Source organism: Glandiceps talaboti, chromosome 2 (genome assembly GCF_964340395.1).
Source record: "Glandiceps talaboti chromosome 2, keGlaTala1.1, whole genome shotgun sequence".
Classification (NCBI taxonomy): domain Eukaryota; kingdom Metazoa; phylum Hemichordata; class Enteropneusta; family Spengelidae; genus Glandiceps; species Glandiceps talaboti.
In genome coordinates this window covers 17,471,283-17,615,461 of record NC_135550.1, presented here as the reverse complement: position 1 = coordinate 17,615,461, position 144,179 = coordinate 17,471,283, and the positions used below count along the sequence as shown (strand labels likewise).

Sequence of the window (144,179 nt, the reverse complement as noted above, 5' to 3'; positions counted from 1 at the left end):
GGCGGTTATACCTTCAAGGACACCTTAGTCGCGAAGTTTCTTCCAAGACAGAGTAGAAAAAGGGCTTCCTAACCCTAAGCTTGGAGGGTGATCTGAAAAAGTACCCCTTTTTTACAATTCCACGGACCTAGATGGCCAACGAAAAACACACCTTTTCCGTGAAATTTCTAACAAGTACGCGTACCTGCTTCATCTGGGACAGCCACCACTTGGTGATAACATCTAATTATTACCTCTAATCAACATCTCAATAAAACATACTGTTTCCTTATGATGAAAGGAAAATTTCTATATTGAAACTGTGCCTTGTAAAAATAGTTAATGGATACTGATGAGGTATCAGTATAGTCCTGATTAGCACCCTTGAGACTCATCATATTAATGAAATCAAACAAAATTTTAGAATGTGCAATAATATTAATGCAATTTGTCTGACACTATATGGGCGTGATGTATATGCATGACTACCAATACAGTCTCTTGAGTATTTATTAATAATTTTGACAGTTTTAACTAGAAAAAAAAAGTGTTTAACCATTAATGTAAAAACTGATTTAGAAGCAATGTTACTGAAAAGGCATAAATTTGAGACACAGAGAAATTTATAACTTACATGTATGTAATTATATAGATGTTGTTCTAAAAGAGAAACAAAGATAAATACTCAATTATAACAGGATCAACACTCAATGATTACTAGTTTCTCAACATAAAGGCACCATCTAAAAAGAATAGAAAGATGACTATAAAGTAGACATAAATATCACTTTTGTCAAATTATATGCATCACACAAGCATGCATGCATGCATGCGCGCGCACACACACACACACACACACACAAATGCACGCACGCATGTAAACACACATATGCGCATTTAAACACACACACACACACACACACACACACACACATTTATTAAAAAGAATAGTAAGATGACAATAAAGTAATAAATGTCAAATTGTATGAATCATGCAAGCATGCACACATGTATACACACACAAAAGCATGCATGCATACACACACACACACACACACACATTTATTACAACACACTGTTATTACATCATATATGTAGTGAACAGACATTCTATGAGTACATGGCTTAAAGTACCTTAACTATTCCCTTTATCTCTCCAGGAGTTGAGAAACGACAACTGAGTAACAAAGTGTCCACGCTGTGCAATAAGACTCAATATCAAACATGACTAACTACATTTTACAAAACATGTACACCCTTCATCATACCGAACTTGCTCTATCTGAAAACTCTCGCAATAATCTTTAGTGATTTACCATGGCAACGCTAAGAGTTTACTACTGAATTACATGCTGTAATGATTACTATCTTTGAGAGTACAACTATTATCATATCTATTTGATGTTATCACGAATCAGGCTGTTCTCTTCTTGTCAATACCAATGGATGAATCTATAGGGCATTAAAGCTTTATGAATGTAGGATAGTTTGAATAAACAGTTCGTGTTCTCAGAATGGAATAACGGTTATCCTCCAATCTTTTGTACGTAATAGTGATGAATACAACATGCATGCAATGTTATTAGTCTTACTTTGAATAAAAGTAAGTAGTAAAATGAAACATATATATATAGAAATAATCAATAATTTCCTTGTTTTCTGCACAATAGCTCTATCATATGTATTTTGTATATCTTTAGGGGGCTAACATGAAACATTGATATCATTGTGTAATGATTGATAATGTAGATGGCTGTCTATAGGGTTAGTGCATAAATAGCCTGAAACCAAAGAAATGTCATGTCTTTCCACAGGAGAGCACAATGTACCTGTCTTGAGTTTTGTATGTCTGTCTGTGTCTATACAATCAAGGATTTTTTTTTTATATTATGCTTTAAAATAAAAGACTGTTCAATTGATGAAACCAAACACATTTGTGCCAGATTTTATATATATTATCACAACCTATAACCGTAACTTGTAAGTTTACGTTAAACCCCACAGTTTCACAGTTCTTTAGCAGCATAATGGTACCTCTCTCTCTCTCTCTCTCTCTCTCTCTCTCTCTCTCTCTCTCTCTCTCTCTCTCTCTCTCTCTCTCTCTCTCTCTCTCTCTCTGTATGAATCACTGCGAGTGAAAAGTGTCAAAAATTTTTCAGGCTGGGGGTTACTCAAATTTTGTGAGCAAGGCAGGGGGTGAGGAACTTACTCAAATTTCACCTTTTTGGGATGTGAGCAATTCCTTCAGCCTGACAAACCCCCTAGAAATAATAATGATGGCTTTACTTCAAAAACATACCTTTTACCAAAAAACAACAATTATTCCTTCTCTGTACTATAGAATACCCTGCATCCATTCCATTTTAGATCATATACAATACAGTTCTCATTAATTGTTATATGATACAAGTTCATCTTCATTCCAATGTTTGGGATTCTCTGGCATGTAACTTTACATTTGATAAGACAAGAGTACACAATAAGCATCCAATATTATACCCTAACCAAGTAACAATTTACTTCACAACTGAAGAAGTCAGCACCATTAAAGATGATTCCTGCATACTACATAATATACATGTACAGGAACAAGGTATAACCAATCTCTAATCTCTCATTCCCCTCTCCCCCATACAGGAACAAGGTATAACCAATCTCTAACCTCTCCTCTTCCCCTCTCCTCATACAGGAACAAGGTATAACCAATCGCTAACCTCTCCTCTTCCCCTCTCCCCATACAGGAACAAGGTATAACCAATCTCTAACCTCTCCTTCCCCTCTCCCCATACAGGAACACAGTATAACCAATCTCTAATCTCTCCTCTTCCCCTCTCCCCATACAGGAACAAGGTATAACCAATCTCTAATATCTCCTTCCCCTCTCCCCCATACAGGAACAAGGTATAACCAATCTCTAATCTCTCATTCCCCTCTCCCCATACAGGAACAAGGTATAACCAATCTCTAACCTCTCTCCTTCCCCTCTCCCCATACAGGAACAAGGTATAACCAATCTCTAACCTCTCCTTCCCCTCTCCCCATACAGGAACAAGGTATAACCAATCTCTAATCTCTCATTCCCCTCTCCCCATACAGGAACAAGGTATAACCAATCTCTAACCTCTCCTTCTCCTCTCCCCATACAGGAACAAGGTATAACCAATCTCTAACCTCTCCTTCTCCTCTCCCCCATACAGGAACAAGGTATAACCAATCTCTAACCTCTCCTTCCCCTCTCCCCCATACAGGAACAAGCTTGCAAGGTATAACCAATCTCTAATCTCCTCTTCCCCTCTCCCCCATACAGGAACAACAATATATAAATTGCCATTAGGCATCTAGCTCATACAAAAAATGTAATTAATAGCCATAGCAATCAAATGTCGCTCAAAATAGATTGATAAAATTACTTCTCATTTTACAGTGGCATTTAGGGGAACAACCTTAATAATATTTAATAGCAATATAATAGTAATACTCTTTATCTATGTCTTTATATTAAAGTGATGTAGACAAGACATGTATCTTTGTTTTTTTGTTTCATGTGATCATACACAATGAAGCATATCTAACTATTCTTTGCAACTATCAGAACTGAACTGTGCATTAACAATTTAGCAAACCAAATTACATAATTTGTTGGTGTTCCCAACACATTCAGACTGTAGGGAAAACACATATATGCAAAGCCCAGGTTGCTAGGGGAGATTTTATACTCATTTCAGAGCACAAATTGACATGAATATAACACTGTTCTAGTTTCATTAGATAAAATAGTGTCTCAACTTGGGCTATTGTACCAGTCCCTCCTTTTATATACAGACATCTTCTGTGTCTTTATGTACATGGTTGGTTGACATTTGGTAAATTTGGTAATCCAGTGTTCTAAATTATACAAAATTAAGTGACGCATACATTTTAATAAAGTGTGCAGAAAAAGATCATAAAAACTTCACAACCATTTTTTCTCTCCCACAATTTACATCATTATTTATGATCACTGCATTACACACATTAATAATTCTACCTGTGATAAAGATAGCATGCATTTATATTAAACAGGGATAGACAAGATATCTATCTCGTTTTTTCCCAGGTGTATGTTTAATACGAGTACATCACTAAACATTTCATAAAACTTCTAACATCTTATACGGACTGTCATAAAAAATGTAATTTCTTAGATTGAATACCATGCGTGCCATCTCAGTCAGCTTATACTCACAACTTTCTAACTCATGTTTTCAGGCAAATCTGTTTTAAATGGATCATCTTAACTTAAATTGTCACCAACAATAAAAAATGTCTTCCTTCTTAAAGCCATAGAATTTTTTGGCTGAAATCAATATTAAGTTTTTACATTCATGTCATCAATGTAGTATGAGGTTTCCATGGCAACTAATCCAAGGAATCTTAATGTAACTTTGGAAGGCACTTTTAGTATTTTTGTTATAGGATTATTATTACATTTTTTGATGAGTTTTACAAACAGCTAAGCTTGTCCATTGTGGTGTGTTTATTGCCTTTAAGTGATATAAGTCTTCCTAATGGCACAATTTATAATCTCACCAATCTCCATGTCTTTATTAGTTTCAAAGTCACTTTCTCAGTCATGATTTAAGAACACCGTTCAAATATAATTTCAACCATATTTTTCATGAAGTGTCCAATTTTCTATTTCTTCAGAATCAAGACTTGCTTTTTTAAAGGTTAAAGAGAAGTCCAGTCAGATTTAATTTTTTTTTTAGTATACTTGTATTGGTTATTACTATCAATTTGGGTGATAAAATAGCACTTGATAACATACTCAACTTTGACATCTTGTAAAGAAGACCTACTGCACTTGACATTTGCTCAGCCACTGGGGGGGGGGGGGGATTTCCAGCGAGGGTTTATGGGAAAATCAAATGGGCTGCCATCACATATATTGCTTGTATTATATGTTAGCCCTAGATGATGCTGACAAGGTCACAGGTGTCAGTTAAAATTCATTTTCCAAAAATATTTTGACACTGAGTAGAAATTTTGATAAAGCCAGAATCCATATCATTCACTCTCCCAATATAATCTTACTATTTGAGAAGGGTCATGACCCCACAATAGAGTAAATCCGCATCATATCATGTACTGATTATCAAGTGAGAAGTGCGTTTCATCACATTGCTGTTGCCATGGTTAGCATTATACAACTTGTCAAGCTGTTAGCATGATTACAGGATGGTCTTGGTGATTTCACACCCAGTCTTCCAGTGTAAACAACTTAAAAAAACTCTACTACATGTATGTATAAATAGAATCTGGTCATATATTGGACCACAAACTGGAAAGGGGAAGGGTGTAAAACCATAGGGAGTAACTATTTAAAACAATACAGAGCTGCAAGTAATAATTTGAAAGACTGCTAAACTTCTATTTTTGTCATTCACACAATGGGTGGTGATTACACAAGTGTAGTGGGAACTGAGAATGCCATTATTCATAATCACGCAAGTCTGCAGGGGAAATTAAACCAACAAAGTCTACCTTGGAAACATCACCTGGGGACACAAAGTTGACTTTTTATCACAACTGTAGATCGTTTAAAAGTTGTATCTAGGTTGAAACTATTTCATTGGTGTGCAATTCAGAATGTTAAATTTACAAATCACATGGACAAAAATAACTTTATAAAGCTGATGTGCATGCTTCTCTGATTGTCAAAATTTGTACAGATTCCAAAGAAAGGGTAGCAACGGAATTGTCACTTCTGAGTGTGTGGATGAATAATTGATGCAATTTAATAATGTTTCCGTTATATTAAACTCCATGGAATATTAATATCTGTTAAGCAAATTCACTCTATGCACGACACACAACACACATAAATCAATATAAGTTGGGATATTACATTTATAGTGAATATAGATCCTTAGAGCGATATGGAAAACTTGATCAAATATTAGCGTCAAATCAGTACGAATTTGCTTCTTTTTAAAAATATCATAAATGGATTGTTACAGGTACAGAAATTACCCCAATCCATAATTATGGAGATTGGAATTGCCCAAATATATGGAAATGTTAAATTTACAAATTAAATTGTGTATTGCTAGGAAAGTTCATTAAAGACTGAAATATTCATGTTCAAAGTATAATGATTTTTTTATTCAGATTTAGATCTACAGACAGATGTAGCGACAAATAAACAAGGTTTTACATGTTTTGTAGTCTTTTTCACAGAGTTCAATCAATCACACATTACATACTTAAAAATGACGTACATGTACACTGCTTGAAGTCTTTTAAGGACTCATTTCCTGTCTTCAAGTTTTTTCTAATCAGCTTTCATTGATGACAGTGTAGATCAATCCGGTATGTCCTTTCTTTACCTGTTGGTTTTAATGCAAGTGACTTGTAGGGATTGGGAACACTGCCAAACTGTTTAACATGTACATGTAGCTATGGTTGATGTCTCTGTAGTCACAGAGCAGTTATTTATGCACTATATGTTATATGTACATGTACATGCAACAAGAACATTGACAAATCAAATGTTAAAATAAACAGTTTACTTCAATGAACACAGCCCAGTCCATTGACAGATCAAATGTTAAAATAAACAGTTTACTTCAATGAGTACAGTCCACCCTCCATTGACAGATCAAATGTTAAAACAAAGAATTTACTTCAATGAACACAGTTCACCCTCCATTGACAAATCAAATGTTAAAATAAATAGTTTACTTCAATGAACACAACCCACCCTCCATTGACAAATCAAATGTTAAAATAAACAGTTTACTTCAATGAACACAGTCCACCCTCCATTGACAGATCAAATGTTAAAATAAGTTTACTTCAATGAACAGTCCATCTTCCATTGACAGATCAAATGTTAAAATAAACAGTTTACTTCAATGAGTACAGTCCACCCTCCATTGACAGATCAAATGTTAAAATAAATAGTTTACTTCAATGAACACAGTCCACCCTCCATTGACAGATCAAATGTTAAAATAAATAGTTTACTTCAATGAACACAACCCACCCTCCATTGACAGATCAAATGTTAAAACAAAGAGTTTACTTCAATGAACACAGTTCACCCTCCATTGCCAAATCAAATGTTAAAATAAATAGTTTACTTCAATGAACACAGTTCACCCTCCATTGACAAATCAAATGTTAAAATAAACAGTTTACTTCAATGAACACAGTTCACCCTCCATTGACAAATCAAATGTTAAAATAAACAGTTTACTTCAATGAACACAGCCCACCCTCCATTGCCAAATCAAATGTTAAAATAAATAGTTTACTTCAATGAACACAGTTCACCCTCCATTGACAAATCAAATGTTAAAATAAACAGTTTACTTCAATGAACACAGTCCACCCTCCATTGACAGATCAAATGTTAAAATAAATAGTTTACTTCAATGAACACAGCCCACCCTCCATTGACAGATCAAATGTTAAAATAAATAGTTTACTTCAATGAACAGTCCACTCTCCATTGACAGATCAAATGTTAAATTAAACAGTTTACTTCAATGAACAGTCCACTCTCCATTGACAGATCAAATGTTAAAATAAACAGTTTACGTCAATGAACACAGTTCACCCTCCATTGACAAATCAAATGTTAAAATAAACAGTTTACTTCAATGAACACAGTCCACCCTCAACAAATCAAATGTTAAAACAAATGATTTATTTCAATGAACACAGTCCACCTTCCAGTAAAAGATCAAATTGTGTTTATTCCCTGTTAAAGTCTACCTTCCATCCGAGTCCATATGAAGACTGCACATGCCTTTCGGATCAACTTGTTTGAAAATTAAAGTCACTTGAATCACGCAACAACCTTTGCAATATGAATGCTGTTGAAATCATGAAACAGAAATTTCAATTGGTTGAATGTGCATATTCTTATTTCCAAGAAAGTTGTCAACCTATTATGTTCCCATAGTCATGGATATATTTTGAGACCATCTGGTCATCTAATCTATGGTGACCCCTACTTTTCTGAACAGATTGAGTGTGGAAAGAGATATGTCTGTGACTGTTTAAAAGTGATCACACTGTGGGAATTAGGCACTCCCACAATCTAGTCTGTGATGAACCTTTAGGCAGAACATAATATACATGGAGAATGGCCTAAAAACCCATAAGTCTTGAGTGTGTTTGAAAACAAGAACAGAGTAATTAGGATAATAAACCCTGCATCAGAACATTTCATCTACATGCAAGCCAGGGTAATAGCATCGAAGTGTAGTTTATTCTTATCCCTGGCCTACAGAAGTATCCATTTTTCAAATGAATTTGCAGCAAAAGTAGCATGTACAATGGTGAAGCAATGGACAATTTGATAATGCATGTTCTGACTTACCTGACGAAAATTCACCAATAATCTAACAATGTTTGCATGCCTGAGTACAAAACCCTTTTAAAAATCACTTATTATATATTCATATATTCATAAATAAACAAATGCTAGTAACAAGCAACTAGAGCATAACTCATCTGAAAGTGCAGTGATTTTGATTCTGACTGCAGGACGGTCTTTGTTTCCGGTCTAGGAAGACATATACTAACCTTTGACCTTTTCCGATGGATACTTTTCAAGTCATTTGCAAAAAAAACAAAAACGTAAAGACCCAAAGTATCGTTTTACACAATATTCAGCAGTCTTCAGAGAGAGTTGAGAACAAAAGACATGCTTGAAGGATGATCATAAGAGTAGGAAGAGGGATTAAGAGCCCATTCACACCGAATACAATAGGCATTGCTAGTCTGTTCTTTGTCTGTTGTCTGAGGGTGTACTTATAATACTACAGACAGATAAACTAAAAACAATCATTGTGTGATGAAGTAGATTACACAAGTGGATGATAGTGGTGCCCTTGTTGTGCCAATATAATCACCCTGTAATCAAGACAGTGTAAACAAGTTGGAAGTTCCCAAATTTGTACACTGAAAGGTCATGGAAATCATCAGAAATACCATGCTCCTACTGTAAATACAACTATTAAAACCAACATCTATTCACTAGGTTATATCTCAATAATATGTTGTAACAATAGTTTTAGTTTGTGTCTATCTTTGTTAGTTGAAAGTTCGGTTTCAGATTGTAATATATTGTTGCTATTCTCTTTGCACCTCAAGTCATCATAACATGTACATACATCATACATGAAGTAATGATGTATCTTAATACATGTACCTAGTCTGTACGACATTGTCACGCTATATTAGTCAACACTCATGTGGTTGAGAAGCCTGCATGCATGATAGGACTCACTGAACAATAACATATAAACCCCATTATAAATATAAGCAATAGTTCTACACTGTGGTTTCACTACTGACCACTATGATAGTATATCATATATACTGAAGTTGCTATATAATGTGCCCACAAAACTTACCACATATCTTTATGAAATGTTATCACCAATCGTAACTGCATTATTATAACAAAAGATGAACAGTCATGAAATAACATTTTTGGGGTCCACATTTATAGGTGTTCGTCACCTGTGTGGAGTGTGCCTGACTTTTGTCAAAGTTAAATAAATTTAAAAAAAAAAAAAAAAATTGTTTACAGATGATAAAGGTGATGACTACATTCTTTGAATAAAACCTGGATTTTTGTACTGTGATTTCAGAAAGGTTTAACTTACATACAAATGAAACTACCGTACACGTATGCAACAGTCAGTAATTACAACTAGATCATTTGTCAATTGTCCAATGGACAGGAACTGAACATGCAGACGTACATGTATAGATTGAAGGGTTTATTTCAAGTTAATGTTTTCATTACAATGTATACTGGATATTTGCCTAGCCTGTCTTGAACACGTATATACGTGCAGCATTGGAAAGGGTCAGGTAACCTACTATCTGTACTATTGGAAGACATACATGTACACATGGGTCACAAAGTTTATTACATTGGGTTTTTACGGCTGATTAGGGTGACCTAATGTTTTTAATGTTTCTCATTACTTTTTCAGGGCAACTATGGGTCGATCGGTCAATTGTTTTTTTAAAAAAGTAAAAATATAAAAAAATCAATTTCTTCAGCCCTTTCCCAGATTCTCTTGTCCTGTTCACAGACCCCAATTTGAATAACTCCAGTCATGCTTTGTTCGTGAACAAGTGTCATTGTCACTGCCATGACTGTAGATGACGTCGACAGCCTGTCCAGAAACTTCCTTATCCTTGCCAGAGAGGGCACTGTTCCGCAAAATATTATGGGCGACCAAATTAAATATATTTTTTTCATTTTGATGTCAGAGCTGAAAATTTGGGGTTGGTCGGGTAATGAGAAAAAAAATAGGGTCATCCTCAGAACAAGACGGAATATTCTTCATTAAAAAAGGATTTGTGCTAAAGCTGTGAGGATGAAGCTTGGAATTTTGTCTACGTACAACCATATCAGATAGGTATAGCAATCAACAGCCCCACGTTTACACATAGGCATTCTTCACGTATTCCTCCAGAGCAGTAGCTCTGTTTCGAAGTAAACATCCTACTCCTCAACTTTTACCTCAGGTAGGAGAGTTCCCTGTCTACATGTACATGTACATGTACAATGGTACATGCTAAACTGAAACACACACTAACATGTTTTAGAAGAGCTGCCAGGTACATGTACTTCAAGTCATGACGGTTTCAGGACATGTTTGTGTATATACACAATCACAAATTAACCATTCTGCCTTGTTCCTCAGGTAGCAGTGAGGAAGGATTTTTTGTGCCTGAGTAAATTTAAACTGGATTAATGTCCAACAATAATGATGATGAAAGTGTATCACTCTTGGTTGAAGTAAGAATGGCAATATCCAATAACATGCTAACGAATATGTCAGTCAACTGCAAAGTTGTGAACTAACTTCGTCTCAGGAGTTTTTGAAAATAGCCAACTTGTACATTCTACACTTATCTATATTTCCAAGTCTGAAATAGCTGAACATTGCATTCAAAAGCCATGTGGAAAAGCAAAAAGACTAGTGAGAATGTTTAATACAAATGTAAGAATTACAAAGAACTTGTAATGATAGAATCTCTGTGGAATATGGTCATCTATAAAGATTATACAACTATTAGCAGACACATACTTGAATGCAAGTAGTATAGGGTCAGCCCTTGTTGCAGAATATATCATTGCTGTTTATTGTGTTTTTTGATGTCCTGAATGAAGCATATTGTACTGTGAAACCGGGTCAGGAATTTAAAAGCCATTTTCATACCCATATAATTTACTGCAAAAGGTGTATGAAGATAAGTACAAAGCACACACTTTGGATAAGTCTTTAGTTGTGATGCCTAGGTTATTGGAGTTACTCAATATATTATTATACAAATATGCTTGTAGGAATGTTACCAACAAAATGGATGACACAAAGTACCTTACAGTAATATGAATAATGCTTCCAGACAATAGGAAATCACCTAAATACTTATAATTTAAACAAACATGCTACACCTGTAAACCTGCTCATTTACCCTGCAGTGTAGAGTCTACATTATTGTACATTTTGTATGTCCTGCTCACCACAAATAAAGCAACTAAAGTCAAGAAGACCAGGGATTATCATAGTTTTCACTAGAGTGCAATATCCAGTGTGATTAATGAGAATAGAATAATTCTTTATAGCTTATTAGATAGTTGGCTATACAACCTTTCTTGCCATCCATCATTTTATGTATTTACATTAAAAACAATATATACAGTTCTTACTTTACTTTATATACATTTACGTAATATCATTTAGATGCTTTGATATGAGAATAATTTCTCATAAATGGAAGGCTGGCTTTACTGTATGACATTGGTTGAAAGTCCAACAACCAACCAACCAATCAACCACATGATTCATCTAACCCATTAATAAGGAACAAAGTTGTCTGATATCCACCCAAGTCTGTGTTACATACTAGCCTCACTTTGATTTTGGAAAACTTAAAAATATCCAATTTATTCCTGGAAACTCCTTGAAAATGAATTGATCAGTCATGAAGTGATAAATGGTCAATATGAAGGGTTTCACTGTGATTAACTTTAGAGCCTAATGGTACAAGACGGTACAAGACTACACATGTAGTTAGCACACAAGGTAATTTTGCCACATTAAACAAGTAGAAATGACATGTTCTGAACGTCTACCACTCTCCCATCTCCCCTCTCCCTTTTAATTGTGAATTAAATATAAAAGATGCAAGTACATGTATACAAAAATAGTGTGTTATGTAATGGAACAAATAACTCTACAAGTACATGTGTATAAAAGACTAAGTCTTTCATTTCTGTGAATGAGTCATTGGCTGAACTTGATTCAAAAAGTAGAAAAGCCTTGAAGTTGAAAGTCATATACTTGTCGTCTTGATTACATTGTGGGTATTGTGTACCAGATATGGTTTTCAGCAATGATGACATATTTACTGATAATAAATAATACATATGCTAGCCCACATACTTTACAAACAGCCATGTAAAACATCATGGACAAGCCTAAATATGTATCAAATTATGTAATTGAGATCCAGATCTGCATACCTGATTACAATGTATATATGGTGACTCACTGTGTCCTTATGTCTTGCATTACACTTTCAACTGGACACCTCTTGTAATATCCGTACCAAATTTCATCGTTACCTGTCAGGTAGTTTTTGAGTTTAAAGTTTTGAAAAAAATCCCACACTTTAGTCCTAATTTGCATATCAATGATGAGGTCACATTGTGTTGAACAATTCTCAATTTAGACATCTCAAGAAAACATCCACATAGTTTCAGACCAATTCACCATAGTTTTAGAGTTAAGATTTTTTTACTAAATAAATTTTTTTTTTAAATCTGATCTGCATATGAAGAATGAGATCATGTCTTGAATAATTCTTCATCTCAACACCCCTATAAACATCCCTATCAATATTTTGACTTTATAAGTATCCTATACATTTTAGAGTTGTACGGTTTTTAAACCAAAAATCAATATTTAGATCTAATTTGCATATCGCTGATAGGATCATTATCATTTGAATACTTTCCAAACTAGACACTAAAAGTAACATCCCTACCTATTATCATAGTAATCAGCCGTTTAGTTGTTTACAGACAGACGAGTTGACTGACACTTCACAACACCTACATGTATAGTAAGATTTAACTTTATAGGAGTTCATTAGTGCCAAACCAACACTGTTAATGAAAACATCTTTACAACATTCAATGAATTGGAAAGCTATTTTTTACGACACTTGATTAAAACACATAAAAGCTGGAGTAATTAGCCAAAGGGTGAAATCAAGACAATGTACACAGGTGTCTCTCCTGTGTTTATAGTAGTAATTAATCTGGTACTACAAACACTAATTTCTAAATTAAGTTTGCCTTTTTATCTAATTAAAACTAATATTGATCTAAATTTAACACCAAATTATGAAGTACATTGTACATGTTGGTGTACTGGGATTTACAGGACTACTTAATATGTATGTCATGTGATATGCTGTCATCAAGACTTTTATCCAAATTTAATAATGAAAACATATCACTTTCACACTTTTCACAAAACACATATATTAAATACTAAAATCATTATGACTACACGAATACTAAAGTCATTATCACTACACGAATACTAAAATTATTATCACTACACGAATACTAAAATCATTATCACTACATGAATACTAAAATCATTATCACTACAGAAATACCAAAATCATTATCAATTCACAAATACTAAAATCATTATCACTACATGAATACTATAATCATTATCACTACATGAATACTGAAATCATTATCACTACACGAATACTAAAATCATTATCACTACACAAATATCAAAATCATTATCAATTCACAAATACTAAAATCATTATCACTACACAAATACTAAAATCATTATCACTACATGAATACTAAAATCATTATCACTACACAAATACTAAAATCATTATCACTACACAAATACTAAAATCATTATCACTACACAAATACTAAAATTATTATCACTACACAAATACTAAAATTATTATCACTACACAAATACTAAAATCATTATCACTACACAAATACTAAAATTATTATCACTACATGAATACTAAAATCATTATCACTACACAAATACTAAAATTATTATCACTACACAAATACTAAAATTATTATCACTACACAAATACTAAAATCATTATCACTACACAAATACTAAAATTATTATCACTACATGAATACTAAAATCATTATTATGCATTGATTTACACTGCAAAATTATGAAATTCTTGTTTCATTTTGCTTAACATTTAGACTTAAGGTAGTTAATATAATTTCTACACTCAATTTCTTACTTATATCATCATCATGAAAAATTATATGAAAACATATGCAATAAAAATGGGGGTCACTGTACTAGATAAAAAATTCAGGGAACTCAAAATTGATGCATTTTAGAAAATTTCAAACGATTTTCTTGTTTAAACTATGTTTTATGTTTTACAAATAGCAAATACTTAATTAGCCTACCACATCTATTTATTCATATGTCAAAAACTGTTTCATTCATACATTTAATGAAATATCAATATCATACTTTATTTCTGCTAGCAATTTATCTGTCTTTCTTTCTCTTTGTAATCCTACAGTGACTTATTTCTAGGAAATGTGATCACATATTCATTGAAAACTTCACCAAGATTCATAACAAATAAATTATTCATTCAAATAAATTATTCAAATAAAAGAAAACCTGACCTCATTTTTTGTTTAGGCATAAAATTTTTTTTATGTGGTTCTGATTACATTCAATTTTAAAATAGGTGGGGTAGGTAGATTTTTTTTAAATTTTATTTTGTTATACTTGTTTTCATGTGTGAGTGTCTAGTTCAGGTTTTCCATTGTTTTCCAAATGGTCTTGGTTTGTTTATTTCTTCCTATCAGATGTACAGTCATTACAGGATGGAAGAATAGTTGATGTCAGTTTCCCCATCTACTATTTTTTTGCGAGACTTCACGATTTTCACGATTTTATTATTATTTTTCTCAAATATGTGAAAAAAAGTTTAGGGTCGGCGTGAAAAACTAGGTGGGGGTCGGGTAACCAGAACCAAACAACCTTTTTTATTTGGCCTTAGTTTAATAATATATAGTATTCTTTATATTACTAATTCAATATTGAATATATAAAGATTGGGACTATATTAACGTGTTACAGCTACATTTCTGAAATGAGGTGAACCAGATAGTTGTTTTTCCACAATGCCAGTCTGATGCTTTGCACCAGTGGGATTTCCTCAGCAATACTAATTTATTTCTAGATCCAGGAAAAAATATGTTATTGTGTGGTTTATATTTATAAATTAGTTATAACAACATGACAAATTGAAACCAATGAGCAGTAACAATGCATACAATTTGTTATCAGGATGAATTTGTCAGTTTCAGTGGTTTCATGTAAAAGGGAAGAAGGGTGTCAGAACCTACATAAAGATGTAGTCATACTTCGATAACTTGAGAACACCGCTAATACATAACATACTTGTCTTACCCTACAGCATCTTTAGAGTTAACATAATAAATTAAGCATTGGTAACACTGTGGTTTATGCATCTATTACAACAAGTAACACTAAAGTAAAGCACTTTCTCTATGTGCTACACTCATTTATAGCATTCATATCAAGTGTAAAAGTATACTGTTTCAATTGGTTTATTTACAAGCCTAGCACGTGGCCTTTCTAATGTGGTCAATTAACAAATGAAGCAGTATACTTTTACACTTGATATGGATGCTATAAACGACTGTGGTACATACAGAAAATGCTTTACTTTGGTGTTATGGGTTGTACTTGATATGGATGCTATAAACGACTGTGGTACATACAGAAAATGCTTTACTTTGGTGTTATAGGTTGTACTTGATAAGGATGCTATAAACGATTGTGGTACATACAGAAAATGCTTTACTTTGGTGTTACAGGTTGTACTTGATATGGATACTTCAAACGATTGTGGTACATACAGAAAATGCTTTACTTTGGTGTTATGGGTTGTAAACATTTAAGACTAGATTTTCTTAGTGTAAACTGTAATCAGAGTACACTCACTGTCTCCAGTCAGGGTCATATATATTGAAGATTGGAAAAGCACTGATGGCGATGTTGACAAGCGAAAGCAATTAAGTAACATGTATATGTACATTGCCTGAAGGAAATCTTTAATATGATTACATATTTATCACAAATTCAATACCATACATGTACATATACAGCAATAGAAAGAAAGGTATTGCAATTTGGTGACAAGTGGAAAGAATCTACACTGCACTGTCATGAACATATCCATTATGATTTACATGTACAACAAATGTCTATTGCAGACTGATACAATGCTTCAATACCATGAAGTTTTATAGCAATGAAAAGAAATGTGTTTCCATTTGGTGACTAGTTGAAAGAATCTACATGATTGTACATTACGATTTACATGTACAACACAACTATATTGCAGATTGATATTACGCTTGAATACCGTGAAATTTTATAGCAATGAAAAGAAATGTGTTTCCATTTGGTGACAAGTAGAAAGAATCTACATGATTGTACATTATGATTTACACTACATGTACAACTCAACTATATTGCAGATTGATATACCGCTTCAATACCGTGAAGTTTTATAGCAATGGAAAGAAATGTGTTTCCATTTGGTGACAAAATTAAAAAATGTACATGTACACTACAATTTACACTACAACAGATTGACAACAGTTCAATACAATGAAAGGTTTACAGCAATGGAAATAAATGTGTTGCCATTTAATGGTGATGAATGGAAACGTGTTACACTGCCTAAAGCATTACAATGTGCATATTGCAAATTTCTCACAAATCAATAGCTCAAAATTGTGCACCAATAGAAAGAAAATGTGTTGCCATTCCATGATCACAAGTGAAAGCATGTACATGTACACTGCTTGGCGCAACATGCAAATTTTTCATGAATCATAATACCACAAATTTTTACAACAGTTATAAGAAAATTGTGTTGCCATTTGATTTTTAGTGTGTTACGCAAATGGATAATCATTTAAAAATTACACGTAATGTGCCCAGTAAACTGACCATGTCCACCCCAAGGCAATCAATCTAGCGTTTTTTAACTTTTAGTCATTTACACAAACAAACGCATGCACGCATGTGCACACACACACACACACACACACACACACACACACACACACACACACACACACATACACAAATTTCATCATGCCTATACCACAACTGAACTCACCTTAGTAGTTCAGTTGTGATAAGAAAACTTAAAACATTCTTCATACACCATTCTAACATGACCTTCATAATTCCATGAATCCCACAGCATTTGTTGATCAAACGATCAGAATTTCTCATTGACAAGTACAATCCTCATTAAAATGATATCAGTCAATGTGACAATATTGTTAGAATATTTGTAGAGGCATACTAAAAGATCATACCATTTTTAATAAAGTTTTGGATATTAAATTCTAAATGTCTCATTCATTGTGACAATCAGAAATTGTCATGGTTATGTCACGTGAGAACTTCTGAGGTTTGAACATCAAATTCATTGAATTTTACATTTAAAGGTCCATGATATTTTTTATCATTTGAATACACCTGGAGTATTAAAAACATTGAACACCACTCTGTTCATAATGACAGGATATTTACTGCTGTTTATAAGACAACCGAAGTGAATCGTGGCTTATCAAATCTCAGATATTGATTTTTGGGAAACAAAAAACTTGGTTAATCACACTTATAATCAAAGTACTACATTTGTAAAACTACTGTATGTATATCACTTATCATAAAATAGTAGGTAGCCAATGTGAACATATCGCTGATCTGATATAGTTAAACCGCCCAGCTTCATGGTCATCTTTCCAATTCTAAAATTGCAATGTACAAATGGACGTCGTCTCTCAGATTTATTTTTAGTTTATTTCGTCTTATCATGTTATTGCACTTGAAATAACATTTTCATGAAAAGAGAACAACATATTGAACTGTTTATAAACATGTCTTTATTTGATTGCAGAGAAAACAGGTGTCATCAACCAAATGCAAAGTTATTGCATGTAAAATTGAGGATACGGTCACCTGACATGTATGGGTACAATGTGAATATATGCCCCCTATGTTTTATAATATAATACATGGTTTGAGTCGGGAGATGTATGGTGCAACTTAGAGCTAGCAAATATGTGTATTATTGTGGATCTCACCAAACCAATGTAGAGTGCCACCCTTGAGAATAATATAAACAGTACACAGAGTGTGATTCCTTACAAGTTTGGTAGCAACCAACAACTCATCTGTCAATGATCAGCAATCAGTCAATGTCACAGATGTGGTAAAGAATGAAAAATACTATTACTGTCTGAATTGTATTCCCACTTGTCTCATGTATCTGATGCCAAGTGACATTGTGAAATAAGATATTCGACAAAAGGTAATAAAATACAACACAAGACTTTGTAACAATTTGAAGAAAGTGACATAAAAAGGTCTTAATTGTATGGAGAGATCTCAAATGCACACCCAGAGGTGAAAGTATTGCATGTGTGACGTAGAGTACATTTTTGAGAAAACTGTCACTGACGAGAACACCTGGGGATTACATACATGTACACTAACAATTCAAACGCAATTCAAAAGTAAGTTTGCATGCAGTGACGTAGCTGCTACAATCTGTGTGGGAGTCTGAAAGCCCTCATCATAGTCTGGCCTAGAGTATATCAACTTACTAATTGGTAGTAAAGTTGCTTTATGCAAGTTAAATCAATATACAGTTCATACCACAATGGTTAATGGATACATTCCACAAATTATCCCACACTAAATACCCAGGAATAAAAATGGCGAATAGAATACATCCATATTGAAAAATTTCATCTTTATAACGGAAAGTGAATTACAGGATTACAGAATATCCTCGAATATCTGAGGATTACATTACACAGTAATGGATGTGATTGAGGATAAACTCAGAGCAAGTCAAAATCTATAGTAAAATCCTACCACACCACAGCTAATCAAACACTAAACTAACTTTATATTATCACATTTCTTACAGATTTCATATTGGTAAAATAATACTTGATATATTTCATATGGTTATAATTCCCATCAGTTGCGGAAATTTCATATTCAATATTAATTTGTTAATCGATCTCAAGGTAATATATCCCTTTCTAATCTCCTAATTACATGGACTTCATAAGTAATTCATGTATTAATTTGAGGATAAATAAATGTATTTAGTATTCATTGCACTAGTTATTACATTATGTATTATTTATCTGTTCTCATTTTACTTGCCAATTATTTTCTACTTTCTTCTATGTGCAAGGAATTACCAAGCTAATTGTTTATTGAAGTTTAAGGGTGAAAACTGGTCTTTTTACTGTGTGTCTTCACTGCGCAAGTAAAAGCGCCACTACAACGTTACATGTTTCAATCCATTTTGACCTTTACCTGCTTGTTTGTTATTTGTTTCCTATTGTTTTGTTCTTCCTGCCTTATCCACCATTAAAGGTTCGATCGTACAGACTTGGAGTGTCATTATTGCCGAAGACTGTTCTAATCTAGTGTAGTGAGTACGCACTCACTTGTGGGCTGTACGCACTTCCAAATATGGTGTCGCATACCTTTGACTGTTTGCCATTCACTATTGTTTTAGCCTACATGTACATCTGAAGGGAAACAGTCTGCAAAGGGACTGCTTTAGTTGTCGCAGTGTTCAAATGGATTTAGAAATTGATTTATGACAATGAGTTTAACCATTTTACTCTGACTCAGCCGGTCAAGGAGAACAACTGATTTTCGTGTATTGAGCTCGGCATACACAGTGTTATTGGAGAATAGCAAGTTTTGGAACTGAAAAATCAGTAATTGTGGGTTAGAATTTTTGTGTCTTGATTTAACGTATTCTGGGGTATGATTAGGAATTTTCAGATATCTGGATTTAAACCTACATGTGTGGTTTTACCTTGGAAAGGCTATATTTTTGCTTTGGGCAGGATTGTATTAGTATAACTCAGACCAACACGTTTACAAAAGTTGACGACTCCAACTTCAAAATGATCTGAAAATTGGAGAGAGATCTATATGTTGTAGAGGTGTAGTGATTATGGTTTAAAACTGCATGATGCTTACAAACTGTGTATCGGAGACTTAAACTTGGGCCCACCAGTCAATTTTATGGAGTGGATGAGTGGGGTACTTTTTTAGTGGGGGTTATTACAATGGACTCCATCCATCCGTAATACCTGTCACAAGGGTGATATAATCATATGGGAAATATGCATGTCACTTTGCTTTGCGGCATATACACAAATTTAACTGAATAGCAGCAATATTTATAGTTAAAAATTAATATATACTACATATCTCAAATTAAACTACATAGAGACTCCATTCAAGTGTCTAACCCCATATTATCAGGGACAAGTTTTCTTTTGAGACACTGACCTTGATCTTAGCATTGACCTTTAGGGTTAGTTATCAAAATCAAGCTATTTCTGCACACTCACATGCATTTATTTCATCCATTATTCACACAGAAGTAAAGTTTTTGAAGGACAGTGTCTTCTACAAAGACTTGTTCATTCTGTCTTTCATGGGAGCACACTGTTACAGAAATGATACTGCAAGAATTATCAGAATGACTTCTCTACAGCAAGCTCTGACCTGCAGCTAAATTTGACACAATGTACACTAAATTAGATAGCGTCCAGCTTGCAGGATCCTGTTGTGTTGTATGCTGTACGTGAGTCCGTTCTCATCTCATTCGTCTGTACTTTACAAGCAGCTGGTATGATGAGGGACAGCTTCCATACTATATACCACTGTTTGCTAACAAAATAAATGTGTCTACAGATTGATTGAAATGAAACACTGCAATTTTAACCCTTCTAGTGACCCTACAGACCTATCTGATATCAACAATGACCTAAGGACTATATCCTGTTATGAGATGACCTATAAAATCGGATCTAACCATGCCCTATGTGAACTGCTAACTGTGCATTCATTTTATATAACACACAGTGTCTATTCTCAATGAAACGTCACTGCAAAGTTCTGTCAATCTAAATCTGGTTACGCTTACAACACAGTAATAAAAGAAGAAGAAGAATGCTAAAAAATAATCTGCAAAAACGTCTTTTAATGACCGCTCTATAAACATAATCATATCAATTTAGAAAATTATCTTTTACATAAGTCTTTTTCTAATTTATATACAAAGAATGTAATTAGGTAATATTACATGACAGTTTCAGAACACACGTAATTAGGCAACATTGAACTTAGGTATAAAAGAATTATAGTTTCATTCATCACTTTACAACATAATTTCACAAAACATATTCCAAGAGTAATTCCTAAGAAGAAATTAAAGGAAGCATTATTCAGTACTGAGACCATTATTATAATTTACAGTAGTCATTGATAGTTGTATCTTTTCATGACACAGGTCAATCAGCAGATTCACGTTCTGAATTGACTAGTGTGTGTTCTGGTTAATAGCATTACCATCTAAGATATTTTGAACAAAATAATGATCCTATTTATAATCCTTGCCTGTCAAAGTTGCAAACATAATCCTTCTCACAGTGCTACATAAGAAAGCGTAATTCACACTTTAGACTTCAAATAGTTAAGTTTAAATCAAATAAGATGGTAAATTCTACCTTCAATTTGGTACTTGGTGTCTCTGAGACTACAAGATATGTGTGCAATATATGCCAAGGATTTCTGCTTCTGTAATAGCTGGGTTCCTAAAACTAGTATTAAAAGCAAAAACACAATTTACAACATACCAACTCATGAGCCTGAGATTACTTTACTTATTGGTGTACACTATTGGTAATTGCACTGCGGTACAATACTGAACATTACAACATACCAATACATGTATTATGTATTTTTTTAATTTAGTGTTTGAGTATTCCATGACGTCCCCGAAATCACTTCACTGCAAGGTTATACTTTTATGACGTTCATTTCTTTCAAACAGATAAACCTGATTATATCATAGAACCTGATGATGAATGAGTGTTTTACATTGCTATAACAGCACGATGGCGGCCCTCAAAAATCCTGTAACAAGCATATCTCTAGACAAAAATAAATGACGGTTTGAAACCACAGAACTTAAAAATACTCTCAGAATGTTGTCCACTTTGAAATCCAATGACGTAGCCACTCTAATTAGGACTCCATCGAAGAAACTTGTCAGGGCAGGACTTTCTAAAAATATCTGAAGAGCTCTCACAAAAATACAACTATTTTCCATTTTGTTTTCACTGCTGTCATAATGGACTAAGAACAATGTATGTTTCTCATGATCCTTCTAGAACCAAGTGTATGTTAGTTGTTACTCATTTCTATGATGGGAGTATGTTAAACTGAAAGTGTCTAGTACTCTTCTTGAACTCAAAGCACACTGTTTACAAACACCAACAGCTGAATATACTCCCATGTGTTCTATGAGTCAAAGTTGATAAATGTCTCAGTAAATTTGAATACTAGTCATAGGAGTTTAATACATGAATATGAACATTTGAGACTATAGCTCATAGCTTACACAATTCTTTCCTTTCTGAGCAGTACAACTACATGTATTTCACTTCCATGTCCACATACATTAAGCATGGATATTGACTTACATAATAAATGGCAAGTAATGCCTTGTACACCAGGTATAACAATCCAGTCTGGTCCAAGGATACCCTGCAGTTCACGTACATGTACATCCATGACATGCTGAGCTGTAATGTCTACACCCATGACATGCAGAGGTGTCAATGTCTACACCCATGATATGCAGAGTTGTCAATGTCTACACCCATGACACAGAGAGCTTCATATGTCTACACCCATGATATACAGAGCTGTCAATGTCGATCTACACCCATGATATGCAGAGGTGTCAAATAATGTCTACACCCATGACACAGAGAGCTTCATATGTCTACACCCATGATATACAGAGCTGTCAATGTCGATCTACACCCATGATATACAGAGCTGTCAATGTCTACACCCATGACATGCAGAGCTGTCAATGTCTACACCCATGATATGCAGGTGTCAATGTCTACACCCATGACATAGAGAGCTTCATATGTCTACACCCATGATATACAGAGCTGTCAATGTCTACACCCATGACATGCAGAGCTGTCAATGTCTACACCCATGATATGCAGAGGTGTCAATGTCTACACCCATGACATAGAGCTTCAATGTCTACACCCATGATATGCAGAGCTGTCAATGTCTATACCCACGATATGCAGAGCTGTCAATGTCTACACCCATGATATGCAGAGCTACATCTATACCCACGACATAGAGAGCTTCAATGTCTATACCCATGACATGCAGAGCTGTAATGTCTACACCCATGACACGTAGAGCTGTCAATGTCTATACCCATGACATGCCGAGCTATGTCTACAAGCATGATATGCAGCGCTGTAATGTCTACACCCATGACATGCAGAGCTATAATGTCTACACCATGACATGCAGAACTACATCTACACCCATGACGTAGAAAGTTGTGATGTCTATACCCATGACATGCAGAGCAGTCACTGTCTACTCCCATGACATGCAGAGCTGTGAAGTCTACACCCATGACATGCAAAGCTATAGATTATTAATTTCTACACCCATGTTCTGAAGGACTGTAATGTCTACATCCATGACACACAGAGCTGTATAATGCCTACACCCATGACATGCAAAACCACAATGTCTAAACCCATGACATGCAGAGCTGTGAAGTCTACACCCATGACATGCAGAGCTATAGATTATTAATTTCTACACCCATGTTATGCAGGACTTTAATGCCCACATCCATGACACACAGAGCTGTATAATGCCTACACCCATGACATGCAAAGCCACAATGTCTAAACCCATGACACACAGAGCTGTGAAGTCTACACCCATGACATGCAAAGCCACAATGTCTAAACCCATGCCACAATGAAATGTACCATAATGTATACACTCATGACACGTGACATAGAGCTGTACATTGTATAATGTCTACACCCATGACATGCAGAGCTGTAACCATCTGAATCATGAAAAACATGTACATGTACTGTCTGAGTTGTGTGCATCCATAATCCAATACACACAGAGCTGTTGTGTCTTAATTGTTTACATGGCCCACATGATGTGTATACAGAGTGGTGAATCACGAATATCGAAGGCATGCAGGGCAGTTAAAATGTGAATTGTGTTCAGTGCACATGCACTATAATAACCTATGGTTCATACACACCCACACTCTATCAGGTAATTAACTTAAACTTGAAAGGGCAGACATGTCATAAATAAAGTTTACAGGCTATATTTCAATTAACAATACAATGTTTGACATTTTTCGAACTATTCAGTTTCCTTTTTGGATATAAGTTTCTATGTGGGTGGGGTCTACATGCACTTCTGCTGAAAACTAACAAGACGAATTGATAACTATATAGTAAAGCAACTATGTGCATTATGTATTTTTTTGAATTTAATTATCCCTTTATTGTAGCTTTCCAAGATCAATTCTCCTTGTTGTTCTAATCACAGTAAATCCACCTGTCTTCAGATACACTATGTATCTTAATGAAAGCTTACATGTAAATATCAGAACTTGTAACGAAGCAAAATTTTCTAACAAGTCAAAGGTTCACAATAAAGTAGTATAGGAAAAAGAATACAGTTCAGTCTGTCACAATTTTCAAACATAGACAGAGACACTGGTTTCCAAATTCACCACGGCAAGCCAAGATGTATTTTTCCATGAAATTGTGAACAAAAAATGTAGAAACACAAAGTTTTAATATCTAGTATCACAATGTATAATATATAGTGTATTTACCTGCCCATTTTTATAGTTGTTTTGTCAATTGAATGGAAAGTGTTACCACAATCAAATTTCACCCGTGCCACTGTTCTTCTTCTCCAAACAGGCTTTTTTGGTTTTCTGAGTAACTCACTGTCTGCTCTGTAAGATAAAGAAAAAAATCTAAATTGATCTGGAATAATCTAATAGTTTCATCACTGATTCTCTGAGACTTTTTTCTTTCACTTGTTTGAATCTCAATTCAAATGTGTGCTCTATGACATTTTTAAAATCTGTATTCATTTGCTTACCCATCCCTGTTGTTATCTTTGTTATATACATCATTATTTGACTGTTGCTAAGAGCATAATTATGGTTGATGCTAGTGCTAGTTGTGTGAAAAAAATTTAGAACAATATTTGCAGAATAACACTTCCAGAAACATCCCCATCAAATTTCAGCTCCATTCAGCATGTAGTTTGAGATATAGGTTTTTGACCAAAAGTGAGATTTTTAGATCTAATTTGCATATCATTGAAGGAATCATCATGTCATGAACAATTCTTAATCTACACACTCCTGCGAATGTTCCCACCAAATTTCAATCAATCTGCCCATTACTTTTTGATTTTAAGTTTTTTGACAAATGACATTTTTTTTACCAAAATCACACACCTGTGATGCAATTATTTTGCTTTGAACAATTTGCAAACTATATATCAAAAGTAATGTGCCCATCAAATACCAAGGCAAACAGTCGAGCATTTTTTATTTTACAGACAGACAGGCAGACAGACAGACAGACAGACAGACAGACAGACAGACACAGACAGACAGACAGACAGACAGACAGACAGACAGACAGACAGACAGACAGACAGACAGACAGACAGACAGACATGCTAAACAATGGCTATAGCAGTACTAAACCACAGTTCAGTTGTGTTAAAATAGAATTCATTTTAATTTGGAATAAACAATATTTCATCTCTGTATCAGGGACTTTTTGTTTCCTTTTATTGAATCTCAATTCTTGTCTTGTATAATTTTATTTAGCCATTTCAACCAGTTTTGGAAGGACAATATTCCTGACTCTATTCTGGAGTACCCTCTACATTATCATGATGATTGCAGGCATAAGAAAATGTATAACTAATAGCAGATTTTTGTCATTAGATTTTAATAGTTCAGATTCATCATATTAAATGAATTTTTCAATGTAGATTCCTTACCAAATCTGATTAAAATCTGATGTAGGGATTAACTAAATTTCATTTATTTACTGTCATTTCCTTTTACATATTGTTGTTTGAGTTGAGCATCAACTCTTGATTGCTAATATGAAATCAAGTCTCCCACTCCTGGCTACAGAGGGTGCCCTTCATATCATGTGAATTTCCCAGACGAGGGAACACCACTCCAAGAAATAGATATATTTTCATAAACTTTGGGTTGTGGAGAGTCATTTCATGATTTCACATCACATAAATTTTGCATGATTGCCAAGAAATACGAAATTGAAACTACTTTCCCCTCTATTGTTCTCACAATGGTCCACCATTGCATTATGGGACTTAGCAAATGCATACTAAATATTCATGACTTCTATATATGCAAGGATAAATCATCTATGAAATCCATCTACTGCAATCCTTTCTAGTGCCTGCACTGTCAGACACATTTGCTCCATTTTCTCTCATTTTTTTTCAGGAGAGTTTCTACTTTCAGATACATTGTACTTTTGCAGTACCAACTAAATAGAATCACTCAACAGCCGAAAGAAATAAAATAAAGAAACGTTCTTGCTGAAGACTAGCGTCATGTTATATATAAAAACAAAAGAAGCTATATTATATCAATCACCACTAGAGGGCATACTTCATGTGGTCAGTAGCTAGACACCTGTTGATGTATGGTGGGCATTGCAAAGCTATTATATGCAGTTCATGAGATTTTGTTCTTGCTAAACTGAATTTTTCCAAATGGAGTGTTGCAGTATAAATAAATGTGTACATGAGGAAAATGTGCAACAAAAACACTTGTCATTGATCCATTTCATGTGAATAATTGTCCTTGACTTTTCGAGTCATTACTCCAGGAGTCCCCCCCCCCCCCCTCCTCATTCACACTTGTCTTATGAGTGAGACACGGCTGAGTGATATAACCTACCCATCGAGTCTGTAGAACTCTCACTCTGGGTTTGGATTGGTCACAGAAAAATCCCCTGTTTCCAGTGTGACTCGAACACACGGCCTCCTGACAGTCAGACTGCTAATCCTGTGCACTAACCACTACGCTTTATTCATCCAAATAACTTCGGAAATTTGTTGAATGGCTGCCACAGAGCAGCACCCTAATGTCCTGGTGTTGAAGAAGCAAAAAACTGGAGTATCCAGGGCAAACCTGCATTGTTCAACAGGGTCAAACTGAGCATCACCATTCTTACATACAGACCTAACCCTAATACTAACCAAACCCCCAAATCACCAGCTTCCAATAAACACTCTGAATGGTTCATTGAAGTATCAAGAGTTACATCAACAAGCTTTATAGGACAATTGTGCACTGTGTTGAAATCAATGTGCATAGCATACAGAATCTCTACAACAAATTTCATTTCAGACAAGCCAGGGGTTCTTGAGATAGTGATGACAGACGGACAGACGGATGGACGGACGGATGGATGGATGGATGGATGGATGGACAGCCGGACGGACGGATGGACGGACGGACGGACAGACGGACGGATGGACGGACGGACGGACGGACGGACGGACGGACGGACGGACAGACGGACAGACGGACAGACAGACAGACAGACAGACAGACAGACAGACAGACAGACAGACAGACAGACAGACAGATGGTATTATCTCTTAAGCTAATAAGGGGCTAAAATGTGTTTTTCAAAGTATGTATAATCCAACTGCTGCCACCAATGTAACCAAGTTATCAAGTTCTTAATCCTGGTCGTGGTAGCGAGTTGACCGGTGTTTGGCGTAGTGGGTAAGGAAAGATAACCAATCATAGAGTACACTCAAAACACTACATTCTATATTGTTACATGTGGTACACTAAAAGTTACAAGCCAAGAATAATGAGTAACCCAACCCCTAATTAATATTCATGTACCTGCTCATGAATAGTAATGCAATGGAATAGGCAGGGCACATGCCACATCCACATTGTACATTTGTATATAGAAAAGAGATTTCAATTCCTTGGTGAAGGCCTTTCACATATCTAAACCATTTATCTTCATCAAACGCAGAAATTTAGAAAAAAACATCTAATTGATATTGACTGTGAATGTTCAATTTATGCACTGCCTACTTTCGTGACAAAGGTATAATATAGTGATACCATAACCTATTCTAATATTAATAGTAGCAAACCAAATAAAGTTACAAACGTGACAATGTACATATTTCAATTATCAGCATCAACTGTCACAAAAAGGTATGAAAGTACAAGTAGTTGCAAGGTGCAACAATGAAAGTGCATTCATCTAAAGTCAAACCACATTCAAGTAAATTATATAAAAAAAATTATAGCTACCTTATACTGCAGCTTTTGTTGCTGAGCCAACTCGATGATGAGGACAGGTTAACTCTCACTCTGAATTCGTTCAAAGTAGTTCAGTATTTTGATTTTCATTCAAAACACAATTTACCATAGTCTGTTGGGTTCTCTCTCACTTCTGAAACACACAAAATAGTCTGGTATGGGTATTATGACCTCTGGTTTGGATCTGTTCACTCAAATTGTCAACAACAGTGATGAAATGATGTATCTACTTTGATCTTCACCTACGGATTGGTCTCTTCCAGTATCAAACACAGTAAGCAATGGATTATACACGATGCACTACTGTGTTTCTAGGTTTAAAGTATGCATCTAGACTGTTGTATCTGATGTCACACTCTGAACAGATAGGATGTGTTGCTATCAAATTGGATTGGTGTCTAGGTTACCAATTGAAAACAAACACACATAAGCAATTGATCGATTATCACATTAAATTTCTTACAAGATTGGATTACTCCTCCTTTGATCATTCATCCAATCATGTGCAAAGACCGTATTGTAGTGCAATACACTTGACGAATAGTTCTCATGAGAATTTAACTACACATAGTTTGTGTTGTACAAATACATTCTATACTTCTCAGAGCCATACACATCCATGTACCCATGACATTTAACAAAGCCTTTGTCCAAGGATCAGCTGCAGTATCAGTTTCATCAAATCAACAGTGTATTCAGGCGATCATGCATACACTGACAATTCTACAATGAGTACCTTCATTATTTTCATAAGAGCGACCATACTTCAAATTTATTCTTCTCATGACCCTACGACCTTATATTTCTTAAAGCTGGTGAAATTATAAAAAATAACGCCAATGGCATTGTAGCACAACTGTTTATAGCTAATGTGCTATTATTTGTTAAATGTTTACATACATTTACACCGTAATTTTACTGTTGGTAAATGGGCAGTATCATCATTACTTGGTCAATCATGTCAATTTTTTGACAGTTTATTCACTTGCCTAACCATCAATGTTGTTATTTTTCACCATTTCACTGTTGCTATGGGTGTGGTATTGTTACTACTAGGCATAAGTGCATTAATTTTTTGGATGATTATCCACTTGCCTATGAATCCCTGTTATTATCTTTGCTATAGACACCATTAATCGGCTGTTACTATGGGTGTAGTCTTGTTGCTAGGCATACTTGCATATATTTTCTGAATCTTTATTCACTTGCCTATTAATCCCTGTTGTTATCTTTACAATATACATCATCATTTGGCTGTCACATTAGTAAGCTCATCAAAAATAATATGTGTGTAGACACTCAAATGAGGTCTCTATGAAATTGGTAGTAGCAACATAACATGGCAGCCATTTGGCCATTATCAGGAAGGTCTTGAAGCAAAGTGACATGCATATGTTAACTATAGCATCTGACATTTGTGCCAGGTTTGGCTGAAAGTGGTCAATGCATGCCTGAGATGTGATAATGGATGGACAGACAGACAGATGTACGTATGTACATACATACAGGACCCAACGTAGTAATTCCCTCCGAGCCTCACCGAATGGGGACGAAAAACAACATCACTGATTGTATAATGGTGACTCCACAAGTGAGTATCTGAGTGAAAATTATTGTTTATTGCTGAAATTTGAGAACTTTGAAAAAAAATATGGTTCAAAGTTTCCTTCTGACTTTAATTGTCATTTCTAAGTCATTCAGCTGATGATATATACACACTCACTTTTTAAAATCCTTTTTTTAATTTTCAACCGACCGTCCAACCCGTCATTTTTAACATGTTGCGATGAGAAACAGAATTAAGTATGGGTGATAAAGATACTCTTTTTCGGATCATCATATATATCAAACATTTGCATGTTTCTTTCTAAATTTTGCACAGATAGGCCTTCATCGTATTATTTTTATAAAGGATAATTTCACATTTTTCCCACTACCTTGAGAAGCACTTATGTTTAAACATCACTACAATCCCCTAGGCAGACAGACAAGCCATTAGGGTTAGTTTTCAACCATGAACTTTTTATTTTTAGGAAGGCTGCCTAAAAATCGATTACTTATGACGTCAAAGGACACTTGTTAACACCTACACAAGTTGTGTAGAAGTGGAATGACAAAGAGAGAGACGCCAATCTTGGACCATTACAGTAATGTCAGTAAAGAGATACTTTATCTTTAATGGTGGAAAAATGACATAATGATATCTAATAACAGCTCTTACACAGTAATTTCCTGAATGCTAGTTAGTGGTTACCATCTTAATAGTAATAGAAAGACCGTAATGTAAAGTTCACAGTTTATAAGAATTACAACCTAATTTAACTGCAACGAAACCCTGATAAAATGATAACCACATGGATAATAAATGAAAGCTAAATGTATAGGATTAGTCTAGCACTACATGCATTACAGTCATTTCCATCGTAAGTCAAATGGATTTCTCTAGCACAGAATTCCGTTTTTACCACCAACAGCAATAATTTACATGTATGCTATTGGAGTGTTGCTATAAACGTGACAACATCATCATGTCCTCACGTCACTTACATTCAAACAAGAAGCTGAATTTGTAGTATAAAACTGAACAAAGTAACCAATTACAACCACCTGTCAGTGTGTGATGGATTACTACTGACATGCACTGTTAATCCCTTCCCCAGTGGAGATTTAGCTTGATTTTCGATAGAATTTGTCTGTTTTACTATACAAGATATTGTAGAGAACAACTACATGTATAGTAACTAGACTAATATAACATGGATCAACTGAGTACAAACATATTCACAGTCCTACCTGTGGTAGCACTAGTCCTAAGTCCTTCAAAATGACTACAAACACATTCACAGTCCTACCTGTGGTAGCACTAGTCCTAAGTCCCTCAAAATGACAACAAACACATTCACAGTCCTACCTATGGTACGTAGCACTGGTACTAAGTCCCTCAAAATGACAACAAACACATTCAGTCCTACCTATGGTAGCATTAGTCCTAAGTCCTTCAAAATGACTACAAACACATTCACAGTCCTACCTGTGGTAGCACTAGTCCTAAGTCCCTCAAAATGACAACAAACACATTCACAGTCCTACCTATGGTAGCATTAGTCCTAAGTCCTTCAAAATGACTACAAACATATTCACTGTCCTACTGTACCTGTGGTAGCACTAGTCTTTAGTCCTTGAAAATGATTACAAACATATTCACTATCCTACTTTACCTGTGGTAGCACTAGTCCTAAGTCCTTCCAAATGACTACAAAAACCACAGGGTGCAGCGAGCATATAACTGATTGATCAATCAATCGATTGATTGATTTATTATCTGGTTGAATGATTGATCAATTGAATGATTAATTTTTGTGGTAAAATAAGAAAAAAAAGAGCTATCACTGGCTGTTTGTTCAATGTGATAATAACGAAGTAGATAAGAGATAAAGCAAATTGGGGCAGTAATCTATCTCACCACAAAAATTAATCATTCAAACGATCAATAATTCAACCAAATAATCAATCAATCAATCAATCAATTGATTAATTGATCAATCGATTGATCAATTACATACTCGCTGCACCCTGTCCAAATATTCACAGTGCTATCTGTACATGTAGTCACACTAGTTCTATAGAGAGCCTTCAAAACATCTCACCAGTTTTCAAATACTGTAACTTGTATGACCCTTTTCCAAACATTGAGAGCTTACCTGTACATACATGTATAACAGTTCAGTGAGTCAGACAAACAGACGCATCACAGTTGAAGCTCCTGCTTTTTCAGGATTATATGATCTTTTCTCAACACACAGTATACATGTACACAGCTCACGTTTTTTGCCATTTACTTATGATTACCCACTAATTCACCTGCTATTTGTCTGGAGGCTGAAAAGAAAAGACATGAACAGTTTATATCACACGGGAACCATGCAGAATTGGATTAAAACAATGTGTCTTTATAGGAAACTCAGGTTTTAGTCCTCATAGCCTCCACAAAATTACATTTTTACAGTCACGCCATTAAAACTGGATATATTAAAAGACCGAGGAAACACAATTATTAGGTTAAATTTTTAAATCTCCAAACCTCAAATAACATACATGTATTATATTGTAATTGACTAGAAGTATTGCTGACAACTACATATGGTTCACTTAAATATGCATAAAATAAAATGGGTGAGGCATATAATGTGTTAGTTTTAATAATATTGAATCCTTCAGTACATGGAATTCTTTAAAATAATGATACAGTACATTAATTACTGTCAGACATATCCAAATATAGCATAGAAATATTGTATTTTTTTCAATCATGATAATGACAATAATAATAATTGGTTTTGAAATGAAAAATTTTAATCTGAAATATACTACACACATTGCTTATCTCACTCATATTCTAATGAGTGAAAATGACAAAAATACAAAACATGAATTATGGTCAACACAAAGACAACAGTGTACCTGGTAATAAAAGTCTTGAAAAAAAAACCACAGGTAAGATTTACTAAAGAATTAATACAACAACAGATTATGTGCCATATATAACATGCTGAAGACACTGTTAGTGTAAGAATGATATGCATGTCTGTAACCATGACTACTAGCAAGAAATCTCATAACAACCTACACCTATTTTCAATTCATGTCATCCCATAATCACCTTCAATGAGAGATAATGGTAACCATAGCAACTGCACAAGATGATGTCTGGATAAAACAAACCCCTGGGAAACAATTCAGGCTTCCTATTATTATAAATTATGGGATAGCTGCAGAACACTAATTCTTATAAATAACACTGTCACAGTTGACACATTTTGTTCTTTCATTATTATTCCACAAAAACTGCATCATATTTTACATTTTAGTTTTATTATTTATATCTTTTAGATAAAAATGTTGATGATTTACAAATGTCTTTTCTTTCATCATGACTTGCAGGACAGTTAAAGACAATGGTGTCTACCATTTATGACTTTTACCCTATCCTAAGATTTAATGGTGATGTGCATCATTTAATGAACACATCCTACAGACTGTCTGATGATTTATCAGCTATGCACATCTAAACTGAAAGATTCATCATTATGTACACCTTCTGTGGTAATCATTCTGTGTTTAGCTGATGGTTTACAGGAATGCAAACAAGGATGAACCTATCACATCTATCAAAATGTACTTTTTTTATTCCATACACATTTACAACACAGGAAAGTACCTAACAAAATTCTCTATTTTTGATCAACAATTCACATCATCTACACTCTGGTTTCTTGTGGAATGACATAACAGAACTCTGTGATGCATTAATACCAGCATGTTGTATCTATGTATAAGGAATCTGCATCCCACTAGACTGGCCTACATGCCATAAATTGATTTCGTGCAATGGATATATCATAAATGCTGATTATAACAGCAAGTATTTGAAGAATGTCATTTACACTGAATACACCAGAATAAGTTATCAAGGTTGTTCTGTACCAGTTCTTTCTATAAATTGATAACTTACAGTCTATATTAGACATTAAAATGCTTTCTAGATTGGAAGCACCCAATTTCCACATACATAATCTGATATGGCTTTCCACCAAAATGTCATTTTGAAACTTCCAATGCAGTGTTCTACCCACTGTTTATGTAAGGCTCGGTGGAAACACCCTCCTTGCCATCTAGGCTGCCATGCTTGGCAGGTTTCTACAGTGCTTCAAAAGTGTTCTACCATCCTGGTGCTTCTAAGTAATTTTTGAATGACAAAATCATAATAATTACTTTCACATGAAGAGAAATGGCTGTTCTCCTGTAGATGTGTGTAAAGTGTTAAAATATACATGCACATGTCAGAGTTTGTTTCCTGCAGTGTTGAAGACATGCATATTATATGCTGATCACTATACATTATGTATAATGTATTGCTTCTCTCACCATGGAGTTAGTTGAATAGAATGACTAGAGAAGTAGATTGTACAAATACTGTTCCTTCTATTAATTCAAATATTTACTCTTACTGATATAATTTTGTATTTAATTAAATCAATATATTAATATATTTATTATGTCAACATTTTTAGTTGCATTATGTATGAAAACAGTCAATACCAATTTTTTTCTGACAATACCATATCTTTATTTCTCCCTGCCAAGTTCCGTTTTTTTTGCTGTATATTTTTCACTGGAAAGACTCAGTGACATGTAGTTTGTAATTGCACAAAACTCAAAAATAGATGATGTCATGATATCAATGTAAAACTTGCATGCAAACAACTCATGAGAGAAGAATAGTACTGTTGGATGGTTCATGTTTGCATCACTTAGAGAGTTTCACTTTTTATCATTGTGTACAAAAGTTAAACGTGTACATGTCCAATGGTTACCATGGCAACATCATCACTGAATGGTGATATCTTGTTAAATTTGTCATTTGCAGGTTATTGTGGAATATACATAACTGTCATTGCAATGGAAAACCCAACAAACAAATGCAGTCACCACATATCCTTATGGTCATGGATAATTGCAAAACTGACATTAATTGAGATTTGATATCATAAATACTCTAGGTTAACCCAACTTGAGTTCAACCATCCTCATAAACCACAGCCTCTTTTACGGCACCATCCATTCATTCACATACAAATTAAGCATTATTTGATATTTTGCAGTGTGGCGGAAGAAATAGCAGTTCTGTTTTGTGAGAATGGAGTTCCCGATACCACTGGTTCCTAATTCTAACTACTACTATTAGAATATAAAATACATGTGTATGGAAATTTATGAATGTTTTACCAGACTCCCCCCCCCCCCCCCCATATGTTGGATATATAGACATGTTCTGATATCGAAAATAAGGAAACAAATCCAGTGTGGTTAATTAAAACAGTAATACATTCATTTATGTATACCCCATACATCATGTTATCAATTCTTACTACATGTATTTCAGGATTTTTCAAAGGACAAAAAAAAATGATGTTGATAAACTAAATCATTCCTTGATTTCATACGCCATGAATGTCCAAAGGAAAATTAAATCATTCTAAACATCTCTTCTTGCCCCCTTGTTATTTTAATCAGAATCAATGAGAACATGCTATACACTGTACTTATATTCATGCAGTGAAATGAGGAGACAGTGCTGATGGTTAGCTGATCAAATTACAAATTATTTCTCAAACTGTTCCACACCACTTGCTTCCTTTATACATGATTGTATTTCCAGATGTTCACTGATAGAACGTAAAAGGAACAGCTTTTTTCCATCTGTGATCTGCATTTTAAACCAGTCCTAGGATCGTTTACCATTTGTTTAAAGTGTTATGTTTGTCTCAACATTGCATCTTTTTAGCATCATGTGTGTTTAACTTTTGAATCGTTTGATCTTTTGCTTTTACTTTTCACTTGCATTGTCTTTGCTACATTTTATTCAATTGTTGTTTTCATTCTTATCTATAGTTTTCAATTTTATTCACTTCTTTTTATGAGTGCACGTGGAAAACCAATTTCCAATGCATTTTTATGCAAATGACAGTAAAGTTATATTACTATCATTATATTATTATATTATTATTATATCATTATATTATATTATGATTCAATACTTGTCAAATTTCTCTCAAAATGAACAGTATGGTACGTCTGACTTTATATCCAGACACAGTTACAGCTATATATATATCTAACTACATACCAATCTGTGCCCATGTGCACACTCAAAATATACAAGTTTTGCTTATCTTCAAATTTGGAAATCCCTAAGGTTCAAAATGTTTTTATTTTAAATAAATTTTCATGCTTCTCTCTGTTGTTTAAATGCCACTCATTGTCAAACTCCAGAAGTGGTTTAACATTTGGGGTTGGCGCTTTTTTCTTCTGTACTTTATCCTTTTTTTGTAAGTTTTAATTTGATGTGATAGTTGGTCATGATCACTGATATTTATGAACACAGATTAATAATTCTTTGAAATGAAATGATCACAATCTTCAGACAAGTCTAGCCTAGCCTAGGTTGAAAACACACTGTGAATGTGTTCTATCTCTGTTACATTGTCGACAATGTATTGACAAGCTACCCGTGAAAGTTTGTCACAAGTTCTGTATGGCATTGATATTCAAAAACATGTGATATTAAAGTTAATAATACACGGTCCTCTCGCTATATACTAATATTACTATGGGATTGGTTCTCAGATGAAATATAAATCTAATCAGGATAATTCAAAACTGGGCTGCAGTTTGATAAATAATTTCTCTAAATCACTTGATTTCGCATGATCAGACCTAGTCCTGCTTGCATACGGAGTAATCCGGGACTCGATTCTGACATTTGTTCCTCCTATTTCAAGTCAGTAATATAGACTCGTGCACTGTCTGTAAGCAGGATCTAGGACTAGATCAGACCTTGACATTGTGAACGTTTCATTTGGTGGGGGAGAGCTAAAGCCAACATTTGCTCTGTAGCACATTGTACAGCACACTTGTGTTTGAATATTTTGATTTATAATATATACCAAAATCAAAATTACATTGTTATACCTTGGAGTAATTACTAGTATACTGACATAGACCCTCCACTGTGGTCATACGTTGCTGCACTAATAATACAACACCAGTGGCAGCAGACGACATCTATCAATAATGAATGGAATCACAGTGGTGCGTGGGCTACCTACCTACATTGAACTTTTAAATTAAACAGCTCCTCAATCATAAATGATTGAAATTTGACTGAAAACATCCACTTCACAGTTATTACGATAAATCCTCGACAGTGGAGATTTCAACAGTCTATGGATACATTATACAGTTTATTGACTCATGCTGCGCCCACACTCCACTGTGAGTCTGTGTTATGTTATGGTGAATCATGAATGCACTGTCAAAACACCTTACCTTTTTGTAAATCACGTTCTAGTTCATCTGGATATGCGAACGCAATTCAACTTTGGATCCACCAAGACTTAAAAGTCAAGAAAAAACCGCTCACTCACGGGTGGTAAAGGCATTTTGTTCCATATCCAGTTTTGTATCATGATTCACCGCCGTAATCGAGTTATGCATGTTCTGTGTGTGGTTCAAAGGATGTCGTAAATCGGTAAATGCCCCCCCCCCCCCCCACCAATCGATATGTCGCAAAGGAAAAAACAATCGCAAGAGTCCCACTCTGCTTACTCTGACATAGTATCATATGAATATATGTACTTGTAAATCTCTTTTTCAAGACAGATGGGTCTATTTAGTATTTGGTCGTGTCTGATTTACGGAACAACATGGAGATTATTTACGACATCGTGCTGATACACAACTTGCAGTGCTTTTATATTCGTATTCTGAGCATTCTTTAACTGTAATTCAGCTACATTGTATTGGGCTTAATTTTGATGTTGAAAAAGAAGAAGTTTAATAGTTGATACAATAAAAACAGTCTTGCGAATCGCGATCCGTGAAGTTTTCTGTAGTCACAAGATCAATAATTGTATGATCTTCGCTTTTCTCCACAGGACGAGGTGGCCGAGTGGTTAAGGCGATGGACTGCTAATCCATTGTGCTCTGCACGCGTGGGTTCGAATCCCATCCTCGTCGCCAATTTTTTTTTCCACTTCTTTTTCGTTTACCGAGTTTATGCTTCGCATTCAGTTCTTACGGGTTTTTTTCAAGAATTCGTCAATCTCTTTCCAATGTTTATGCTTTCATATAGATCGCTAAGTGTTAACATTTTCATGGATAAACTTTATCCATGTTTGTTATTGATAACCTAAAATAATACAAGACAATTTAATAAGCTCTCCAGAAATGTAATTTTGTAAACATAACTAAGCCTGAGTGCCCTGTGGTCTAAACATATTAGAGTGTTGTAGGCCCTACGTACGCATATTAAATATGAATAGACATGGTCTGCCTATCTGTGTATTTGCCCCCCCCCCTCTCTCTCTCTCTCTCTCTTTCTTTCTCTCTCTCTCTCTCTCTCTCTCTCTCTCTCTCTCTCTCTCTCTCTCCTCTGTGTCTGTGGGGTGTGTGTATGTGACAAGAGGAGAGAGAGAGAGAGAGAGAGGGAGGGAGGGAGGGAGGGAGGGAGAGAGAGAGAGATCATTAATTAAAGTTATCCCCAGTTTAATTTGATTACAAAAACTGATTTATAGCCGTACATTGTCTTCACTAACCTTGCATGAATTTCAGCGCAATGTGTACTTAGGCTTATTAAATAAAATTGTGTGGTTCTGATTACACTCAATTTTAGAATAGGTAGGGTAGGTAGATTTTTTATTTTATTTTACTATAGTTTTCTTTTTCTGTGTGAATGTCTAGGTCAGTTTTTCCATTGTTTTCCAAATGGTCTCTGTGTTGTTTATTTCTTCCTATCAGATGTACAGCCATTACAGATTGGAAGAATAGTTTTATTTTGTCTTTGATGTCAGTTTCCGCATCCACTATTTCTCACGATTTTATTATTTTTTTCTCAAATAAATAAAAAAAAGTTTAGGGTCGGCAGTGAAAAGCTAGGTGGATTCAGGTAACCGGAACCAAACAATTATTTTTTTAGGCCTAAGGCTAAATGCATATTACATACATAATCAATTTCATAAGCCAATGCATCCAGGAACAAACACACACACACACACACACACACACACACACACACACACACACACACACACACACACACACACACACACACACACACACACACACACACACACACACACACACACACACACACACACACACACAAAGACATAATGACACATCCATCCTTAATTTTTTTGGGTAATTATGTCAATTAAAAACTTACCAACATTTGTATTTGACTGAAATCAAATTTTATTAATTGTATTGTATTGCATTGTAATCAATGATGTGTGATGGAATTATTGATAGACTGAAAATTACAATTCAGGTATTTTCAATAATTGGTGAAGTTTCTACTTATTATACTTACATGTATCATTATGATTTATACATCAATTATGATTTGTTAAAATAATTAAATTAGATTTTTCTCTTAAGTATAACTCTTAAGTATAACAGAATTAAAAATCTCCAGAATAACATAACTTGATTTTAAATAAATTTCTTTCTTAAGTATCAAAATATTCATCTACTATGCTAGACAATTCATGGTTTTTTTCAATGGCTTACTTACTTGTCAATAGCTGTGTGATTCAAACTTACTGTCTTTATCTGTCTGACAGTACCTTAGAAAGTAGCCCTATACTACAAATTATTACATATGTACCACAGATTACTTGCACTGGTGCATGCACATACTACTGGTATTTGCACTGCAGTGCGATACCGTAAACATTATTGCATACCTGCAGGCAAATTATATGCAAATGAGGGCAAGGTTGCATGATCATACAGTATGATTTTACGAACATTTGCTGTTTCAGATAAACATGTAATAATAACAGAACCCCATGACATGTGAGTTTCAGTATGGGTACTCAGGGGTATTTGTACTCGTGCTTGCAGTGTTTTCCGCAGCTCTTTCACTCAATGGACTTGCTAAAGCACAACTGCAGTGAATACACTCGTGCAAATACCCCAAGTACGCCACACTTGCACTCATGAGTCATGGGGGTTCTATCATGGTCTTTGTCTATCCTACAGTTACATGGAAAGCATCGCGGTACATATACTACAAAGACCATGAGAATCTAAAAAGAAGGGCCAATTTATTCAAGACAAATCAGCAAACTGTACAGTAAGAAATGATGACTTGTGTCATGATACACTTGCTAGGCATAGGTAGTCTCAACTGTATATACAAACATAGAAAAAAAAAAGTAATAATTGTGACAAATTGTGAAAAACTTATGACGTAAGAAAAAAGACACCTGAGATTTTAAAGTTCTCTATTAACTTACACTAGTAACTTGAAAGAAACTTACTCTTCCACCAGGTGCGTTATAAAAATCAAACACAACATACTAAACAGATTTCAATATGTTTGCCTCATCTTTCTACAAATATACAATTTTAATTGATTTTTTCTACTTTTGATATTTATATATTCGTTTACTTTTTTATACAATTTTACTTCCAATGAAATAAACACCACATACAGCAAAGTTGTTCATTCTCTTAGTACTCATTCACTTGTTGATGTTGTTGAACATGTTTGTACAAATATTTGTTCATTACAGAAACCTAAAAACAAATTTCTCTTATACAAGTTATACAATGTATATACAATCTTAATAACATGGTTGAAAAGGTAAATCTAATATGTATTATGCATACTGCCAATATTGTGTAGGTGTCTATAATCTCAGAGGATGTGAACTGTTACACAAATCACTTTTTTTTATCTCTCTAAACATCCTTTCCCCATTGTACTCTGTTGCTGTTTTCTCATTTTCTACAGGAACTCAGACAATTACTAGTCTACTAGTAACGCTCCATGGTCTCCCTGGGTTTTGACTTTGTCATTTTGCTAATCATATCTTGGCCCATATTGGCTGTAAAGCATCTGATGACACTCTCATCTCCATTCTTCACAGCTAAATCATACGCTGTTTCACCCTTGTCGTTTTTGACTTTGGAGTTGGCTCTTAATCCCAGGAGTATTTCCACCATTTTCTGACCATCAATACCAATATTCACGGCCTCATGCAGGGCAGTATTCCCTTTCCTGCCCAAAAGAAAGGATTCAAATGTTTGTGAAGAACAGTCACAGATACCACTCAAAACAACTTATCATGTTTTCTTCAGTTTAGATCTGAACCTAGCTAGTCTGTATGTTTGTTTACTGATGCTAAACAACAATGGAATATCAATTGAATATAACAATTATGTGTCTGTGTGACAATTAAAAAAATTGCTGTGTAATTAATAGTCTATCATAAAGCACTAGAGTGAGATTTGGTGAATGTCAAATCTGAACCATTGCTTACAGAAGGCTATAAAGGGGGTCAAAGGTGAAATAATTAGTGCATTAAATCCTTGATTAAAATATTCTAGTATAATGTTATATAGCATTATAATTGTCTTGTGGTCTTGTTACCACAACTGATGGCATAATAGAAGTTCCCTTGTCTTGACCTCCTACTATACATACACTTAGATTGAAAGATATGCTGTGTTGGTCAGACCTATCAGGCTTCTCAACCACTCTGAGTGCTGGCATGAATGTTGTAACTTATAAGACTAATATACACTAAATGGTGTCATTGAACTGAGTAATATACCTCATGCTTCAGTAATTAGAATACTACAGACACCTTGTAACATTCAGCAGCACCCCCCCCCCCCCCAGTTATATCTGTAAGTCTGTTTTGAGTTGTCAATTGCAAGTATGTTTCAGTAAGTACTAGGAGTACCTGAAGCAAAAATCAAGCCCAAAAAACCTACAAACTCCGGTTTGCATGCCTTTAAACTTGATTCAGAACCATACTGCAATACTTACAGGCCAGCTTTCTTGTTGATTTCAGCACCTTTATTGACCAATGGTACAACACAGTCTTCTTGCTGATTAGTTACAGCTACTGTTAACACTGGAATGCCATCACTATTTTCACAATTAGCATCAGCACCCTGGTTTATAGTGATCAAGACAAAATGAATTAATTAATGAATCACTTGGCAGTTCAAATCAACTTATACTTACAACCATAGCAATCTTTTAGAACATATAGCTGTGCAGCACTAAGCAGCATAATTGAAACAGAATTTCAATATTGTTACCATAGTTACACATAGTCATGCAGCCTTGATAATAGCATGGAACATCATTTGAACAATGGTTACCATAGGCATAGGATACAACTTTTGAAGTTTTTGACCTTTTGTGTTATATCTTTTTGTGGTATGTGCATTTGCTTAAATTACTACATTCTACAAATTGTACAAATATACATTTTAGATGTCTCATTTTGCCATTGAAATACCTATCTCCAAGTATACCTATTTTTTTTCTTTTCTCCGAGTCTGTAATTTTGAGTGTAATTGTCACTGTACTATTTCATAACAGATTATACTGTATATCACCTTGCACCTACTAAACACATGTCATGGACAATCACCAACATCTCACCTCATCAAGTAGCCGCTCAACTTCTACTTCATCTCCTTCTCCTCTAGGACCAACTTCCTTTAGCAATAACTTGTCTTCAGGCTGACAAATTAAAAATCAAATGTAAGAATGAAAAAACAAGCCTAACGCACACAACCACACACAGCCACAGATAGACTGATTGGCACACAGCCACAAATAGACACACAACCACAGATTGACAGACACATGGCCACATATAGCCATAGATAGAGACACACAGCCACAGAGTCAAACACAGCCACAGATAGGTCGACACACAACCACAGAAAACATACAGCCACAGATAGACAGACAGACACACAGCCACAGATAGACAGCCAGACAGACACAGACAAAACAGACACACAGCCAGTCAGACAGATACAATGACACATGCATAGTGCCAGACAGAAACACTGACACAGACACAATGACACACGCAATGACATATGCATAATGATACATACATACATACAAACAGACAGACAGACAGACAGACAGACAGACATGATACATACATACATACATACATACATACATACATACATACAGACAGAGACAGACAGACAGACAGACAGATACTGACACAGATGCCATGACAGTTTGTACTTGAATATCATAAATGCAAGAATTTTGAACTCACTGCTTTCTACAATCAAGATAATATATTTTTGCTATGACCTTAACTTTATGACAGACTGAAATCAAATAAAACTACATTTACAATCAAATGTATTTGTAAGCATCTCTAAATACTACTAATCTTGCATCTCCTGCAATGAACAATTTGAGGTCTTATGTGGTGTTTAATACTTCAATTTCTGATAATATAGTATCTAAATGTTGTACTAAATTTATACATACTGGTCATTGTAAAGCTTAATTGAACTAACACCTAAACTTGCTATCATTCTGATGTTAGTCTTATTAACAGCCACATTCTTGTTTGTTTAATATTAAAAACCATAACTAATGTAAAGACCATCAGAACATCATCACTCACTGATAATTTGTCATCTTTCGTCTTCTTCTTCTTGCTAATAGTTTTCTTGGTAGTGTTCTTGTGTGTTGATTCTGAAAAAAAAGACAAGAGAGCATATTGATTTATGAATACACCATAGAGGGCAGTATAATGATGATATTTGCATTCTGTCCAAGTGATGCATATAGTAGAGGGAGCTATAATGATGGTATGTGAGTTCTGTGTACGTGTGTAGACTATATTATTCAGATACTTACCAAAGCTTGAAACACTACCATTAAAACTATGCCTTCTACTTTCTGTCAGCTGACTTAAATATCCACCTATAATTCGAAAGAAAATGGGGGACAGTGATCATATGAGTGGACTTGATGTTTGACAAACTTTGAATTAGCTGTTTGAATTTTGTGCTTGGTGTCTTTGATACAGATTGCCCTGTTCTGTCCATTCATCCATGCCAGTTCATTTCTTATCTTATTTGCATGTAATAGTGACCATGTACAGAGACTGCTGGCTTTTTAACTCAGATGAATGTAATCTCACTTTTATGATAAAATTGGATTATTGAATGGCAACGCAGTTATTTTGATTGACAAATCTTGTGTATATATCATGATTTTTTCACAAACAATGGTGTAACTATGCAGATTGGTAACAGTGTGACATGATAAATGATAACTTCCTAAAAGAATTGAGTTACACTGTACAACTATGATGTTACCTTTAGATATGTTCATCGGTTTGCCTGTCATGTCATCTTTCTGGCCTCTTAATGCAAAGCAGACATTCAAATTCAACTCATAGCCGTCCTCATGGACTGTAGCTGACACAATCTGTAAGGAGCAAGGTATAAATAGCATACCTACAAATGTGATATAACTACAAACTCAAAACATCCTGACCAAAAATGTCATCAGCTTGGTAGATCAAATGATTTACTAATATGCAAGCAGTTCAAAGTTTGTAGTATTGAACTTTCGATCTGTCTTAGTCAACAATCCTCATCAGAAGGACAAATTCCATAGCTGTGTGTGCGTTGTAACCTTTGTAAATCAAGAAACATCCTGTGAAATCTACACACCTACTACAGTTGGGATTACCTTTTTAATATTCTCTTTCATACATAAAACATTACGTGATCTACAATAAACACGAGTGTGCTTGTCTTTATAAAGCCCTTCTAAAAACACCTGAAAGTGATTCAAATATTAAAACCAGCAATGTGTGTTTTACTGTCTATTTGTTTGAGCACACAATACCTTTCCAATTCTAGGCTCTCCAATAACAGATCTAAACTCTTGATGATTCTGTGCATAGGCCTTCAAGTTACCACACACATGCTCCATCTGCTGTCGCCAGTATCCTGAATATTTGGAGGTTAAAGAAAGATAAATTTTTGAAAATGACAATTGATTAGTATTTTCTATATTAATCTCATAAGGATACACAAAAGAAAAACATTAAAGTGTCAATGTCTCCTTCATCATCATTGTTTGTTCTACTCTTACATTCCGCCTCAATGATAGACTTATTTATGTCTACATGGCTGCATGGTATTAAAGAAGATTTACTGTTTACCAAGGTTGTTATGTTTTTTTAGTTGTCTTTTCATACATTAACTCTGTGCTATTCTTGCTACATGTTTTTATTAACCTGATCAATGCCTACCTTTGCCGAGACTAACAGCTGACAATGGTGGTTTTGCTATCACCCATAGATCCCTGATCAATGCCTACCTATGCCGAGACTAACAGCTGACAATGGTGGTTTTGCTATCACCCATAGATCCCTGATCAATGCCTACCTATGCCGAGACTAACAGCTGACAATGGTGGTTTCCTATCACCCATAGATCCCTGAATCAATGCCTACCTTTGCCAGGACTAACAGCTGACAATGGTGGTTTCCTATCACTCATAGCTCCCTGGATCTGTCTAGCCATTTCATCACTCTCTTCTTTCTTCTGTAGTTCTTTGTTAGATGGAAAGAACAAGCCAACAGTTTGAGTTGCCACTGCTTTCTTTGGAATCAGGGATGTTGGTGTAGCTACACTCATCCAGGTATCAGCTGTGACAGCTCCAATGCCACTCTGAAAATATGATGATTTCAGATAGTAATAGTAACGTAATGGTAAAGTTTAATAAAGTTACATTATCGAGTTTTTTTTAGGTCTTTTTTTTTCGTTTTTCTATTTTACTATGATTTCCGATATTTACAAATCTAACCCATTACAGTACTCTACAACTCCTTACGATGACAAGATGCTCACAATGCTTTCAGGATAAATAAAATATACAAAATTACAAAAGCCCTCTGGAAAAAGTTTTGTAAGAATCAAAAAAGTGTAAGTTACACATCATTACTATTAATACACAGCTGGTTTATAATTCATGGACTGCATGACTAAAATAATGATATGATTAATTAACAATTTCATAACAACATTATAATGATCAATCATATGATTACAGAATTTTAATCACAAGATTATGGTCACAGTGTACATAAAATCACATGATTTCACAATAGATTATAGAATGACCATACGATTGTTCGTATGAGTTTGTGCCCTCCATGCGATTTTGAGATAATCGTTGATTGTTAAAACAAAAATCAAATTTTTGTCTTTTAGACAATCTTTCAACAAAGTTTCATCTCAATCCGGTCACTATTCTTTGAGATATATTTCTAACAAACAAACAAACAAACAAACAAACAGACGGACAAGTTTCCCTCCCCCATTTGGGGGAGGTGATAATAGAGGAATGTAGATAAACATAGCTATGTGCACTTACTGATGATGTCATGAATCCATTCACTGTGAGTCCACTATTTCTAGGGTCATCTCTCATTGGTGGTTCAATCCCGACACCACATGAGTTACAGAATTTAGCATAGGGTTGATTACTGCCTCCACAACGGGAACACACCAGAGGAATTGTTGATGGGGCAGGCTACATTAGGAAAATATAAAAAAACATACATATAGTTGCAAAAATTATGACTTTTGTGTTTTTTGAGGTCGAACTCAAACATCAAAATACAGAAGTGAAAATGAACGTTGCTGTATAATTACTGAGGATAACCAGTAACAGGTTTATCAACAATCAGATGATAACATATCAGGAATGGTAAAACAAATAACCAGTCCTCTGTTTTGAAGAAAATATACTTTCTTCACAAGCAATTACTCTAAATATCATTGGCAAAAAACTGAATCCAAACCTATTGGATATATGAATTGATACACTGGTCACTTGAAGACCTGCAGTTATCTTATTTTGTGGGATAGGAATATGGACTACTGACCTTGGCACCACACCAATCACAGAACCTAGCATCACTGTTGTTAACACGTCCACACTTACTGCAACACAATAAACGACCCTCCTTACTTGGCTGCGGTGGAGCTGAATTTCCACTAAATAATGGCTGAAAGATAAAATGCAACAATAAAATGTAAACAATATCAGCTTTGGTTGATTATAGATACATATCCATCGTCATCATAAATTCTTGTTTCTAGAAATCAGTAACCATGGTATTACAGAAACAAAACAAGGTGTTCTATGAAAGTGAACCATTTCTAAAAATGAAGAAAAAAAATGAAGAATATCAACAACATAGTTGAGAACAATGTGAAATTGCACACTATTGGACTGACAATGTTTCAGAATAAATACCAAATTACTTCATTTACACAATTTCAATAAATGGCTTGGTAAAATAAAACAGTGTAACTGTAAGTAACAATTACCTTCGCATTAGCTGGTAATCTAGTCTCACATGTGACACAGTACTGGAGATTAGAAGGATTAGCTGTACCACAACTATTACACATGAGTTTATCCCGTAACTTGATACTGGCCTGGGGAATCATCTGAGGAGGGATCGGTGTCTCACACACAACACATTTATCAGTATTGAGGGGTACCATGGAGTTACATCCTACACACATTCCCATCTGTCCTGGCTCTGGTGGTGGAAGTCTAGCATTGGGAATAGGTGGAACTGGAGAGCCACACTCATTGCAGAAACGGGCGTATGGGTCTGACGGACGATCAGCAAAACAATAGATACACCTACAAAACAAATTGGAAGAGTACAATAGACAACAATCTCAGTCTATGCAAGGTTCTCCACTGGTGGTTATACAGTATGGTTTCTTTATGTTAGGTAGGGGAGGGTATTAGGGTGGAATAAATATACAATCATATTGCCTCTTTTCTATAATGTTATCTGGTGTTTGAAGAATGCAAACTTTAGACAATTACAAGTCATACCAACATTGACCTCAACAAAACTATTGATGGCACCTCACAAAGGTTCAAGTTATTTTAAGTTTCTCTACAGTTAATCTTACTGTGCACAAACACAGGCCCCAAAAAAGTTTCAAAGTCATTAATTTCATTTGATATTTGACAGTTTTTCTGCATTGGATACCTGTGCAATACACTTCAATAGACCTAGTCCACACTATTGATATTTATTCCTCTTCATGATTCAATACTAAAACTTATATCAAACATATTGTATATATGATTACAAGATTATGGATAAATATTTTGACTAACAACAACAACTGCGTAATACACATTGTAAACAGTTATAAGTATAGTATTGAAGAACATCGATTGACTTACTTTAGAAAGTCAGTTTCTTTTTGTAATCTATTGGCTTGGGTTATGTTCTCTGGAGCATTCCTAGGACGGTTTTTGGTGAAGTCAAGTGACGTCTGAAAATAAAATTGAAACAGATCAAACGTAAGTCATTGCATTATCACTCTTATCCATTGGAAATATACAAATCAGTCCATGAAGTTAAAAGTTTCAAACTTTTGAAAATACAAATGGCAACCAGTTCTTGGAAGTTCTTTATAATGTTATCACTTTTATATTGCAAATGTGCATTCTGAATTTTTTTTTTAAAACTTGAATGCTAAAAGTTGAGAATAAATGAACATTTTCATGCATTGATTTTGAATACATGGATTCCTTCTATAATTAATATGTATGTATACATTACCAGTAGTTTGATATATGCGTATTCAGTCAAAAAAGATCAAAACATGCATGTAGGCAACAGATGTAGCAAACTAATTAAATTGTGGGAACTGACTGTACACAAATGTACAATATCATGGCACAACAACCTCATACATTCTGCATTACAAACTTACAATGACCAGTCATACCCATGGCTAATTTAATTTGGCGTTTTATGTAATTTCAGAGCTTTGTCAGAACTTGTATTGCAACTTACCTGACCAGTCATACTCCTAACTGATTTAGGTGTTTTAGGTGATTTCAGAGCTTTGCCAGGAGTATCTTGAGTCCTACCACCCATCCTAGTACTGGTAAACCTAGGTCCTGTTCTAGCTTTCCTTCTATCAGAACCACTAATTGTCAAGTCTTGCATTGCCTGCAGATTTTCCTCTTCCAACAGTTTCTTCATGATGTGAGATGAAGTCTGTCCAGCAGTAAGCTGACAGATTGAATGGTAAGGATTTAGAAAATTAATGATCTCTTAATTGATACTGCTTTTCAAGACAGGTTGGCATAAAATTAAAGCTATTGAAAGTTTTCTTTAACATGACATTATTAGCAAGAGAAGAGCATCAACAGTAAATATCTCAGGTTTACTAAAAATGAAATACAACTTTCATTTACAGTTTTGACTATTAACCATAATATAGTTGTATTTTAGTCACTTTGACTGTAATCCCATTCTACTGTAACAATTATAAACACAGATTACTAATGTTGAAGTGAAATTCAAATCTGTCGCAATAATTGGAAAGCATACACAACAATATTTTCATATTCTATCAATTGACAATACTGCAAATGTTACTGGCAACATTCCATTTTTTTGCTAACCAATCAGACTTGAGTGTACATTTTAAGAGTCTTCACTTTATACCCATAATTGGAAAATAATATAGTAAATACATCATGTACAAGTATGGCACACATGTGGTAAGTACTAGCATTTCATATGTACAACATTTAAATCTCAAAAACGTATAATTTATCAAGCATCAGCTTTCCAGTACTTTATCATGAGCTTCTTATTTACCATTATTACAATAACTGATATTGTCTTACAGAAATGAGAATTTGATTTTGTCTACTAGAGCATGGCAGTTTGACATTTGTCTAGTCTCTGCAATCTATCATTCAACATATCATACCTTCAAACCCCTAGCTGTATCTCTGGCTGATCGCTGTTGGAAACTCTCCTCATCACTGTCTCTATCTGGGGCTGGCACATACTCCACAACAAATGCCTTACTGACGACATTGCTCTCTCTTCCATCACTAATTGTGTAGAACATTAACAAAAACAAATATTCCAGTTAAAAATATCACATACAGTTTTCAAGTATTGTACTACAAATCAGGCTCCTCTATGTTGATTTACAATAAGTATGCAGTACTATTAGGTATGAATTTAATATCTGTAAATACATATTTATAGGTTGCATACAGTCTGCTGAGATAAACCTATTATGTATTCCCAACAATGACCATAGTTGACTGAAATACAAATTACCATCTTTCTGCATTTACTATCTGAGATTCTATATTACTGGCTGAAATAAGCGAGTATGGTCTGTAGTGCTTTGGGTTCCTGATTAATAAAAGTATTTTAATTAATTTATGAGCTGATGCAATCAATTAAAGTATTCTTACCTATGGTACACCACTACATCACCTATCAGACTATTAAGCTGAGCAGAATGACCTGAAATGACCCCCATCAAATTAATGGGGCAACACTAATGACCCTACATGGCCTTAGGTTATACCGTTTTACCCTTTATTATCTACAGTTTATACATGATTATCTATAACTGGTGCCACTTTGATACTGCTCGTATCATAATGTATATTCTACATGTATGTTGTTTTCATTTGGTTTTTTTCAGTACAGGTTTCATAAATGACATATACCAATGGAACATAAATCATCTTATAGCCAGCTGTGAAACCAATTATGCAGTGAACAATTAACAATAATGAAGAATGAGAACCTATAAACTGGCCTTGAAAGCTTTTGGTACTGAATTCAGCACCTTTTATCTAACTATTGACATGTGCAGACATATGCTAGAAACAAACGTTAGTGTTTCTTAGTATTCTCTGAAACTATGTTTCCTTATGCCAAGGAATCTTGTATGTATAGCTGTCATATTAACATCTACCTCAGTGTTTTTGCTATGTGTTATGGCATGGGATACTATGTGATATACTAAAATGCTTTTAACACATTTCAAATGAAGTCTAATTTGAATACAATTATGCAAGCACTGATGGCAACACTGACAATACTCATCACCAACAATACAAACTACCCTTTTTTAAAATCTTTTTGCTTGTTTTTACGACAGTATGGTTAGTATCATAAGTTGTGTGATGCAACAGAAATTTTTAGAACCTTTAACAAACATTGAAATCATGCGATGTAATCTAAAAGGTGTCAATTTATTGATTTGGTTTAACCAAACCATCATTTAAAATCTCTAATCATTGATTAATACAAACACTGATGAAAATTTGAAAAGTTTGTACAGTCAATATAACATACACTTCATTTACCTTGTCACTGCTATGGCTTTCACTGTTCTTTTACCTTCTCCAAGTAAGAAAGCTCTTCTGTACCTATAAGTAGTCTTTTCTCCTTGCTTTTGAAAAGGGTCAGGTTTTGTCCCATCTACAGTGTAGTAGATATCAGTATCTGGAGTATCTGTAAGATGACAAAAGGTAATAAATTAATGAAACAATACAATACAATACAATGCAAGTGTGTGTGTGTGTGTGTGTGTGTGTGTGTGTGTGTGTGTGTGTGTATGTGTGCATGCATGCATGCGTGTGTGTGTGTGTGTGTGTGTGTCACTGTGTATGTATGTATGTATGGATGGATGGATGTATGTATGTACGTACGTACGGTATGTATGTATGTATGTATGTATGTATGTATGTATGTATGTTGTAGTATGTACGTATATATAGATGGATGGATGTATGGATGAATGGATGGATGGATGTACAATATGGACCTACGACTTTGGTGAATATGATGATTTAATATAATCTTTCATAGCACGATATCAAATTGTGTGCTATATTAGTAGTTATTTAGTATTCATAATTATTTCAGTGGTAGGTGTTTCAGGCAAAACCTGTTTGTAAATAAATCATTAATTTTAATATGGCTTTGGTTAATACCTACTATTTGCTATATATAGTGAATACATACATATATATGTATTAACATTTATTATAATAATTTCTATTGTCTTCATGCTTATTATACTATATCAAAAACCACTGTTATCTCCCTGGGATGTACATTTTGAAGTACTTTACTCACAAAGTATTCATTACCAGGACTTACTAAATGATGTAATACTAAAATAGTTTTGTTGTCATACCTCCACTAATACTACTGATTGCAGATTGCACCTAGAATAGATTGTTGTGATCTATTTAGATACTCAATACATGCTTGTTAAATTTCTTGAAAGGAAAACATTAACTTGATTATAGATACGGTGAAATATAGGAAGAATGTTTGATGTTTATGAAATTATACTCTAAGGTTATCTGAGGTCAAGTCGATTATTCAAGACAGGGGCTCCTCCTTGAAATGCCATCTTTTTAAAAGTGTTGACTTCAAGCACTCTTTGCTACACTTAGCTATATTTCTTGGAGGGTAAATTAATTTTGCTGGCATAGGTACTGATGGATGATGCATTATGAAGTCATAAAGTTATATTTTTTTCATGAAATGGTGAGCATTTGCACATAAAACAAATGTTATTGTTTGTCTAGTACCTTGGAGTGTAAGGAACATGACAGCTGGAACTCTGTGAAGTCAAGCGACTAACAACTTACCGGTTCGTATCTCGACATTTGTGTTTGTGTCGATATTGAGCTTTGGTTTTCCTGGTATGGGAACTCTCAAAGGTATTATAGTTGGCACGACGATTGCACCCGCCGTCATTTTGAACACACTTGGGTGTAAATCCTGTGTAGAGTTTGTGCATAGAAACGCGAATAGGTTTCCAAGTGTTTTGAATATTACGTTCGCTTGCTCGTTATTGAGTTACTCTAAGGGCTAGGTCAATCCATTTTCAGTATAGGGGTGTGTGACTAGTTTTGAAAGTTACCAGCGCAACTCGTAATCAAAATAATTGTTAAGGGACGATGCTATATATTAAACAACCTATAGATTGATGTCAAATTTTAAATTAATTAAATATTACAATATTTTTTTAAAGTTATGGGATGGGAAAGCAATTTCCGTCATGTGAACGGCACAGCCAATCATCTTCACGCATAACAGGTCACCTGACAGCAGACATATTGGGCTAGAATCCTGAATCGCCGGTGGATGGTGTTCCAGTAGAAATAGAGACAATTTTTCTGTGTGAACGTCAGTGTGCAAACTATCCACCACCATGGCAGATAGTATTGATACTGACAGCAGTAGCACGGCTAGTCAGACTGTAGCGGACGTTTCCAGTCTTGATAATTACCTCGGGAAATTAGTACCACTACTCTTGGAAGATGGCGATGGTTTGTCATCCGTTGTGTTGAAAAGTGCATTGGGTGACAAGGGGCATCAAGAATGTATGAAAAAATTCTTATCCGACCCTCAAGTACATGCATTGCTAGTCGAGAGAGCTGTATCAAAAGGTATTTAGAGGTTATTTTTGCATTTTATACATGCATTTTGTGTAGAAAATATTTTTTTTCCATCAACATTTGTACATCTACATTCATAGTACATGTATGTAATGTACACAGTGCAGTGAGAGCATGAGTCATCCGTCAGACTGCCTATTTGCATAACCTTGCCCATATTGTCTGGCTGTGACGTGTATTTTCAACGATTTCGCTACATCCTGCGTCTGTTTCGTAATATTTATTATAAAAACAATTATATTTTATTGTGATAGTTTGTTGTTATTAAACCAACCCATATTTTCTTTCGATTTGAAATTGAATATATTAAATATAAAAAATAAATGTACTGCTGTATATTTGACCAGGGTTGAATATGTTCTCCTAGAGTTTGATATCAAAATATGACATAAATCAAGCAAGGGGATTATTAGAAATCGTAATTTAGTTAACATGTTTGATGTGATTTATCAATCACACACATTTCAAATAGTGTGAATTAAATAAAGCATCTGCACACAATTTGAAATGTAGAATTGAATTACAAGCAGATTGTGAAAATAAAGTAGATAAAGAATTAAAAGTTCATTTTAACACTACCTCTGTAGTTGTGTTGAAATATTTCTACACAAGGATTTGGATGTAGATGAGGAAAAAGAGCATCTGAGGTGTAGTGACTGGTTTGATATAAAATGTACCATTTACACAGACAATGAATCTGTTTGGAATGGGATTTTCATTTTGTAATGAGGCTGTTCTGAAATGAAATTGCAGTTTGCCATCTTTGTTACCTTGTTGTTCAAGAACATAGAAATGTCACACTGATGTCGATAAATAGCAGCAGTGAGATGCAATGCAGAATAAGATTCATTAACGAAAATGCGCTGGCTTAAATAACTTAAAGAATATCATTTCGATCAAGTTCCTTTTCCTTGTAGACAGACCACCTTTCATTGCTGTACTATATTGTAAATTGTTGTGTTTTTCTAGCACACACCAAGACATTGATAAAAGACAACATAGTGAATTACTGTAAATTGTAATGGACATAGTACCCTGTGTATGTACATTGTACATGTACCACCCAACTACAAAATGTACGTGTAATTGATATTCTGTACATGTTTTTCACACAGATGATGTAGATGATGAGAATGCAGAACCAGATATTGCATACGTCCTGTCATTAGATGTACATTTCACCAACGCCAAGTTTAACAGGTAAAAATAATACTGCTTTACACAGAAATAAACTAGATTTTATCATTTATCAACAATTTGATGCTCTTATTACTTATGTTTTATATTTAACTGTGTTGAATAGATTTTCATGCAGAAATGCTTGGATAAAAAGTTTATTTATATTTTACTTGTGTTCTCACTAGTTTGTGGATATGTGTGTTTCAACTTGAAATAGAATTGTGTACTGTGTACAGTGTAGTTTGATTATTGTCGTTGTATGTTTTCATTGCAGTGTTGCTTTGATCAAACGTGCACCATTTATTGATGCTGACAAGAGTATATCATCTCAGCTGCAAGTAATAACTCTGAGTGAAGGATCTCCATATGAATCACTTCATGCACATATCAGCAATGCTGTCGCCCCATTCTTCAAATCTTACATCCGAGCATCAGGAAAAGCAGACAGGTAAATTATATATTTCTAATAGGTGACTGATTATGAATTCTATTCATGTATTTACATAAAGGTTGGTATGAATTTCAATGAACCATGTGATATTCAAAGGTTACTTTTGAGTTGATTTTTGAAAATTTTACCGGAAAATAAATTTCACATTGTTATCTTGGCGATTCAGTTGCCAAAAGTTTGATTCTGTATTCTTGACCTTAAATTTTGCATTTGTTGGTTTTCCAGGGATGGCGATAAGATGGCGCCATCAGTTGAAAAGAAGATTGCTGAATTGGAGATGGGTTTACTACATCTACAACAGAACATTGACATTCCTGATATTACTCTCAATATTCACCAAGTTGTATCAAATATGATCAGGAAATGTGCAGAGGAAGGTCGACGTCCTAAGGTTCATGATTTTGGTGACAGAGTGGAAGATTCTACTTTCCTCAATGCATTACAAAATGGTGTCAACAGATGGATCAGGGAAATCCAAAAGGTAAGCTAAGCTGCAAACAGTTGCATTGTGATCAAGTACATGTAACTCTACTTCAAACAAGGATGCAGGGTACTTTAAACAAAGACCAATATTCCATGTGTTGTCAAAAACTGCAGCTACCAGTACTGAATTATGCCTGTTATTAGGAATAATATAAGATTTAGACAAGACGAAAATAAACTACACAAAAAATTTTCCCACACTGCCCGTATCATAATAGTATACCCCTGGGTCCCACATTTTATTTGACAGTTCAATGAATATTGTCTGAGAATTGACATTAGTCATTCCAGACACAACTGAGAAGGCAATTGCTGTCAGAATAAATTAATTTTGAGGTCTTTTGAGATTCAACTTTGGAATTCTGTCGTGCTCTAGAAATGGTAAGACTTAGACTCTGGTGCTTTGCTTAAAATGGCAATTAAAGTTGTGAAAAGTGATTTGTAACATGTCAATGATTTATAGCACAATCCATCTTGATAAAGAATGTTACTTATTAGGCTATTCAAATTGTCTACAAAAATCTCAAGTTTATGTACTGCTTTGTCATCTACAGGTTACCAAACTAGATCGTGACCCAGCATCTGGAACTGCACTTCAAGAAATCAGTTTTTGGCTAAATTTGGAAAGAGCTCTGCTGAGAATCCAAGAGAAAAGAGAAAGCCCTGAAGTAGCACTGACTTTGGATATACTAAAACATGGCAAAAGATTCCATGCTACAGTTAGTTTTGATACGGATACAGGTGAGATGAAAATAGGCCTAAGCTGTCAGAAATAAACTTGAAATTATACAAGTCTCATTCAGTTCCGGTGGTATACTGCCATAGTTGTGTAGTGATCCTAGTCTTGTTAGTGTAGAATGCGGATATTGATACTGGCACAGGTCAATATGAACACTGCTATAACATATGCACTGTATATTGTACTTATTGTAAGTAATTGTCAATAAACTGTTTTTGATGTAATGGCAGCCATTACCTGATACAGCTGTTATTCAAATAATACACCATATGGTACTTGCAGTGTCTGTTTTGTAGCCATTGTTGCTATAATTATACAATCTTATATCCTTTTGGGGACTTGAATATGCTAAATTATGTAGTTTTTTAGCTATGAACAAAACATTGGAATACTATAATAATTGTATTCTACAAATCACTACTGTTCGTAACAAATCCAATTGTCATTTGCATTGACCATTAAAATTTACAATTTGTTTGTATGCATTATTTGTAGGTTTAAAGCAGGCATTAGCCACAGTAAATGATTACAGTCCACTGATGAAAGACTTCCCACTCAATGACCTACTGTCAGCCACTGAATTAGACCGTATAAGACAGGCTCTGGTAGCCATCTTTAATCATCTCAGAAAGATCAGAAACACCAAATATCCCATTCAACGGGCTCTCAGATTGGTGGAAGCTATCTCCAGAGATCTAAGCACACAGCTGCTCAAGGTGAGAATGGTTTCTGATGTATTAGATTTGATGTCTAACAGATTATGGATGTACGGGACTAAAATGAGAGAGAAGAGTTTACTTAAATTTAAAGTCTCTCTTACAGTAATTATTTGAGTGAAAGTGACTGAAAATATAATAGCTGTCCTTATTTCAGGTATAGACAATATTGTGTAGTGACCCACTCCGGATTAGGTGTGAAAAGGGATGTTTTAGAAGAGCTATAAAAAAAATTGGTCCTGAACAAAAGAATGATCCCATGTACAAAATGTAATCTATATGGTTCCACTCCAATGGTGGTGACCTAGGATTGACAAATTGGCCTTTAATAAGCTTTCATTTCAAGTAACAAATTTCATTCTAATTTTTCTTTGTTGACAATGTTTTACAATAGGTTCTTGGTACACGACGTCTGATGCACATCTCATTTGAAGAATTTGAGAAAGTGATGACAGCATCATTTGAAGTGTTCGGCTCCTGGGATGATGAATATGAAAAATTGCAAGGTTTATTGAGAGATATTGTGAAAAAGAAGAGAGAAGAAAGTTTGAAGATGGTGTGGAGAGTTAGTCCGGCTCATAAAAAGTTACAAGCTAGATTGGATCAAATGAGAAAGTAAGTTCTATTTACTAGATTGTGCTTTCCATGCCATTGGTGGTACATGAATATGTTTCGACATTGAATTGAATACGGCGTATGCCGGTTATCGAACTTCCGGTTGTTTCGCAGGAAAGTATCGCGAGAGGGCGCACCATATCTGACAAAGTGAGGGCCAGAATTTTCGTCATGGCATCTAATAGTACGGCGATGTATGAAGCTGTCAACAAAATGGGCGTAAAAGAACTCTCCGTGCATTCATAAAAGAGTGGAAAATTACTACTTCTAAATCTACTAGATATCGCCAGAAATGCTGTCAACCTTGGTCTTGAAACACTAGAAAATGATAATTTTCTGAGAGAACGGAAGAGGAGATGAATAGTGGATGTCAAGCATCAAAAGATAGAACTAATCGACAGCGGAAACATTGAAAGTTGGACGGAGGACCTTCGAAATATACCCGATGTAGACATGATAAACATATTTCTTTACCTTACTGGTGTCTGTTGCTTGACAAAAGAACGATTACAAAATTACAAATCTGACAACAGCTTCCAATCTGATTAAAATCCGATGTAGATGTTGGCTAATCGTTCATTGCTATTTTACCTTCGTTATTTTGCCTGAATTGACCTTCTTGGTACATGTTTACATTTTTTAGCTTGCCTGATCGCCTCCTCTACGATCAGGCTAAAAATGTGAACATGTACCAAGAAAGATAATATCAGGCAAAATAACGAAGGTAAAATAGCAATGAACGATTAGCCGACATCTACATCGGATTTTAATCAGATTGAACAGCTTCCAGCTACAGTCATTGCAATATTGAGAGTTCGGTCGACTATTACCAAGCCACATGTTTATATTGTAACTGATGTCGCCGCATACTTAGGCCTTTCTTGTTTATTAGAACAGTGGTGTAGCACCACGGGTGAAATCATAAAACTTTGTCCGGAAAAAAACATTTCATGTACTGGTTATAAGTTGGCATAAACATATTTGTATTGATATACTCATCTTTACTATCACACTTTGGTTAGCTTGCTATTCTTCATTCAGGACCATCAGTGTATAAAAAAAACCATTGAAGTCGGCAACGAATCATAAATATTGTTATTGTGATTGATGTACCACACCGCCCACCCCTTCAATGAATCGGCCTTCCATGTAACGTTTACGTGGTTCACTCATCATACCATGTCTTATACCGATCTGATTAAAATCCGATGTAGATGTCGGCTAATCGTTCATTGCTATTTTACCTTCGTTACTTTTGGGTTTTCCTCACGGTCGAATTGCAGAGCCAAACTTACCCGAAATATTAGGAGAACAAGAGGTTAATTTGCTATTTCGTTATTTGATGGGCGATAGCGTAAAGTTACGGGGAATGACAGAAAATCTTTAGTCAGTGGTTACGATGCCTATAGACTCTATGCTTTGCAACAATGCTCTACAATTCTGGCCCTCACTTCCGGTTCTAAAACAGCGCCCCTAGTGGCCAAACATTCATATCTTTTATCTTTTCGGGGCTTCTTCGATAACCGGAATACGGCGTATTGAAATTTATTCCACCAGAAAATGAAAACAAAAATAAACAAAATAATAGATGTGTGGTGTTAATTTTATATTTGTCTTTCTGTATCATACCAGTAAGTGTCTATTTTACCATAATGAATATTGATATTGAAACAAAACACTGTGCTAAAATAAATTATCACATATTAACATGTATTATAGATGGAAACTCAGTAAATGATTGTGGTTATTTTACTTGGATAACAAAATCAAATTCAAGCTAAGTTGTTATTTTCTATAGTAAAACAAAGAACCTTTTTTCAAAAACACTACTTATAAGAAGAAATTTGAGATAGTCAGTGTTGCTGTCAGCATTTTGCAATGAGTAGAAATAAGATGAATGTTAACAATGGATATCTGTTCACACAGATTCCGTCGTCAACATGAACAATTACGTGCTGTGATTGTACGAGTTTTACGACCAGCTACAACAACATCCACAACTACACCAGCTAGTCCTACTACTGAGGGAGCTCCAGACTTGAAGGTCAACACACTTGTACTAGAGGCTGCAGATGCCAATGCCATTGAGGTGAGTTTGAGGTCAAAGTTCATGTGAAATTTTTAACCCCATAGGATCTGTCCAAGACTTCTTGGTACGCAAAGTTTCCCCCCCCCCCCCCCATATTATGTGACAATGTACTGCTATTTTAAATGTTCACATGATTAAATGACTTATTTTGATAAAGCATGTATTTTTCATAAGCTGATATGCAATGTTTCTTCCTTTCCATACAAATGTGAAATTAAATGATTGTATTATTGTTTTGAAAACTTGAGAAAGTTCAGTGCATGTCTGTGGGCAGTTTAATCACAAGAAGTTCCATTCTCAATTAGACTCTCACTTCATTCTTATGTTACAGGAAGTAAACCTCGCGTATGAAAATGTGAAAGAAGTTGATGGTCTAGATGTCTCAAAGGAAGGAACTGAAGCATGGGAAGCAGCTATCAAGAGGTAAAACTAGAATCAGGAATATTTTATTTCTTTACATTCTTGTTCGTCAGTTGTTGTGAACACAGTTTCTTTTGTTGGTCTTGTTTAGTTATATATACCCATTGTTTGACTGTCATTCACAGATACGATGAACGAATTGACCGAGTTGAAACTCGTATCACAGCACGTCTACGTGATCAGCTCGGCACAGCAAAGAACGCCAATGAGATGTTCCGTATCTTCTCTCGTTTCAATGCATTGTTTGTACGACCTCACATCCGTGGAGCCATACGTGAATATCAAACTCAACTGATACAGAGAGTGAAAGATGACATTGAGGCCTTGCATGACAAGTTCAAGGTAACCACACAGTAACTCAGTGAAGTGGCTATGTTAAGTCTCCTCCGAGTGTAATAATAGTTTGCATGCATTTTGTATTATCCAAACAAAATAGTACTTTATAAAAGGTACTCCTAATATTTTCAAGAAATCTGAGAGGGGACAACACTTCTCTGTAATGGCCTTGATTATGGGAAACTGTCTTGGCAAGAAAGTTATCATTCTTGTGCAGAGGCAATTGAGTAGGTACTGTATTGTTCACTTGGTTGATAGGCTCCGATTTACATGTATGTTCAGTGAGCCAAGCTAAGATTTGGTTAGAGAAAGTGAAATGAATATACATAGTTGTATGATTCTGAAATGAACCAACCACATGTAGATATCAGGCGCAAACCTTGCTATTACATGGACAAGTCTCGGACAATGAATTGGAGCATTGAGTTGTTTGCACATAATGATGTTTCTTTCTATTTCCCTATAGGTTCAATACCCACAGAGTAAAGCATACAAGATGAGTCGTGTCCGGGATTTACCACCAGTATCAGGATCCATCATCTGGGCTAGACAGGTCAGTACTATAATGCAGTTAATATCTGATGTTACAATGTATTGACACGTACCGGTAACCCCATAATCCCCGACTGCACCCCATGCCAAATTTGGAGATTTATAGCTATGACTTTCTCCAGAAGAGCAGTATATGTTGATACTTCTTTGAACTTCTCTTTAAAAAATCATTTGGAGACGTGAAAAAGGTGAAATGTTCATTATCGTAAACAAGTATTTGTTTTGAAAATGTAAGTTTGTGGCACATGGAATGATGTTTATTGTAACAATGTTCACACAATATCAATTTGTTCATTACGAAGAGGTATACTTAACAAGACAGATCTCCTTTTGACCTGTAAGATATGACAGGGTTTTGGTTTATATCAGATGGTGTGTTGATTGCAGTAATAGCAAGAAAATAATTTGTTTCATATCATTTTGGAACCAAATGTTACGTATCCGTAAAGCCTAGGAAGGATAGATTGCACATTTTGCCACCAATGAAATATTGTCCAGATTGTAGTTGAAAAGTAATATTTACATGTAATTGTTTACAGATTGAACGTCAACTGACAGCCTACATGCACAGAGTAGAAGACGTACTAGGTAAAGGCTGGGAAAACCACGTAGAGGGTCAGAAATTGAAAGGTGATGGTGATAGCTTCAGAGCTAAACTGAACACACAGGAATTGTTTGATGACTGGTCAAGAAAGGTAAGTTGGTAAATGATTTGACTATAAACAACAATGAAGGCTCACAAAATAATAAATATATAACAGTTTTGTAATTAGACATTTGTTTTGACACATTTTGAGGAAATTAACTTTACTATTGTCTTTGACACTTGTTATGTGTGCATTTTGTCTTTGACAGGTCCAACAGAAACATCTTGGTATTTCAGGCCGTATCTTTGCTATTGAAAGTCAACGTGCTCGTGGTGGCAGAGGCGGAAATGTTCTCAAACTGAGAGTGAATTTCTTGCCTGAAATTATCACTTTGTCCAAGGAGGTGAGAACTATGATGATGACGTGTAGTTTGCAGCTGTCCATTCTATTCACCAAATGTAATGTTAGCTATTATATGAATGAGATACACAGAATGAGATGCAGTTTATCAGTAAAAGTCATAGCAACCTGTCCCCATACTCAAAATACACAAGTTATGGTATCTTCAGATTTGGAAATCCCTATTGTTGGAATGTTTTCATTTGAAATTCAGCATTTTCGTGCTTTTCCCAGCTTATGTAGTGTTGTGATTGGTTGATCTGGGTCTTCCAACTATACCTTGGCAAATACTTCTGGTGAGAGTGGATGTCTCCAGTGAAGATGAAAGGTGTTAGTGTGTGACCACTTGAGGAAAATTAGCTATCAGAAATGCCACCCTACTGAGAGTATACTTAAACCAATGTCTATTCAATAGCTTATATCAACATGTCACAACAATAGTAGTTCGTGTTTATTCTTGTGAGCAGAAACCTCAATAGTCACTATTTAAGGATGTAATTTCTCATGTTGTTACAAATTTATATGTGTTCTTTCTACTATAGGTACGTAATCTGAAGTGGCTTGGATTCCGTGTACCCTTAGCCATCGTCAACAAAGCCCACCAAGCCAATCAGATGTATCCATTTGCCATTTCATTGATAGAAAGTGTACGAACTTATGAACGTACTTGTGAGAAGGTGAGTGTTCTTGAGTTGAGTCTTTACAAATACTGGATATCAGTCAAGCAGAATTCATCATCATTAGGAAGTGTGAATACTTAGAAAGGGTTTATGAATGATTGTTTGTCAGTGGAATCTTCAAAAATTGTTGACATCAGTCATACAAAATCATCCTGACTATTAAGTTCAGTGACTTTACATATTTTCCAGTTTCAAATGAGGACTCTCTGAAGTAAAAGAATATGTGTCACAAGAAATATGTCATGTAGTAAATGTCCAACACTTCTAAATAGTTTCGTTTTGCCTTTCTTGATGGTAAGGTGGAAGAACGTCACAGTATCTCTTTATTGGTAGCTGGACTGAGAAAAGAAGTACAGATACTGATTGCAGAGGTAAGTCAGATATGTTTATTACAGGATTGTAGTTAGCCTTCACTGTAATATATCTATTTTATTTATTTATTTATAAACGACAATGCATCCGGTTTTCATACAATTGCAAAATATAACAAATACAAATACACAGATTTAAAATACAAAATATACTTCGAATCTGGATATTGTAAAATTATCAAACATTTTGTCGCATCAAGTTCTACATTTCTATTTTAAAAAGATTATAAGTGATGACATGTAGTGAAATTCCACTTTCAGAATACCAGTGTAGCTTTTAAGATTTCTATTTTGATATTGATTACTGGTACTACGGTACTGTACATTCTAAATTGCTGACCTGAAATCTTCATCCAAATTTAGTATTTCACAAGTTTTCTTGTTAAAGATACTTCATTTTGTTCAAATAATATTGCTTTCCTTTTGTTTTTAAACCACTGTATAATTTAGATAAGTCAGTTCTAAATTAATGTTATTACTTATTTACCAGGGTATTGGACTTGGCTGGGAGTCTTACAAACTGGATCCATACGTACAGAAACTGGCTGAAGCAGTATTTAACTTCCAAGAGAAGGTAAGGAAAAAACACACATTAATTTGGTATATTTGTACTCATGTTACTACAGATGTAGTTTTCTCACTCTTTTGTAAAACATGTACCGGTGATATCTGAATGTGTTCAAGGTAGAATTTATACAAGACATCGTAATTTTAACATTTATTAAAGATAAAAATGGGGGCCAGGATGTTAGAAGTATTTGTTACAATGAGTCACTTTACTGTTATACGTTTTGCATATATATTGAAGCCATGGTGTTTGAAAGGGGAGTGTTCATTTGTTTGTCAAATCTTTAAATTGGTACTTTTCAACCATTGCAATACATTCTATGTCCTTCGATATAAGGTCTGTCTCACCATATAAGGTCTGTCCTCACCATATAAAGTCATCTCGCCATATAAGGTCTCACTATATAAGGTGTCTCACGATATAAGGTCTGTCCCTCACCATTTTATGGTCTGTCCCTCACTAGTGTGCCCTCTAATGAAACACATCACAAGAAATTGGTGTCTGTTAGTGACATGTCAAATTTTGTGTATGGACACACTGCCCTCATATGCTGATAAAAGAAGGGAGACAGTACGTTACATATTGTGACAAGTCTGAGATATTATGGAACTTGTATTGTACAGGTGGATGACTTGCTACTGATAGAGGAGAAAATTGATGTTGAAGTACGTAGTCTGGAAACCTGTGCATTCAATGCTAACACCTTTGCTGAAATATTGGGACGTATACAGAAAGCTGTTGATGACCTCAATCTTCACTCGTATTCCAACTTACCACAGTGGGTGGCAAGACTAGACAAAGAGGTCAGTTAGTTTTCAGGTCCTTGCATTTTATTAACCATTCAAGGCAGTTCATGTGTATGCTGCTTTTGAACAGTGCCTCCTAGTGGCCAAACTAGACAATCTTTTGTCTTTTGATAACTGATGTATCAAATATTATGCTGACATTTAAAAAACACCATTCTGTAGCTTTGTCTGCTGAAATCAGACAAAAAATAAAATTAGGGTTATTAGAAGAAAAATGCATTTCAGCTTCTATTTAATTGTGTAGCATCAATAGACTATAGTTTTAACAGAAAAATTTTGAAGAGGAATTATTGAATTTATTTTGTATTTTGTAAATTTAAACGTACAATCCATGGAGAATTTTTCCAATTTGTTACTCGTTACTGGATGACTACAATACTGCACAAAAAGAACCATAAGAAGTAAGATGCATGTATGTATGTATCAGATCGTAACAGCTGGCAAACTTTCTGATCATTGAAATGGTGCGTCCACAGGTTGAGAAACGTCTTGCAGGTCGACTTCAAGCAGGTCTTAGAGCATGGACCAAGTGTTTACGTGGAGAATCAGGTGACCAAGACGATACCATGGATACGGATGCTCCTACTGGTCACAAACCAGGTGGAGAACCACAGATCACTGTAAGTATTGTTACCATGGTGACTGCTTCCACGATTCATTTCCTAGTCTTCAAGACATGTGTTGTATACACGTGCAAGTGGTGTTGTAGTGGTAGTGTAGATAGATAGATAAATAAAAGAATTCCAGATATATACGATTATTTGTTTTTGTCACAAGATAATGTATGACTTGTAATCTTTCTTTGTGTGTGTGTGGACTGATCTGACACATCGTGAGTGACTTTGTTTGTTAAGGGATACTAAATGTTTCCATCATTATTTCAGGGCTTGATTCACGAGTTACGTATCACCAACCAAGTCATGTATCTTAACCCACCTATTGAAGAAACCAGATACCAACTGATGCAACAGCTGTTTGCTTGGGAAGCCATTGTTTGTAATCAGAAACGTATCCAGAGTCAGAGATACCAGGTAAAATTAGCCACAAAATGAAATATTTTTTTGACATGATATAATGTGAAATTCAACGAAAGGAGAAAAATTGTCATAATATTAGCTCACTTCTGTCAGTTTGATGTTGTGATATTTCAGGATGACTATCTTTTCTAGATTGAACTGATTGAAGCAGCAGACATAACACTGCTGAATATTTAATTTATAATTCAGTCACTTAAACAATTTCCATAAGTTTGAAAACTGCAAAAAGAAATAGAAAATTAAGCAACTAATTAATGTGAATAACAAGGATAAAATATGCTAAAACTTATTAAACAAGACAGTCTTAAATTGTGCTGGGACTTCCTAAGTAGTATACTAGTCTGTATCCGTCCAAATAAGTTTGGAAAGTTGTTGAATGATCACTACTAAACAGTGCCCTAATGTTAAAACATGAGGAAACCATAATACCCTGAGATAAACCTTTGTTGTTTGTTAAGGTCAAAACTGAGCATTGCCCTTCTTACATAGATTTGGGAAATTCTTAATCAAACCCAGCTAACACTGGGCAAGTTTAACACAAACTACAGAGATACGAGGAGTATAAGCTAACAACTCAGCTACCGACAACCTTTATAATGTAATTTTTATAAAAACATGCAAAAGCTTACAGAGGACAGCTCAAAATTGTGATATTTGTTTGTTTTTTTGCTGTGTAGGTTGGTCTTGATCACCATGAGTCTGAAGTAGAGACAACATATCGTAGTCTGCTGACTCAACTAACTGATGGTCCTGATGCACTGGATGATTCGTACAGTGCTATTGGTGAAACTATCAACAAAGTACAGGAATACATCAAGGTATGTAGTCAACCTCTCAGTCATACAAACATAGGGAATCTGTACCCGGTGAGGTAACAGGAAAATGGTGATTTTATTTTGAAATTTCTTTGTAAACTTGATTGATTTTTACTCAAAATTTTGCCATCAAGGCAGAAAGAAATGTTATGTGAGTGATTCTAATTCAATGTAAACTTGTGGTATGCCAAAAAGGTTGTAAATATAAAAAAAACTTAGTCTAAATATTTATATTGTGGTGAGAAAATGTGTGTTCAGAAAAGATGAGAAGCACCGACAATCATGTATGCAGGCAACTAGTAAAAACCATACTTTTGTACTGTTATAGTTCAATGACAGAGATCACAATATGATAATATATTTTATATAAAGATGTGCCAAATAGGAATGTGTTATTTTTTTTAAAGTGATATGAAACAAAGAAAAATTTTAGAATGTTGATATTTACACTCAGTTGAGAATCAACGTATTAATGATTAAAGACTAGATGGGATAGTTGACATTTAGTTTGCCACAATTCCCAGTAGCTATACATTTGTAGTTCTATCGATACTATGTTAGAATACAGGCTGGTATAGTCAAATGTTTTCTAATGACATAAGGTTTGACTGTATATATTATTCTATAGACTCAAATAACAGAATTATTGACTTTATGTATTACTTTACAGGTATGGCTACAATATCAATCTCTATGGGACATGCAACCCCATAATATCTATGGTAGATTGGGAGAAGATTTGGACAACTGGATGCAGTTACTGGTAGAAATTAGGTGAGATTTGTAACATTTGAATTCAATTTGTACACTGGCATTTTTGTTTGCACTTGGTAGTTGTATAGACGTGAGCACAGCACTGTAAAACAGTTTTGAAAAGAGCAAAAGTTCAAACATTTCACATGACAAGGGAATACATAACTACTATTATGAATTGTATAAATTTCCTGTTCACAGACAAGCTCGTACGACGTTTGACACATCAGACACCAAGAAGGAGTTTGGTCCTATTGTTGTTGACTATGCCAAAGTTCAATCCAAGGTCAACTTGAAGTATGATTCATGGCATAAAGAAGTCCTCAGTAAATTTGGAACTATGCTTGGTGATGAGATGGCTGATTTCCATGGCTCTATATCCAAGGTTTTAGAACAAGTCAAATTTTGGTTTTCCTACTTTAATTGTAATCTTTTGTGCCCCAACTATAGTGAGAAAACTTGTTTGAAAAGTTGCAATTGAAGGTTGTTCACAGATAAAGCTACGTTGAAATTGAAAGTTAACATTCGTGGAGCTTCTTGTTTATACAAAAATGAAGTTGTAGTGACACACTATATGAGAACAACATATTGTCTTTGCTAGTTGACAGTCGCATCGCATATTAAAAGTTTTATGATGCAGTTTGTATGTCCCATAGTACATGTAATACTAGAATCCACTCAAGCTACAGAGAATCTGAATACAATAATAATATAAAGTAATAATATTGTACAAACATAACCATGTGAATACAAATCATCCTCATGTCTGTTGTTGTACATCTATCCCTTACAGTCCCGTGGTGACCTGGAGAGTCAGTCTATCGATACAGCAAGCACTTCTGATGCTGTGAGTTTTATTACCTATGTGCAAGGTTTGAAACGTAAAGTCCGTTCCTGGGAGAAACAAGTTGATGTAAGTATACAGCGATACAGTTTTTATTATTGGTATATATTCACACTTATTTTGTTTGTTTTCCAAATCCAATGTCAGTACATGGCTTGTTTGCTCCTGATTCAAATTTCAATTCACTTACTTAATAAACATTGAAAGATATTTTTGAAGCTCAAAGGAGCTCCTGGAGTATTCCAGTGATAACTTGCATCGGTCTCATACATATTGTTGGTATGCAGACTACACTGCAATCCGCAAAACATTTCTTGCTTACCACTTTTGCAAATGAATGTAAGCAAACCATCTACATAAAATCAGGTTTTAAGCTGTTTTTGAGAAGTCTATAATTATGAAAGTCAGTCATTGTTTCACTTGACATGTGATATATATACCTGTATTGCATGATATCATTGTCAAGTTTGCTATATTCATGTACATTGGATACTGTCTATTTAAACGCTACATTTTTTTGACGTGACTACACAGATGTATCGTGTTGGTCAGCGGTTGTTGGAAAAACAACGATTCCAGTTCCCCACATCATGGTTGTATGTGGACAACATTGAAGGTGAATGGGGTGCGTTTAATGAGATTATGAAGAGAAAAGATGGGTCTATTCAACAACAGGTATGTCAACAAACAATGAAATATTTCACATGAATTATGTATCTGATCTGTTCATTTGTGATACAAGGAAGATGGCATGCAAAAATTATTAAATAACATGCGACTTTGTGTATATGTCATTTGTCAGATAAAAATCATTATATATATCAATATTTACCAAACACATTCAGTATGTAGCCCATTGTAGTGGCTATCTTTGTCTCATTAACCAGTACAACTCCATATTTTGAGGTGCAAAATCTTGGATTAGAATGAAAGTGAATTCAAACTCTTTGTATATTTAGATGACTTTCTCTATCTGCTCCATCTTGTGTTATCATAGGTTGCCAGTCTACAGATGAAGATTGTGTCTGAGGACCAATCAGTAGAGGACCGTACTGGTGACTTATTGTCAGAATGGGAGAAAGGAAAACCTACACAGGTATAGGCACATAGTTCAGTCAAGCTACGAAGTTTGGTTTTACTTGAATATACTTTGTTTTCTAGAGATAGCATTGTGTGTGTGTGTGTGTGTGTGTGTGTGTGTGTGTGTGTGTGTGTGTGTGTGTGTGTGTGCGTGTGTGTTTACATTTGTTGCATGTATATATATTTTGTGTACTTGTGTGAGCAGATGTACAAGTGTCTGTCTGTCTGTCTGTCTGTCTGGCTGTACTAAATATGAATATTGCTGTGTTTTGTACCAGGGTGACATGAAACCAGACAATGCTCTCAAAGCCATCACAATCCTTGAAGGCAAGTTTACTAGACTGAAGGAAGACAGAGATAATGTTTCCAAAGCTAAGGAGGCACTGGAATTACAAGAACCAGGTAAGCAATGGCTATCACAGAAATGGCAATATGTCACATCACATTGTACTATATGGGGAAAGAGCTTATCAAGGCATATATATGGCTTACTGTTGGTTATCATTACTAATTCATATTTCCTCAACTTAGGTATTGTCTTTTCATGTTGTCTTTTCTATTTGATGATAGCTATTAGTCTTTTGGTTTGCATTATTTTAGTCATATTGCTAACAGTTACATAAAATACATACTTAGCCTATTCAAGAATAGGACTTTCCCATTTAGAAAATCATGTTCGAGAAGTTCTAGCATATGTCCATCACTTCTATTTAAGGACAGTTTCTATTGTTCTTATTGCTTTCGGTAAACAAGTTGTCTTCCTCCATATGAGATTTCGAAAACAGACATGTTTATGACAAATCACATGTCCTTTCATGCCCACACTGACAGGATACAGTCATGTGAATAAATGGAGGTGTTGAACAAACTGGATATGTAACCTTATTTGTTTCTTTTGATCCACTGAATATGATGTTACGATTGTTGGTCATTGTAGGTACAGTCAGTTTGAGTGAAGACAGAGTCGGTGTTGCACTGGAAGAGTTACAGGATCTGAAAGGAGTCTGGTCCGAGTTATCCAAGATATGGGAACAAATTGACAGTCTCAAGGAAACACCCTGGTTGAGTGTTGCTCCAAGAAAGGTTAGTTTGACAAAGCTAAAACAAACAAGTTACTTCTCAGAAAAGCTAGTTGAAACTAGTTGAAGATACAAGCTATGTTTGTGTTCGTTTACTCCAGAAAAAAACCCAAGCAATGAAACCAGTTGATTGAATTATGCTGCTTTAGTGATAAGGTGTCCTTTGATGTTGCAACATGATATTTGCATAGTAATGATGTTATTTGCATAATGTATTAACAGTATGGAACATAGTGTTCTGTTTTAGATGTAGATTGGTAATAATTACATATAACTTTTTTTTGTCAAATCGAAGTTGATATTTACCAAGTTCTTATTTTCTTATACAGTTGAGACAGAGTCTGGACAGTCTGACTACTCAATTGAAGAATTTCCCAGCCAGACTGAAACAGTATGCATCTTATGAATTTGTCAACAAAGTACTCAAAAGTTACACTAAGGTGAGTTTATGTGGATCTCGGTTGAATAAGTAATTACTAATATTTTAGCAGTGTGTTCGACACCACAATATGGTAATGGATCCTACATGAATGCTATGTGTATATCGATGTAATATCAACCGTATATTTGCATGTTCTTTATATTTTCATTATTTGTAGACTATCAGTACCTACTTATGCTATCACTTCAGAAAGTGCTTCAGTTGTCATGGAAGATTATTTCAACAATGACTATCATTTATTTCAACTTTTCAAACCATTGCCGAGTAAGAAATATCAAAGCATCTATATGTATATTATACATGTTATTATGGCAGTGACTTACACTAATGCTTCTTTCCATGACTTGGTCTATTTGTGTACGTTTAGAGCAATGTCTTGATAGTGGAGCTAAAGTCTGATGCTTTGAAAGAACGTCACTGGAAACAGCTGATGAAGAGACTGCGAGTGAACTGGATCCTGTCTGATCTCAGTCTCGGTCAGATATGGGACGTAGATCTACAAAGAAATGAAGCTGTTGTCAAAGATGTACTCAATGTAGCACAGGGTGAAAAGGCCTTGGAAGAATTCTTGAAAATGGTAAGTTACTCTCATCTGTACGTCCCCCATATAGCATGAATACCTTGACCAACTATTGAATGCAGTGGATTCGATCTTCAAGTTCTCTTAAGGAGAACAAGATCAAATAGTGGTTATCAGCTGATGGGATGGCTCCTCGCATTCTGCAGTAATGTCTGTAAGTGATGATATATGTTTGGTCTATACATGAACTTCTGAGCTTAATTCTGTGAGGTTTAGAAACTTTTTGACACACAGTTTTACGAGTATGATGCATGGACACATTTGTAGATATTGTAGGGTATTACTGACATCAGACTTCATCTTGTTATTTAGGTACGTGAGTCTTGGCAGAGTTATCAGCTGGACCTGATCAACTACCAGAACAAATGCAGACTGATCAGAGGTTGGGATGATCTCTTTGATAAGGTCAAAGAACACATCAATAGCGTTGCAGCAATGAAGTTGTCTCCATACTTCAAGGTGAGTTTATTGTACGGCAAGTATGAAGGTCAGAGGTCAAAGATCAACAATATCCATAAAGTGAACTGTATGGGCCTCACTTTCACGTCATGGTGCTATTGACACAGCTTTTAGAGGTGATAACTTTTTCCATGATTGTTAGCAATCACAATTCCTTGCTGTCACCCATGGTAATCTAAACATTCATTTTGAATAGACTAAGAGATCCACCAGTGTCGGATAAGAATTAAAGATGTCATGTTTTTAATCACCAGGTGTTTGAAGAAGATGCCATGCAATGGGGAGAGAAACTGAACCGTATCAATGCATTGTTTGATGTGTGGATAGATGTACAGAGACGATGGGTATACTTGGAGGGTATATTTACAGGAAGTGCTGACATCAAACATCTACTACCAGTAGAGACACAGAGATTCTCAAGGTAAGTCTCAGCAATCCCAGGGCTTTTCATGAGAATAAAATTTCTTCACCTTTTGTATTCGATTACAAGAACCTGGTGCATTAGCAAGCTAGGTGTTAGTATTCATTAATGAATCTTTGTGAATTACATTATTTTTGATGTGGAAGAACCTAATGTAGGTAGGAAAATGAGCAGAACTGCCCCCATATTGAAACCATAAATAATGAGCAAATTTCTGGTGTATTGTCCTAACCTCTTGTGCATCAGCAGCGACATAAGACATTACTCTGTAAAGTCCAATTTTTAGAAATTTGTATAGAATATCCATATAAGCATAGTGTCATGTTTTGTGACATCTGAAATTAATCACTGTCTATTGTATGTTCCATTTCAATCCACAGTATCAGTACAGAGTTCTTAGCTCTGATGAAGAAAGTGGCCAAATCTCCCATTGTCCTGGATGTCCTCAACATACAAGGAGTTCAAAGGTCACTGGAGAGACTAGCTGACTTGCTAGGAAAGATCCAGAAAGCCCTTGGCGAATATCTAGAGAGAGAACGAGCTTCATTCCCAAGGTATGTGACAGCAGCGTTGCCTTTTAAGAAATAAAACGTTACCTCATTATGCATTTATATAAAACTGCTCTTGGTTTGTTTTTGTGAATTGATTGATGATTTGTTGTCTTTGAAATGTTTATCAATGAATTGATGGATTCTACTGTCTATTTCATCAGATTCTACTAAGTAAATAGAACCCCATGATGTGTTCGTGCAAGTGTGGCATACTCAGGGTATTTACACTTAGTGCTTGCAGTGTTCTCTGTGGTCGTACTTTCATGAGCGTAGTGAGTGAAAGTGCAGTGGGCAACATGGCAAGCATGGATGCAAAATACTCTTGAGTACCCACATTAGCACTCACACGTCATTGGATTCTATTATCATTACATATGTTTATTGGAAATGGCAAAGTTATAGTCATACTGTGTGATCACAGGATGCTGTGTGCAAGAAACGATTGCGCCATCGTTTGCATGCATGTATGTAATTATGTTTTGTGGAATTACACTGTTAGTGAAAATACTGGTAGTACATATGTATGCCCATGCATTGGTGCAAGTAATATCTCGTACATATATAAGAATTTCTGTCTAATTTTTCAGATTTTGATCAGTCACGTATCTTGTGTTTTTTCTCAGATTCTACTTTGTTGGTGATGAAGACTTGCTGGAGATCATTGGTAATAGTAAGAATGTTGGCCGACTACAGAAACATTTCAAGAAGATGTTTGCTGGAGTGGCTGCTTTGTTGTTGAGTGAGGATAACACAATTGTACATGGTATTGCATCTAGAGAAGGAGAAGAGGTTAGTGTAATGATAGAGTCCATTGTCTATGGTGTAATTGTAGTGATTGATATGAACCATACACACTGTTGGCTATTACATGCACAGTGGAATCACCCAACATTTTGGACCAAATTTATGAGATTCATGTGAAAATGTTATGTGATACTGACCGTTTAGTATTTTGGTGTATGAATGAATCCATTTCAAATCTGTCTAAATTTCCATATAAAGTGGTCTTCCTTAATGTAGAGAGTGACTCTATTCCCATGTCTGTTCACATGCAAATCAGACTTTGGTTTATGAGAATGTTGTGGAAATTGCATTATAGAAACACAACTTGGACTAAAACATCACATTCATGTTTCTTGAAATTACTATTTCAACATAAAATGTAATAATCAGCCTTGATGATATTTTCTTGGTATCATTCTAGGTTGAATTCAAGACACCTGTGTCTATTAAAGAGAACCCCAAGATTAATGAATGGCTGAGTATGGTAGAGAAGGAGATGCGTGTAACCCTGGCTAAATTACTAGCTGAAGCTGTACGTGGTGTATCTGAGTTCAGAGATGGTCAGGTTGACAACAACAAGTATGTCCAGTGGGTAGACAAGTACCAGGTATGTATACTGGTTACACTACTAGATTTATACTGTATATGACATTTGGTATTGTATGTTGTGTATGCTGTGGTGTGTGGTACCATACATGGTTTGTCTGAGTTCAGAGGAGGTCAGATTGACAGTAGCAAGTACATCCATTGGGTAGACAAGTACCAGGTATGTACACCGGCTAAAAGCAGATGCTAGATGTAAAATTTGATGGATGTATGACTATAATGTGAATATATCTATGGATGGCAATCATATTGAATTCAATAACATAGATACTGATGTTTCCATGGTTTGAGAATACACAGAGCAGTAAAAACTTTTACATAGTCGCTTCAAAAACTAGATGTCAGTATTAAGGTAACTGTGCTACAGCAGTTTTTATGTTTGTCTGATATTAGTATGTGTTACACTCTACAATTGATCTGTTATTATTTTTCTTATCCCTTTGTACATGATTCACATATTACAATAGATGATGTGTAATGTTCTGTCTGTAGACTTGATAATGGTCTCTATATCTAATAGTCCATCTATGTTATAACTGGAATTTTTATGTCTTGCCAGGCACAATTGGTGGTACTGTCAGCTCAGATAGCATGGTCAGAGAGTGTAGACAAAGCTCTAACAGAAATCTCCCAGAATGGAAATGGTAACTTGAAACCGTTGGAAGGTGTAAGTCAGAATGTGGAAGCCACTCTGAATGTGTTGGCAGACTCAGTACTGCAGGAACAACCTCCAGTCAGAAGAAGGAAGCTAGAACATCTGGTAAGCTAATGTTAATATGCAAATAATTAGCTCATGATGTAAGTCAAATAATGTCATTTATGAAGAAAAGTTGATTAATGTTCAATATTTTGATTCAGTGGAACTTCAACAACACAAAATTATGTACTTGTGCAGGCATACATACATTTGTGTGTGTGTGTGTGTGTGTGTGTGTGTGTGTGCATGTGTGTGTGTGTGTGTGTGTGTGTGTGTGTGTGTGTGCATGCATGAGTATGCGTGTGTGTGTGCCTATATGTGTGTATTTGTGTATGTGTGTGTGCATGTGTGTATGTATAATTGAAATAAAAAGTATGTCAAGTTTTGTTCCTTTCCTAGAAGACCAGTGTACTAAAGGCTGAAATGAATAACTTAACTGTTAAGAGTAAGATATCTTTTGTCCTGTAAACCCATTCATTCATGTTGAATCTTAGAATGATTGAATACAATATGCTTCTCTACTATTGACTACAGTTGAAGATGTTACAGTGAGTCAAAGTATTGTATTTTATTTTTGACAATTTTCAGACAATCTGATAGTAATGCAACTTTTCTTCAAACTTTCTTCAGATCACAGAACTGGTACATCAACGTGATGTGACAAGAATGCTGCTCAAACACAAAGTGTCCAGTCCAGACAACTTTGACTGGCTTTGTCAGATGAGATTCTACTTTGACCCCAAGAACAATGACGTACTGAAACAGCTGTCAATCCACATGGCCAATGCTAGGTTCAACTATGGCTTTGAGTATCTGGGAGTGCAGGATAAACTTGTACAGACACCACTGACTGATAGATGTTATCTGACTATGACACAGGCACTGGAAAGCAGACTGGGTGGTTCACCATTTGGTAAGAACATCCATAGTTTTAGTCTGAAGACTGATAGATAGTTTTTTTTTAAATATCACACAGACATCTAGAACATCTGGCAGCTATTTTATGTGAAAAATGCAACCCCTTATGTAGAATTCACCTCAGAAGTGAACAGCTTAAACTTTCCCTGGTACTAACTTAGTTCAAGAAAACTCAGCCTTAAAAAGTGAAAATCAAGATAAGTCACTGTGCAATTAGTCAAAAATGTAAAAATAAAAAATAATCTCAAAATTATACATGTTATAGTTCAAAATGTCCTCTGTATACACAGTGTTAACTTTATGGGAAAATCATAGATTAACTATTTTGTGAAAACAAGGTGATGAACAATTACAATTTCTTTGATATTTCAAAAGTGAAGGAGCAAACATTCATATGGCAAAGTTTTGGTTTGATTCAAGCCATTTTGAATTTTAAACAAGTTAGTCTCTGTGGCATATTCTTTCTTGAGTTACACACCGTTACTTGGTATTTTAGAGAATCCATATAATTGTCTGCTGGACAGAATTCACCAGTGATAATGGACACATTACTCAGTAAAATAGATTTATTTCCTAAAACTAATCATTGGTAGAATATTAAGAGGATGTAAAATAATAACCATATAAAAATGATGTTTTATATTGTAGGTCCTGCTGGTACTGGGAAGACAGAGTCAGTGAAAGCACTGGGTCATCAACTTGGTAGATTTGTACTTGTCTTCAACTGTGATGAAACATTTGATTTCCAGGTAGGAATCAATGAGAGAAGTTGTAGATGTTCCTAGTCCACCAGCTGAAGTGTTGTTTGTTGCAATGCCAAACGTTGAACCTATTAGATTGCAAGGAAAACAAATATTTATTTCACATTTTTTGATGACACATGATTTATTGAAGGGGAAATTAAACGTTAGACTTCATCTAGACTTTGTTGGTCTGTGTCAAGCAGGTGTATTGGGTTATTTTGATAAGCCATTTGTGTTGAAGAAGGTTTGTTGTCTGCCGTGTTGCAACAGATTTTCCTTACAAACCTAACTGTGTGAAGTCATCATGGCAAATAAAGAGATAAAGATGTTCAGATTCTCCTACTGTTCACCAAGCTAGATCCCTTGACTTGATTCTTAAATTGTCACATTACTAATGTTTTTAGTTAAATTATAATTTTACCGATATTTTTTGTTTTCTATAATTTCATGTATTAGTACACTTGATTTAATGTTGTTATCAGACAATCATCACTGTAATAATTCATTGCATGGATAACCTGTTAATGCAATGATTTGTTTGTTTGTTGACAGGCTATGGGTCGTATCTTTGTTGGTCTGTGTCAAGTAGGTGCATGGGGTTGCTTTGATGAGTTCAATCGTCTTGAAGAACGTATGTTGTCAGCTGTGTCTCAGCAGATTCAGACCATCCAAGAGGCCCTTAAAGAGAGAGCAGGGGAACAGAGTAGTAAAGGTATGTAAATCATTACTAAATCATTCAAAGTCCCAGTAGCTGTTATCTTTTCACTATTTCTCTTCAATTTTTTCCTGTTGAAAAATACTCAAAACTTTGACATGAAACAGCTCAATTAATCTAATTATCTGAATTTTCACCAGTAAATAAAAAAATTGTTGAAATTGAGATCAAACTGCTTGTTTGGGTGTAATTGGGGCACCCTTTGGTGTACCTCTTTCTCACCCTTATGATGTAATGTTATCAATTTTTACAGTCAGACATTTTGTACAGGTAAAGTCTCACTAAAAGTGAAAAAGGTAAACGAGCTGTCTGCATGATGAGAAATTTGAAACAAAGTTAACTACATATAAACTACTATTATCTATTTTCAGAAATCCAAGTTGAGTTGGTTGGAAAGCAAGTCAAAGTGAGTCGTGACATGGCTATCTTTATAACCATGAACCCTGGCTATGCTGGTAGATCTAACTTACCAGATAATTTGAAGAAGTTGTTCCGTAGCTTGGCCATGACCAAACCTAACCGTCAACTCATTGCTCAAGTCATGCTGTACTCACAAGGATTCCGTACTGCAGAGAAGCTTGCTACCAAGATTGTGCCATTCTTCACGTAAGGATCCAATAACAACATTCTTGTGTATAATGTCATGGTTAAACATCCTAGAGTACCAGTCACTGTAGAGTCTAGTCACTCTAGAGTACATGTACCAGTCACTCTAGAGTACATATACCAGTTACTCTAGAGTAGTGGTCACCCAAGAGTACCAATCACCCTAGAATACCAGTCCACACTAGAGTACCAGTAAACCATTAGCAATCAGTTTTAGGAGCCCTTGCATATCTTTGAAAACAAGATTGTCATTTGCTATTGCTATGTCATTATGCAGTATTCGTCCTTCTCTGTGTAGATTTTCACCATACAGTAGTTTAATTCATGTATTGTACCATTGGTAGTTACATCTATCAGTCCACATGAAAGAAACAGACCAGAAACAACCAACTCATACTATTTGTATGTTGATTTCAGGTTGTGTGATGAACAACTGTCATCTCAGTCACATTATGACTTCGGTCTACGAGCGTTGAAGAGTGTACTTGTCAGCGCTGGTAATGTCAAACGAGATCGCATCCAGCATATCAAGGAAACCATGCAAGAGAGAGGAGAAAAAGCTGATGAGGCAGTTATTGCAGAGAGGTTACCAGAACAGGAGGTAAGTTAACGACAAACTTGTGTGAATGGTTTCCATACCTGCAAAGCATAGATGAATGTGATGTTGCTGTAGATTCTAAATGTAACCATAGTAATCTGTGTTATTTGTACACAAGGCCAGACTAGATGCAAGCTATAGAGGATGTGATGCAAATCATTTTCACCAATGTCTATGCCTCCATACAAAACTTAAGATTTCATCAAATACTCATTTGGAAAATAACGCTGTTGGTAAAAACAATTGCATATGGACTTTAAATAAATGAGGTTGTTATGTGTATGAATCACAACTGACAATGTCCAATTTGACAATAATGTATGTTACGACTGTGGATTAGTGAATACAGACTTGACAATTTTTCATGTATTTTCATCCATTCAGATCTTGATCCAGAGTGTATGTGAAACCATGGTACCTAAACTGGTAGCCGAAGACATCCCACTACTGCACAGTTTACTATCTGATGTATTCCCTGGTGTACCATATACACAGGCTGAAATGAAGGCACTCAGAAAAGAATTGGCCAAAGTATGTGAAGAAAACTACCTATGTTATGGTGAAGGAGACAGTCCTGGAACTATGTGGGTTGGCAAGGTAAGGAAGCAGAGATGACATCTCATTTTGTGTACTTGACTTCATAAATTTACTGTAATGCTAACATAGTGGTCAAATTTGGTTCACCTAGCATTGTGCACAGTTTTAAATAGACATACTTGTGAATTTGAGGAGGAGTACCATTTTGTCCTTAAATGTCCTTTCTACACCGACCTTTGCTCCAAATACATTAAACCATATTATTGGAAGAAACCATCTGTGTTCAAACTTGTACAGTTATTCTCTGTCCGTAATGTAAAGCAAATGTATAACTTAGGACAATTCTTGAGACATGCAGGAAATTTAAGAATCATGTAAGGTGTTATTTGCAATATATATACTTCTGGGTTTTGGGGGGTTTTTTTTCATTCTCCATATATTTTCCTGTGTACAGTCATGTAAATTTTTCTTGGTACGTTACTGATGAGCAGTAATGCTCAAGGTGAATAAATAATTGTATAATTGTGTCAAAGATAGGGAGTTATGGATAGGGATGCAAATAGGGTTAGACCACCTGGCATCTAAAATAAGTCTAATCATAGTGTTAGACCCCCTAGCTTAAATCTTATCATAGGGTTAGACCCCCTAGCATAAATATGATTATCGGGTTAGGACCCCCACCCCCCACCCCACTCCAAGCATAAATCTGACCATAGAGCAGTGTACTGACTACAAAATATACATACTTGCATCAACGATAGAGAGTTGGGATTAGGGTTCACCCCCATAAACCTGACTTGAACAGTCAACAACAAATAACCACTGTTCTATACTTGCCCCACAATTAGCACTAGAACTGACTGACACACCATACATATAATGATGTTATTTCCCCAAGTACCATTAGGATTGCAGTGTCAGAGATGAACTTTTGTGATTCTCACAAGATTATTAACTGTAAATGCTAACATTCTCAAATTCTTGTATTTTTGTGGTAGGTACTACAACTTTACCAGATCTCTCAACTGAACCATGGTTTGATGATGGTTGGACCCAGTGGTAGTGGTAAAAGTTGTGCTTGGAAGACATTGCTAAAAGCATTGGAGAGACTAGAAGGAATAGAAGGGGTGGCCCATGTCATTGACCCCAAGGTGAGTCAGTGTTAATGTCATTATCAGGCTCCATCATAGTACCAGCCCATGTCACCAAGGTGAGTCAATGTCAGACTCCGTCATGTAGTTTTGATTTCATTACATTCAGTTTCTTGTCTATTTCATAGATATTGTTGAATGATTTACTTAGTAGAGGCTAAGGCAATGTGTTAGTGTCAAGGTCGTTATTGTGAAACATAATACTGAACCATGTACATCAATTTGGACATACAAATATGACCGACATAAAAAAAAAACTGTATTAGCAGTCTGTAGAGCTTGTTCTCAGTTTTTAGTGCTATGTTGATATTAATTAGTTGATAGTGCAAAACATTGGAAGTCCCCCAAAAATACACTGCAAGTTCATGTAACTGAGTACTCTGTCACAAAACTCGGTGACACCTCCCTACCGAGACTATAATTAAACCAACAACCATTCACTAGCTAATCACTGTTGTATCAACATGTTGTGACAATAGTTTTAGTTTGTGTCTATCTTAGAAAACCAAAGACTCAATTACCAGAGTAGTAACACTTGGCAAGGTTGATATACAGGAACATGTTTATTTGATGTCTATGCTTTTGTGACATTTTCAATGAACATCCATGGTATCTTCAGAAACTAGTAACAATAAACTTTTCTCCATTTTAGGCTATTTCCAAAGATCATTTATATGGTACATTGGACCCCAATACAAGAGAATGGACCGACGGTCTCTTTACACATATACTCAGAAAGTAAGAACTCTTTTCTGTTACTCACGTTTTGTAAGATTTGTTTTTTTTTGAAAAAAGATGCGTGTGAATGATAATCTCACTCTATTTATATATTGAGAAATATGTTCTTTGATAAAATGTATTTTTTAAAGTAGACAGATTCTACGAATATGAAATTTGAAAAGGTGTATTTCTGGAAATTATTAATTATTCAAACAAAGCCATTAAGTTTGCATGGCATTGAAAATTGGGATGTCAGTGTTATGCTAATAATGTCTCATATTGACATTATTTCAACAAACACCACTTTATATCTGTTACCCCCTGAACTGTACATGACACATCAGGTCATATTGGTATAATCATGTCAACGTCGGGTGTCCACTCAATGCTTTGGATTAAACCTAGCTCCAAATTGATGTGTATCTATCTTGACAAGCGCCCCCAATGCACAATCTCAATAAACTTTTGTTTACCACATCTTACAACAGAATCATTGACAATGTAAGAGGTGAAATCAACAAACGGCAATGGATTATCTTTGATGGTGATGTAGATCCGGAGTGGGTTGAGAATCTCAACAGTGTGTTGGATGACAACAAGTTACTGACTCTACCCAATGGAGAAAGATTGAGTCTACCACCAAATGTAAGATTGAAATACTTTCACTTTAACACGTTGTGTACTGTACTCATAAAAAAAATCTTTGATTGTACATGGAGTTGTTTTGAATCCTCATGTCGAAATGTTTTTGGTACTTTGTCAAAAAACTCCACCAATTCTCAGTTAAAATCAAGAAGGGCAAGGGTTGCTTGCAATTTCTTAAAATAGCGGACTCAATATGCTAAAAAGTTATCCATATTATATTTCAAAATGGTCTCCAAACGCTGTGTTGAATGTATGGAAATAATATATGAAGGACTTTAGTGGAAAGGGTGAACAATCAAATTCTTTGATGATTCCAAAAGAACCAGGCATAAACTTTCATCCGTCAAAGTTTTGTGTGATTTGACCCACTATTATTTTCAAACAAATTTGGTAGCAAATGTATCAACACTTTGTAGGGAACTAGTCCAAGTATTTACTGATATATCTTTAGTGTGTAAAGGATCACATTCAAAATATTCAAAAAATATGATTTCAAAAGTACACATAATAGAAAAGTGGTATCAACAGTGGAAAATGATATTCCATTGTTTTGTAATAACATCTATGTTATTTTCACATTCAGGTACGTATCATGTTTGAAGTGCAAGACTTGCGTTATGCTACCCTGGCAACTGTGAGTCGTTGTGGCATGGTATGGTTCAGTGAAGATGTCCTGACAACCGAGATGATCTTTGAGAACTACCTGAAACGTCTACGTAATATATCACTAGAAGAAGGTGAAGAAGACATTTTCCATTCCAAGAAAGAAGGAGAAGACGAGGCCTTGTCACCGGTCATGCAGGTAGGTTGTTGTCTTTTTTGGCTAGCTTTAGGTTTGAGTGATGAGTTACGATGTTATTGGGTAGTGTTAAAGTAAAAGATATGTAACATAACTGTGTTGCTGGTACAAACCCAGTAGAATATAGTTGTATTTAAGAGATGTGTAAATAATTGTGATTATCTGGATATCTGAAGTTCTCATTAAGAGATGTTTTCAAATGAAAATTCATCTGTGTTGCATTGGTGTTCCTAACACAAACTTGAAAATTGTACGTGAAATTTTCAACTGCACACTTCAGTCTTTGTCAGCAAGTCTTTGTCAACAAAGACTTAAGTGCACAGTTCTAAATTCCAGGTACAGTTTTCAAGTTTGTGTTAAGAACAAAAGTTTAATTTAATACTTCAAGATTTCATGTTATACATGCATCAGGAACATTTATGTCAATTAGGTACGTCCCTTGTGTAAGTAACTAAGTAACCATAAACAACAGCCTGCATTTGATTTGGACCAATGATCCCTTTCTTTTGATCTAGGTTTGATTCCAGATAAATGTCATGTATTTTAGATCTAGGGGGATGTTTATGCAAAGTGAATGAATTTGTACATATTTATGACAAGTTTAGTAGCACTAATGATTATATGTTGTAATGTTTCATAGGTACAACGTGACATTGCTAATCTAATGGCACCACACTTCACCAGTGATGGTTTGATAATCCGGACATTAGAGTATGCCTCTAAACAATCCGAACATGTTATGGACTTCACTCGACTACGTGCCTTGGGCTCACTCTTCTCCATGTTAAACCAGACTGCAAGGAACGTACTGCAATATAACCACACCCATCCAGATTTCCCCATGCAGGTTAGTTCACTTTCAATCACATATGCATATTAAACTGAAACTGTTTTTAAAAGTACTTCGCGACACTGTCAAGGCAGAATATTCACACACTGTTTATGATACAATCAAGGGTTGGGTGATTTTCATGAAACAAGGGAAATCAAAACTTAAAAGACAAATGGGTTATTTCATAATTCCTTGTCTATTGTTTTCACTACTGTGATACACATAATCATTATAAAAAAATTCTATATTAGAATGTGTTGTACATTTAATACAAATCATATCAGGAATTATTAATATATGGTAATAGTTGTTACACGATGTATGTTTTATGTTGTGATATAAATTAACCATTGAAGCTTTCAGTTAATGTATGTTTCTCACTTTGTGTTAACAGAGTGACCAGCTAGAACGCTATGTACCCAAGTACTTGGTCTACTCTCTACTCTGGGCGTTTGCTGGTGATGGACGACTGAAGACACGTGAAGATCTTGGTAACTTTATCCGTGGAATAACTACTGTGCCTCTACCTCCTAGTACAAGTATTCCTATCATAGACTATGAGGTAATCATTTGTATTGTAATTGAAAGGCTGTAGTGTATGACATCGTTGTATTTTCATTGGATGTAAAATGATTTATGACACTGGTAATCGAGCCTTGGTTTACTAAGATAGACACAAACTATGACTGTTCAGGTCAAGGTACATTCTTAACATTTTACCAAAATCATCAATGTTACCTCTTCATAATTAATGCAGATAAAATTTCTTGAAAATGAAGTGTATTCCATGTTTTGTTCTTTTGTCAGTGTTTTTCATACAATTCTAAAGATTATCATGACAGAGTGAGAAAGAACTGAATTTACTTCAAGTATTTGATTTTGTTGAAAGACCCAGAAAATTTCATGAGATGTTTTTATATGTAGGTGGCTATCACTGGAGAATGGTCTCCATGGGTCGGCAAGGTTCCACAGATTGAAGTAGAAACACACAAAGTTGCTGCTCCAGATATTGTGGTTCCGACCCTTGACACTGTACGCCATGAGAATCTGTTGTACACCTGGTTAGCAGAACACAAACCATTGGTGTTATGTGGACCACCTGGCAGTGGTAAAACCATGACATTGTTCAGTGCATTGCGTGCACTACCAGACATGGAGGTAAGATTTGGAACATCCTTAATTAAAAGTCAACACCACTCCTAGAAATGTGTGAGTCATTCATGTGGAATATCTTAGAAAATGAAAGTTATGAAATGATCGGCTGATAATTGTGATTGCCAGACATGGACACTTCTTGCATTCTGTTTAGTAGAATGTACTGTTTCCATACTACAAAATACTCCTGGAAATTGACTTTCATTGTTCATGAACATTCATTGAAAAGTAACTTAAAACAAAACTCACTTCCAAAAATTTGAAAGCTGGTGTCAAATGTTTGGACCCTGTGCTGTTTTCTAAAGACATGACTTTATTGTAAGCTGTATATTTTTTTCTAAATTACTAGTATTTTACAATAGTATATTCACTTTTGAAAGATGTTGGTATAATGAGTTCTAGATTTAGGAGAAATGATATGTGGTCCATCATATACTAGCAATGAGTTTTATTGTGTGAAAAGACAAAATATTACCAGTTTCCAAACAACAAAATAGAATGTTGTTATTTTGTGAAAGTCTTTGATATGATCTGACGCCTGTAAAACATGTGAATTTCAGGTTGTTGGATTGAACTTCTCCAGTGCTACCACTCCTGAGTTGATGTTGAAAACTTTTGACCACTATTGTGAATATCGCCGTACACCGAACGGTGTTGTCATGTCACCTATCCTACTCAACAAATGGCTGGTAGTCTTCTGTGATGAAATTAACTTGCCTGACATGGACAAATATGGTGAGATTTTCTTTGTCAGATTTTGTACTCTAAATGAAATATCTTACATGCTTTATAATTTTGTAATCCCCAATCTCCACTTCATATGTGGTGGGTAATTGTCAATGTCTGTGTGTATATCTCTGAGTATGTGACTGGCTGTGTTTGATTGTCTGTGTCTCTGTGTGCATCATATTTTAATGGGTCTCAATAATCCATCATTGTCTGTAGGTACCCAGAGAGTGATTTCATTCCTTCGTCAGATTGTGGAACATGGTGGTTTCTACCGTACATCGGACCAATCATTTGTAAAACTTGAACGCATCCAGTTTGTTGGTGCCTGTAATCCACCCACAGACCCTGGCAGAAAGCCACTCTCACACAGGTTAGTGTAACTTACAAACTCTGGCAGAAAGTCACTTTTTCATAGGTTATTCATTACTTTGAAAGGTTTGCAAATGTTGGTATTTCTCAAACCTATGAACTGAAATCATAGCAATGGAAATTAATAAATTACAGGAATAAATCAGCAAATTTTCATCCAGCCCAATTTGAAGCACTGTTCATTTTAAGAATTTACCTAGCATTTAAAAAAGGTTGATCAGCCATGTTATATTCAACCTATTGTTGTACAATGAAAGAAAAATATGATCAAACAGATATAATATGATGTACTTGTCAGGGATGTCAACAAAAGAAGATGGAGTATAAGATGCTTGCAGAAACATTAGACTGTTGGGTATCATAGTGTTAGCATTTTTTGATTCATTAAAATTTGTATACATAGAACTTATATACATGTATTGACTGTGAGTTTTCGTGACAAAACCTAATACATGTACTTTGACCTTGATTGTTTGTTTGTTTGTTTGCAGATTCCTACGTCATGTACCAGTTGTGTACGTTGACTACCCTGGCCCAGCTTCATTGAAACAGATCTATGGTACATTCAACCGTGCCATGCTAAGACTGATACCCAGTCTAAGAACTTATGCTGAACCACTGACCAATGCAATGGTAGATTTCTACAGCAGATCACAGGTAAATACCTGTATGTCTAGTGAAAAACATCTCTACTCAGTGCTTTGAATATGAACATATGGGAATTAGATGTACGTCATGTATCTCTGAGATGCAAGGAAAAGCAGAAACAGCTGTCTGTTCATTCAGGAAAATACATTGGTCGTATCAGAGATCGTTTATCAGGGTACCACTAAGACTGGTCATCAAAATATTAGTTGGTTTCCTAGTATATACTTCAACATTGATGTAACTTGGCTAAAAAGCTTAGAAACCAAATCCAAGGGTAGTAATCTGTCAACAGCAGTACTAACATTTTTCCTTATCAATTTTGAAGAAAAAACAACCTGTAAAAATGTATTATTTGACTGTGGAAAATGATTGTGTATTACAGGAGAGATTCACCCAAGACATGCAACCCCATTATATCTACAGTCCCCGTGAAATGACTCGTTGGGTACGTGGTATCGTAGAGGCTCTCAGACCTCTGGAGTCGTTACCAGTTGAAGGACTTGTCAGAATTTGGGCCCATGAGGCTTTGCGTCTCTTCCAGGATAGGTAAATCAGTTTGTTTATTAGTTTGTATTTTTGTTTGTTTTGATAGAAGACCTGTTTTTTTTCAAATTTTTGCTGTATTTGTCAGTTATTCATAATTCAGAAATTCTGTATTTGTATGAAAGGGTTCATTTGTCTGTAATATCTCTAAAGAGAGAAAATGAAGCGTTGGCATATCATGTCACGAAGTCCTCATCTAAAACATTTCTTGTGAGGACTTTGCCTTCAATTCTACCTTTGATTCCATCTACCATTGACTTCCTTCTCCAGGCTGGTAACAAGTGAGGAAAGACAATGGACTGATGAGAACATTGACAATGTGGCGTTGAGTCATTTCCCTAACATAAACCGTGAGAGTGCTTTGACTCGACCAATCCTGTTCAGTAACTGGTTGTCAAAGGACTACATACCAGTGGATATAGAGGAACTGAGAGAGTACACCAAGGCTAGGTTGAAAGTGTTCTATGAAGAGGAATTAGATGTACCATTAGTCTTGTTTAACGAAGTGTTAGACCATGTACTCAGAATTGACAGAATATTTAGACAACCCCAGGTAAGATATTATAAATACATTACTGGTACTTAATTCTGTTTATCAAACTGAGTAATTTGTGTTTGATTTAAATTGTCTGTGTATAATGAATACATCTATACAACTGCTTTCAAATGTATGTGTTGCTCATAAAATATTTAGGTCTTCGAAATGATTCTCAGTGTGAGTAACATGCCATAAGTGTCAGTGTCATGTTGTATGTTGTCTTTCTATGTACAATATGACATCTTTCTGTCTTCCTCTTACAGGGCCATCTACTGTTGATTGGTATGAGTGGTTCTGGTAAGACCACGCTGTCACGTTTTGTAGCCTGGATTAATGGACTAAGTGTGTACCAAATCAAGGTAAGTGTTGACATTCCTGGGTAGAGGTATTAAACACACCCAGGATAGACTTTGAAACAAGCAGGGTAGATTGACGCCGCTAGGTACTGCATAAAGAAAGCAATTGTACTGTCCAAACTAAAATGCCAATAATTGTTTGCTATCGTATCATCTTGTCAGTGTTTGGATCACTGTGTGATTTCAGCTGATGGGTAGTTTCTTACTAGATGTAAGATGTAGAGTCTCTAACAAACATTATGTAGACAACAAGCATCAGCGACAATGTAGAATGAGATTATCCAGTGTTGTAGATGATCTGGCTTTGTGTCTTCCAGTCATTCATATTTTGGTGTCTTACATCTGTAGGTCCATAGGAAGTATACAGCAACTGATTTTGATGAAGATTTAAGAACTGTGCTCCGAAGATCAGGATGTCGAGTAAGTTTGGTTTATTTAGTTTTTATACCTTTCCTATCCTGCCACATTCCATTGTCAAATTACAGTGCATTTAGCTCTGTTATTGCTGCTTCACTCTCATCAAAGGTCCAGGTTGGGTTAGGATTAAAAACTGAGTGAGAAAAACAGTTGTCTGGCAGCTAGAGCTCTAGTCTTGCTGCTAGACATTCAGGCCTTCTTCCGATACCATAAGCGAACGGAGTTCGCAGTGAGGGCTTTGCCCAAACTCGGATGTTCCATCCTCGATGGCGATGTTCAGTCGTGTGTCGTATTGTATCGGAAGAACATCCAAGGTCTAGCAGATAGACTACCGATACTACAGCTCTTGAAAAAGGGGTCCTGAACAAAAGATAAGATATTAGTAATGTGAGAACCTGTCATTCACACATTAGGCTCCTGTTGATGTTGAGTTGGACAATCTTGCGTAGTCTTTGCAAAAACCTCTTGAGAAATTAAACACCAACAATAATCTAACGTTCTTAAAAGTGAACAGATATGCTAAAATATAATTGAAGAGTAAAGTACTGCACATCAGCAGTTTTTTTAAAAATTCCAAATACTTAATCTAGAAAAGCAAAATTTTGAAACCAGTTTATAATAGTATATTTTTATCCTTTGGTTTTCAGGATGAGAAGATTGCCTTCATTATGGATGAATCTAATGTCTTAGATTCCAGTTTCCTTGAAAGAATGAATACTCTTCTTGCCAATGGAGAGGTGAGTGCCAACTTTCTCATCTATGTGTATGATTGTCAACAACTATGCTTGTTCTTTCTGCTGAGTGGCGCCCTCTAGTGATGAGTGCTGACTCACTTCAGTATGGTTGTCATCGACTATATAAGTTGTGCTTTCTACTGACTGGTGCCACCTAGTGGTATACCAGAGAAAGGGTACACAACATCCTTTGTATACCATAATTGTTATAAACCCTGAATACAGAGTAAGAGACATGGTGTTATGTTTTATCCACAGGTACCAGGTTTGTTTGAGGGTGACGAGTACACCACACTGATGACTCAGTGCAAAGAAGGTGCTGTCAGAGAAGGCCATATGTTAGATACCAATGAAGAATTATACAAATGGTTTACTCAGAAGGTATGTTGTTAATTATGTCGTTGTCTCATATCTAGATGCAGAGACTAATTCCCATCAACTGTTGATGTGTCAAATATATACTACTAAATATGTGTAAAAGTTGAAATTTTGTGTAACCATTTTTGACTGCTATAAGTGAATAGGAAATGAATTATTTGAAAAGAGATTGCTGAAGTGGAATTCGTTACATTCAAAGTGGTTTAAGATTAACACCTGGCACTCATGAGATACGGACGTTGTAAAGATGAACTTGGGGAAGACCTTGCCACTTTACTTTGGGATTCGTAATAGTCAAAAAGTTAGAATAACTGGCTTTGAACATGCAATCAAAACTTATGACAGCTGCATATGGCTTTGAACTGACAACGTTTCTGTATGGCTAAAATTCGTGGAGAAATTTTGAACCACAATTGTGCACCTCTGTCACCCCAGCTGTATAATTGGGCACTTGGTAGGATAGAGATTGCAATGTGATTGTTTTAGTCCCATTTGCTTACAGAGGCTGCAATGGATTGTATGTTCTCTAGGGAGTGTAGGAACTATAGTGCTAGATTCAATGCAAGAGTAACAACTGCACAGCGCTTTGAGCACAGTGTGGGAAATGGCTGTGTAACCAAAAAAAGACTTGCATTACAGTTGTAAATCTTCATTGCAATGCTTTATTACTTGTTTACCAGGAGTTTGAAATTTCTTGTAACATGTTTCAATTTACAACAATTATATTCTTTTTCGTTGATATGTTTATTTCAGGTTATGTACAATCTTCATGTAGTGTTCACAATGAACCCATCATCAGAAGGTCTGAAAGACAGAGCTGCCACATCACCTGCTTTGTTCAACAGGTAGGAAATTAAAGTTGTTGTACAGTGGAAAAGGACTGAATCAGTGTGAAATAGGTATCATGTCAAGGAAGTCAGGGTACCTCAGGACAGTGGTGATGATCAAACGATTTGTCACATGGAGAGGGGGGGGGAGTGTCATTTATCATGCCAACTGATACAACTAAGTATTCATCGGTGTCATTCCGTTGTTTCTAACAATAGCATTTACCTTCCTATGCTGATAGGTGGCGCACTTCTCATAGCATAAATAGGCTAAATTATGGCCTATACATCAGTACCTTTCTGAGCGCTGTGTCGATAACAGCTCTAACTGTTGTCGAGCGTACTTCATTATGTCAGACACTAAAAAGTCAAGGTCGAAGTCTAGCAAGTCAAAGTCTTCCGCAACTGTAACTCAGCCGGGAGACCAGTGCAATACTTCGAACATTTCTGGTTCTGTCGCTTCCTGTGAAACGGACGAACCTTCGCATGATGTCAACAGTGGCCGTACTTCGGATAGGTCCGAACGAGTAATTCAGCCAGCTGAACCAATTCCCTCAACTAGCAGCACACCGGACAATGTGATACAACTGGCAAGTCAATTAGCTCAGTTTTTGTCCCAGTCACAGTTGGCCCAGCAGCCATGTAGTGTGCCGACTACGGGTTTATTCGCTCAGCCCATGCCGTGTGCACGGGCGCAGCCATCTTTGTCGTCGTGGCAGGACATGCCTCCACCTCAAGCACATGGTATTAGGAGACGTATTCCCATGGTTAGTTCTCCTGTTCCCAGTAAGCGTTCCCGTTTCTCTGAACTTGGAACTGGTGAGTGCAACACAATTTATTCCGATTCTGGTTCGTCAGTGGATTCTGACATTGCTACTTCTATTCCACTAACCTTTTCGTCTACGAACGAGGTTGTTTACAATGAGGGCGACACCCAATATGGCGACCTACCTAACTATACCGAAGCGTCAGTGGGATGGAAAATTGACGAGGATACAGTCAATTGGTTTCACAACAGAGCTAATAACCCTCTTAGTACCTCACTTGTGGCACAGTTACGTGAGAAATACACAGTCCCGTGTAAGTACGAGCCGGTTTTTCAAGCACTAGAACTTCCTTCGGCAGTTCTCAGCCTCATTCGTTCCAATGTGCAGAATTTCCGCAATTATGACCGTTCGTATTTTTCAAATGCATAAGACACTTAATTCAGGCATTCGTCCAGTTCTCAAGGCTTTGGAAACACTTGGTTCACCGGGTTTCAACCCCAGTTATGAAAGCCTGAAGCAGGTCAGGACAGAATTAGCGGATGCAATTCATTTACTGACAACAGCCAGCTCGTCAGTAGCAGAGATTCGTCAGGCCAGATTGAAGCCATTATTCCGACCCGAATATAAGGAGTTACTGCAGGATGCAAAGCCCTCAGTTCAGGGATTTTTCGGAGGAAACTTAATCAAGGCTATCAGTGACTCCAAGAAGTCTGTTGCTGCCTTTCGCTCCGTTTCAAAGACCAGCTACAAATCACAGCAAGGCTCTGGAAACCGGTCATCAGGTCAATACTACAAGTATAACAACAATAGTTCAGGGAAAAAGAACCAAAACTTCCAAAAGTCAAACAGCAACAGAGGCCGTGGTTACCAGAAAGGGAGCAAAGGCTACAGAGGTAAGGGTTCTTACACCAAGCAGGATAAGGACTGACATGGAAAATGCAGTAATTCCAGTGGCAGGCAGGCTTCAATTTTTTATGAGTTCTTGGAAAACAATAACAAGCAACAGTTGGATTCTGAAAGTAATACAGGGATACAGACTTCAACTAATAAAGACACCAGTGCAGTCCAGTCCTCCAATCACAACTCCGTCTTGCAGGGAGAAGTTTTCAATCATTCAAAAGGAGATAGACAGTCTCTTGAACAAACAAGTAATAGTGCCTGTTCAACCTTGCTCAGATCAGTTTGTGTCAAGAATCTTCACAGTACCCAAGCCAAATGGGGACCATCGTGTCATTATAGACCTAAAAGAACTGAACAAATGTATCAAAAAGATCTCCTTCAAGATGGAAAGTCATCCAGTAATAGAGCAGTTACTAGACAAGAACTTCTACATGACATCAATAGATCTAACGGATGCCTATTTCATGATACCAATTCATCCCGATCACCACAAGTTTCTGTGCTTTCAATGGATGAATCAACGGTACCAGTATGTATGCCTGCCGTTCGGACTGACCTCAGCCCCTCGAATTTTCACCAAGGTTTTAAGGGTTGTAATAGCACATGCTCGCTACAGGGGAACTCTTTGCACCAGCTACATAGACGACATTCTCAATGCAGCAGATCAAAGAGAACTTTGCCAGAGAAACACTCAATTTCTAATGCAACTTTTTCATCACCTAGGATTTATTCCAAACATTCGCAAATCCCAGCTTGTACCAACACAGGTTCTAACTCACTTGGGCAGAACTTACAACACAGCTCTTATGACAGTATCACTACCACTAGAAAAACTTCAGACCATTATAAGTTATGCAAGCCAGTTGCTAGGCAAGGAAAGTGTATCTCTAAGGCAGCTTGCAAGAATGTTAGGTTTGATCGAGAATGCCCGGGGATCAATGTCAATTGCAGCCAGTCACTACAGGCACCTACAGAGACAGTTAGTTCACAACCTATGTACATCATGGGTAGGCCAGGTCAGTCTATCTCAAGCTGCCAAAACAGACCTCATATGGTGGATTCAACAGGCACCAGGGCACAACGGCAGACCTCTTCACTCTCCACAACCAGACTTGATTATTCAGGCAGATGCCTCTCTACAAGGATGGGGAGCAGTGAGTGGCCAGGAAACTGCACAGGGTCGATGGTCAATAGAAGAAAAAGCCCTGCATATCAATGTACTGGAACTGAAAGCAGCATTCTTAGCCATCCAGTCATTTGTTCAAAATCACAGAGACTTGGTAATCGAGCTCCAGTTAGACAATACATCAGCAGTAGCATATCTCAATCATCAGGGAGGAGTCAAATCTCAAGCTCTTTGCAACCTAGCACTGCAAGTTTGGCAATATTGCGAAACTCGGAACATCTCCCTCTCAGTAGAACACTTGCCAGGAATTGCCAACCCGTTAGCAGATTATCAGTCCAGAACCTTTCTAGACAACCACGATTATCAGCTGAACCCTGTGGTTTTCAGACAGATTTGCCACAAGTTTTACCAGCCAGAAATCGACCTGTTTGCCAGTCGCAATTCAACTCAACTGCCTCAGTACGTTTCCTGGAAAATGGATCCTCAAGCAACAGCAATCAATGCCTTCTCCATTTCTTGGGAAGGGAAAAGGCTTTACATGTTCCCACCTCACCTTTTAATTCTGAGATGTCTCAAGAAGGTAATCAGGGACAAGGCAAGAACACTGTTCATTGCTCCAGTGTGGAAAACTTCACCCTGGTACCCACTTCTGCTCCAGCTTTCATGCCGGAATCCAGTATTACTTCCAGCTCGATGCAATCTGTTGATCGAACCACATACAGGCAAACCACCCAAGTTCAATCTCACCCCTCTAGCCGTGTGGCAGCTCTCAGGACATTGTATAGAGAACAGGGACTTTCGCAGCAGGCTACAGACATCCTCATTAGTGCAGTGTGTCCCAGAACATCAAAGCTGTATGACTGCAAGTGGGATAGGTTTGCTAGCTGGTGTCTACGACGGAATTCAGATCCACTTTCATGCCCTGTAGAGGAAGTTATCGAATTTCTTACAGAACTGTTCACAGTACACAAGCTGGCATACAGTACAGTTAATGGTTACAGGTCTGCCATTTCGTCAGTGCATCAAAAGGTTAGTAATGAACCAATTGGTTGTCACCCTTTGGTGTCTAGGCTGTTTAAGGGTTTTTTCAGGCTTCGTCCTCCTGTACCACGTTATCCTACTACATGGAACGTTACTGTTGTACTTAATTATTTGAAGTCTTTGCATCCCTGTTCCTGCCTGAACTTAAAACAATTGACTCTTAAGACTGCTATGCTAGTCGCATTAACTTCCTCAGATAGAGGACAGACTCTGAGTTATTTAGACATTAAGTTTTGCAGTCTCACGAGAGATGAGTGTATTTTTGTTATACCAAATTTAACAAAGACATCTTCAGTTGCCAAACCTTCACGAGTAGTGAAATGCCCTAGCTTTGAAGTAAAGGCTTTGGATGTGTATTATTACGTTGGCAGTTATATTGAGAGAACTATTAGAGCTAGAGACTCTGTTGTTGCTTCTGGAGGTAAGAGACCTTCAAAACTGTTTATTTCTTATGTTAAACCTTTTCATGAAGTAACTTCACAGACAATTGCGAGATGGATTAAGACTGTGTTGTCTGATGCTGGTATAGACACTAGCATCTTTAAAGCCCACAGTACCAGAGGAGCAGCAGCCTCAGCAGCCATTCGACAGGGAGCTACAACTTCCCAGATCCTGCAACTAGGGGATTGGTCAACAGAGTCTACATTCAATCGTTTCTACCGTCGCCACACAGATTCATCTGAAACTGGACGTCTTATCCTACAGGCTGCCAAGGAAACTGCTAATTCAGCTCATCATTCGGCGTCCAGCTAAATAGTCTGCTATTGTTAGAAACAACGGAATGACACCGATGAATACTTATAAAATTTGCCTACCTTAAGGCTGTCAAATTAAAAGTATTCGTAGGGTGTCATCCGTTGTTTCTCGTGTGTCACCACCCACCCATCCCGACGCCTCAAGAATTGGTGAGTTGCCGTTTTTTGCTAAGACTCTCTGTAGTTTTATTAATGTGGTCTTATAGTTTTTTGTAGGTTCCATAGAGCTCAACCCTTCCTGGTATAATTCTAACCACAAGTTGGTTTGGACGGATTACATTTACTCCTGTGATGGAACTGCTAGCATACATTGCTTATCATATCAGCACTAGTTGCTTACTAAAATTGGCATTAATTTGCATATTGAAAGCAGAGCTCACTTATGTATCGCTGGAACCTCTCCTTGCTGCTCAGAAAGGTACTGATGTATAGGCCATAATTTAGCCTATTTATGCTATGAGAAGTGCGCCACCTATCAGCATAGGAAGGTAAATGCTATTGTTAGAAACAACGGATGACACCCTACGAATACTTTTAATTTGACAGCCTTAAGGTAGGCAAATTTTATAAGTTGTCAGGACACTATTAGTGTTGTTAGCATGTTGATATCAAATGCAAATAATGACCTTTGTATTTTTATTACTAGATGTGTCTTGAACTGGTTTGGTGATTGGTCTAATGGTGCTCTCTATCAAGTTGGTCTGGAATTCACAAATAAACTTGACCTTGACAAGTCTAATGTAAGTCTTATTCTTTTCTTGACACCTTCCCCAGTATACTGTGTAGAGATGTTTTCAATATCTCAAGCAGTGTTCCATAAAACATGGTGTTTTGAAAACAGATATTCAGCTTGTGTTATCTGCTAACCTGACCTGTTCAAAGTTCTGTCACTACTGTACGTATTTCACACACAAATTAGGTTTCAGTTTTCTTTTTCAAGAAGACCTCAAATAGCCTGGCCCATGACCATCAAAACCATCATTATAAAAGTTGCCATCTACTTTGTCATTCATCATTTTTCTTTTCAAACCTAAAAAGTCTCTTAATAATTGTATGATTTACTTGCAGTACCGTGTTCCTGACTTTGTTCCCGTTGCATTCGATGGTGTACCAAGAACACCCAATCACAGACAGGCTGTCAACAATGCATACGTCTACGTACATCAAACCTTACACCAAGCTAACAACCGTATCATGAAACGTGGTGGTCAAGTGATGGCAATCACACCAAGACATTATCTAGACTTTATCAATCACTATGTAAGTTATCAAAGTCAAGTCTGCCATTAGTCTTGCACACCACATGTTATTCTGTGTGTTGCTGTTTGGGGTAGCCTTATTTGTATGTGTCTGCTCCCCAATGCCCAACCAGCCCTATGTTTCTTGAATCTGACCAAAAGGTTTGGCCAAATCAGAAATGATGTCACTGATAGTAAGTTAGTTTGCATATTTGTGAGTCATCCGTTCTTGATGCATTCAGTATTTTACTAAAAGGAATGGTTCATAGTTCTCTTTTGACTTTGTCTTCTGTAGTAGGTTCAAAAGTATGATTATGAACTGAAAGCGTCAGCGACAAGTACACTTAGCCAACCCATCATTATTAAAGTTTTATGTTGAGAAACAGCAAAATATAAAGGTTTACCCTTATCTATGAATGCTTAGTCAATTAAAATTACTGCCACATGTTATTCTCTGGTTAAAAAACAGGCATCCATCATGTTAAAATAGTGTAGAGATTGTAAGTTTTTTAAAGGAAATGCATCAACTGTTGTGTATCTTGTTTTACAATGTGGAACCTTTTGTTCCCTACATATCTTTCATTCTTGTGTCCACATCATTGTTCTTGTAGGTGAAGTTGTACAATGAGAAACGAAGCGATCTTGAAGAGCAACAGCTCCATTTGAATGTAGGTTTACACAAGATAAAAGAAACTGTGGGACAAGTAGAGGAACTGCAGAAGAGTCTGTCTCTCAAGAGTCAAGAACTTGAAGCCAAGAATTCCATGGCTAATAACAAACTTAGACAAATGGTAAAGGACCAACAAGAAGCTGAGAAAAAGAAAGTGACATCTCAAGAGATCCAGGGATATTTACGTAAACAAACAAAAGCCATTGCTGAGAAGACAGAGTTTGTGATGGAAGACTTGGCTAAAGTAGAACCAGCTGTTATTGATGCCAAACAAGGTATGGTCTTAGTCTGTTAGTCTCCTGGTACGTTATTATGAGGTGTGCCTTTAGCTGTAAGATGTACACCAAGCATTTTGTGTTGTTGAGAGTGAAAGCAACCCTGAGAGAGGCATAGAAGGACAACCTATCCCAGTTCTTCATGCCACTCTAACTATAACTGATGTCTTTTTGTCCATCAGAAAATATCCTCCTGTTGTTAATGGTAGAGGGCCATGGTATCCTGTTTCATGGATCTTCAGTCAGATATTACTATCAAGAAATATATTGTATCAGGGATGCTGAAATAAAAGTAGCTGCAACAATACTCAGGCAGTTGAAACACTTCTTTCTATTGAGGCCCTCACATATTGTACTTTTGTGGGGGTAATTCATCATGTTACTGACAGTAAATATTCAAATCTCAATTGCATCGTGAATGTGAACTCATTAACAAATACCTTCAAAACTAATGGTTAAGTTCTAAATTTATTGCTTTTATTCTTCCCCCCCCCCCCCTCCCCCACACACATACACAGCTGTCAAGGACATCAAGAAGAAGCATTTGGTAGAAGTGAGAAGTATGGCCAATCCTCCAGCAACTGTAAAACTAGCATTAGAGTCTATCTGTTTGCTATTGGGTGAAGCTGCTAGTGACTGGAAGTCTATCCGTGGTATCGTTGTCAGGGACAACTTTATCAGTACCATTGTCAACTTCTCAACTGAAGGTATCAGGTAAGAAATGTATATCTCGCAGTCTCTCCATTTGGTTGCCATGACAAATAGTGTTGATATGTCACAAAGTTTGTAGTCATAATCTTAACTTTGTGACCTACATTATTATACCATGGTATCTGTATAGTTGTGATCATAGCCTTTCCAGTGTGATATAGAGGTAGTACCAGTTTTTGAAAATGTACTAGAATACACTTTTATCAAGGGTGTTATAAAGATGATAACTCCACTCTCTGTGTTGTTACTTTTGTTACACAGTGATGATATTCGTGAGAAAATGTTGACCAGATATTTGAGTCATCCAGATTACACCTTTGAAAAGGTCAACCGTGCTAGCCAGGCTTGTGGCCCCCTAGTCAAGTGGTCAATTGCACAGGTAAGGATTTCCACTGCTAGGATTTAATGATTTGTTGTAACAGTTATAAATCTAATTATAACATTTTCACATGGTCTGATTTTTACAGAGGAATTTCTGTCTTTGAGTAAAGATAGATATTGTATTTATATCACATTTAGGGATTTCCATCTCAGAAAATTCACTTGATTTGCCAAAAAAACTTTGTTGACTTGCAATGTATACAGATGTCTGTATCTAGTGGATTAGAGCTTTGAGTCATTAAAAGTTATTAATTTTGTCTACAACAATAAGCCAACATTTGAGAAGAACTTCTTAAAACAATGAGAAATTCTTTGAAATTTTTGTTTTACCAGTTGGGGAGTTGCATTTATCATCTACTGTATGAAGGAAAGTTTGTATTGTTTTCAGTGCAATGGTGTACAAAACTATCTAGTATACAAATAGTTTATTATTGATGTTTGGTTTTGCCGATAGGTCAGTTATGCTGATATGTTGAAGAAAGTTGACCCTCTACGTAATGAACTACAACGTCTTGAAGATGAAGCTGAAAAGAGTCGAATCCAGGGTGAAGAAGTTGAGAATACCATCATTGAGTTGGAACGAAGTATTTCCAGATACAAAGAAGAGTACGCACAGCTGATTAGCCAAGCACAGGCCATCAAAGCTGACCTGGAATCTGTTGAAACCAAGGTTAGGGTCATAACTTTGAATTTCTGGGATAGTTGGTCTATTTAAGCTCATTAATAGGTCTTTCAGTATTAAAGGGGTACAGTCTGTAACTTTATGAGTTTTGGTGGTTACATTTTGTTTCATATTAAAGTGTGTGTATGTAATTCAAACTTATAAATATGTTTAATGATGTCCAGCAACTAGTAGAACTCTTGCTAGGAAGTCAAATATATTATTCAAATTTCTTATGACGTATTATATTTTTATAACTGCCATCTTGAAAAAAAACATCTGAAATCTCAGTTACGACACCTCTGTAATGAATACTGAAATATTTGTGAAGTTATGATTATTACCTTACTAGAATATCTTTTCTTACAAAGTTGACCAACTTTCACCTCTACTTTTGAAAGGATGTATTCTTCAAAGCAGTACCATAAGCATGTGTAAATATTTTCAACTTACTAGGTGAACCGTAGTACAGCTTTGTTACGCAGTCTGAGTGTTGAACGTGACCGTTGGGAACAAGGCAGTGAAACATTCAAGAACCAGATGGCTACTATTGTAGGAGATGTCATGTTATCATCTGCATTTATGGCATACGGTGGCTACTTTGATCAACAAATGAGACAGAATTTGTTCAGTTCTTGGTGTATGCATCTACAGCAAGCTAATATCCAGTTTAGACCAGATATTGCCAGAACTGAGGTAGGATTCTCTCATGTACAGTATTAGTAGTAGTAATTGATTTTGAAGATGGCTTGAATGTTGTACTTGTATTGCACCTAAAAAAGACATCACTGCAGATGTTTAAAAAATATCACACATAATAATGCAGAATTTTGAAGAAAATAAGTAAGTGTATACCGGTATCTGTATTTTTTTCAAGAAATAAAAATATTGATTATTAGACATGGATATGAGTATTTTTACACACATATCAAACTGTTTAAACTACCGATATTCATATTTTTTGAGGTCTTAGGAGCAGACTTTTGTTCAGTTTTGAAAATTATTGACACCTGCAAATTAAGATTGTAAGGTTGATCAGACTATAGTTAAAAGTCACCAAAATGATGGTTGTTGTTGATTGCAGTATTTGTCCAACGCCGATGAACGTCTTAGATGGCAAGCTAACTCTTTACCAGCTGATGACCTGTGTACTGAGAACGCTATCATGTTGATGAGATTCAACAGATATCCACTCATCATTGATCCATCTGGACAAGCCACTGACTTCATTATGAATGAGTATAGAGAAAAGAAAATCACTAAGACCAGGTATGTAGTTATTGTGTTCTCACGATATAACCTTTCTCTTTATAGCATAACTGAACTTCTAAGGTTGTTCTATAGGCGTGGGTGGGTGGGTGGGTGTGTGTGTGTGTGTGTGTGTGTGTGTGTGTGTGTGTGTGTGTGTGTGAGTGTGTGTGTGTGTGTGTGTGCGTGCGTGCATGCGTGCGTGCGTAAACAAATTAAAAGTAAAAAAAACACTGAACCGATTGCCATGATATTTGATGGGTATATTCTCTTCAGTGTCTAATTGGTGAAATTGTTCAAATCAAGATGATCTTACCACCGATGTGTGGTTTGGTTTGCTTATGGAACTTGTTCCACCATCCATTCTCTATCTAAGCAATGTGGTACTTGAAGAAAGTGACTTTTGTGTCAAATTAAAAAAACAGAGTTCTAATGATACTTTTGTGAAAGGAAATTGCTATTATTTTAATTTGTGTTTTCTTTCCAGTTTCTTGGATGATGCATTCAGAAAGAACTTGGAGAGTGCATTGAGATTTGGTAACCCACTGTTAGTCCAGGTATGTGATGATGAATAATACTCATTATAATAGCGATATCTATTGATGTATGCATTCAATGTACACTTTGTAATCTTTTGTTATTCCTTAGCAATATTGTACTTCCAACATCCGTTCTCTGAGCATTGCAGTAGTTGCAACATCATACTTCAAAGCATTGCAGTAGTTGCAACATCCATACTCTAATATTGATATATCGATATTGCAGGATGTGGAGAATTACGATCCAATCTTGAACCCTGTTTTGAATCGTGAAGTTCGACGTACCGGAGGCCGTGTGTTGATATCACTGGGTGATCAAGATATTGATTTGTCACCAGCGTTTACCATCTTCTTGTCTACAAGAGATCCCACTGTAAGTTATCAAATTTTGTTTATCACTCACACATACACACAGTCTACAGAATAGATGGCAGCATTCTTGAGGATTAGCTGTAACATGGTCATCTGTCCTATGTGCAAGTCTAGTAACTGTTAGCCAGTATAAAGTATCAAAAGTTAATGTGTGGTTTTTCTGAAGATACCAGTGTTATGAAAACAGACAATTTCCATTATGTATACATGTAATCTATTTTTTAATATCCTTAGACTTTGCCTGTATTAGCTACAGAACTTCTGTCTTTAATGAACTATATACCACAGCAGACAAGACTTTAAAAAGTAAAACTGAATGCTGTCATCTCACAATCTTTAACGTTGACATATCTGGGTACTACTGTACTCCTCATAATATCTTGAAGTATGCCTCATAATGACTATTTTGTAATTGTTATCATTGCCAGGTTGAATTCCCACCAGATCTCTGCAGTAGAGTTACCTTTGTTAACTTTACAGTGACCAGAAGTAGTTTACAGAGTCAATGTTTGAACCAGGTGAGTATCTCTCACATAACATCCCTTGGACTTTCATTACATGTTGTCAGTCTTCAGGCTTCACTGAGCTGGATCGTGTTCAACCGCTCCCCCCACCTCCTCCCCACCTCCTCCCCACCTCCTCCCCCGTCAACCATCATGAAATGAAATGTCTTGGAACTACATGTAATATACTTTTTGCATAAAGGTGAAGTAAAGTCTTGTTCCAATCACAAATTTGAAATTGTTAATACCAAAAAAATTTTAATGTCTACACGTCTACTTTGCACTTGGAACAAAGTTTACTACAGAATTTCTCTATTAAAACACAGATACATTTCCAGTTTAGTAATAACTCTTGTTCACTTTACCATACAAATTAAATTGCCCAGTCAGTCCTACATAACTAGAACTTCAACAGTAATATAGACAAAATTATTAAACACTTCTAAATGATTGTCATTTTGTGTGACAACCTTGTCCACAGGTATTGAAAGCTGAACGACCAGACGTTGATGAGAAACGTTCTGACCTTCTTAAATTACAAGGTGAATTCCATCTACGTTTACGTCAGCTGGAGAAATCCCTGCTCCAGGCTTTGAATGATGCCAAGGGTAGAATTCTAGATGATGACAGGTAGGATGAGATTGGTTTATTCTACTTTATGTCAACATTTCTTTTGACGATAATTGTAGGCTATGTTATAATAAGCTGTTAGGAGACATGACAAAGTTTTTTCAGATTATGAGATATTGATGGCACTGAATTTTGTACTGACTGTTAAAATACAGGCACTATGCTATTGGTTCATTTGAAGTAAAAGTAAACCATTGAAATGCCATGTACTCCTGTCTCAATATGGCTGTCTGACATCAATCCCCAGCCCAGTAATGTTACTTCTCCCTCCATCCAAGGTGATCTTTCATTCCACAAAACAAGCCACATTCATTTGAAAGGAAAGAAAAAGGAAGTTTAAATCAAATGATTCATTTGTATAGTGCATACCTATATTTATTGTTAAACCATTTAAAGGCTAACACCCAATTTTTAAGGTGTAATGACATTACAATTTCTAAAGGGTTACTGGTAGAAACAGTGACAGGAAATGTGAAAAAAATTGGGTTTAAAAAACTTGTGACATGTGGCCCCAATGCCTTCAATGTTATTGTTTGTATACATGTAGACTGGTATGTCATTCTAAGCGTTTATAATGAAGGAGATCACATCTTTGGGTCTTCAATGTACCATGCCAAGAAATGTTAATCATTGAAAGTGACATAATGAAATTCCATGTTGATTTCAACTTCATGCCTTCAAACGAGCATGATGATAATTAGAATATATGAATTATCCTGTATAAGTAAGTGAGATCCTGTTATGGTAGACAACAGTGTAGAAGCCATGTCATATCATGATATTCCTGTCATGTTTGTGTTTAGGATCATCACCACATTGGAGACTCTGAAGAAAGAAGCTGCTGAAGTGACAAGGAAGGTGGAAGAAACAGACGTCATCATGGCTGAAGTAGAAACTGTATCTCAGCAATACATGCCATTGTCTTCATCCTGTAGTAGTATCTACTTTACTCTGGAAGCAGGCCATCTGGTGAGTTTTCATATTTATCTTGATATGTTATACGACTATTCATGGTGAATATTGGAAAATGGTGATTCATGTAAACCGCCCCTGAAGTGATAGCTACATGTATAACACACATTTGAGGAAATAGACCCTGTATCAATGTTTATATTGCTGTGTCAACTATTTACAACACATTTAGATTCATTCAATCAGTCACAGGACCAAAGCAATTAACGTGAGATGGTTTCCTAACAGCATTGAACTTCATACACAAAATGCTGAAAATACCTTCTGTGCATGAGCAAATACATCCTGATCATATTGTTGATTTGAATAACTTGCATTGTAATTTTGTGTATATTCTTCCACTTTTAGATTCACTTCCTGTACCAGTATTCCCTGCAGTTTTTCCTGGATATTTTCCAGACTGTGTTGTGTGAAAATGCTCACCTACAGGGAGTAACAGAACACTCAGCTAGACTCTCCATTATAACAAAGGATCTCTTCCAGGTAAAGTAGCATCATCACAGATGTTACAAAACAGTCAAAAAATCTGCATACAAACATCATGATAATTGTTTGTTTGATGAAGAAAGAATTGAGAATTGTGTATGTATCTAGTAGTGGGCAAAATAAATAGGCTTATCTGACATTTTAAAAAATTGTACATTTTAGATTAAATATATGTGAACATTCCTTTTACGTATTACAGCCCAAAGTTGAAATCCTCGGTTCTTACATTATGCCATTTTATCAGTGAAGCCATAAGGACCATTCTTTTCTTCAGAACCAATTATTTCTAAAAAGCTCTTTTCAAGATATATGTTTTCACACATTTGAATCCTAATCTAATCATTAATTTCATGTAAATTCTCAAAGTAAAGAATTTTATAGACTGCGAAGTCAGTCACTTACACTTACAGACAAAATATGCTATACACATACCATACATTGTCACGTCAGTGCAATAAGTTAGTATCTGCTCTACAATATAATAGCAGATACGGCCTTATTGCACTGACGCAGCGACATACAGTGTGAGTTCTCTAAAAATGGTAGAAGAAATCATCATACATAATGCTATCTACACTATGAAATTCTAATAACATAGTGTTAAATACACCAGACAATAAATACTTTGACATACACTCCTTCGATTCTACATTGCATACACCCATGTACAGTACTGTTAAAAACTATCTCTGAGATATTTGATATCCTTTTATTTCTAGATGGCATACACCCGTGTAGCCCGTGGTATGTTACACAAAGATAGAGTCTGTTTTGCCATACTGCTGTGTAAGATCTATCTGAAAGGGGTATCAAGGTAAGACGTTGTGTACACCAAACTTTTCAAAACACACTGTTATTGTGACTTAAAGCCGTGAAAGAAATCGTAATATAGGCTGTGGTTTGACATAACATGAGTGTATCCAGAGTCAAATATAATGAATGATTTGAAATACTAGTTACAAGGATAAAGGTATTAATGAATATCAGCTAGGACCTGTTTGAAACTGACTAAAATCTTATTTATCGTGTATCATTTGTATTAATGGACTTAAATTTCAAATCAAACTTTCATGTATAAGCATTAAACGCAACGAAATTGTATGAACTGTGTTTGAATTACTTCCTATGAGTACAAGTGTCAGATTTTAATAGTGGACCAACACAAAATTGTTTGGAACACTTTTTTGTTTTATTTTGTGTGTAGTGAACCTGACTATGAGCCTGAATTCCAGCACTTCTTACGCGGTAGTGAAAAGCCATTGGATAACAGAACCTTACCTGCATACAAAGGTCTAAGCAATGACAAAGTGTCAGCTATGATGAGACTCACCAAACTGAAGGCTTTCAAAGGCCTGCCAGACTTTGTGGCATCCAGTAATGTAAGTATATTGTACATGCACTGACCCACCCACTCACTGACTAACTTAACTAACTGACAACATATTGTCAATTAGGGATCTCCTACTTCTCCACGCAAAAGAGAAAGACATGATTTTTCAGGAACACTTGGTAAATCTATACTTTGCATTTGTGTGATCAAATCGATGAAAGTATCAACGGTAATTGTCATAGTTCATTTCTGGATATCTCATCTAGGGCCGCTCATGTCAGTACTGGCCATCATCTCATGGTATCACTTTTTTCACCTTTATCTACATATTCATCATTGTCTCATGAATATGCATACCTTGCTCATGAATATTCATCATTTCTTCCTATTGGTTCTGCGACTTCACATGTTCAAATCTTCAGGACATAACTACTGATTTTAATTTCCAAGTTATAATATTCTAGTTTATTTTGTTACGGCATTTAAGTTTTTATATTTTATATTTTGGTAACATGTATTTGCATTCTTCTCATAGTTCAAGCATTGCATAAATAACTTTCAAAGCTTGCATAATTTGTTTATTTACATATTTTTATGTTTATTTTCTTGTTGTTAGCTTTATTTTGTTTGTGTTTAGTTATTTGTATGTATGCATATTTTATTTGCTGATAATTGTTTTGCTTATTTGCTTTTTGCTTAAATGTGCATTTTAATTTGCTTGTTTATTTTTTTGTGTTTTTTTTTTCTCCCTTACTTATGGTGCTATCTCTGTATTTACATATATTGTTTATTTCATATGTCATAATCACATTGTAGCCCGATCTTACATTTGGTAATGTTACTTACCGGGTTAGTATGCATTACAATATGTCAGCATGTCTTTTGTTTTTTGATCTTATCAATCGAATTCCTATGTTTATCTTTCAACACAAATTATTAGCATAATGCCAAACATTGATTTGCATATTTGTCAGTTTTCGTCACTGTCAGTAGCTATCCAAGACTTGTGCTGAACTTCAGTGTATGCAAATTTTTCTCAGTTTTAGTTCAAATTATGTTAAACTTGCACTCAACATTGTTCATATCAAACCCACAAGTCAGTTTGATTCTGATGAAAACATACTTATTAATTCATTTCTTGTTTTAGTTACAAGGTATTCAAAAGTTTAGACTTGTTCAAAACAGAACACTTCTTTGCTGCTACACCTAAGTTTTGTACAGTACTGTAAATTGATACTGACAAACATGCAAATCACATATATCCACCACATCATGTTAAAATAGAAACACCCTGTTACACAGCCACCCCTCTACTTTAAATGTATCATCCTGCTAAAAAAAAAACAAGCTCAGAATTATTCCGTAGCAAGGAGTTAAAAACCTGGGACTTACGGTATAGTTTCACTTATGTAGAGTTACAGTTAATTGCATATAGCAGTAAAATAAAAATATAGTAGTTTGTAAGAGTAGTAGGTTTCTCATAAAGTTTGGCTATACAGTATTATGTTTAAACTATCAAAGAACAGATATTACATGCAAAGCACTAGTATTTAATTTCACTATGTTTTATATCTATTTATTTATTTACTACCAATTCTCTCTCTTTCTCACACACACACACACACACACACACACACACACACACACACACACACACACACACACACACACACACACACACACACTACATTCCAGCAGTATATTTTATACTGATTCAGACAAAAAGACCTGTATATAACCCAGCTGTAGAAATTGAATTTGTTAACCTGCCTTACTTCTGTGTAGATCAATTCAAAAGTAAAAATACCAATTATTTAGTGATTTATTGGTGAAGGTGGTAGTGGTGAAATGACTTGGGTCTGGGTAGATTTGGTGACGTTTTTTTCTAAATGTCAGAAATCAGTAGAAGTGTAGATTCTCTCCTGTTCCCTAAATAAATGTAGTAGCTACCATAGTTTATCTCATTATTTGTGTAAGAACCCAGGGATATAAGGTGTGTACCACTTGTGTCAAGCATGTTAATCTCACAACTCATACAGCCTTACAAAGAAGAGTGTTTTGGCAATTTTGTAATTGTTTCTCTTGTGTTTACTTCATTCAGGAATTCTTTACATGGCTGGATGAAGTCTCCCCAGAACATAATGTACCACACTGTTGGAAAGAAAGCAAGCCATTTAGTAAGTGATAGCAGACAAGTTGTACATTTGAAATAAATACTCTGAACCAGTGTGGTGAGATGATTATGCATAATTATGCTCATATTTGCATAATTTGCACGGAAATATTTGTTGACGTATGGCACAAAAGATTTAATATACTTCTGAATAAATCTATTTAGTACACATGACATAAATAGTGGAATGGTTTTACATCTATATCATTAGAGTACTGTAGTGTGATTGGTGTATCTTTATTTTGACGTGGGTTGATTAATTATTTTCTCCCTGTACGATTTAATCAACAGCTGGTGTTGGCCAAGCGTTGCATCGTCTCTTAATCGTCCAGTCATTCCGACCGGATCGTCTGCTAGCAGCCACACACATCTTTGTGGCTTCAATCCTTGGTGAACACTTCATGCCATCAGCAGAGTCGGAATTAGACCTAGGCTGTGTTGTAGAACAGGAAGTGAAGCCAAGTACACCGGTATTACTGTGTTCAATCACCGGTTACGATGCTAGTGGACGTGTTGATGACTTGGCAGCAGAACAAGGAAAACAAATTACTTCCATTGCTATTGGTAAGACTACAAACCTGTCCTCTACTACAGTTGTACATGTACTTATAAAGTTACTCATACATGATAATTAGGTTTGTTACAGTGGAGATGTGTTTATACCAGTCAAACATGCACAGACAAAAACTGTAGCTTTGTAGAAAATCAGTGTCAACTTAGGAAAGATATAACATATATTACAACCCATAAGAACAGGCAGTGTACTGAAATCAAAAAATTCAACAGTATTATGTACCAATCATCGGGAATTGAATTAGAAAAGGACACAGATCTAGTGTTTTTTGAATACACCAATTACTTCATGTGAAATAATGCCTAAGTTATCATATTTTGTCATGAGCATTATGTATTTGTGAAAACTGTCAATCACAGGTACATTTATTTTAGCTTTTAAGTTAAGAATTTGTTAACTTGAATGCACTAAATCTTTTGTCTTTGATTTGCGTTTTATTCAGGATCTGCTGAAGGCTTCAGTTTGGCAGACAAAGCTATTAATTCATCGTCTAAAGCTGGCAGGTTAGTACATCATTTATTGTTACCAGTGTATTAAGCATCCTTGTTTGACTTAATGCGGATAGTATAACAGGCAAAGCAGTCAATTAGTAAAATGGAAAGTGTACACAGAGACTGTCATAGCTCTGTCATTATGCCAGCCCTTGTCACATGTGGATTTTTTGGGGCGGCCATTTGTTGGAAGTCAAGTGTATTTTGGAAGGGATTCAAAGGATTCATGCCAGCTATTAGTATTAGGATGTATTTATAGAGAAAGACAGACAGACAGACAGACAGACAGACAGACAGACAGACAGACAGACAATAAAAGATGTCTTGGTTGTTAACTTCATACCTCGATTGAAATAAACTGGTGCAGGAAGAAATCAGGACATTTTAATTCAGACTTTCTCTTATGTCAATAAGTGATATTTGATATCTTTTCTCTGACTAGGTGGGTTATGTTGAAGAATGTCCATCTAGCACCACAATGGTTGGTTACATTGGAGAAGAAATTACATACATTGACACCACATCCTAACTTTAGATTATTCCTTACCATGGAAATTAACCCAAAGGTAAGACATCCTGTTAGTTAGTAGTCTAAAAAAGAGTCTCATTTGCAGAAAATTTCAGTCAGTTTGTGATATCTAACTGCTCACTGTCATACATGTCTCTAAATTCCAGTCAATCTGTGATATCAAATTAACTGCTCACTGTCAAATATTTCTCTAGATACCAGTCAATTTTTGATATCAAATTAACTGCTCACTGTCATATATTTCTCTAGATACCAGTCAATCTGCTACGTGCTGGTAGAGTCTTTGTATTTGAACCACCACCAGGTGTCAAAGCTAATCTACTCAGAACATTTGCCTCGGTGCCAGCAGCAAGAATGTGTAAGGTAAGGAAACATAATTTTAATCACTCTATGATTACCAATAATAGAATCCATGGACTAATATAGCAGTCATTACTCAGTGTGTGTACACCATGTGAAAATGGTACTTCAAACATTTGTGAGTATGTATGTTGTATGTGTTTGCACTATATTCCTCATCTGACCACTACAAATCAGCACAGTAGAAACAGAATAGTTATACCAATCGTTAGAAGTATCACTTTCTCAGCAAGATCAAATATATCTAAAGTGTTATCAGTGTGTGTGTTGGGGGGGGGGGGGGGTGTAGGTTGTATGGTCACTGAAGAAATTGTTGCAATGGATTTTAGAAAATCATGTTGTAAAATTATTTGTCATTATCAGATTTTATGATTTTATGATTTGTTGAGTTCATTTCTCTGATTAAAAAAATTAATAGAAAAACAAAACTTGAGAACAGGTAAAACAAAATTCATTTGACTTTATCAAAAGAGGGACAATATAGTGATGTTTATTTATCCTTTGCAATTTTGCCTACAAGTGACTGACTACGTTTGTAATTTTGTAAGATTTGTAACCTGTCTGTGTTATGTCTATTTCACTATACAGGCACCCAATGAGCGTGCTCGTCTGTACTTCCTGTTGGCATGGTTCCATGCCATTGTACAAGAACGTCTGCGTTACGCTCCACTAGGATGGTCTAAGAAGTACGAGTTTAACGAATCTGATCTGAGGTGTGCATGTGATACACTGGATATCTGGATTGAGACTGTGGCCAAGGTGAGATTAAATGATCATCTTCAGAAACACTTATACAAAAGTTTTGGAATGGAGGCAATATAAGAAAAAGTCTAAGACAACTTAGTAAGATGTTTGTACAATTTTAGGACAGTGTCCTCTAATTGCAAATGATACAAACAGGTTTATGTTGGGGAGTTTAAACCTATTTATGTCTGCACCTAACCCTTGACATAACTCCCTAGCTTGAATGCAAATGTATGTCTGCTGTAAAGGTGATCCACTGTTCTACATTCCTCCCCAATGTTATTTCACAATGTGACTTCTGTAACAGAGGTTTAGTTATTAAGTTAGCAGCATTCTGACTTTGTTGACATGATTTTACCTTGGGATTTCAGGGCCGTAGTAACCTACCCCCAGACAAGGTTCCATGGGATGCATTCCGTACTTTGCTGTCTCAATGCATCTACGGTGGTCGTATAGATAACGACTTTGATCAGAGATTGCTGACAACATTTATCAACAACCTCTTCACTGAGAAGAGTTATGAGAGTGACTTTGCACTGGTTGGTGATGCTGACGGTGTCAAAGGAAAAAATATTGTAATGCCAGATGGAATAAGGTAAGAATGATAGTTAGTAAGTGTATCAACACTAGTCTCTATACAACTGAGTAGTCACTTGACAGGAAAAATGCACCCTTGGGACCAGTTTTATTGAAAATCAAGCTATAAAAATCTAAATAGTTTACATCAGCCAAAAGTCTGCCATATGAAAGTTTTGTTTCTGGTCTCTTTGAAATCATTTGTTGACCTTTGCTTACAACCTGTAATCACATTTTGTGTACATTGACAGACGAGAGCAGTTCTTACAGTGGGTGGAGAAGTTACCAGACCAACAAACACCATCATGGTTAGGACTCCCTAACAATGCAGAGAAAGTACTCTTGACTAACAGAGGTAAGACATTCCAACTTATGATCACATAAACCATAGATCTTGTAGTGTTCACACTATGATCTGTAAATAAAGTACAGTGTTAGTGCAATACGCTATGCAGTTACATTTATATCAGTTTTGTATATACAGTCACTCTTTGTAAATCTCAATTGCTGCAGACTTGGAAACCCTACATGGTATGACCTCTGACCTGATTTGAACTCCGACCTCTTGTGTGTCCTCTTTACAGGTAGTGAAATGATAACTAACTTACTGAAGATGCAGTTACTAGAGAGTGATGATGAAGTTGCCTACAGCAGCACACCAACATCAGAAGAGACACCAACTAGTCCATCAGCTGATGGACGCCCAGCCTGGATGAGAAGTCTGTATGAGTCAGCTCAGACTTGGATGTCTATCATACCCAAGGTATGGCAGTAGTGAGTTTATGTAGATATAGTATGGATGGTCTGTACTGTGGAGATGGCGTGATAACATTATGAATGGTAGTCACAGTGGTTGGTTGGTAGAGACAGTGTATTCTATGTCTATGTATTGTACACATGTTGCCTGACCCCTGAACTCTGTTGAGTAACCTTTGAACCCTGTTATTTCTGGGTACAAGATGAACTAGACTTCATACTAGTGTGGATGTAGTAGCTATGTGATAATCGACTGACAGCATAATGCTACATTTGATTTGTACATCATAGTGTACATGACATTAGATGATGTAAGATAGTATAATGATCATGCAGACTCTCTAGCAAGAAATGAAAATGATCTCACAGCCAAGACAAATAGCTCCTAGAGTTATGAGAAATCTCGCTTAGAATTTAACATATTTGATGTGCTCCAAAACAATTTCATTGTTGGATTTTGTGAATGCCAAAGGTGTTATGAATGTATACTGTGGTCAATGATGCAACATTCAATACTTTTATCAAACTAACATAACCATATGTTTATATTGACAGTCGGTGACCACCTTAAAGAGAACAGCTGACAACATCAAAGACCCACTCTTCAGATACTTTGAGAGAGAGGTAAGTAACTAAGTCACATATGACCATGTGGCATCACTTTTCAGAAGTATCACGCCCCAATAACTTGTATATCATCATATTCCACTGTATTATGCTACAATACAATGCTATACATCACATGACATTATAATACAATGCAATACATTACAATATGTCACAATGCAGTACAAATATACATGTACAAAACATCTCCTTTGTTTTTGGGGGGAAAGTGCTTTTGACATGAAGTACACAGACCAGACACCAAATGATTGTTGTAGAACTACAAAGTTCAAAATCTGTAACTTTTATTATATTGTAGGTTAATCTTGGAGCCAAGCTGCTGGCCAGTATACGTCATGACTTGGAAGAAGTTAGTCTTGTGTGTGCTGCTAAGAAGAAACAAACTAACTATCACAGAGCACTGCTTGGAGATCTAGCTAAAGGTAGGGTGAAGTCAGTCTTGTGTGTGCTGATAAGAAGAAACAACATTCTTGTGTGCAGTGCTTTTGTGTCAAACTATTTGGAATCCTCTTGCTTTCTAACATTGACTGATTTTCAGTATTCTAAAGTTTTTTGGCATCTAGCAAGTCTAAGAAATATTGTATAACCGTAATAGACAAGAGTAACCGTCACACCAGTGATATGTACCAGTAATGTGTTAGAACCAGTGGTGTAAGTGACATGAATTTGATTTCTAAAAGATACATTTCTTATAGTTTGTTCATATTTCGTGTTCTGTACAAAGGTATTCTACCCAGATCATGGAACCGTTACACTGTACCAGCTGGTATCACTGTTATTCAGTGGATCTCAGATTTCAGTGGTCGTGTCAAACAACTACAGAAGATCTCCAAAGCCACCTTGCAAGGAGGAGCCAAGGAATTAAAGGTAAATCTAGAAAGCTGTGTTGGGAGAATAAGACATAATCAGACATAAGTCTTGCAGGAGTTGGTTGATTGAAGTCATGTTGGGAGAATTAGATATCATATCAGGACTGTCGTACATGAGTAAAGTGGAGTGGTACATAATGTGCTTGAACATCATTTTCTTTCAAAGTTTAAAGGTGGTAAAAAATGTATGAAAAGTAATGGAAAATTTTAGAATACTTTGAAAGCATCATGTTTTCATTTATTTCTAAATTCCAGAACCAGAATATTTGGCTTGGTGGTCTGTTCAAACCTGATGCCTATGTAACAGCAACAAGACAGTATGTAGCACAGGCCAACAACTGGTCCTTAGAAGAACTATCTATGGAGGTAAGGCATATTACAAGAATTGCTATATACTAAGTGATTTCAGAAGTGTGAGAGAGAAATTAACACAACACTTAGCATTTGACCAGAATAATAGCCAAATTTGCATACTGTAAAGTTCAAACTGGGTGAAGTTATATTTATGGAGATTTTGTTAACATTCTAGTTTTACTGTGTACATGTTAAACCTGATGTGTTGTGCATTGTGCATAAATGATGTACTCTATCACCATGGTAACTAAAGATACACTTCATTTGACAGGTGACAATATCTGATGGTGGGAAGGATATTACACTGGATGATTGTAGTTTCTGTGTGACAGGTTAGTATTGTATATGTCAAATCAGCTAATACATGTACATAGACTGTAGAGGTCAGAATATTGCAGCATTATATACTATAGTTTTACAACATGTGGAATTTACTATCACAGAGAAGAGACATCAGTGCATACATGGCTTATGACAAGTTATTTCTTGTGTCAGTAGTATATATCCGTCCATGTATTATATATTTATTGTAATTTTGAAAACTGATATAAGGAGCCTACAAAGAGAAGGAGAATTGTTATATATAGGAAAAGATGAATTGTGAATAAATATCATTTCATACAAAGTATTCACTGCCATCTTACGAGTAAAGACACTTAGTAGTCAGTGATGTTATCAGCTCGTCTTACATTTAGTAAGTGTGATGAGGTATAATTATGTAGAATCAAGATTTACATCTGGTTTTCAATAAAGTACAAAATTGCTGCAAAAAGATGGAATACAAAGCAGACATTGAATGTAAAATTGTTGATTGTTATGTATATACAGCACAGGAACTTGCCCTTTTCTCGCTATTTTGAATATGTCATGAATTACTTTGTTTGATTTTGTTAACAGGATTGAGACTGCAAGGTGCCTCGTGTTCAGGCAATAAATTGCATTTGTCCAGCATTATCTCCACAGAATTGCCTCAGACCAGCTTCAGTTGGATCAGGTATGTCATCTTTATGGTCAGTTATGTTGTTTTGGAAAGGTGAGACCATTTCTCTGAAATCAATGTACTGCAATACAATAGACCTCACATGGCTGATGATACATTTCAGCTGTAGACCTATACATTACCCTACCCCTGACTCTCAAGCTTAATAGAAAAATTGTGAGTGAGTGAGTGTGTGTGTGTGTGTGTGTGTGTGTGTGTGTGTGTGTGTGTGTGTGTGTGTGTGTGTGTGTGTGTGTGTGTGTGTGTGTGTGTGGTGAGCCCACAAAATGCAGTCTTGCAGGTGTACAACTTTGTAATATAATCGTTGACTAAGACATCCCATTATTACTTTTTCAACTCAAATCCTGTCCAATCCTCAAATTCATCAGCCTGCATTTACTACTGAAAGTCACACTGATGCTTCAGATAATGAGATACAAGTTGACATATTAAAGTGGTCATGATAAAACTGTTTCATAAATTAAAAATCCAAAATAAATGTTGTACCGAATCCTCATCCATATGACCACTGTAATGACAGACAAAGTGAACTACAAGATAGTTAATAACAAACTGATTAATGTATTCATTACAGGGTTAGTGGTGACAAGGCTCTTGGAGCTGATAGCAAGATTACACTACCAGTGTATCTAAATCACACCAGGGCAGACTTGTTATTCACTGTTGACATGTCACCAGCTAAAGACGTCAAATCCAACATCTTCTACGAACGTGGAGTGGCCCTGTTGTGCTCTGGGGCTTTCCAGTAAAGTGACAATGGACTACATCAGATCGCTGAACTTGCTTATCAATAACATAATTAATAATGTGTCTACTAAAAAAAGTAATCAAACTGTAATTACTGGACTATAATGAAACTATCAGCTATCAACTGTGTCAATTTAGATTTTAATGCTAGAACCTAATATGTTTTGTGCTGACAGTAAAGAGACAATATAAAGTTGTGAAATCGGTATGATCATGTAGCTGTGAGTAAATTATAGTTCTATGTATGTTAAGAATTGGTGAAGGTATAATGGATATCATCATACAAATTATTAATGTACACAAATTATGCTCATTTAAATTTAGTCAAATATCCTTGTAAAAGCAATTAGTGTGTATGGGTTGGATTTGGTAAAAATGGGAACAAACTTTACACAAGTAAAATTCATCCAAAATGGCCTCTCTGGAATGAGTAGCCTGTGTTTGAAGTTAGTAATGGCAAATTATACACAATATTGAATGTGCAGACATTCTGATGTACTGTTAGTGAAATGGATGTTTGTTTAGTCAGTCAGTCAGTCAGTTAGTCAGTCAGTCATGTAGTCAGTATCTCTAAGTCAACAATTCTACACAAATCAATATACATGCAGTTATACATACTTTCCAATACATAGCTATGTATTCTCCATTGCCAGTGTGTTTACTATTACCGGTATATTAAGTGTAATATGGGTTTGATCAGTGGAATAAATCATATGTAGTAAGACAAAACAGTTTGGTTTTTTTCATCGAATCTGAATTGAAGAGGACTTGTATGTGTATTGTCAGTAGAGACGGCTTGTGTGTGTGAAATGAGATAGATGACCAATGTGTCTTGAATGAGAAATGACATATGTCTTCTGAAATGAGAAGTGACCTGTGAATGAGACGACCTATGTCATCTGAATGAGAGATGACCTATGTCTTCTGAAACGAGAGACGACCTGTGTCTTCTGAAATGGGAGATGACCTGTCTTCTGAAATGACAGATGACCTATGTCTTCTGAAATGAGAGAAACGACCTGTGAATGAGAGACGATATGTATTCTGAAATGAGAGACAACCTGTGTGTTTTGAATGAGGGACGATGTTCTGAAGTTAGAAATAACCTCTGTGTTCGAAATGAGGGACGACTTATGTCTTCTGAAGTGAGAGATGACCTATGTCTTCTGAAGTGAGAGATGACCTATGTCTTCTGAAGTGAGAGATGACCTATATCTTCTGAAGTGAGATGACCTATATCTTCTGAAGTGACAGACGACCTAGGTCTTCTGAAGTGAGATGACCTATGTCTTCTGAAGGGACAGACGACCTATGTCTTCTGAAGTGACATGACCTATGTCTTCTGAAGTGACAGACAACATGTGTTGTTTGAATGAGAAATGACCTATGTCTTCTGAAATGAGAGACCACCTGTAAATGAGAGCCGGCCTATATAGCAAACCTGAAGAAAAGTTGTAGATAACCTAGTATGTACTGTACTTAGTTTGACATGGTCACATTCACAATTTCTACAGTTATTATTTAGTACATGTGCATTTCACATGCATATGGTTGAAGGTGATCTCTCTCAATATACTTTTCCACTCCATCGCAAGATCGCAATCGTTTACACGGTTGTAAAATGTAGAGCGCCGCCACCAGGTCCGTCTTATGCAGACATGAGCTAAGTAAACACATATATTGATGTCTATACCATGTACACGTGTTTATCGATGTACTATTTACGAGATTTACAAATATTAATTATTTTTTATAGAAATTTATTGACGTCAAGCATTATACATCATACAACCATGACGGGAAGATTGTATAATTCAAGATGGTTACGATTGCGTTCTATGTCTTCTGAATGAATGAGAGACGACCTACGTCTTCTGAACTAAGATATAACACCGGAGTACCCATAATTGATTTCCTCTGATGAAATAACACCAGGATACCCATACTTTGTGGAGCGTTGAGGATGGGGAGGGGTGGCTATGAAAATTCTTTGGTTCATTTCGGAAGGACGGGTCTTGAATTTTGTCAGAACGTGCTTGAAGGTGCAAACAAATTACGGGAATATTTTCTCGTCAATCCTTCCCCACGCCCACAGGGGCACAGATTATTGCTTAGATTGCCGTTTTCTTAGGAAAATATCCTGCTGCTACAAATGTATCTATCTCTATACGAGTAGAAATATTAAAGCCAAACGGCTACGAGCTGATTATTAAAAATAGCAAGACGTACAGAGGAGTTTACAGGATCGTGACTCGATGCCCCCCCCCCCCCTTCTCTTTTCTCCTTACAGGTAGGAATATATAGTCAAAACTCGGGTTGTTATATTTAGTCTGTAGACCACGAAAACAACAATCTATGAAATATTACACGCCCCTATGCCCACGCCCACCCCGTGCCGTAAATTCTACTCGTACCTCAAAGGAATCTCATTGATTTTGCCAAGTCTGGCGATGTGAGATGCTGTCATTGGCGACTCTCTTACAGACTGTCATATCTGCTTCAGGCACTCTTTGCGTCAAACACACAGGTTGCACTCGTCATCTGACATGTTTACAGTAGATAACATACTAGTAACTGGCCTAGCTGAGGTAATACATGTAATCCTAACACCACAGCCCTCGCATGGTTTTGTAATCCCTACGTTAAAGTTCCAAACGAGTTACTTCAAAATGAATCTATGCAGTGCCACCTCTTGGATAGAAGACAATGGAAAGGTACATGTGAATTCCCATACTGGCAAACTTTAGTGCGTGTGTGTAATAAAGGTCGTGATTTCAACCCCATGTTCTCACATTACTCATATGCATATGTAATAGTGTTATCTCATCAGTGGAACCACAAGGATTACAAAGGATAATTCCCTATATATATATATATATATATATATATATATATATATATATATATATATATATATATATATATATATATATATATATATATATATATATATATAGGAAGTCAGTGGTAAGATTTGTCCGTAGTACAGTGCTCGATACGTCTGCACGCAGAGCGGAGTATATGTTGAGGGTAGAAGAAAATCAAGTCGGGTTTTTCGTCTCTACAAGCCTGTTTCGTGAGTAAATCACTCGTCAGGAATCACTAGCACTCGTCAACATCTCCTGACGAGTGATTTACTCACGAAACAGGCTTGTAGAGACGAAAAACCCGACTTGATTTTCTTCTACCCTCAACATATATATATATATATATATATATATATATATATATATATATATATATATATATATATATATATATATATATATATATATATAACTCGGTGAGTATCAATCTGCTAAGACAGTGCTCTATACCGCAGTGGCAGAGCGTAATAGTTTTGTAAAAACTATTACGCTCTGCCACTGCGGTATAGAGCACTGTCTTAGCAGATTGATACTCACCGAGTTACATACGCTCCTCCTCCAAGTCGAGCACTCTACTCAACCAGCTACCAGACCCAGAATGGAACAGCCACGAAAGGTAAACCTGAACTACTCTCTAAAGAACATTCCCCTCCCACCTTCGAACACTTACACAAAAAAACTCATCGACAAAACTATATATATATATATATATATATATATATATATATATATATATATATATATATATATATATATATATATATATATATATATATATATATATATATATATATATATATATATATATATATATATACATTGTATATATATATATATATATATATATATGTGTGTGTGTGTGTGTGTGTGTGTGTGTGTGTGTGTGTGTAACTTTTTTCACACCTAAATTTTAATCCAAATAGAACTGGAACTTTATAAACACAAACATAGGGATACCCATACTATCAGTCTATACCTAGTTTAAAGTTACACAGTCATTGACGTCGCACACCAAGTCATTAGAATTAAACAACCGTATAAAGTTGACAACGCCCTCCGATCTATTCTGGGCTTTGTTCATGACGGTAAATCGTGGTAGTAAAAGCTTATGTCAATTTAACTGGCAAATCGAGAAGTCTGCAACGAGTTTCATTAGCATTTCATAGCTTTCAAATACAAGAGAATGTGCCTCGGGACATATTTATCTGAAAATCAAATTAAAGTTCTTCCATTCTCTACAAAACTTTGACATGTGAAAGCTCGTCCCTGATCCTTTTAAAGCTGTACTAGCTGTGGTTGTTTTTTAAAATTGTTTTGTTTGGTACAAATAACTTACTGTGAAAAGTATTGCATCACCTTTGGGTATGCGTATTTTTTTGAAGCTGTATACACGATAAATCAAACCAAGGTGGGTTTTGGGTCCGCACCCTAAAATCAGCGTCCTCAATGTACATTTACGATTTTCACCCATTACCATACTACTTGTGGATAATATCGACCACTGATTAATATATATATATATATATATATATATATATATATATATATATATATATATATATATATATATATATATATATATATATATATATATATATATATATATATATATCGGTTCCCCGAGAACCAATTTGTAAAAAGTGAACCCCCTCTCCCATTCCCCACCCTCTCTCATTGAAATTACTGAAGACGCCCTGAAGGACTTTGTTTCCTAAGTGCAGTCTACGTATTCCGCACGTAACATTAAAAAAAAAACAAAAAAAACATACAATGAAGGGCATTTGTGAACATCATAACTACACAATAATACTACTATATTGATTCCCGTTCGCATCCTATAATTCTATAAAGGAAAAAAAATACCCAGGTTTATGATTCTGTGATTGACAATGTGTTGTGTTGATCTTACACGATGACGTAAATAAATCACATGACATCATAGCTGAGTAAACATAAACCGAACATTTTAATACAAATGTACGTCTATACATATGTACATTTAGAGTTTCTACAAATTGATGATCGATCAGTTTATCAAGGTATGGATAACATGACCTTTTTTTATATAAATAAATTGAAACCTCTGACGCTAGTCTGTTTTTATCTTTACATAACCGATATATACACATGATATAGGGTAAGTTAAGCCAAACAGAACATACTGTGCACGCGGTGTATATCATCAGCCAACCGTTTGCTGAGTAGGTGTGTTCGGCCACCCGGTTGATTTCACAGCAGGCTCTTCCGTAATTCTACATCTTCAGGACGCCGCACAGTTCGACCGCAAGAAGTGTCCCTGCTCAGCTGGTCGACAGATGAAATAACACCTATCACGAATTGTATTCAAACCTCCTTGGGAGTATAAAAATAATGTGTAATATTTGTGATATTCATAAATCTCAATCAAGAAAGTATGATATGTGTGCAGACTTTGCCCTTTTCAAAAGAAATGTTGCATAAGTTCATCCTCTTATGATTTATAATTTCACCAACAGTATCAAGCGCTCGTGGTACAATGGAATGTTCTAACGTAAGTGTTCTTGGCAATTTACCAATACCTAGATTTATTTTTCCTCCATGCAATTCCCTTTGGTATGCCTATTTGTGAACTGGCTAAATGTTAATGAGAGGCAGACACCCCTCGGAGCCTCATCGCAAGATTAATGAGCCCCTTCTTTCGTTCGTTCATTGGTCTATTCACGTCACGTACTTCTAAAAAAGAAAACCAGTGCAAGTCACCAAGACGGAACTTGGAAAGCGCTTGGCCAAAGCTGCTTCAGCATAATGTAATTGCTAAGATCTGACATAGATTTGCTTCATCAATATACAAATGGGACATGATATAGTCTGACATAGTTACTATCCTGGAAAAGAGTACAATGTTATACTTTCTGTAATTAAAGGTAGAACGCACCTTGGACACAAGTATTCGGCGACCATATTGGATTCTAAAATGACTACAGTTTAATTTCATTTTGACCTCTATTTAAAAAAATTGTACGGTGACCCCCCCCCCCCCACCTGATTTTAAGAGGGAATGGGTTTTAGTTTTCTTGAAAACAAAGTAAAACAAAAGTGTACATTTTTTATTTCCGAGGCTCACTCTGCGTTAATAAAACACGAAATTTAGTCTGGCAATATCGCAGAAGTGCTATGCCGTACGGCATATGCATTCTCAGCAATAACGAATATATACTTTGAGTAGAAGAAACTGTTAAGGAAGTGGCCTTTATCTGATAATGAGATGACTTTGTCTTGCAAAGAGAAGTCGATTTCTCTTGATATGTTTGATGCTGGCACTTCTGTAAAGAAAAATACGTTGGTTTAGCTCGGTGACGTCTAACGTGGAGTTCAAATAATCTTTGATCCGTTGCCACCATTCCCAAGAGGAACTAGGATAATGAGACGATTGAAAGGTTAATCTCGGGACATTTTCGGTGTGTGTACATCCATGTATATTAAACTGTGCATCCACGCCACGCATAGCAGTTTTATCCCAAATTCAACGTTTCTTACTATTTCAATTTTTTTTTCATAAAAGATGACAGACTAAAATTTGAAACTATAGTTTCAGCAGAAATATATACAAGTAATATATACACGTCTTGGTTTTGTTTAAGGTTTTTCAAAAATAGTATTCCGTTACGCCGCATTCCATAGTTCTCCAATAAAGTACATCTGTTTATAGAATGTTAAAGACAAGAGACTCGGTCAAACTAATATTTTTATATTGGAAAATTCCTAGAATCTAACAAATAGTAATTGAAAATATTTGATAAAATTGTTATTACAATGACTTTCGAAACGACAATAACACGATATCAAAAGTGTAATGTCTATTTATACATGTAAAGCTACGTTACGAGAGCCTGCAGTAATTACAAGGGAAGGGGGTGGGGCTGGGGCTGGAGCTTGGACAAATCAAGCCAGGCATGTTGTGCAAAATGTAACTATCCTCAGATTCCGTTTACTAAAAAGGGATCCTCCTTCAATTTCCTTTCTCTAAAACATGACCCCCCCCCGTTCAAACGTTTAAAAACCATGGATTAAAATGATGTCATGCTTAAACAGGGAAATGAATCCAAGAACCAAGATCCGAGTTTTGATGGCCGCCGAATGGTTAGAGTGGCCGATTTGTAATCTGCAGCAGGTTGCAGGTTTAAGCCCTGTTGCTGCCATTTGTTCCTGAATGTTTAAAGTCCTTCGGCAAGATTTGAACCACGATTGTGCTTAAGTCAACCCAGCTGTATAACTGGGGACCTGGTAGGATAGAGGTTGTAATTGCAATGTGAATGCTTTAATCCTATACGCTTACTAGTGACTGTAAAGGTTTGTATACTGAAGGCTCCCTTACGTGTAATTTTTGTGTTTGGATGTAATTGGCGGAACTGAAGGCCAGAAATCCCAAAGACTAGATGGGCATACTCCTGATATCATTGCAATTGACATTGTCGGGACTTAGGTCAACATCCCCACTCCACCACATTACTCATAACATCTTGTCGTCACAGTTTCCCCTTCACTCCTATGTCTGTGAGACCTACTCCTCTCCTCACACTAACTAACAAAAGTTTCACTGCCTGGTTGCCAATAGCGATGATATGTTTTGATTTTACTCTGCAGTGGTGGGATGTCGTATCAATGGGATGTGGAACCGGTGGGCGAATAGAAGTTGGATGCCAAAACTACAACAATAATGCTAGTTAGATAATAGAATGAGTCAAGATGAAATGTGACCCTCCTCTTATTCTATTTGCTACATTTTGACCCTCCCCTCGGAACCAATTTGTAAATATGACACCCCTATTCCTCTGGCCCCCTATTTGTAAGTACTTTGTAGTGATGTGTGTCACGGTGTGTGTGTGTGTGTGTGTGTGTGTGTGTGTGTGTACAATATATCTATATATATCTATATATCTATCTATCTATATATATATATATATATATTATATATCAAATTAATATGTATATTATGTATATATAGCATGGACAGACAGACAGACAGACAGACAGACAGACAGACAGACAGACAGACAGACAGACAGACAGACAGACAGACAGACAGACAGACAGACAGGCATATAGATGGGGAGGCGGATGCTGGAGTAGTTGTACGAAGACAACCCTATATTTCTAATTCAGTTTAATGTTGATTTATTTCTGATTCTATTCACGGCAACTTAACTTCTATTTTACACCCTATTATTTCCTTGTAGTCAGTGATTATGTTACGTTTAACATTCGTTTATTGTTTCTTTACACCTCTGATTTATCTCTAGTCTGTAAATTGAACCGAGTTCATACCGGGTCACGGTACATAGTCTTCATTATGTTAACAGATATCGATTGCTTTGAGCTAATATTTAACTGGATAAAATCACGTTTCTTGCATCAATAATTCTAAAATATTTTGAAAGTAAATATCCCATGACAATGTATATTAACTCCTTAGGTGTCGAAATACAGAAATGATGGGAACAAACTTTTCCGTTCTTTATTTGTATAAATTGAGATGTAAAGAAGGCATCGGACAAAGACTACCAAGCCGAGATGTCGAGTGAGGGCAAAAAGTTGTACTCCAACATCGGTCATCATCCATCTTTGTGTAACATCGTGAAACCCCGGGGGTGAAACCTTGTACCTTGTTTTTTATAGTTTACGTACGTAGTCTGCTGGTCACTTGAAACAATGTGAGCAAATGTGCCCGTATCTCTAGAAAATGTTAACTTCAAATGCCAGCTGTGACGAACTGACCTGACACACAAAACCTTTGTACTGTCAATTACTGTTTGCAAGAGGTTGTCATATGCCATATTAAGTCTGGACGTTAAATACGATATGCTTGTGCACATGCGCAATGTAGGTATCTCTCTACAGGACATTTCTTTCTCCTTGGAGTGTCTGTGTTCTAATTTTTATGTACACTCTGTTACATATATCATGTGTGCGTTGCTATGATAGTGGTGACCCAGGCTGAGTGTTTTACACACTTCATATGATTGTAACACTGCCCGAAAAACCATCACCAAGCTAGCAAAGAATAGGGTCACTGACTGCCACAGATACCAGACGGATATGACGTCAGTGAAAACAAGTTATGAAGGAATGTGGTCCTTCAGTCGAAAATAAACTCGTACGTAGAGAGAGGCGTGATTTCAGACACTGTGAACTCGGAGTATCGACAGCTGATTGGTCAGTTCTGTAATCGTGGGCCAGTCCCGTAGATAGAAACAGGCAATTACTTGTCAATAATGAAAAACTGACCAGTCTAAAAATAGCCATACCATATCGTTTGTCAGGCGTATGTTCAAACCGACGGTTTCGAGTTTTGCTGCAACATATACTCGATTCTTTGGTGTGTCCCTTCCTATGGCAACATCTCATTGCTAGGGTTGTCGTCAACATGTTGCAAGGCGTTGTGTTCAGCCTCTTTCACTTGTATGAGCTGTTTTTAGCCTCTGCCATCACCACCCAAATTATGGTGTCGGTGGCAGTGGTAGCAGTGTCGTCTGCTGTGGTGTACTACTGCCAGAATCGAGGATATGCAAACTATATCCCCTTTGGCGTGTTGCTTGGCGGCTGGAGAGTACCAGCAATTGAGCCCGGTGGAGAAGCTGCAGCGGATATCGGAAGATACAGTGAGGAGGGCAATACTGGCGGTAATGGCCTACTTCAGGATGACAGTTCTGGTAGAAAAATTAGTGGTAGTACGTTACATTCAATGTCTGACCGTCGAGAAATTGTTGAAAGTTCTACTACCAGAGAATCACAGCAAACATCTTTACCATTTAAAGAAAGAGATAAAATATCTGTATCATTATCCCAGAAAACGGACAAATCACCTCAACCATCACACGAGACTAAACAAATATTCGAGGACTTTGGACTGATCCAAGGGTTGCATGAATCCCCACCACTCGCACGACAACCAGAAATGAAAGAATCCGTGATTGCAAAGGACAACACGGTGAGTGAACATTACCAACAGACAGCAGTTGCTGTAGAAGTGATGGATGATGGTGGTGATGATGATGATGATGATGATGATGGTGGTGGTGGTGGTGAAGAAGAAGAACAAGAAGAAGAAGAAAAACAACAACAACAACAACAACAACAACAACAACAACAACAACAACAAACAAATGGCAAGAGAAAAATATTACAAGCCCATTTGCAAGGAAGAATGTGTGAGTCGGAAGAACAAGAACTAAGTCCACTGGAGTCTCCCGTGGAACAGAAAATCTCTGCAGATGATGCAAATGATGTTGAGACTGTGAGGTCAACGCGTCAACAAACCCATAAATCGTCCAGGAATAAAAATGGGACGGGAACTAAACCCAAAACAACACAATCATACTTAGGTGTGACTGAGAAAATAAAGAGTGTACACCGTACTACAGGGAGCTTATCCCTGTATTCATCAAACCCACAGATTAGCTCAATAATGCCCGTAGACTTCACCGGAAAACAGTCTCTGTTCACTTCAGGTGGTAGAAGGGCAGAACACAAACTAAAGACCACAAAGGCTGCGTCTGCTGACTCAGTCACTAAACCGCCATTTCAAAAATCCGATTCAAACTCAGGACGTCCGAGGCCATCGGATATAGCACAGAACGTATCTGGAAGTGATGATGCAAAGGGGTTAACTGAAACACCAGGTAATGTATTTGCTCTGTCTGTCTGTCTGTCTGTCTGTCTGTCTGTCTGTCTGTCTGTCTGTCTGTCTGTCTGTCTGTACGTAGGTAGTACGTGTGTGTGTGTATACGGATGTACGTGTGCACGTACGTACATGTGTACGTGTACGTGTGCACGTACGTACATGCGTACGTGCGTACGTGTGCACGTATGTATGTATGTATGTATGTATGTATGTATGTATGTATGTATGTATGTATGTATGTATGTATGTATGTATGTATGTATGTATGTATGTATGTCAAATCATTCATTCATTCACGTATGTATTCATAGGTGCAATAACAGTCCCCTATCACTGGTGCAATGTTGTAGAATCATTCATATTTACCAAAAAAATAAAGTCACTTGTCAAAAGTTAAACTACTGAATGACTAACGTGTAGGCGTCTCTCTAAAGAACGGGAGCGTTTAGATGTAAGCGCGGAATGCAATCGGAAAACGATAAAATGAAATAGCACAAGAGAAAATAGATTAGTCGGGGTTAGTTACTGAAATAGCACCACATAAATCTGTTGGAATGTGTTCTATATTTTTGACAAAGTGGAATTCAACAGTTGTTTACAGTGTTATTGGCATAAGCATGACGCGTTATATACCTAACACAGAAATAGCGAAAAAGAACATATTTGACATAACTACATGTTTACGTCAATTGGAAAAGGACACGGCCGGATGTGCCTAGATACGGTGGCTGTAGGTTCACTGTGATATCTGGAGGCCACTATACTTCCATAAGGCTATTGGAGTTGTTGCGTTGGACGCCTTGAGGCAACACCGTCGTCTCGAATACCACGAATGACGCAAATCAATATGTTTATGAGCAAAGGACGAGCATAGGGAATAGTCTGTTTCAAGCTATCTTTTTACATCTACACATGTGGTATTGATAGCTCGGCTTGTCCGTTGCCTTCAACGTTCAGGGTTATTTATACACTCCAAGCTTTTTACATGTCAATCACCACTGTGTTGTTGGAGGACTTTACCATCGTAAAAGACCTGTCTGTTAAATAAATTCGTTGTCATGGATACCGCCCTTTAAGATGACGTGCGGCATTGTTACAGGTGGAGGCCAAGCGACCAGTTTATTTGTCTCTATATGATATACAATGTATTTATAGGTAATCCATCAACATCCTAAAAATAGGCAGATGAAAAACCGCCCCGCGTGATATGGCCTCGTGTTTAATGCACCATTTTCAGAAAAAGAAACGGAAAAGGGTATATTTTTAGCCTGATATTTATGGCTGTAGGGCCTACTCATGTAATTAGAAAACAATGAAAGACATCGTACTATAACTTTTATAAATTTATTGTCAGCCCACTTGAATTATCTGTCCGGTTTAAGTACAATGGAAGTCCTATACATACCGTGTGTATGTATGTATGTATGTATGTATGTATGTATGTATGTATGTATGTATGTATGTATGTGTGTGTGTGTATGTATGTATGTATGTATGTATGTATGTATGTATGTATGTATGTATGTATGTATGTGTGTGTGTGTGTATGTATGTATGTATGTATGTATGTATGTATGTATGTATGTATGCATATATGTATGTATATATGTGTTTGTTTGTGTGTGTATTTGTTTGTTTGTGTGTGTGTGTGTGTGTGTGTGTGTGTGTGTGTGTGTGTGTGTGTGTGTGACACCCAATGTTCTTCTATTTATGCAGTATCTGTCTACAATTCTGCCAGACACAGTGAACTTGAACTTAGATTTCTCTTGGACAACAACTTTATACCTGGTGAAAACAACTAGAAGTAGTTTTTACGTGAGTGTATAGGCCGATAATTACACTGACTAAAAATGACTCTGTAGGTGTAATACAAACGAAAATGGCGCCAAACTTGCGGCTTCCAAACCAATTATTACTATTGAGAGTAAGCGTTATTAATTCTAGGTCGTTTATTAGGTAGGTTTAGTAGAAATCTGTTTGGAGGAGTAATCGTTCAAACATTCAAACAAATTCATAGTTAGACAATTGTTAAATTGCAGCTAAATGGGGTAAGATGTGATTCTGTACCGTGTACACCATGGCCAGATACACTTGAACAAATGATCATGAATGCATTTATTAAAAAGAAAATAACAACTGCAGAAACCGCCGACTTTCTTAATTTTTTATCGGTCGAAAAGTGCATCAAATCTTTACATGGAATCATTCTGATTACGGCCACATTGGTCGTTTAAGTTGAGCAGTACTCTGACTTGATGTCCGTGTGTACACAGGTGTGAAAGAATCTTGAGTCATTGACTTGTTTGTCAACAGTGGGGAATGTACAATGTTTTGAAAGGGGTTCATCACCGTGGGGTCATTTTGTTTCAACAATTACAACATCAAATCCAAAATAAGGAGAGAAAAAACACGGTAAAAATGTTCCAGTTCCAGTTACTTTGGCTTTAAAGGGGACGTGGTCTTGAACTTGTACATATTTTTCATCCTTTAAAAAAAAATAATAAAACGTTACTTATGCTTTACTGCATACTGAAACATGCCTAAGTATCTATCAGTAGTCACTGGCAGAATTCTTACATTATTATAGGTTGGTATACTACTGCATTTACATACGAAATGTGTCCTCATAGTCTTTTTTATGGGTAGTACCTGACTGAAATGGTACAAGGAACTTCGTGGGCGTTAATTTGAACCATACGTTTATCACTTCTTGTACCTACAATGTTACAGGTGTTCACTTCCTTTTAACATGTATCTTTGTATAACCTTTATGATACAATTTAAAACATAGTGAGAAATTAGGTTTTGAAATGCAGTTGTATTATATGATGGCGGATCATTCGGTTTGCCTCAAAGTCAACCTAAACTTTGTGCTCTCGACTTTTAATGTGGTTCCGGCAATACTCTAATACATAACTTAGTTTTACATGTAACTGACAGTCAGTGCTTCCTGTGCATTGACTGTGGCTACAATTATTACGGATACAATTATTGTGTCGGATATATGAAGTTTAAAATTGTGGAAACATTGCATTTTAGCAAACTCGACAAGAGTGTTAAGAAGAAAATAGAGATATTGACTGGTACACAATAGCATTATGTTTATAATGAGGAAAGTGAAAACAGGAGTAAACATACCTACTTGTGAAAGTTTGTTTAAGGATTTCATTTTCTACTGCCCATTTTAGTTTTGTGTAACGATTACTACAGAAAGACCGTTGTACTGTTAAATGATTTCACATCATGTATGTTCAAGATTGCCAGAAAATAATATTATTATATACCGGAAAGTGAGAAACTGTTACAGTTCCAAGTAATCGTTGATGATAATAGCAAATTAATAAACTTTCATTATTAATATCGTGTGCCCGTTTTCGACTGCGATCTAAAACTATTTCGGTGTATCCGTAAATGTTAGCTCAATTTGGGTGACAAAGCGATCTCGGTGCGACGGTGTACCGGTACATGTTTAGCACATTTTGATGACAAAACTATTTCGGGGTATTGGTACGATTTTTTAGCACAGTTACGGTGATCTTTATAAAAACATATTTGGTATGTTGATAAAGATAATAACTATCAAACGAAGGAGGAGAGAAAACAATTATAGGTAAGCTTTAGTTTCCTGACGCGATTAAAAACGTATTGTATATTTGCATATGATATGGTGTTCAATGTCACCCCCTTTTCCCTCCTGTATGTATCATTTAGTTACAATAATGTTAAGAGACTGGACATTTTTTTCTGGATTGAGAACGTCAGAAGTAACTGAAATCTAAAATAATAATTACAACAAAATGTGAAACAAAAGGAAGATTTATTTGTATTATATTCGTAATGTTTTCTCAGTACTGTGGTTCGGACGTGTACGGTGGACGTGTGATGGCAAAGCTTTGTAGATCACAAAATGTATCGGTTCCGCAGATGTCTCAAGCAGTAAATACGTAACCCTTATGATCGAAGGCGGTATGGAAAACAAATTAAACCGTACCTCCCCTACAGTGCTACTGATGATCGACCTACGTGCACTCACTAAGTATCACCTGTGTTTTATGGCTGTATTGCATGCTAGCAATAGATGACGTCCATCCAGGCCTTGAATCAAATGACATCTTTGAATTGAATTTGTTTATATAGAATAACTATTTATAGTTACTCAAATGATAGAGTACCATGGAAGCATGAAATCTTAGCCGTAATAGCTTTGACCTATGGTAGCTTTCCAATGCTCTTTACTTAATAGACAACAAACTTCGAGAAAAGGTCTCCAGTCCATATTACTTGTCAGAAGGCTTCCTTTAAACACTTTATATTGAAAATTATGTATGTGAATGACATTTCCATTATCAGTCTAAGATGATCGAAGAAGATAGAATCATAAAATATATGTACAAAGCTAATCGTGGAAATCCTAGGGCTTGCGCGATATCAAAAAATTATTATTTATACACAGATTTCATAGACCAGAATTTAATTGATAGATTTTGCATGTGTGTTGTACATCATACGCCCACCTCAATATACTTTGACATAGTTGGAATCGAAGCTGACCAAACATGGTGAAGTGGATCGCCCATGGGGTGGCCTCCACCGTGCGTCATAGACCTACGGTGTGCTAGTTGTGTACTATGAATACTTTTACAACTACATTCAAAATATCGCGACGACATCTTTAATGTTCTGGTATTTTGAGCCTGACTTTGTCGCTTCATCCGGGTTCTTTGTTGTCTTGACTCAGGTTCTACTCATCTCAACACTGTCATATCATCGTACTTGTTTTCAGAGTTCCCGCTGTGCTTTGACGCACACTTTCGCACTACCAACCTGTCGTCAGACATTTTAGCTTGTCATTAAAAAGAATCGATACCAAGTTTGGTTAAATCGTATACCAAATAAGTTCAGCAAATAACGTAACTTGATCTCATCCACACAAGCAAACTTCTGATGTAGAAGTGGTTTTTGCTGTCGCATGGACGGAACATTCCGTCTTCAGGGGGGAAAGGAGGTCAGGGTATATCTGTAACTTGTACCATTAAGATTAGTGTCTACTTAGGCCGAACATTACCATTGTCCTATCTGATCCCTGGAAGCATTTATCACACGAGTCGCATACTTGCTTTCTTGAGTAATTACCGATATAACAATAATTTATCAGACACGTTTAATGTTTCTGGATCTCGTGATATCAACAACTACACACAAGCAACGGACCATGGAAATTTTTAAAATCCGCGACGTAAGGGTATGCCTTGTATATATCATTTTAGGAGGGTTTAATACGTCTACTTTGATGAGCATGTTATTGACCTATGAACTGTCTTCTGTGGTTTACAGTTACTCTGGGTTGAGTCTGTACATGACGTCGGTCGGTCTCTGGTAGACACGTTTCATTTATGTAGCTATAATGTATGCTACTTGGAGCTACTGCATGTAAAGAGATCTGACAACAACCTAGAAACGAATGTGTAAAAAGAGTCGATGTATCACCACATTACAATACATGATGTCTACTCGTTTAAAGATGTATTTACTCCATTTTACGATCTGTCCAAGTCGGTTAGAATTCTTGTTTGAAATTAATAACCCTTTAAATTAAGTGGTAGAATCGATACCAACTCCTTGCGTCATACAGGCTATTTTAGTTGCCAATACCAAAAATTTATGAGGGAATTCGAATGACCGATTTGTTTGTGAAAAGAATATCTAGTGTATATACTTTTACATTTTGGTACATGTGAAAATGACCTTGTCCAAGCAAGTAAGAGCACTTGTTGATAGCGGTCGGTAGGATTTTGACATCGTCTGCATGAAATACACACACGTTCGAACTTCCCGCTTTGTTGTCAACGTGAACGGGAACATCGACCACGTATTCTGACGTCACTGGCTTCATAGACTGTCTTATCGTCTCCCCCCAACCAAGCTAGCTTTGTAGAGTATACTATGTAGTTGTTACAAAGATAAGTCAGCTGTCCTAGCATGACCTCCAATTACAAAGTTCTTGACAAGCATGCCTTCTAAGTCTGAAACAGTTCTAAATATAGACATGCTCGGGCTTATTCTGCCTTCGCTGCTCGTATATCAACCCATTTAAACTTCGCGAGATGACAGGAATTTTAATCAACTGTCAGTTATGCGAGTCAGTTTTGCTCGAATTGGAATTATCGATTATACGGATAACTGTCTAAAGCTTACTAAATACCGGAAGGCTTACACCAGAGAGACTGAGAATGAAAAACGAAGCGTAGTCAGTGCATACAAACCAGATAGATATTAGCATCCAAAATTCCATCTATGCTGTACACATTTCTAGTGATAATATCGGACGTGAACGGATTTCAAATTGGTAGTTTCGTGATGTATGTGCAATAAATCGAGATATTCGACCAAGAAAATGCTATTAAACTTTTCAGAGTTTGCCCTAACCGTATTCAAATGTAAGAACAAGAACAAGAACAAGAACAGAAGTAAAATCGAATTGAATGAATGAAGAATAAAATTCCTCTACTACCAGTGAGATGAAAATACACTTACTTTTTAATTTAGTCAGGTATATCGATATGATTTAGAAACGTGTTTCTTGACCATCGCCGTATCCAATTATGGAATTTTCACGACTGATATCCTACCAATCTACTTCTCATATCGACGTGAAAGTTGTCAGCTAGATATATGTTAAATCGTTACCATGACAACAGCATGGTTACAAATAAAATAATTATTGTCTGCCAAATTTATGTAATCTATGTTTCGCAACTTCAATTGTGCTTCCTTCTCAAAGTTTTCCCTTGCGAGAGATCATATCATTATCTTTCAACCTGTAATACACAGTGGTTATAATTATATATGGTTGAAACTACCAACATGAAATTAATACAGCTGTAGTTTCACAATTGCATATGGAACATGTGTTTAGATTTTTTAAATGAAAAAACAGACAAACTTTTTCACATCTCTGAAACAGCATGCTAGATTGCGTTATTTTTTTTGGTATGCATGTACTTCTAATGAAGTTCATGGAGGGACGATTATGGCAAGATGATATCCGTAGATTTCTATTTTTACTGAATATTTCGAACGTTTTTCGTGTGATATGGTATTTTTGACTTAAGTGGTGCTGACCAAACGCTACACTAAGTGGTTTATAAATAACTTTTGTGATATGTGGTTGTGACAAATATTTCTTTTCTATCTTTTTCTATTATAGGACTTGGTGGAATTAAAAGGCGATCATCATCGCCTGCTCCTATACCCTGGATACAAATATTTGATACTGACAATAAGCCTTCCAATGAAAAACGAAAAGGCGAAGACACGTGGACACAATTTCCCGGGGTTTTCAAATTTACTGGAAATTCTGGAGCAAGGGACGAAGATAGTGATAAAGATGAGGATCGTAAACACCAAACAATGCAAGAAAGTACGAGTTTGGTAGTACCATCGATGGCTGACTTAGCCCGAAGGGCTACCTACCCTACTATTTCAGCAAAGCCGTACACAGAATATTCTACCGAAGTAAGTGCCATTACTGTCGTCACGGTGGGCGAAACCGAGGCTGATGAGGGAGGGGGCACTGATCTCAGTAGTTCTGTGGTCGATGCTGAAGAGATGGAGGATGATGCAAGGCCACCTGTCATTACGGAAGGAGTGCCCCTCCCGACATTAAATCTGCCATCTGTAGAAATCACAGAAGCTGAGACTTTGTCTGACGAGAAAATTCCAGTACATGTAACGATGCACAAGCGTGATAGCTTAGAGGTACCAACGATAACAACATCGGAGATGGTTTTCCCGAGAATTATACCCACAACTACAACTATGACGAAAACAACCCAACCTGTAATTGAACACATAACTGCGTCTGAAAAAATGACAGTTCCAAGAATCGAGACTTTTGAAGCGCCTCCTGGCGTGCCATGTATGAGTTTTGACTGGTCCTTTGAAAACAAAGTCAAACCCGAAAGAAACTTATTTGGGACACTAAATCCAAGTGAAAGTTTAGAAGTACCTTCTGTGGACATGGACACAGAAGGGTATCCAGCGAAAACGAAACCGCCAAACATAAGCATCCCACCACAAATCGGTTCAAGAAGAGGAACCAGTCGAAGTAGCAGTTCTACAAGTGAATCCAGTCAGGGAAGTCCTTCAAGTCCAACTAAAAGAAAATCAGTCATGTTCTCGCCGACAACAGAAATACGTGAAATAGAGAGCGAAGAGTATGACCATTTCTTTATGGTCGAAGAAACTAAACGATTCAAAAGACCACGATTACAGCGTGATCAAGGCATTGATATACCAGATTCACAACTCGAAAGTAACGAACAACCCTTCACCTTTGAATCTGAAAGAAAAACAGAAATTCCCACATTACAACAAACGCACACACAACACGAATTTGAAGATGCCAAATCTCGCTTTCTCAAGTCGCCGACTGATCGTGCTATGGCATTCTTTGAAAAGACACGGGGCTCTAATGAGAGCTCAGATAGTGATAAGAGTGATATTGAACGCAAAGATGAAAGTGACAGTCAATCGAATTTCAGAAACGATACTGACAAATATGAAGATGACGAACACGACATCGATCCCAGTGTCAAGGAAAGCGATGCACTAGAAGACAACAATGATGGGCAGGAAGACAACGATGAAGCTGATGTCACTGCTGTTAAAGACGATGCAAAATCGCGATTTTTAGAAGCAACCCACAATGAGCAGCGATATCTATATCTGCTTACGGCAACCATAACTACATCGTCAGATAGTAACGGTGATGGCGGTCAGCTTGATGACGATGACATACAGCGTGACGAAAGTGAGGAAACTGTTGATGCCAGGTCTCGTTTTCTTCAACCATCGGACGAAGCGAAATCAAGTCTGCTTCTCTCTAAAACCATACAAAGCACATCTGTTGACACCACTGATGAAACTCCACTTTCAGGTGCGCCAAACTCTGACGCACCTATGCCTGTAGTGGAAGAGGCTGAACATACTGAACTTGATGATAATCGCACGAGAAGTGTAAGGGAACCAGATGGTGACGCCATTGATGAACCGTCTGGCGCAAAGTCTCGCTTCTTAGAGTCGTGTGTTGAAAGTGAAACTGAACTTGACGCATGCCAAGATGACGTTGACGGAGTCGGGGCGGAGGATAAAGGAGATAAAATCACTGGACGGTGGGAAACAGGGGGTAAGTAACTATGCGAGATAATGCGAATGATACTATCCCCAGGTGATAGGGAACATGTCAGGTATAATGCGAGTGGTGCTATGATAGTGGTATATCCTGATGATACAGAACATACTAGAAGTGGATATTCATAATTTGGCAACTGTATAACAAAATCTTTCATCTAATTATATATTAACAATTTACAAAGACAAAAACAGTCAATTGCATCTTAAATGTCTGATGACGTAAATGTTTATAACTGGTCACGACCTCCAATGTCTTTGTTCATATAACCCAGTAATTGTGCTTAAAGAAAAGTATTCCCATGTTTACGTTATATTGACACGCCTGTAACCTATAAACAGAATAATAAACGTTCATTTTTTTTCTCCTGTCTAATCCTACGTAAACATAAAGTATATCGTTTTGTGCAAAAGCTTCATGTAGACTGCACCTCGGATATTTGTTTGAACTTTTGCTCTTACTTTGTTCAAGGAAACTCAAACTCAAAACCAATTGTCAGCTTAAAGCAAAGAGAAATGAAGGGTCACCTATATTTTTTTTTTAAAAAGAGGAAATATGATATCGAAATGAAGACATTTCAGAATCCAATACTAGTATAACCACCAACTGTGTTAACTCTATGGAAAAATTAATTGCCTCGAAAACAAGACTGTGAAGCTTCCCCACCATATTCATATTCACAGGCCAATGAGTCATTCAAACCTTTCACAAAATGAAATGGATCTAGTATAGTAATAGTAGTAGCAGTATATTATTTTATTAAAGTGACATGAGGTAATACAATATTTCCCAACCCATCGAGATTAAAAGTCACCTTGAACAAAAAAAATGATATATTGACAATATAGAGAGCTTACTTTGAAAAAAAAGGTAATTGTACATTCAGTGTGAGAGAAAATAAATTAACTCTGACACAAAGTTTAAAAAAAGCGGCTTCAGGGAATTTTATAAGGGTACACACCTGTCCTTTGCAAATTACCAAAATAGTGGTCGTCTTAGTTGTGGAATATCCCCAATTTGTAAATGCCACAACGACTATAATACAATCTAGTTCTTGCCCCCGGGGGTTCTGGCATATCACACAGTGGCGATTTCATTCAAGTCTGATTTCAAAAATGACAGAACACGAGAGAATAAAGTATGTGAACATGATTATAGTACATACCCATCTCAAATATGAAAAAAAATTGTGTTTCAGGCTTTGATATCTAATCTTATATAAGAATATGTCAGAAACCATGGTGCATTTAGTGTATGTGGGCGTTGTGAACTTGTTGTCGATAGCATTTGACCTTGACCTTGGTCGGAAGATCGAATGTCAAAATGAAATATGTTTACATATCAGCAGAAGTTCTAAACAAATGTATATTGGTGTATCGTCATAGTACTCGATCTATGGCTATCTCCGAATTCAACAGACAGCGTACACATAACTAGTTTGATGTTTAATGTTCTCGTCATATGTTTCCACTAGCAGCCACATGGGGAAAACTTTTAGAAGCTGAATTGGCAGAAGATATCGAGTTCATCGAATCTGACGGAGAAGAGGAAGAGAAACACCAAGAGGTGGAAGACGAGGGAGGATCTGATAGCAGTATAGATATTGAGTTGCTTGGAGCCGCAGCGCCGAGGACGAGTCGACGAGAAATCTCGGCTTACGGAACGGCTCCAGGTCTGACCTCAAAGTTCCAAATGTTATGATGTCAATTCCTTTGATTTGTGTTATTCATAATATTACTTGATTTGTATATATATATCCTCACCAGCTCCCGGTAATGAAGTACATTTTCCATTACAAAAAGGACTGTGAACTTTACCAGTTTCGAATTTCAAACCTTATTGTGACATCCACTCATTTTACATGTAGTAATAGTACTATCTGATACTGAGTCAACTTATCCACACTGTGGTATTCATTAACATGCTTCGAGGAGGAAAAACCAAGAATTTTAATTAACGAATTTTGCGGTGGTGGTGGTGGCGGTTGGGGGGGGGGGGGGTTATGTTGATTGGTAATTTGCTGATCAAGGTGTGAAACGCGAAAATTACAAACTAGGCCTAAATTCCACACGTATTTCCTTCTATTCAGTTTCCCAACATAAGGTCAAAAGCCAGTCACAGAAATAGCTTTGCTCCTATGAAATATTTAACAGATGTGTATACACACACACAACTAAAGCAAATAGAAATTCCGAGTAACTCAATGCTAAATGAAATGAAATCAACGTTGTTCTTTTTCCCTCCAGATATCTTCAGTCCTTGGTACAATAAAGCTGTGGTTATCGATAACGGCTCTGATGTCTTGAAGATCGGTCTAGCTGGCGACTATAGTCCGAGTACAACCATACCGACGTTGGTCGGCAGAAGACGGGGCGTCATGAGTGAGCTGTCTGAGAAAGGCAGACACACATACGTCGGGGATGATGCCCTCGCTAATCAAGGGGTTCTCGCATTTGAATATCCTATAGAAGGTGAGCGCAAGGTTGAACCTGTCAGCTCGCTTTTTGTGGAGGCCCCGGAAGGTTGTGGCTGTTTACAGTTGTTTCATTTCAATGTGTGGGCCATTCATTCCACGAAGTCCTTAACAATACGAGAATGTGATTTACAAGTATATTTTGAGTTCATGAAATACTTACTAGTATTAGTAAATGCTTGGTTTCTTTGTGTGCATTTGTCAGAGTGATTGAGGCATTAGATTGTGTAATTGAAATATTTTGTTGTCATAACTTGGAAGGTCACTGAGTCTTCAGCATTAACATGGTGTATATACCGAGACATTTCTGTTTATCGAATCACTTGTCATCGAAAATCAAAACCTTTCGTTGTTATTGTATGATCACGACACCGTAAAGATCACCCAACAACTACAAGGAAAGCTGCTAAGCTATTGCTCAGATAGTGGTCTGACGCTATTGCCATCTTGAAGATGGTACCGCCTCCTCTTTTTCCTACATTTGTGAGAATGTATGATGTTATTTATGACGTTGATCAAATTTATTAATATCATTAACAATGGTACTTACGTAAGTTCTTCTACCTTTCTCTCAAGGAAAATCAAGGAAAATACTAAAAGTGGGTTAAATTTTTGGGAAAAACTCATTTATTTTTTATTTTACGTACTTTCTATTTGATTGTCCAATCTATCTAGATCATGTGAAATGATAATGTTCTTGTTGTTTCAGTTGTTGTCTTCGTATTAGTACATAAAGTGTCTAAATAACAAGTCCATGATTTCAGTATGTGTCAGATGTACTAAACTTAGTATTTTTCCCTTACATTTACTGCTATCATAATGGTGTACATAACGTGAGTAGTCCATATAATGGTAATTCTAGAGTTGTCCATTTTATGTTTCGGTGGATGTGATCGTCCGATTGGTTTTTGTTACTTTTCTTATGCCTTTTACGTGAATTTTCAGAAAACACACTTTTCTTTCTCTGTATACACAATCGTTGACTGCTTTATAATTTTCTTGCTTAGACTGTAGCGTACGTCGTACTTTAGACCACTATCAATGAAAATGGTCTGAGGTCGTACGGTGTCGTTCGGCCCTAAGCTAGCTGATAAGCGTGGCATGACACGCCGTAGCTTATACAACCTTTATACATACTATAATGTCATTGTGTAGTTTTTGACTGTAATTCATTGATTCTTTTTTTTTTAATAAATCATAAACGTGTAGACAGGTTGTTAATTTTCAACTCTGACTTCTGCAGATGGTATTGTCGACAATTGGAACGATATGGAGATGATTTGGGACCACGTATTTACACACGAGTTGGGGTTATCACCTGCCGACCACCCCGTCTTATTAACTGAAATATCAACAACACCAAGAGAACAGCGGGAGAAATACCTCGAGGTTGGTGACACTCTGGCTATCACATGATGTATATATTCTTTAGCTCTTAATTTTCTAAACGTTGATTATGGAGAAGAAAGTCTTATATTACATTTGATTTGTGTTCAAAGTTTCAACCATTTATACAGGGCGATATGTTAACTCATTGCATCATGGTATACTGTTTACATACTCGCTGACTACGACATATGAACCAATTTAATCAAAATAACCCTTTCGAAATCCTGGATATGGCTTAAAGTTGTACTGGCACATGAACAGACAATATTTTCATTCATCGTCGTAAAATACCCATACTTCCTTGCGGCAACTGCACAAAATTCTGCAAGAGCGGAAATTCTCGCGAGGATAATTTTCCACCAAGCTTTCATGAACGTTAATACAGCCTGTTAAAGTTATACATGATAAAACGGCTAGTTTTTTCCATCTATTTGTATTAACAGGTGATGTTTGAAAGATTTCACGTGCCGGCAGTTTTCCTGGTAAACCAAGCCGTCTTATCATTACATGCTAGTGGCTATACTTCAGGCGTGGTTATAAGTAGCGGTAGTGGTGTCACTGAAGTCGTACCTATTTACGAGGGTTTCTGTATGTCACACGCTGTCTCCGTGGTAGGAATCTATCTATCTATCTATCTATCTATCTATCTATCTATCTATCTATCTATCTATCTATCTATCTATCTATCTATCTATCTATCTATCTATCTATCTATCTATCTATCTATCTATCTATCTATCTATCTATCTATCTATCTATCTATCTATTTATCTATCTGTCTGTCTATCTGTCTGTCTGTCTGTCTGTCTGTATGTATGTATGTATGTCTATCTTTCTATCTATCTATTTATCTATCTGTCTGTGTCTGTCTGTCTGTCTATCTATCTGTCTGTCTGTCTATCCATCTGTCTGTCTGTCTGTATGTCTATCTTTCTATCTATCTATCTGTCTGTCTATCTATCTATCTATCTATCTATCTATCTATCTATCTATCTATCTATCTATCTATCTATCTATCTATCTATCTATCTATCTATCTATCTATCTATCTATCTATCTATCTATCTATCTATCTATCCCTCTTCTACTTCCCTACCTGTCAGTCAGTCAGTCTGTCTGTCAAGCTATGTAGCTATCCAATAAACAATACAGTATTTCTGTTACGGCATGCGCATTTATTCAAATGAAACTGCTCAGTGATTTTGTTATTTCAATGTCTTTAGGAACGTTCATGCAAGTACTCATCGTTTCAGCACTGTTTTTATTGTGTCTGTCATCTATGTATTGTGAATTCACATAATTTTTTTTACAAATCTGTAATCAGGGCAACCTGTAGGTTTATATATTTATATATAATTATTAGTATGCTATTTATGAGTAAATGCACCTTTGGACGACGTGACATTCAAGAGCTTTGCCAATGTTCAATAAATGACAACAAAAAAGTATTCTTCTGTGAAAGGAAACACAATTCCTCTGTAAATTGTAATTAGGAAGTTTAATATATACATTTTATACTTGGTTGCGGAATATTCAATTACACAGGGATCAGTCAAACTCCCCTCTATTTTTGTCCCCATTTTTGTCGGGATTTGTGTTGGTTTGGAATAACACATATATGGTCAATCAGTTAGTAACTATCTCTATGACTGAGTAATGACAGGCCTTTAAAGGTCACCCAATTACCAAAGTGATAGTTGGTAGTTGGAAACAGACCGATATGGACTGAACACAGAATGACGCATTTCCATTTTAGCGTGTCAACACGACTTACATTTTATTCTAACCGCAGACATTCTGGCATTCTTCGTGCGCTTTTTGTCAATGACGAGATTGTTTTACCCTGTCTGGCCTTTTTTTACAGCTGGATATTGCAGGACGTGAAGTTACGAGACAACTTGGAAGACTACTGCAATATGAAAAGGGTTATAACTTCACTACGTCATCGGAATGGGAGATCTTACGGATTATGAAAGAGAGGCTTGCCTTCGTAGCATTGGGTAAGACCATGTAGGGACTGTCTTCACCAATTTCCAAGCATCCGTTTAATCTACTTTTGAGTAAGAATGTATAAGCTTGTCTTATGTGACAGCAGAACTAGTCGAGGAAAAAACTGAGTTTTTTTCCGAATATTCATTACAACCCAGGCACCGATAAAATATGGCTAGGCACGGCAAAAAGTTACTTTTACGTCTCCTTTTAAAGGCTAAAAACCTCGTCGGTTACAAACTTAAGGCGTAATGATATTTTTGAAAATGTTTAACTTCTGGTTTCAAACAATCTCACCTCGTTCCCAAGAATCCCAACGATCTGAGAACAAATTTATATTGTTTCAAAGAACTTCTCAACAAAAACTCATTCTACCTCACACCGCCCCAATATATGTTACAAAACTCGTCTCTAAGCACTTTTGTCGAAAATTTTACTTTACTTTTTTTTTTAGATTGTGATGAGGAAAGGCGTAGATCTCGAGTTGTCGAGGCTCATGCATATAAACTACCTGATGGACAGACAATGAAAGTTAGCGACGAACTATTTATGTGTGCAGAGTCAATGTTCCAACCAAATATAGCAGGAATTGGACACCAACCAGGGTTACATACTTTGGTCATGGAATCATTGCAAAGGTACAATATCATCTGTTTGACTTTACATTTCATTTTAATTGTGTGCCATAGTGAGAATACGATGGCGAAACTTTAGATAATAAATTACATCTGTAATAACTATTTGATGAGTGATTTAATAATAGTACATGTTTACCATCAAACAGCATCCCGAATTTCTATTTTGGGTTGTTAGTTGAGAAAAGCACATATAGAAATCATTAGATGTTGCAATAGTACCATCGTATCTCCCGTTGTTATTTTGCTTTGTAGCCAATTGGTTTCTGTCGGATCGCTGAGAGAGAGAGAGAGAGAGAGAGAGAGAGAGAGAGAGAGAGAGAGAGAGAGAGAGAGAGAGAGAGAGAGAGAGAGAGAGAGAGAGAGAGAGAGAGAGAGAGAGAGAGAGGGGGGGGGAGGGAGGGAGAGAGAGCGACAGACAGACAGACAGACAGACAGACAGACAGACTTGTCTGTCTTGGCTATTTAATATTTAAGGATATCTGGTCCAGTCAGTCTTGGCTATTCATTGTGTGTACATCCATGTCCTGAAAGAGTCTTCAACATATTATTACATGTAGGGTCTTTGGTATAGAATAAAATAATGGCGTTTCTTAAAATAGTGTATAGAGATGTCATTGTATGAAAATACTTTTTTTCCCTTTTAATTATCCGTTATGTATTTTCACAGAATACTACTTTATTTCTTCTCTGAGAGATGAATTGTGGAATGAAACGTTGAAACTACGACAATACCCTACAGACCTTAGATATCTTGAAACTACAACAATGCCCTACAGACCTTAAAGATCTTACATGTACAATTCAGTGTATTTGTCATCTATGCTGTTTGTTGTTTCATGTTTTCTCTCCGTGTTGTCTTGTCCTGTATACATTACCTCAATAACACAGCAAGACCTGTGGGAAGATACATGTTATGACCTCGGATGACCTGACAAGGTTTTGCAATCAGCTTAAAGAAACTGATAGTTCTCAGCCCATTAGTGTACCTTCCGTGGAGGATTAGACTAGAATGTTAATAGCAATGAAGTCCCATGGACATTAATCATTTATAAAATATCTCCAACACAGGTGTGATCCCGAGATACGAGCTATGTTGAAAGATATGGTAATACTGGCGGGAGGGAACACCAAGTTGAAGGGATTCTTACCCAGGCTTCAAAGGGAACTGGGCAAACTAAACCTCAATATGTATATAAACGCCCCAACTGAAAGAGATCACTCGGCGTGGATTGGTGGCTCTATCTTAGCTTCACATTCGAGCTTTATGGACAGATGGGTCAGTGTCGACGAGTATGCTGAACACGGTGCACGAATTGTTCACAGAAAATGTTTTTAAATTTTATCTTGTCCAATATTTACTTATTTAAACATGCAGATTTTTATCTTTACAAGTTTGTCCCTTCTTGAAAGTAAATCGTCTACCAATTATTTCCCCCTTCGATTTTTATATTATTCTTGTTATTGTTATTCTCCCTTTCTTTTATTTAGAAATAACGATCACGGTTGCTTTACAAAAATGCATAATTATATTTGAACGAAGAAATCGAAAACAAAATAAAAATACTATTTGTGTGTGAATTTGGGAAACACTTAAAATATGTTTATTCACGATAGCGAATGCATAATTCGTTGAATTGTGTTCTTTAAAAAAAAATTTATACTTCTCATTAAGATTTGATATATCTAACTTACTGAAAGGTATTAGACGGCGAAAACTAATCACAGTGGATGACGAATTAATGACGCCCTCAACGTCAAAGTTAGCGGCTGACTTCGAGACATCTCTGTTGGCATGGTGAAACGTTTTCATTACGGTTCACGAATAGCACATGTGCTTAATTTTGATGCAGTCTGAGCTGAGGATAAAGAAAGTACAAATAAATTGTATGACTTTTTTTTCGCAATAGCTTACAGAAAAAAAGCAATAGAAGTGTAAATATAGGTTTCAAACAATTTGTCATTTGTTTTGAAGTATTTGTATATAGAGAGAGAACTGCGTGTAAATACGAATGGATACAGCTTTTAAAAGTATAATAGTTGTCGTACTCCGTTTATTTCATTCAGCAGAGCTTTTTATGCAATTCAATTTACAGTGTTATTGAGTAGAATCTTGTGTGTTAATATAACTTTGTATTAAATAAATTACTATAACTAAGAATTGATATATGAAAAAGAATCCTATGAAGAGTGAAACTGCTATCATTATGATTATTATCATTTTTCATTATTATTATTTACATAGTGTAGAGTCCAGACAAACCTGTTTATTTTTTTTTTCAGTTTTGTTTTATTTTCCTTTTCCTATTTATATTGTGGGTAACAATGAGAAGAAGTTGTAGACAATTTCTGAGATATTTGTCTCGGTGCTACCTATAGAGATCTTGTAATATAACGGAGAGAAAATCTTCAGTTTGTACAGGGACTGTTATTTAAATCAAATTGAAGTAATAAATAATATGTCTAGAGTGTGATTCTTGTTGTTTTGTTAGTGTGTGGTCTGTTATTACTTTTTTGGATTCCCACATCATGATGGTGCAGGCTTGTGTTGCGAGAACATGACATGCTAAACACGTGACGAATGTGTACAAGGTCTCCTCGGCATCTAGACACGCGTGTGATTCGAAATTCTCAAGGTAAGATCTCGAAGGACATCGCGCGCGATTATGCATCTGTATTGATTGATTAATTTAATAATGTACTTATATAATGCAGGGTCTCTATTCTTGCATTGTAAATAGGAAGTGTAGGCCCCTAGTTTGTGATGTGTTGTAGTAATACTTTCGATATATGAGCCCTATTTAGGTTTTCTAAATGAGAACAACTTCCAAAGCAAAGGAGTTGAAACTTGGTCAAACTATTTGCATCTTAGTTGAAAACTGGGTCTGCATTTCGTTAATTAAACCGTTTACCGAATCGTATTGGTTAGATTGAGAAGTTAGTTTTATGTATAAATGGATCAAAGGTTGAATAGTGCTATCATTAATGTACACAAAAACGCTGGTGGTTTTTAATTAAAGTCAATATTATGGTACTAGTATTTCCACTGACGAAGGAAAGCATTCTTATCTCTCACGTGTTACATGGGGGGCAGCGGCGGTGTGAACAGGGTAATGTTTTAGGGAAAAGAAAAGAGAGAGAGAGAGAGAGAGAGAGAGAGGGGGGAGGGAGGGAGAGAGAGAGGGAGGGAGAGAGAGAGAGAGAGAGAGAGAGGGGGGGGGGGATACGGTACTTTACCTTGGACGTAGAACATACTATGTACCCCCATACTCGTGTCAATTCAAATTGAATGGCATTGTAATCGACGACTCTAGAGGAGAAAGAACTCCTGGAATCTTTAGAGTCGTGGAGTGCGTGCATTTGGTTACTATTTATTAATGATATAGCATCAAATACAAGGCTTTGAGCATTAATATAATAATGGTCGCAATAAACTTTATTCTGAATACAAGAGATATGTGTACACTTTGCGCACAGTCCCTCGCAAAATGGAACTAGTCCCCCTCGAACATACATGTAAGTACTGGCTCTTCCATGTGACAGAAACTTTTATCCAATCAGCGCTGCGGAGTTCGTCTGTTGTGTTCAGGACCGAACGGCCATCGAACATGTAAACAAAGTGGCGTCACTATGTAGTCACAATTCGTTAAACAGTGCGACATTGATATTCTTGTAATTTGATATTGTTACTGAAATCAACTGACTATCGTGCATACTAATAACAAATCTGAATACTGAAAAGTTTGTCGTAAACATGGAAAAACTTTCGTCTGCTAAATCGTCGAAGTATACCGTATTTACTAAAATGATTTTCATGTTCGTTTCTGAATCAGAAATTTTCAAACTTTCAATACTGTAAGCTGCAGCTGAGTCGTCGTCAACCTCTAAGATTGTATCTGTATTCTAAAGATTTAACCGGCATTTCCAATAAATCACTTAAGTTTTACAGGCAAGTAAACTATGTTTGCAGCGCATACATGAAAACAATTATCATAAGAACTTGTAGATCGAGATGAAGAGAATGGAGAAGAGGAGAACGAGGATGAGGAGAATGGCGTTGGAGGGAAGAAGGACGAGGGGAACGGAGATAGGCAAGAGTGTTGTCTGTTGTTGTAGCTGGTGTGGTTGTGGCCATGTCATTGGTGACGTGGCGAGTGGCAAAGATGCTGGTCACGAAACGTATACGCAATCACATGCAGTGAAAGGACACCTACATTTATGCATGCTATGGACTTACTTGATGATTGCCGGACAGCTTGAATCAGATGCATATGGTACATCGTATGGTGATAT

At 36.1% G+C, this 144,179-nt stretch overlaps 3 protein-coding genes and 1 non-coding gene across 5 annotated transcripts; 3 read left to right on the top strand and 1 right to left on the bottom strand.

Moving 5' to 3' along the window:
* Positions 1-37,949: 37,949 nt before the first annotated feature.
* Positions 37,950-38,031, top strand: Trnas-gcu (transfer RNA serine (anticodon GCU)). Its single transcript has one exon. It is a non-coding gene; the product is annotated as a tRNA-Ser (tRNA).
* A 1,368-nt stretch (positions 38,032-39,399) lies between these two features.
* Positions 39,400-52,529, bottom strand: LOC144451849 (double zinc ribbon and ankyrin repeat-containing protein 1-like). Its single transcript, XM_078142759.1, has 16 exons — positions 52,367-52,529; positions 51,068-51,215; positions 49,660-49,786; positions 48,729-48,950; positions 48,110-48,201; positions 47,224-47,548; positions 46,776-46,898; positions 46,262-46,420; positions 45,339-45,555; positions 44,726-44,829; positions 44,188-44,299; positions 43,724-43,789; positions 43,488-43,558; positions 42,485-42,565; positions 41,858-41,985; positions 39,400-41,083 (listed from the first exon to the last, which is right to left on the bottom strand). The coding sequence occupies exons 1-16, from the start codon at positions 52,473-52,475 to the stop codon at positions 40,840-40,842; spliced, it is 2,328 nt and encodes a 775-aa protein (XP_077998885.1). The 5' UTR covers positions 52,476-52,529; the 3' UTR covers positions 39,400-40,839.
* On the top strand, positions 52,322-114,401 carry LOC144451833 (cytoplasmic dynein 1 heavy chain 1-like). 2 transcript variants are annotated; one of them, XM_078142739.1, is made up of 92 exons: positions 52,322-52,368; positions 52,753-53,170; positions 54,295-54,379; positions 54,633-54,806; positions 55,035-55,290; positions 55,847-56,033; positions 56,527-56,747; positions 57,142-57,362; positions 59,289-59,451; positions 59,783-59,874; positions 59,997-60,213; positions 60,674-60,760; positions 61,299-61,454; positions 61,615-61,749; positions 62,288-62,422; positions 62,725-62,796; positions 63,287-63,370; positions 63,988-64,167; positions 64,647-64,790; positions 65,055-65,201; positions 65,885-66,025; positions 66,693-66,796; positions 66,977-67,160; positions 67,569-67,688; positions 68,154-68,294; positions 68,617-68,715; positions 68,978-69,101; positions 69,637-69,782; positions 70,108-70,218; positions 70,588-70,797; positions 71,113-71,259; positions 71,514-71,680; positions 72,061-72,234; positions 72,855-73,020; positions 73,436-73,621; positions 74,180-74,380; positions 74,948-75,230; positions 75,884-75,984; positions 76,531-76,690; positions 77,065-77,299; positions 77,717-77,900; positions 78,282-78,494; positions 79,433-79,585; positions 80,238-80,323; positions 80,794-80,950; positions 81,534-81,752; positions 82,390-82,596; positions 82,976-83,143; positions 83,506-83,739; positions 84,297-84,471; positions 84,682-84,835; positions 85,326-85,491; positions 85,865-86,028; positions 86,296-86,578; positions 86,827-86,922; positions 87,268-87,339; positions 87,984-88,073; positions 88,329-88,451; positions 89,202-89,293; positions 94,511-94,604; positions 94,933-95,124; positions 95,714-96,047; positions 96,566-96,761; positions 97,020-97,137; positions 97,594-97,809; positions 98,257-98,496; positions 98,885-99,069; positions 99,536-99,605; positions 99,814-99,960; positions 100,388-100,477; positions 100,944-101,092; positions 101,896-102,061; positions 102,413-102,547; positions 103,270-103,364; positions 103,755-103,929; positions 104,697-104,729; positions 105,982-106,057; positions 106,345-106,617; positions 107,070-107,130; positions 107,561-107,684; positions 107,897-108,010; positions 108,596-108,766; positions 109,123-109,346; positions 109,579-109,682; positions 109,912-110,090; positions 110,639-110,707; positions 111,009-111,132; positions 111,435-111,577; positions 111,835-111,945; positions 112,205-112,265; positions 112,831-112,927; positions 113,508-114,401. In XM_078142739.1, the coding sequence occupies exons 2-92, from the start codon at positions 52,933-52,935 to the stop codon at positions 113,680-113,682; spliced, it is 13,971 nt and encodes a 4,656-aa protein (XP_077998865.1). In that variant the 5' UTR covers positions 52,322-52,368; positions 52,753-52,932; the 3' UTR covers positions 113,683-114,401. The 2 variants fall into 2 exon arrangements, with proteins under 2 accessions (XP_077998865.1, XP_077998874.1); XM_078142748.1 differs by lacking the exon at positions 104,697-104,729 and having other exon boundaries at positions 52,323-52,368.
* Positions 114,402-122,950: 8,549 nt separating this feature from the next.
* LOC144444967 (uncharacterized) lies at positions 122,951-142,354 on the top strand. Its single transcript, XM_078134520.1, has 10 exons — positions 122,951-123,569; positions 123,615-124,205; positions 131,415-133,394; positions 134,875-135,072; positions 135,647-135,871; positions 137,117-137,262; positions 137,706-137,873; positions 139,127-139,262; positions 139,706-139,889; positions 140,958-142,354. The coding sequence occupies exons 1-10, from the start codon at positions 122,951-122,953 to the stop codon at positions 141,223-141,225; spliced, it is 4,515 nt and encodes a 1,504-aa protein (XP_077990646.1). The 3' UTR covers positions 141,226-142,354.
* Positions 142,355-144,179: the final 1,825 nt, after the last annotated feature.

Excerpts from the sequence above, each read along its gene's own strand:
- LOC144451833 (XM_078142739.1), top strand. The coding sequence starts at position 52,933 with ATGGCAGATAGTATTGATACTGACAGCAGTAGCACGGCTAGTCAGACT. Across the intron at positions 68,716-68,977 it reads AGAAAGGAAAACCTACACAG|GGTGACATGAAACCAGACAA; the intron begins GTATAGGCACAT and ends GTTTTGTACCAG. Across the intron at positions 97,138-97,593 it reads TCAAGTGGTCAATTGCACAG|GTCAGTTATGCTGATATGTT; the intron begins GTAAGGATTTCC and ends TTTTGCCGATAG.
- LOC144451849 (XM_078142759.1), bottom strand. The coding sequence starts at position 52,475 with ATGACGGCGGGTGCAATCGTCGTGCCAACTATAATACCTTTGAGAGTT. Across the intron at positions 51,216-52,366 it reads AAATGTCGAGATACGAACCG|ATACTCCAGATACTGATATC; the intron begins GTAAGTTGTTAG and ends GTCATCTTACAG. Across the intron at positions 45,556-46,261 it reads ATGGATTCATGACATCATCA|AGTGGCATTGGAGCTGTCAC; the intron begins GTAAGTGCACAT and ends TCATATTTTCAG.
- LOC144444967 (XM_078134520.1), top strand. The coding sequence starts at position 122,951 with ATGTTGCAAGGCGTTGTGTTCAGCCTCTTTCACTTGTATGAGCTGTTT. Across the intron at positions 137,263-137,705 it reads AGCGGGAGAAATACCTCGAG|GTGATGTTTGAAAGATTTCA; the intron begins GTTGGTGACACT and ends TTGTATTAACAG. Across the intron at positions 139,263-139,705 it reads GCTTGCCTTCGTAGCATTGG|ATTGTGATGAGGAAAGGCGT; the intron begins GTAAGACCATGT and ends TTTTTTTTTTAG.